Raw genomic sequence first — 144,179 nt, forward strand, 5'->3', positions numbered from 1 at the left:
TTGCTGTCATTGTTACTTAAGGAGGGACACAGGAAGATGGCAGAAATGAAAAGGACCAGTTTTACCTTGAACAGTATAATATATATTTTTTCATCTAAGAAGCAGAGATAGTTAATAAACATATCAAAGAGAGTTTCACTTGTTGGTTAGTACTTGACATTTAGCTACATTTGTATTCCTTTAATGCACAAAGGAAGCCAGCAGAACTTTAACCACAGTGGCAGTAAAGAGATAAGAAGTTCTTTTCTCACTAGTATACTATTAGCAGACTGAGGTCTGTAACTTAATGACATTGTTGCCAAATTGGTAGGTATCTTTATACCCATTTTTGGAAAGAAGGGTTAGGGCGAAGCCACTGAGGTCATCCTGGCTGAGTTCACCTTAGTCTGGATGAAGAGGGAAATGACCACTGGAGATTTGAGTAGGTAAGAATTTGGAAGGCTCTATTATTTTTGGAGGCTACAGAAAAGTCCAGTGTACTTATCAACTCCTCCCAGATAGTTCTTCCAGATGTCCCATCCCTCAGTGGTTGGCTGAATCACTGTCTAAAATGGCTCTGGCTGTCTCTTTTCTCATCTCCTCCCAATGCAGTGTTATTTCTCTCTCTTCTTGATATAAGAAGAAAATTGATGAACATTCCCCAAAATGTTTTCCAGTGGGTTCTTGTTCTAACATATTACCTCAAATAAATACCTTTTCCTTGTCAGTCACGCTTGCCCTAAGTTTGCATTGCATTTCTGTGTGACTAGGTTGTCTTTTTCCATTTCAGCCATGAAGGAGCGATTAATGGTCTATTTTCAAGGTTGTGGGCAAGTTTAACAGAGACCAGCCAGGAATGTTGAAGAACCTTACTCTCACTAGTCTCCCATCCTCTAATCGGCTACTGGTGCTTCCCATTGACTTCACCCAGTTAGAAGCCTGGGTTGCTCCTTGATGCAGGTCAACCTCTGGTGCATAGAGCAAGGTGCACTGAGGCACTGATGTGTATATCTGGATAAACAAAGAGAATATTCAGCACCTGAATTACTTCTGGATCACTATCATTTTCCTGACACTCTTTGAACTGCTTTCTTAGCCTGTCAGTTGGTGTCCATAGAAATCCAAAACTAATGCCTCTGTGATTATTCAAATGAACTCAGGAACTGACACACAAAGTAAAGGAAAAGAGTCAATGTCTCTCATGCATTTGCTTCTTATGGGGCTTAGCAAACCTAAGCAGAACATAGGAAAGTAAGTTCACTACACCGTCTAGATTTCTCTTGTGGTCCCAAGTGCAATATAAATGAGTCTGGAATAATGTGTTGTGGGTTCTTCAGGCCCAGTGCAGGTCATGGAGGAGCTCATCATAGTAAATGTTTGATTTTTGTTACTATGGTTCTATTTCATTTAAGGTATTTCTTCCTATTCTTTGTTTCTATCCTTACCCCAATTATATTGTTCTATCTCCATTTATCTTCTATGTCCTTTTAAATGAATATCCCATTTTTTATTTCTGACATGGATAAAACCACTATTGTAATTAGCTGAGAAACTGTGTTTCCTTCAGCCTCCTTCTGGAGTAAGGGAGTTATCGGCTGGTTTTTCAAGAGTGTGGACATTCTAAGGAAAATATTTTAAAGATGGACTTCCTATATAACCTGCTCTCCTCTGAACCCACCTTCCTGTGGATCATGGAATCCTCCTTCATTTCACAAATAATGTAGGTGTCCTTTCAAGTTTGTGAGTGACTCCATTTCTGCCCTTCAGGTTCCCTCTTCCCTGAGTCCTCATGCCACCTCTATCAGACTAACTTCTGGCATTCCTCCAGGTTTCATCTAAATGCTATTTTTTTCCCCAGAAGCTTCCTCTGATTCCTAAGACCAGGATAACTCCTCTGTTGTGGCGTTTACTATACAATAATTAATCTCATAAGTCTTTGCCTCTAGTTCATAACAAGCTCCGGAAGGGCAGGAACAATAAGTCTCCTGTTCACCTCTAACTCCCCTATGGCTGAGTGGAAATTGACTCTGATACAGCCAAAGACCAGCCAAGCTGCAAGCAGGGTGGTTTGGAAACCCAAGAGCTTTATCTGTCATCCGTCATCATGACATCGTCATCTGTCATGGTGGGCCACCCAACACTGTCAGGTTTCTCAACAAAGTCCTCTTGTTTGTCCTTCGGTCAATAGCAAGTTTAAAAGAATTTTGCATTTAGCTGCAAGCATAGTGGAAGTACAGCTTTACTGCAATTTACAAAAGCTCTTCTAGATCTGGCAAATGTTTTTGTCTGCTGCATTTTTGTGACTATTTATTTTGGGAAGAGGCTGCAAATTTAACTTTCTTTTCATGGTCTTTTCTTGCTTTATTTGTGTCTGAAGGAAACTGATATGAAATGAACTGGAAACTTTAGCATTCTCTTTGTTCTTTTTTAACTCTGTTATTGAAACAATGTGGGAGAAACACTGGACTTGTGCTCATAAGCCCTAGATTCCAGGCCCTATTCAACCTTGTCTTTTCTTCTGTAAAACAGAGATGATAATATTACCAATTGCATAGGGTTATTGTGAGGATTAAATGAGATGATCCACATAAAACACTTAATGTAGGGCAGCGATGTTCAACCGGTGTGCTGTGGCAGGCTGGTGTGCTGCAAAATTTTTAAAACATGCAACACCTGACTATTTAGTCAGGGGCACTGACCTCTTTTCCCTTAGATTGTCAAATTAAAAAAACGACAACAGGCAACACAGCAATAGCCGTCTGGAGTCAAATATAGACCAATTTTTTTTTTTTTTTTTTGCCAGAATGGCAAAAAAAATATAATATATTTTTAGTTGTTTTTTTTTTTGGTGTACTGCAGAATTTTAGTAATTAGTTAATGGGTGCCATGGTCTGGAAAAGGTTGAAATTTGCTGGTATAAGGCTTGGCAAATAGTAAGTGCTCATGAAGTGATGATGGTGGTGGTGGTGCTGTTGATGGTGGTGGTGATAGCAATGATAATGATGATGGATGCTAAATTAATATATCTGAACGCTTACTGTTTTATCTACATCACAAGACTGGGGCAGTCATGTAAACACGAGAAAAAAAATATGTGAAAGCACTTTATAAACTGTTTAACTCTAATGTACAATATTAATAGTAGTAATGATATAGTAATAAATAATGGTAAAAATAAATGTTGTTTGGGTATTTAACCCCTATTCCAGTATCACTCAGCTCTGTCCTAAACATATTATTCTCTCTTTTTCTTTCTGTTCCTTGTTGTGAAATCAAGAGTTATGATTGGGAATGGAGTTTAAATGAGCAAGCCAAACACTCATCAAATGGTTAATTTTTCTAAACGGGATATATCAGTTCCAAACCTGAAAGGCTACTTCCGCATTTCACAGACTCTCTTACCTGTAGTGTATTGAATGCCAAGAAAGTTGTTGATTTAACTTTACATTTGTGAAAATTATCACTTAGTTGGCAAACAAATACTTCTGAACTAAAGGAGATAAGCTCTCTATAAACTTGCAAGTCATTACTTCTGGGTTGTTTTTTTTGTTGTTGTTGTTTTAAAGAAAAGACTATTGGTTGCTTTCATTCTTATCACAAATAGCATGAGTTTCTAGATTGCCAGCCTGTTGGGGTCCCCAGCATGAGTTCATTATATTCTCTGTGGGCATTTTCCTACAGAAGTGCTTTTGTAAGGAACATTTACCCTTGCTGTAGTTCTAACCAGAGCTAACTCTTTCTGTTGAATACCACTGAAGAAAGAGATTAATGAGAATTTAAGTATGTGAAAAATTATTTGGATAATCTCAGAACTTCGATTTTTTAAAATCAAATTTAACTTAACAGAACTGCTTTTTCCTTCCTCTTTGATTAGCAGTATTAACGAGAAATGAGTACATGATAAAAGACAGGAAGGAAACAGATAAAAGCAGAATATGGAGTGTAGTAAGTCCTCATTTAACATTTTCAATAGTTTCTGTGACTTCAAGTGAAAGGACCTGTAGGGAAATCAGTTTTACCCAGGGTAATTGATATAAACAAGAGCTAAGTTCCTGTAACACCTCGTCTATGTTATAGCAAAACAATGTTGCTCTTAGACCTGCTGTACTGAGAATTGATAATCAGCCTTTGAAGGAATTTGCACCTCCTGTTATTTAGTTGGTGCCTTCTGAAAAGTTGTCTGCTAACTAAAGTCATAAAATGTTAGCTCTGGAAGGTGCCTTGACGGCCATGAGTTAACCTCCTTCCTTTGCTAAGAAGGAAGCAGATACTTCAGTTGCTGACAAGTACTCCTCATATGCAAGTGTTATGTTCACTATGCTTTTCCGCCTCTCTCTTATTAAGTCTTGGTTATCACATAAACACTTACCAGCAACAGTATAATCAGTGTTGGCAAAATATAAATGTTAATGCCTTTTAATCAGCTAGGCTTTTAGGAAACTTGGGCTGAAGCCTGGAATAATCCTACTTAGAAATGAATGGTGCAGCAGCAAGTTTTAAGAATTTTTATTCTAATTAATGATGGTGATATAAATGGCAACTTTGTTCACAGTGGCAGAAGAATCTGCAAAGTGATGTGTTGTGTGTGTATGTGGGTGTGTGTGTCCTGACCTCACTACGTGTTTCACATTCCCAACTCTCTTGTTACATTTCCTTCTAGCTTCTGTGTCATTTAGCAGTAAGCCTGGGTGTAAGGCAATGCTTGTGATACCAAATGTTACTAAAACAAATAAACCACTGTAAAAATTGACCATTACCATTTCCTTGGTACATGGGGAGATGGGGCATCCATGCAATCTGTCCATCTTGGATGCCCTTGTGTGGACTGAAACTGACCAGTCTCTCTCATAACTAAAGTCCCTTAGGTCATGGGCCTAGCCCCACTCCTCTCTTCCCCTTTTCTGCTTCCTGATCAAAAGTGTGAGATTTGGTGTCTCAAGGCCTGAGAGAGGATATTTCTAGAGCTGGCAATTTAGGTCAAAATAGCCGGAACATAGGCATTTAGTTTTGGGTGTTTTTAAAAGGCTGTTTAGCCACTTCGCCTTTGATGTTAGAATACATTTGTAATGAGTAATCAAGGAGAATATTAAGTTTTATTAAATGTAAAGAAAATAACTGCATTTTAAAAACAAAGTTTACCTTAAAAATATCCATACATTCATTTCTGGTTTTAGAGTCACACGGGAGCACATATCAGGGATTGTCCTAGAAACCTCCCCATGGACAGATAAAATTAGCGCTGTAGGGCTGCCACTGTCTAGTTTCACCCAAGTCTTGCTGAGCTTTTCCTCCACAGCTCCACAGCTTCTGTGTGTCAAGAACTGTACCAGAACCTGGCCAGGTGTGGCTCAGTGGTTGAGTGTCAACCTAGGATCCAGGCGATCGGGGTTCGATTCCTGGTCACGGCACATGCCCAGGTTGCGGGCTGGATCCCCAGTTGGGGGCGTGCAGGAGGCAGCCGATCAATGACTCTCTCATCATTGATGTTTCTATCTCTCTCTCTCCCTCTCCTTTTCTCTCTCTGAAATCAATAAAGATATATTTAAAAAAAGAAAAAAAGAACTCTACCAGACTCTTTTCAAGGGGAGCTTAAAGTATCCCAGGCTGTTGAACGTAAAGAAGAGTCTGTGTAGTGGTGCCTTTGGATGGGGGCAGCAAATTGCAGATGTGGGTGAACTTCACTTTGCTAGACATTTCCAGGGTGGCCTGTGGAAAGCTGCTAATGGGTGGTATTTTCTTAGAAGAGCAGTTAATGTGACTCATTAGCTTAATAAGCAGCATGGGGAACTTACTCAAATGACCTTGAGATGTGAGGGGAGGTGTTGGGGTGGGCTATAAAAAGTGGCTTTGCTTTGGCTTCCAAGAGTGTCTCCATGCTAGACAGAGGCTGGGTTGTTTTCTAATATGCCAGCTCATTATAGACATGTGTCCATCCCTTCCGCACTTCAGGTCTCACCCCAAGGTTGTGTAATTGCTGTTCTTTTAGAAGCATTTTTATTTTTCTGAGATTATGACCTTTTCCCATTTTTAGTGTTAAAATGCTTTTCTTTCATAAAATGATGGTGATAATAGATGGTATTTCTTGTTTTTGACTGCCCACTTGGCAAAATCAACACTTGGCAGCCTTCTGCCAGTTCTCCACATTGTTTTTGTGTTTGTTTAGTTTATTGGTCATTGAACTCCCAAAGTCTGGAACACCAGCCTGTGCAGGTCCTACAGGCAGGGGTGGCCAGGAAAGCTTGTGGGTGAAGAAGGATCTTGTAGACACTGTAGGCAAGGCTATTGAATGCCAAAGGAAGGGAGAAGCAAGCAGGTACTGCACAGGAAAGCGGGTAGGTCAGAGGAAATGAGATTAGGCGGTAATGAATGGGCCTTGCAAACCCCAGGCATGGCAGGTGGAAAAGAAGCAGCCCTAGAGGAAGAGTCACAGCACAGGTACATGCTGACAAGGGCGCAGGGCTCTTTTCCCAGAGCGTGTGGGTGGTCCTGGGCCTTGAAAGGAGAAAATAGGTAAATGTTAAAAAAAAAATATTGTCTTTCATGCTCATTTAAATTTTTTTCTTTCCATTCAAAATGTCAAATGTCCTTCTAAATGGAAAGTGTTGAGTTTTCTCTAAAAAAGTCTTACCCCGTATCAGTCACAATTGCTAGCACTGGGGGAAAAGCCAGCATCTTCACCTAAACCAGATATTGTTAATGTCTGTAACTCTCGCATTCAAAAGCGATGGATGAGAATACAGATAATTGCTGTTTTAATCTGCATTTTCTTGATTAGTAGAGATTAAACATCTTTTCTCATGTCCAGAGGCATGTGTACTTTTTTTGAAATGACCATTTAGTTTTCCAAGATCTCATGTAGCAGCCAGATTCTGGTAATTAAATTTTATCAAAGAATAGAATGTGCCCTCGAACCCCCCTGCACTTTTTGACTTTGCCTATTTACACACCTACTCTGAGAGGTTAAGAAATTGATCTTGGATTTAGAGTGCCTGGGTTCAACTTCTGGCTCTATTGCTTACTGTGTGACCTACCTCTTAAAGCTTCAAGCACATCATCAGTAAAATGTAGATAACAGAACCCAATCCATGGAGTTATTGTGAAAATTAAGTGAGGAAACTGCACGTACAGGGCTTAGGACAAGATTTAGCATATTATATAAATGGTAGTGATTGTATTCAATAAGAGGAATGCCAGACTATTAATGATAAAGACCAACTCCACTCTTATACCCCAATTAGTATGATTCCTCCTCTTCAACCTGAAACCCACATCAGACATAGATACCCTGGGGCTTCTGCTTGAGTTGGCCTGAGTTAGCTGCAATTCCTTTTGAGATATTTCTGCACATTAAGGGAAGTGCTCATTTTACACTTATGAATTACCTCTTGTAAACAGTTCAGAAGTTTGAAAATATATTACCAAAGTTATAAAAGATTTGGGAATTGTCGCTGTGTGGGATCTTGCTTGAAGCAAAGCACAAAATTAACCAGAATCACAATAATTTTTCTGTGTTGTAAATTGAAAGCAATAACTAAAGTGAATGAAGATCTGAGTATAGGAAAAAGAGAATGAATTTTCATAGTTTTCTGCTAGAATATTCTGGAGAATTATTTGTCATTATTGTTATTAGTTGATAATTATAATAATATGGAAATGATCATATAATTAAATACTGCCTTTATAAAATAGTTTATGGCTAAGGTCATTTCATAAAAGTAGAAACTGGTAATTTCTTCTAAGAATTCTATTAAGAAAATATGCCACTCTGAATAATTATGAGAAAATAGGCAATGTTTCTTTTCCCCCTCTTATTACTGAATTATAATGTGTAAAACTATAAAACATTTCATAAAGGAGTTATAAATGTCACTCCAGTCTCTCTTACCAATAATTTTTATTTTATGAAACTGGAATTTCTATTAAAATGCAATAGGTAGAACTAGAAATTTATAATAATGGTCTTGATAGCTCCATGCTTCAGAGATTTTTTCCCCTTGATCTCCAAAATTTACATGGGATTTTGAGAGAAAGCAGATGTTAGGTCCTCTTGGTGAATATCAAATGCATGTGACCGTGAAGGAACTTGTTGAGGGAAAGCATGCGAGAAACCAGGCTGGTATGATCATCTAAGTCCTCAGTTCCCAAAATTGGACCCCTGGAGCTCAAACAAAACCGAAGTTGAGGCAATTAGGTTGATGATTACCTCAGCTGCTCAGTTTCTTACATCTCTAAATGATGCATCTGGCAGCTCTGGGAAATGAACAATATAAAAGTGTTGGGATTTACTTCTAACTCTTGGGGGCCTTTCCTCATTATTATCACATGTTGCAAATTATTTAATATCAGCTAATCTTCAGGTTAGTATAGAAAGAAAGAAATTGAGCAAATGGACACAATTCTTTATTTTATAGATGGGAATGCCCACGCGGTGATGGGCATGGACCTGGACATGCCTAGTATCAGGCCGTCACTGAGGCAAACGGGCATCTATAGGCTAGATGGACAGGAACGTCAGGGGAGAGAAAGCTTATCTCAGTAGCCTGATACCATGAGGGTCAACCCTCTCAGCTTGGGAATTGATAGTTCAGTTCAGGTCGCAGGATGAGTTGAACCATGGAAATCAACTTGAACCTTTGTTATAGCATTGTTTTGTCTTTCTGACTCTCCTTTGTGCTGCTCTATCATAGATTTGACAAGCTCCACGAAAATTAGACAGGATATTATTTAAAAAGAAAAAGAAGAGATGTGAAAAAAGTATATGAAGGGGAATGTGTTAAGAGAGGTTTCCTTTCAGACTATGAGCAAATATAGAGAATTTGGCTATTCAGAAAAAAACAAACATATCACAAAATTTGAAATGATTTTAATTGAAAGGTACTTTTTAGGTAAGTGTCTTAGATTATTCTTTCTACTATAAAACAGCACAAAATAAATATGGTCATGATTGTGTGTCTGACCCAGGGTGTCACAAGTAAATGATACAACTGTAAGGAAACAAACTTCAACACCTTCACCAAGGTGTAGGTACTGGTGCTGGCAACAACCCTAAAGAGACCCCAGGCACTTGGGGCCAAGTTTCCAGGGCACTGCACTATATCTTTAAGTGAAAGCCAGTCCCAGAACTCTCATTAGTGGCTAAGTATATAAGCCACTGAACAAGATCTCAGGAGGGTAGGACCATGCAGCATTGTTGCTAGACAACATGGGACAGTGGTAAATGTCTGGACTATACATGGAAGACCTGGGTCTTAGGCTCAGCTTTGTCCTTCAGTAGCTGTGAAATTCTGGGTAAACCATTACACCTTTTAGTATCCCAGTGTCTTTCCTTGTGACACCGGAAGATGGGACTAGATAATTTTCAAGGTCCCCTTTTAGCTCTAAAAATGTTAATGATTTGCTAGTTTTGGCAGGCAATACTTATCCTCTTTCCTTTTTTCAGGAAAGACATCTATATTGTTCATTTTTAACGTGAAGAATTTAAATGTATAGTGTTCTTTTGGTTTATTCGTATGTACTTTTATTTCAGCAAATAAAAAAATACAACTGACATTTAAATTCAGCATTGTAGACATGGTGTCCATCTTTTCTGAGGTTATAGTTCTGTAGGAATAAAGAATATTCTTTGATATTTGGGATATGACCAAAATTCCACAGAAATAGGACAAAACAGGGCTTCGCCTCGTTGCCAGAAGATTGGATTTCATTAAATGCATAATATTTCTGTTTTTTTGATCTCAAACTCCACCCTGCTGCAAAAATGCAATTTGGGCCAAATACCACATCCAGGGATGAGGCAAATTTAATTTCTTTTCGTTCTGGATGAAATACAACTGATACATTTTTTACTATTTTGGTGCAGTCTTCAATAGGGATCATTATCCTATTTAATCAACAATATTTTTCAAAACAGTGTTGGAAGTAAAGATGGCATTATGAAAATGATATCTAACAAAGTAAAGCTTTCTCATAAATAGTAGGCAGATATAAATTAAAAGGAGAGCTTCTAATTTATTTTTGGCCCCTAATTTATTCAAAATGCTTGAAAGAGATATCATTTATATTATATTTTACAATTTTACATTAAATCTACAATCTATCTCAGGCTTATTTCAGTTACTTTTAAGCACACATTTCTTTTTCCTTTAAAAAGGTACTGTTCACAGTCTTGTCTGCTCCCATTTATGTATTTTACCAAGTGTATCATTCACATTTTCTGTAAACTCTCAATCATTTAAAACCCTCCCCATAATAAAATAAAGATATATGTGCACAATTTAGTCACAGATAATCATATATGGCATCCATGTGACACATACACACATGACTGAATTCACTCATTTACCAAATAGTGACTGAATGTCTGCTATATGTCAAGTAGTGTATTAGACACAGCACTTGTGATGGGTAATTTTTTGATGTAGTTAATCCTCACTCGATATTTTTTCCATTGATTTTTAGAGAGAGTGAAAGGGAAAGAGAGAGGAGGGAAAGACAGAGAGAGAGAGAGAAAGAGGGAGAGAGAGGAGGGGAAACATCAATGTGATAGAGACACATCACATTGATTGGTTGCCTCCGGTGTGCAGGGATCAAACCTGCAACCCTGGTGTATGTCCTTGATCAGGAATCGAACCCACGACCCTTCAGTGTGTGTGGGGGGCTGATGCGGGCTGTCACTGAGCAACACAGGCCTGGGCTCCTGATGGATAATTTCATGTGTTACCAGGACTGCACCACAGGGTGCCCAGATTAAATGTTATTTCTGGGTGTGTCTGTGAGAGTGTTTTTGAATGAGATTAGCATTTGAATACGTGGACCCAGTGAAGTAGCAGGCCCTCCCCAACGTGGGTGGGCACTATCCAATCTGTTGAGGACCTGAACAGAACAAAAAGGCAGAGGAAGGAGAAATTCACCCCCTTTGCTTCTCGCCTGTTAGCTTGAGCTGGGGTGTTATTGGTCTTCTCCTGCCCTGGGACTGAGATTTACACCCTCAGCTCCCGGGATGTCCAGTTTACAGAGGCAAATTGTGGGACTTAGGTTCCATAATTATGTGAGCCAATTTCTCATAATTAATCTACACACACAAACACACAGACACACATTTTAATATATTTCCTACTGGTTCTGTTTTTCTGGAGAACCCTGACTAATACAGAAGTGAACCAAAGAGAGACAATTCTAACCCCCATAGCTCATTATCAGCAGGAGAGTGATTACTCCAGTTGCCTAGTAACTCCTTGCTTTTCACTCTCACACAAGTCCTGGAAGCACAGTGAGCATTGCTGCTGCCCACTGTGGCGTAGCGATGCTGAGTCCGTGGAAGAGAAGAACTCACAGATGCCTTCCACCCCTTTTAGTTGTTCTGTGTACCCATCTGTGATGAGCAGAAGACAAATTGTGTATTTACAGATTCCTGTGGGAGGAATTACCAGTAGGTAAAAGTCAGGAGGTTTTAAACCTCTGAGCTGATTTTCATTTACTTGTTTGACTTTCTATACTTCAGTAAGCACGAAAGGCAATATGATCTAATGGCTGAGAATCTGAGTACTTGAACCAGTCCACATGGGTTCAAGTCACAGCTTTGCTATTTTTTAGTTCTGGGACCTTAGACATGTGACATACCTCAGTTTTCTTACCTGTAAAATAGAGATGATAACTCATATCTACGAGTAGTGCTAAGATGTTATACGTAATGAAAAAAACTCTGCCCCATAAGACATATGTATTTGGGAATCATTTTCATTATATTTCCGTTATAGTAAATTTGGAGTTTATTTTTTTTCCTTTTGGTGTTTAGCAGAGCCTTTGTCAAGGATGAAAAGCATGACTTAATTTTGTATATAGTAAGGTGGAAGCTATATTTTGGGTGTTTATCTCCCTTAAGAGTCTCCATGGCTTAACTCCTGGCCTGTCACTTTTGCTCTGAGGGCTTTAGGTTCCTTCTGCAACAAAACACAGAACAGATGTTATGAGGCTGAGCAAATGGTGGCCCATAACACTGAACGCCTTGACTGATGGCTTCAAAAGCTTTCTCCTAGCAATTCAAGATTGCCAAGAATGAGCGGGCCAAGAAGCAAAGTTATGGCTTTTTGCAAACCCATAAGGAGTAGTCCTCAGTCTGCACTTGACAGGTCTGAGGGTTTAGAAGACTGTTTTGTGGTATAGCTGAATCCCCAGTGTGCAGTGTTCCCAGGGAAGAAAACCAATAGCAACAGATCCCACAACTCATACCATTTGCTAAATGGGCTTCCTCGCAAGTGGGGCTCTGGGAGGAATCTCACAATTTCCTGCTGCTTTGTCTCTGAAGGGTAAGCAAGGAGAATTTTTCTCACTTCAGCTGCTTTTGTTTCTTGGGACAGGGGTGGAGGGGTGGGGGAGAGGGGGGTGTAGAAATGACTTTTGCTTTTCATTTTTGCTTCCATTCCAGTGCTTACTTTTATCAGCTTTACCTTTCGTGTGACCCAACAATCCTCAGAATTGACTTAAAATTCACATCAAAAGTCTAGTTTCACCAGTTTAGAGTTTTCACAAGGAAAATGTCTCATACCTATCTTTCAGTCACTAAGACAGAAAAGTGGAAGAGGCAAGATGACAATGACCAAAATGAGGCAAAACATCTCAACCAGCTGATGGGTTGCAGAAATCCCACACACTCACATGTTCATACCAGGGTCTCCAAAGAAACACTTGTTATCTGATTTTACGAACACTAATTTCTACTTTCACTGAAATGTGCTTTTATATAACTCTAGAATAAACAGAATTTAATAATTCTCTAGAGAACAGATGCTGGTTTCTAGCAGGACTTTGCAATCAAGTCCTTGAAACTAATTCTGGCTGACAGACACTGGTGTTCTAAAGACCTAACTCACCACATTTCCGAAGTTCAAAATGACCCAGTTTTATCACTGAAAATGCACAAGTTCATATTCAGTAAGCTCTTGACCCTAACCAGGTGATCTTTGATGTTAATTTTAATATTTTTGGATCTCATTCATCATTTGAATGGTCCCTGTGGCTTGTCAGCTTACCCAGTAAGGAAAAGACTGGAGTCTAAAAGACTAGTACTAATGATTTCCTTGGCCTGAGGAGTGTAATATCATGATTTGAGGATCCTCACCTCTTTGATACCTAGTGTTCTCTTCCTGAATTCATTAAGAAGTGACTGAGTCATCACCTATAAGAAATCAGGGGCATAACACATAAATTACACTAAGCTTTAGGAGAATTTTTAAAAGTGGCATATATTTTACATATAACATTATGTAAATTTAAGGTGTACAACATGTTAATTCGGTACATTTATGTATAGTAATATGATTGCCATTTTACTGATAACTATCACCTGTATCATGTTACGTAATTTTTCTTTTAAGTTATTGGAGTGATTAAATTCTAGTGTCTTAGCAAGTTTGATGATTATAATATAATATTATCTGTATTCACTGTACTGTACCTTTAAACAACATTCGTCCCATTCCACTACCTCCTGTCTCCTGGTAAGTGCCAGTTTACTTTCTGCTTTTATGAGTTTGGCTTCTTTAGATTCCACATATAAGGGATATTACACAGTATTTGTCTTTCTCTGTCTGACATCTCACGAAGCATAATATGCTCAAGGTCCATCCATGTTGTCCCAAATGGCAAGATGTCCTCTTTCTAATGGCTGAATAATATTCCACCACATATATATCACACCTTCTTTATCCATACATTCATTGATAGATGCTTATAGGTTGTTCCCATATTTTGGCTCTTGTGAATAATTCTGCAATAAACATGGGAGTGCATGTATCCTATATCTTGTTTGCATTTCCTTTGGGTGTATAGCCAGAAGTAGAATTGCTGGATAATATGATAGATCTATTTGTAACTTTTTGAGGAACCTCTATGTTGTTTTCCATAGTGATTGAACCAATTTATCCTCCTACCAACAGAACACAAGGGTTTCCTTTTCTCCACATCCTTTCCAACACTTGTTATTTCTTGTAATTTTGATAATGGCCATTCTAACAGGTGTGAGGTGATATTTCATTGTGGGGTTTTTTGCCTCTACTTGATGATTAGTGATGTTGAGCTTCTTTTCATGTACCTGTTGACCATTTGAATATCTTTTCTGGAAAAATGTCTATTTTCTCTGCCCATTTTTTAATCAGGCTTTTTTGTTATTGAATTGAATGTGTCTATTTTTATTCCATTACTATACTTTTATTAGTATAGCTTCATAGTATAGTTTGAAATCAGAAAGTATGATACCTCGGGCTTTGTTCTTTTTCCTCAGGATTGCTTTTGCTATTTGGGGTTGTTTGTGGTTCCATACAAATTTTAGGGTTTTTTTGTTTTCTATTTCTGTGAAGAATGCCATTGCTATTTTATGGTATTGCATTGAATCTGTAGACTACTTTAGATAGTATGGACATTTTAACAATATTAATTATTCAAAACCATGGACCTAAGATGTTTTTCCATTCGTTTGTATCTTTAATTTCTTCATCAAATTCTTATAGTTTTCTTTGTACAAATCTTTCACTTTCTTGGTTAAATTTATTCCTAGGTATTTCATTGTTTCTGATGCTATTGTGAATTGGCTAGTTTTCTTTATTTCTTTTTCAGATGTTTCATTGTTAATGTATAGAAATGTCACTGGTTTCTATATATTGATTTTTGTATCCTGCAGCTTGCTGAAATCATTAATTGGTTCCAACAGTTTTTTGGTTGAGCCTTTGGGATTTTCTATATACAAAATCATATCAGTCATATCATCTGCAAATAGTGACAGTTTTGCTTCTTGCTTTCTGATTTGGATGCCTTTTATTGCTCTTCTTGCCCCAAATTCCTCACCAGGTATTTAAGAAGGACTAGAAAAATGATCCTGAAAATGTCTCCTTTTGTTAGGTGAGAAACCCAAGTCTGAAGAGCCTTTAATAGTGGTGGCAATAATGCTTTTTAAAAAAATCATGAATTGTAAGCTTATTTTTAAGGCTTTGAGATTACCAGGAGAAAGTTTGGTTTCAATAAGGGATAAGGAATGTTTAAAGAAAAAAAATTTATAGGGGAAATAAGGAAACATAAGGATATTAATAAATCTAGTGAAAGCATAGTGGATGGGTTAGGGGAGAAAGAGGACAGGGCTGTATGAAACTGAAATCAGTGAAGAGGAAAGTGGCAGGCATTTGGTTCTAAACTCTAGAGCACGGACAGTTTTTGACACAGGATTGTACAAAATTATCTGAAATTCTACCCAGTGATTGGTATGGCTTAGGTGTTCAATATAGATTTTCCCCATTCCTCTTAGATTATCACCACTATATGCCCACCAAACCTATCTCTTATTTCTTATACATGCTCAGTGATGCTCGAACTGGGAGAGAAGAAATAGTAGAATTTGAACAGGCAGATTGGATGAAGAGGATGTTGTGAATGCTATGAGCAAAAACCAGGAGATGCATGGTAAGAGAAAATATGCCAGTAGGGTAGGGGAAAGGGGAATACAGCTGGAGAAACTACAGAGATTCTAAAAGAAGTCAAATCTGCTTTTTGGTTTCAGAAGCTCAGAAGGCCTGAAACCTTGAGAGTTCAGGGGTTCTCTAATACTGTGTTTTCTACATTTTTTGTGGATGCACTTCCATTAAACACTGTAAAGATGTAGAACATGCCAAGACATGGATTTAGCAATACCAGTTTTATCCCATTAGTTTTCATCCAAATTGTAGGTTCTTTTGTTTTTTTATATCCTCACCTGAGGATATATCTATTAATTTTAGAGAGAGAATAAGGGAGAGAGAGAAACCCTGATCAGATGCCTCCCACATGTGCCCCAACCAGAGATCGAACACACAACCTAGGTATGTGCCCTGACTGGGAATCAAACCCGCAACCTATTGGTGTACAGGATGATGTTCCAACCAACTGAACCACCTGGCCAGGGCAGTTCTGTTTTTTAATGCTGGAATAGCTGGGGTTCTGCATATTTTAATATGATATAAAGAAAGTATCCTGGCTGGTTTGGCTCAGTGGCTAGAACATCGGCCTGCAGACTGAAGGGTCCTGGGTTTGATTCCGGCCAAGGGCACGTACCTCGGTTGCAGGCTCGATCCCCCTCCCTAGTCGGGCACATGTGGGAGGCAACCAATCGATGTGTCTCTCTCACATCGATGTTTCTCTCTCATTCTCTCTCTCCCTTCTACTCTGTCTGAAAAGCAATGGAAAAAATATCCTCAGGTGAGAATTAAAAAAAGAAAAAGTATGCTACCAAGTCTCATCTTGGATGCTGGTGCTCTGGAAACTGAAACAGAAAGAGAATGTTTGAGTCAGTGCCATAGCCTGTGATTATTTTCCAGTTTCCTCTTTAACATGTGGTCATTAATGTGCTGTGATTAAACATATGGCTCTATGGTTTAGCATCTTTGCTAGTTATTAAAGAAATCTGCGTGTTTAAGCATAACTCAGACTCCACAGTATGTATATCATGATCCCTCTAACATTTCTGCCTATCTCCTTCTACTAAACATATGCACTCTTGGCAGAAATCAACTAAACTTTCCCCATTGTTCTCGAAACATGACTCAGTGCCTTTGCACTTACCATCCTCTCTTCCTGAAATGCCTTTTCCCTCTTCTATGACTGAGGATATATGTCTCATCCTTCATAATTTATTTAACATTTTGGAAATTATGTAGAACCTTTTCTGACATTCCTGGGCTTAATTAATGAATCACTCCTTTGGGATTACTAACACTATACACAAGAATAAGCTCAAAATGTTTAAAGACTTAAATGTAAGTTGTGAAACCATAAAAATTCTAGATTAAAACATAGGCAGTAAAATCTCAGTCATTTCTTGAAGCAATATTTTTGCCGATATGTATTTTTGGGCATGGGAAGCAAAGGAAAAAATTAAATAAATTCGACTACATCAAACTAAAAAGCTTTTGCACAGCAAACAAAACCACCAACAAAATTAAAAGGCAACCCACTGAATGGGAGAACATATTTGCCAATTATACATCTAATAAGGGCTTAATATCCAAAATATATAAAGAACTTATACAACTCAACACCAAGAAAACAAACAATCCAATTAAAAAATGGGCAAAGGACTTGAATAGACACTTCTCCAAAAGGACTTAAGGATGGCCAAAGATATGTGAAAAGATGCTCAATATCACTAATAGTCAAAGAATGCAATTTAAAAGCACAATGAGATACAACCTCATGCCTGTCAGAATGGCTATCATCAGTAAATCAACAAACAAGTGCTGGCAAGGGTGTGGAGAAAAGGGAACCCTAGTGTACTGTTGGTGAAATGCAGACTGGTGCAGCCACTGTGGAAGACAGTATGGAGGTTCCTCAAAAAATTAAAAATGGAACTGCCTTTTGACCCAATAATTCCACTTCTTGGAATATATCCAAAGAAACCCGAAACACAAATTTCAAAGAATATATGCACCCCTATGTTCATTGCAGCATTATTTACAATAGTCAAGATCTAGAAACAGCTCAAGTGTACATCAGTAGATAGTGGGTAAAAAAGCTGTGGCACATGTACACAATGGAATTGTACGTGGCTGTAAAAAAGAAGGAACTCTTACCTTTTGCAACAGCATGGATGGACCTGGAGAATATTATGCTTAGTGAAATAAGACAGTCAGAGAAAGACAAATACCATATGTTTTACTTATAAGTGAAATCTAATGAATGAAATAATTTAACAAACAAAATAGAAACAGAAGCATAGATACATAGAACAGACTGACAGTTGTCAGAGGGGCGGGGGGGTTAGGGGCTAGGAGAAAAACAGGTGAAAAGATCAAGCAAAAAAATAGTATGTATATAACACATAGACACAGGCGACAGTATGGTGATATTCAGAGGGAAAGGGGAATAAATGGGAGTAGAAAGAGACTTTTGGGTGGCGATGGGCACATGATGTAGTATGCAGTTGATGTTTTGTTGGATTGTACACTTGAACCTGTATAGTTTTGTTAATGTCACCCTAATAAACGCAATCAAAAAGAAAAAGAAAATGTAACACGATCTGAGAAGAGTGAAATCGTTGAGTTTTTAGGAATGGAAGAGACACTCTTGTTTTAATAATGAGGAAACGGGGTCACAGAGGTTAAGGCCTTTTCATGGTCATCTAGCCCAGCTATCTTAAAAACTTGAAAATTTTCAGAGGCAAGAGCTTTGGCCTGGCCAAAACAGGGGATCAGGTTTTGTTTAGTTTTGGGAGCATAACAACACTGGCATGTGCTATTGCCTTGAAGGTAAAGATGCACATATTGGTTACATCTGCATGTAACACTCCCATACATATGGGTATGAATCACAAGTAACATTGATTGTGAGATATAGATAAAATGAGCTCCATGTTCCAGTGGCTTAATTTTAAACCCTGTATCCCAGTTAGGTTCTACTTTTAGCTGTATTGCCCCTGGTCCAACACATGCTAACTGAATCAATTCAGATACCAGACATGTAGAGACAATAGCCGAGCAGTTTTATCAGCATTCCTTCACTTATGTAATATATTGTCTATAACAACAGAAACCTAGAAACAGTCTATTATTACATCAAATGGAGACTTTAAAAAATGAATGAGACGTTTTCTAATGTATATTAAGTGAAAAAGAAACCAGAGAAAGGATAATATGTATACTATGCTTGTGGGCATTTAAAAATATTCATGAATATATGTGGAAATTTTCCACAAGTATGTACAAAATAAAAGTGGCCACCTCTATGGAGATATGAAGACTGAAGATAGGGGGTGAAAGATAAACTCATTTTTTTAATCACATATCATTTGTATATAATATCCCTGTTTTGTTCGTATTTAAAAATAATTAAATAAACACATGCATTACCTAGAACACATTCCTACTAAGGGCCTTTAAGTGAAGCAGGGAAATGGAGTTAATTTTCCTTCTAAATTTTATTTTTTTTCTTCTTTTGGTCTCTATGTTTGTTCTTTTATCTATTTGACTTTAGATCCACCCCCCCCCCATTTGCATTTACAGGGTAGGATGCTATGTATACCACATTCCCAGGTTCCCTTGCCAGTTGGCTTCCATGTATGTTTGGCTAGTGGGAGGCATAGGAAAGACAATGGAGGGAAGATTCTAAGGTAGCTCTCGTCATCCCTCTGCTCCTGCTGGCTTCTCTGGTTGAGTTTTCTCTGGGTTCCAGATCCCTCCATAGTCTTAACTTCCTATAGGTAGTCCTGTCAGAGTTCTAGCTTCCTTGGGGGGAGGGGGACTATAGCACTACTATTCACTTCATTTGTCCTTCTAGCTTAGGGACATTAGCAGCTTTGTGCTATTACTAATTTTTAGGCAACCCCATCCCTTGTTTACTCTTTCAGCTATTATATTATTTTCACAACTAGTTTTTCTATTAAATACTCTGTATTTAATTATATGTCAGGACTCTATTTTGCTAGTTGGGCCCTGACAAAGTTGCTATTGAAAATAAAATTTTCTATCTCCTGTATTTATAAGTCAGTTATTATTTATATATAGGACAGCAATTAATCTTATATATGAATATTATTATTTATAGCCTTATTTATATCCTTATTTTCTTTTTGAAGCTATTTATAAAGGTTTTAACCTGGTGGCCTTGCCTAGGAAGTGGAACCAAGAACCCCCAAGATCTCAGCCTCCTGATCTGGCTATTTCAGTTTTGATTTCCTGTTTGACTCAAGAGTTGTTTGAGAATGTTTTATTTATGGATATGTTAACCTTAATTTTTAAAATTATTTTTGAGATATAATTGACATATATATTGTATAAGTTTAAGGTGTACAATATATTAATTTTTATTATAAATTTTTAATGTCATGGCATTGTGATTAGAAAACATTGCCTATGTTGTCACTTTGGGGAACTTGAGATTTTCTTTAGGGGCGTTTACACTGCCAACTTTATTATATTTTCCATGTGCTTTCAAAAGTTGCTTTCTTTGGCTCTGGCTGGTGTGGCTTGGTGGTTAGAACATCGAGCACCAAAGGGTCATAGGTTTGATTCCTGGTCAAGGGCATGTACCTGGGTTGCAGGTTTGCTCTGTGCCCCAGTAGGGGCACGTGAGGGAGATAACCAATCGATGTGTCTCTCTCACATCAACCTCTCTCTCTCTCTCTCTCTATCTCTCTATCTATCTCTCTATCTCTTTCTTTCTCTCTGTCTGTCCCACTCCCTCCCTCCCTCCCTTCCACTCTATCTAAAAGCAATGGAAAAATCTCCTTGGGTGAGGCTTAACAAAAAAATTTGCTTTCTTTGATTTTATTTATTTATGTGTGTATGTATACTAAGAAATATAATTAATGTGGATAGTATATATATATGTTTCTTAGTTTATTATGTTTCTTAGTTTTTTTCTGTATTGGCACTTATTTTTAATCTATATCATCTGTCAAGGGCTATACACCTGTTACTATTCATTTATGTCTATTTCTTCTTGCATTAAAAAAATTTTGCTTTATGTATTTTGATGATATATTATTTGAGATTCTGGATAGTTAGATCTTCATTATAGACTGTATACTTCATCATTATGAAATCCCCTTCTTAGACTAATGTAACAGTTTTTGCCCTGAATTCAAACTTTATTCTTTGTTAATATGATCTGGAAATCTTTTTCCTCTAATATAACTCTAAAATTTTTCTAATTTGTTTTCTTTATGAAGACTATCAGTTATATATATGTGTGAACTTATCTTCCATATCCATTTCTCTTTAATTACTTTTTCTAATGATTTGTATTTCTTTTAATATCATTCAGCTATGTTTTTTTTTGTTTGTTTGTTTTAAATGTTGTATTTCTCCCAAAAGGCTATTTTCTTTAACTTTTTCAATATCACTGAAAAGTATTTGAAGGAATCATCTGTTTCTTCTATAGGTGCTACATGTGATTTTTGTGTGCCTCTTTTATATTACCTTTTTAAAAATTTTTCTTATAGTATCTATGCATGTTGGTTTTATGCCAGGTTCTTTATGACATTTTTCTTATCTTTAAAAGGGACCATTCTTTCAGAGGTAGCTATTCGCTGGACAGCAGTCTCCGAGAGGGCTGGGGAAGTAAGCTAGGGCAACAGATAGCTCCATTATTTTTTTGCTATCTCAATTCTTTTCCTAAAATTTCTGCCTGGGGACAGAGTTTTGCACACTTCTCTTAGGGATGTACCCATTTAGTTTACTTATCTTACAATGGATTGGGAATTCATGTTTATTAATTTTACTCTGCCAGTTTTGAACAGCAACTGTAAAATAGCAACTGATTGTCACCCACTATTTCTCTCTCTTTGCTGTATTGCCAACCTATCAGTTGCAAAGATGGTGCGTCTGCCTCATTCTTCATTTAGTCTCACATTGCCTGTCACTCTCCACAACTTGCTGTTTCAAATAAGAAATCAATGGTCAGGTGCCTTAGGGCTGTGTTCCCTTCCTTTGTAGAATTCCATGCCCTGTCTGAGGTCTCTTAAGATATGCATCTATTACACTTAATTGAATCCAAACCTACTGTATTCCTGATTGTTTTTTATTTGGTATTATAGTAGCTATTACCATTTAAGGTAGAATATCCTCCTTTTTGTTCCTTCTTGTCCTTTCCAGCCAGTTTCAGAGAAGAAAACAGAGGTAGAAGCACCCTTACTTTGCAACCTTTATGTCTGTAGGCCCGTGGTTGCCATACTTATAACACAGATTGGCAGGCCCACTGCCAGAGCTTCTGATTCAGTAGGTCCAGGATGCAGCCCTAGAATTTGCATTTCTAATTAGTTCCCAGGTAATGCTGATGCTGCTGGGTCATAGACCACACTTTAAGAACCCAGTTCTAAGCTATTTATTTAACAGTGGGGTCATTGCTGGACTTACCTAATGGGAGATAGATCTGAGTCCCATGCCATAAATTTCAGTTGCAATTTTTCTTCATTCTTTATGTAAAAAGGGAAATAAGTATATCTATTTGGTGATACTGCTGTGGAAAGACTTTCTGAAAGTCCAGTAAAAATGTTTACAGCTATTGACTCTGTGGGAACAGTTTTGTTTATTTTTTCCTTATATAGCCATTCAGTTTTACTCATGATTAAACTAGCTCTTTCTCGAGTTGGCCTCAAGTTTTCTAAGTGTCATTAAGGTGCGATATTAGGTGCTCACGTTATACAAAAACAGGTACTTTTTGGCCTGGAACTTCTATCCACAATTTTTAGCCCTGTACTACCCAGTAAATGTCTGACATACTGAACTAAGCTTCACCATGTAGCTAAAAATATTCTGCCTGAATACTTTTCACTCTGGCCAATATATTTTCAGGTTTGACATCTTGATGGTTTTTATCTCTCTCAATTGCCCTCCCTTCTGCAGCATAGGACAGAGATATTGGCCCAGTCAATGCTATATCTCATGCAGCAGAAAGCCCAAACACATTTGAAACTCTATGATTCAGGGTCATCTGGAAAAAACTAGAGGTTTGATAGAGTGGATTTTTTTGATTATGTATTAATAATGAAACCTCTACAATTGTAATAAACCTTGAGTGTATGAAAATCTTAATTTTTAAAATTAAAAAAATTCCAAAGCTGCATCTGGGGAAATAATTTAATGTTTTGTTTGTAGTTCATGGTCACCTCATTCAAAGGCCTCATTTCTGCTGCCTACCAATTGTAAGCTGCTGTACATAGTGTTCAACCTGGACTGATAAGGGGACCTGAAGGATAATCTGGCATTAGTTCATCTACACCAGAAACGTTGAACTGTGATCATGGGAAGCTTCGATGATTGGAAAGCATTACAATCCCCTTTAAAAAATATTCTAATGCTGTCAATTAGAGGAGGGCAGAGCTGGTCCATAATTTCAGCAGAGGCTCCAGAAGCATTTATTGCATTAAACTGAGTTCAGAGCTCTGTGCCTGAAAGCTATTTGAAGATACGCACAGTTGTCAGAGGAGCCCAAAGTGCAAGACCATTGTAGCACTTTCACACTTTTTGCCTCTTTACAATCCATGTCCAAGTACACAGCCCACAACTACCTACATGCTGTAATAATAACAGACAGAAATACTCATTAAGATCAAGAAGAAAAAGAATCAGGGATAAAGCAGGAGGATTGTTTTAAAAATCAGCCAAAACAAATGAAAAAAAAAAAAAAAAGTTGGTTAAATAAGAAGATAACAACTGTCAGGCCTTCCAGAATGTTGATCTTGTGTGGCTTGACCCATGGTTTGCATGCAGGCTGGAGCGTGAGGGCCGCTCTGGGTTTACCCTGGCTAGCTGTCACACGCTCCGTCACCAACGTGGGAAAAGACTCTTTTCTCTCTTATTTACTGAAAAGCTGCTGTTTCACTCGATCAAACTGGTGGCAAAAGGTGCACAGTTACATGATTTTTGTACCTTCTGCAGCTGCAGGACCTTCCTGGTGTGCGTTTCAACAGTGTGCCCTTTGCATTTCCAGGGAGGGCTACAGACTTCCAGAAATGGGGGCACAGAATTTCTGTTGGCACCTGGGGGAAGCCTAGTTTGCTCCATGTTCCCACCTGCATATTTTCTTTTCTCAGTGTTGCCATTAGCTAATAGAATCTGTTCTATTTTTCCTACTCAAAACACAGTACTATCAATAATATAATAGCAACTGTTTTATTATTTATCTTGAACTTTAATAATAATTTTAGTAGTAAAGGTCTTAATATGAAGAATGGGCTTACTCAGAGTTCCCAAGTAGGCCCTGGTATGATTTTTCAAACACCCTATCCAAGCTGCCTGAGGGAGATTGTGCCCACATAAACCTACCAGACAGAAAGCCGTCTGCAGTTCAGGCAGGTGATTGGCACCAGTGAACTGACTTAGAGTTTAGGACAGGAACATCTGACTGCACAAAGGGGCTGACCAGTTGAAAAAGTTCACTGTCCTCACAAATCTCAGAGATTTGACCAGGGAAGTAGAAAGCGGATTTAGCTTGGCATGTGAGGCTGCCGATTGAAAACATTTCAAGTATGCAACCTAGACTTGTTTTCTCCCCAAAAAAGGACTAATATGGAAATCTAGGCTCATAGAGACCCCTCCGGAAGTTCCTCACATTATTATGAGTATCATTCTTTCTCATAAGCTAAACGGACATGCAGCTAAGGAATAAAACATTCTAGCTATGTGTTTGTTAAAGATTATGTCTTCATTGGAATTTTACAGCATCAATGGGAACAATAATAACAAAAAAGAATTTACTGAATCAAAGTACTAAATCTCACGATTAACCAACTAGTCAAAAACTAGGACCAACTGGCTTTATAAGGCCTGGATGTCCATGTTACTGTATTTAATTAACACAGCCAGGAGTTAGATATTACTATTGATGCCTTCATTTAAAAAAAAACCCCAAAAAACAAAAACAATTGTGGAAAAACCCCCCAGGAAAAAGGAAACCAGAGTACTTCATGAAAGCCTTGCAAAATATAAATACAAAAACAATTATTAGGTCCATGAACCTAGAATTAGTTTCTCTTTTCCCAGATCCTTCTACTTTATAGCACTTCTCACAGCAAGAAATTTTGGCGATAGCATTTGTTCACAGTAAATATACTTAGAATTTTTCCAGAGAGCTCAGGTTTTTTTGTGAAAAATGAATAGAAATAACAACGATAACAAAATCCCAAAAGGGAACTGAGAAAAAGAAAAGAGTAATTGAATTTATTTACTCTCTTAGGCTAAAGTAAATGAGATTTTTAAGTGACTATCAGACCTGCTGACATTTTCTGAACTACAAATCTGTTGTAGCAGGGATGAGATTAGCAGGGATGAGATTAGAGGCCAGGCCTCCTCGCCTCCCAGTTGGCCTGGCTTCTCCTTTCCATGTTGGCCTATGGCTCTCTGTACAGAGAGCTGTGTTAGCATTTACCTCCTGTATTTACATGTTCTTCTCTCTCAGTATGCAGAAATATACGGAGGTCAGAGGCTAGATCTTATATAACTTCCAACATTGTCCCACTTCTGAATTACTCAGTGCTGCTGTGGAACTTTTTATTTTTCTTGATATCCCTAGCCATTCTGTTTTATTTGGGTGTGGGGGAAGATAAAGTAGGATTAAAGAAGGGAAGGGAGAGCACAGGCAATAAAGATGACCTACCTACTCCCATTTGGTTCAGGGGACTGTTTGCAATTTCTATCTTTAGGCAAATGAGTACCAGAGAACTGGCTATTCAAGTTTTGGAGATTCTGGCTGGCTGAGCTTCCTTGGAGCCCAGGGGAAAGTGATGTGTAGAGTTGGGAAGGAGTGTTGTTGCATCCTACAGACAGGAAGCTTGGGGAGCTTCTGCAGGCAGCTCTTTTGGCAGGCATGTTGGAGCTCTTAGGGTTCTCAGTGCTAATAGTGAGGCTTCTCAGGCCTGAGGCCGTACTCCCAGGATATCATGCTACATCTTTAAGCAATTGAACTTCCCCTTCATGTTCATCGGAAATTCTTGGCCACCTGAAGCTCCTGCTTATCCCCAAGAGGGGGCAGAGCAGGAATAGCTTCTGACACACAACCTCAGATGGATCAGCTGGTCGAGGACTATTCCTGACTTTGCTGTGAGAAGTGAGATTCTGGGGCCTGTGTTGGGGGCTAGATTGTTCTAATTGTAGGAAGAGCAAAGGGAATCTGCCATGGGGGTGGAGGATGTCATGGTCAATATTAGCCAGACTTCGTTCCATTTTGGAGTAAATGGTAAACAAAGAGACCCAGATAGTAATCTCCCCAGAGAACAACACTGAACCGTATGGAGCCACATGGGAAGTGAGTTCTGTCCTTTCTTCCCTTTTCCATCCCCTCTTTCCTCAAATTTCTCGTCTACTCCTCTCCCCTCTCTTCCCCTGCCCTGTCCTCTCCTCTTCTTACTTTCTCTCAGGGTTTTGGTTTCTGTGAGGTCCTAAGTAAGGGGCAATAAAAAACAGGAGTTATAGTCTTTGTCAGCTTTGATTTAAACTATTTATATTAGTCAGTATCCAACTAGGGAAATAGAAACCACTTAAAGTATTTAAAATATGGGAATTAAATAAGGTGAATTGGTTTTATATATATATATATATATATATATATATATATATATAATAAAATATCTGAGAAACCAAGTAAGAGATAGAGTGGCAACCCAAAGATTAGTAACAAAGGAAGGGTATTTTAAAAATTGAGATATAATAAACATATATAACATTATGTGAATCTAAGGTGTATAGTGCATTAATTTGATGCATTTATATATTTGATTGTTATGGGATCCCAGGGGTTAGGGTCATGCAGTGGAATTTGGAACTGCAGCTGGTCTTTCCTGCCATGAAGCTATGTGGGAAATGCAGCCTGAGGCAGAAAGAGAGGTAGAAATGCCCAGGATTTCCCTTTTCTCCTGCTTTCTAATCTCCCTACAAGTTGCTTCTCTTTGAAACCAGAGCCTACAGAAAACTCTGAGAATGCAGCCTGCAGGGGGCAGCACCTCCTTGTTTCAGAGCAGCCCTAGGGGGCAAGAGAGGAATATGGATTTGAGAGCAACTAGATCAAGGCTCAGCCCACTCTTCTTATAGTATCCTTCAGGGTAATATGATGGAGGAAAATGAGTGTGCATATGTATGTGTATGTGTGCGTGTGTGTGTTGGGGGTGTTGGTCTGAAATTGAGAGAAATTCTTAACTTTCCTGCCAGAAGAGTTGAAGTTTATGCTGGCTTGATACTCAGCTTTTAGACTAAAGGATCATATTCAATGTGAATTCATTTCACAGACTTTAATAAACATTAGAATTTGCCACCAGTTCAAATGAGCTTATCTAAAACTGTATTCCAAATGAGTAGTAGCAGATATAATTTTATTCTAAAATGTACAAATAGCCAAACAGTTCAATCAAGTGTTGTTTTGTCTTTACACTGAAGTGGTAATACTCATTTCTTGTTATAGTTATCATGGAAGAATTAAACTTAAAGGAAGCAGATGTGTTTATATCAATTTATTCATGATGTTGCCACACAGGATGGGCAAACTTATTTGGATTAAATACAAATTGACTTAAAAGTTTAACAAAAATCAACTATTTAATAGCTGAAAATGTTTAATTAACATTTTTTTTCTTTTTTATTTTTATGCGTCTCTTGCTCTTTCTGTTTTCAGCCAAGAGAGACAGTACTGAAATGTCATTAAAAAATGTTGATTTTGCAGTATTTCTCTGCCCTTGGGAACAGGAAATACCTAGAATTCTGCTAGTAAGATGGTTCTTATGAAATTTCTCCTGTAATTTTTATAATGAAGAGTATTAAATAAGTTTGGGTGAGTATCCAGCATTTGAACTTTGTCACTCTGATGTTCCAGGCCCATTGATGTTTTCCCCAAATCTTCCTTTATGCATATGTTAGGGAATTACTTTTAAGATCAAATAATGAGTATAATTGAGTCTGTGCTGGTTTTGGATTTCATATTCCTTATGAATGTGAAATAGATTAAATAGAGAACACTTGAGAAGTAATGAATTCCAACAATAATATCAACTGGTGTAACAAAGAGGCTGAGCAAGTGACTTCGACAGCATAAAGTCGTATTGGCATTTTCTGCTCTTCAAGGGGAAAGAAGTTGGGGCTAGGCAGTAAGTGACAGTCAGCTCACTGCAGGCCTCCCAGGCTACCTAGACAGCTTTGTGGCCTGTGTGGTGAACTCCTGATGATCTGAGCCATGGAATTTATTCAGCAATAAAGTTCATAAAATAATGTCGCATAGAAACCAAAATTGAGAGATTATGCTGTTCTCAGATTTCTTGAATCATGGGAAAGAATGACCTCTCTTCTTAGTATTTAGTTACTTGAGATTCATGTCTTATGTTTACACTACCATAGCTATAGATAATTTGATTGGCTTAGTCACCATGTGAGAGGGGAAAAAAACCAGACTAGGTGCCCACTATGTTCTAGTCTCTCTGTGAGGTGCTTGGCAATGAGTAGGAAGAATAATAGGCATTATTCAGTTGACAAATGGATGGCTTGTCTGTCACAGCCACAGGCTGCACTCAGTTATCAGTACTGGAAGCAATCATGGAGGGCAGTAGACGTGTCTTAGTGAAGTTACAATGCACTTTGGATTTAAGTGGACTGTTGCCTCTTTATTCTCAAATCCATTTCCTGTCTTTCCCCTGCTCCCCTCTCTTTTCTCTGCTTCTCTGTCTGTAGTATAGAGAAGCTATTCTTATTATTTTCAAGACTTCTTTGCCAACCAGCTTCTCCCTAGGAGTAGCACTGGGGGGATACTGGCAGGAGATAGGTGGCATGGAGGAAGGAATAATGCAGGGCACTTATCTCCATCTCTCTCTGCTTCGAGGAAATCTTTAGTAGTGACCGTCTCTTGTGAAGCTCCAGCGCCTGCCAGAGAGCTTGGTCTTCCATGGCACAATCCTCACTGTCTGAGCCTGCTGGGTTCCAGCTTCTACTTAGTCTTCAGCTCCTGAACTTTGGTGACATCACTTCCTCCCTTGGTCCATGCAGCTCTGGGGATGATAGCAGTTTCCTACAATTGGAAATTCCTGGTTGCCTCTCCTTCTAATGTTTGCTCTTTGGGCTTTTCTAATACCTTTGTGACAAATATCCCAAGGTAAACTCCCTCTATTGAATTATCAGGTATAGGCATTGGTTTCTAGCTGTGCTATGAATGGTGCCAAGTCTGAGAGATGTAAGTTAGAGTCTACTTATGACCCATCATGAGAAAGCCATTTGGGAAAGTCATTTAACTGTCCAAGGATGTTTCCTCATCCATATTGTGGGTTAATTCTGACCTCAAAAAACGGAGCTTAAATGAGATTCCTATCATGGCACCTGGCACAGTGCAAGCATCCAATAAATCTTAGCTCTTAAGCCTATGATTTAAAAACCAGGGCACTGTTCTCTAAACTCTCTAATACATAGAATCCTAGGGAAACAGGAAAAGTATCATGATCATATGAGTAAAACATCCATTTAAAAGGGTGTGTGGGTTGTTAGAAAGGTCATGGAATACAAATTGAAGTTGTTTGGACATACTGTCTATGGAGAAGAGCAAATTGTCTGGGAGAAAAGATGAGACTAGGGTGTATTCCAGGGAAAGGGTCAACTGGGAGACAAAGGTTGGCTAAAAGACCTTAAGGCGTGACTGTGGAACAAGAAGAGTGGGTAGCAAGTAGTTACAAAAGCTGAGGGCACATAAGGATAGCTTCTGGCTGTGGGAACCATCCACAGATTAATGCAAATCCAAAGAATTGGGGAGAATACGCCCTTGTGTAAAAGAAAGCAATGTTGCTTCCCTCTTGTTATTATACAGGTTTGCTAATCTACATTGAACATGACATCAGAGCTCTTTTATGACATATTTGGTGATTGGAAATGGGCAGCTGCTTTAAACAGAAAAAGCTGTAAGCTTACCTCAGTTTATAGAACCTTATCCAAGGAAAATCTTAAATAGTCATCCAAAGCTTAATTGATTTAAATACATTCTTAACCTCCTTCCTTTTACTGGAAATGACATCCAACAAGGCATGATTATTAATGTGATCGACATGAGATTTATTATCTAATAGATCCATTTGTTCAGGTTGTGATGGAAAAGCACTTTGGTTAACTTTTGTAAATGTGTTTAGAGTGTGACAGGAGCTTGGAAGATAGTAGGTGCTCAATTAGTGCTTGTTGAATTAAATGTGTATTAAATAAAAATATTGGCAACATGAAATGACACATTTTCAAAAAATTTAACAAGACAATCATACAGAAACAACACACTTATGAAATAATGAATGTGACACTTTAAAATATGATACAAATGTAAAATACTGTTATTTTAACAGTACCTTGTGTAACAGAGCAAGAGTTGTTGGCATTAAATCATGAATCATAATTTTAATCTCCTAAAGAAGGGAGTGTTAGGTATTTTATCTCTGATTTATATCTCAGTAAATCATGGTACAATGCAGCAAGCCTGGAAATTGCAAATCCAAAGCAGACTTGAGTCTGCTTCTGATGATATTGTATTTGAGTAGAATGTGAACAACCCAGTTTAAAGATGTTGACCCTGACTTTATTATTATCTACACAACAAAACATATAGGTTCGGTCTTGCTCTCCAGAGAGCTCGCCTTTTTCCTGGCCACTGAGAGCAAGAGGATCACTCTGGCCCTCCCTGAGGCTCATAATATCTTCTTCACGTTTAATTTATCCTCAGGCTAAATCTGGTACCAAGGCAATTACACATACAGTTGCTTGGGGTCCAGTGCTTGACAAGGGACACCTTTTTTTTGGGTCTATATAGACATATAGCTCTTATTACTATCGGCTACCATGAGGGACACCTGTTAGCTTTGCTACTGGCCGGGGGGGGGGGGGGGGGGCGGAGTACTGGGAGAAACTTCTTTTGATATAGTTATTACCATGAGGGTACACTCTTCAAGAATATTGGAACTACTTAGAAATACAGATTTTGAGATAAAGGCATGGAAACTTGAAGTCAGAAGAAGAGTTCCAGCGGTTCAGTCTTGCTTACATTCTGGTTGAAGCTAATTTAATGTTAACCTCATGTAATCTTCCTTTAAATGAACTTACATTTTTTGGGATTCTTGCTAATTCTCTCTCCCTACCTTTTTCATATTCCAAGTATATTTCCCTTTAAAAGGGGAGTAATTTAATATGCTTCCTAAGTACAGCTGTTGTTGTTTTATGTTGGGGAAAACAATGCACAAAGTCCTAAGTGAGAACAGAATGGTGTTCCTTTCAAATATATGTATACACTGGAATTTTTACTTTCAATAAGATTGCCCTGAAAAATAAATACAGTTTCAAATAGCCACACTGAGTATCCTAAAATGCTCTGAGACATTTTGGCACTGTAGATGAAAATTAGTTTGTGGTTTATTCACATTACTCCACATGAGAAAAAATAGCTCAGTAAATAAATGGAAACCAATTTCTTGATGTTTCTCATTTGCCTAATGGCTTTCCCAAGGAATAAATAATAAACAATTAGATAGAAAGTTCATGAAAGACACAAGACATTCTTATGGCCACAGGGCTTCTTTCCATGCTTTCATAGCTTCATACTTTCTTCTTTGAACCCATCACCTATGGTACTCCATCATTGTTGACATTAAACACAATGGTCGCCCATTTCCAATTGTTTTTGCCTCTCCTGCTCTTTCCTCATATACCCTTCTTCTCCTCATCCCTCCTTTTCTTCCTTCTAATCTCCTCCTCTGCCTTTTTTTAACAAAAAGCATTTTGGGGGCATAGGATACTATGGATTCAAAGGTGGGCTATAAATGATGCATTGAAAGAATAAAGTAGGTTTTAGAAATTGGAGTTCATTGAGTCTTTTGAAGGAAGAGGGATAGTAGAAGAATGTCCAGGAAACAATGAGTCCTTCAGTCTGGCCACAGTGAAAAGAAGCAGTAGAAATAGTGAGGGGGAGTAGTTAGGGGTCAGACTGTGAAAGCTCTTGAACCCAGGTTTGGATTTCACTTTGTAGGCAGTGGAGAAGTGTCAGTGATTTCCAAGTACGAACAAATGCTAAAGAGTGATTTGGGAAAATAAGTGTAGTTAAAATATAGGTTCTGCTGGTCTAAGAGAGACCAACAATAAATGTGGCTTAAGTAAAATTAAAGTTTATTTCTCAGTCTGTTAACAATTGAGGCTTAAGCAGTAGGTTGACTCCACAGAGTCGGGTCTCCAAGACCCTTCTATCTTGTTGCTTCACCATCCCTAGGGCTCGTGCTTGTCCTGAGGGTCCTTGATAGATTGCTTCTATTTTCACTTATCTGCTACAGAAAAGGGGGGTGGGGAAAGCAGATGCCCAGCTAAAATACAGTTCCATTAGTATAAAAAAACTAGGGAACAAGCGTCAAAACTTCGGACGGCAATACGCAGAATATACATGAATAGGGTGTTTGGCTTTGTCCCTTTAAATTCCCTAACTATCCTAGAACAGGGCTTACATATCCAGGGTTGTGAATTGCATGTTCCCTGGCCCCTTGGGGCAAATCTCTCCATTCCTTGGAGAGATTCAGGTAACAAGGAGATGCAGAATGGTGCAGTGGAAGAAGTAGCAGACTCAGTGCCAAGGGAGTTAGGTTTAAGTGTCAATTTATAACTTAAAATTTGGGTGACTTTGGGCAGTTTACCTAAACTTACTGGATCTCAATTTTATTGTCTATATGAGCTTATAAATACTTTCTCTTGTCACAGTGTTTGTCATAAGATTTAAAAAAACAACCAGATAGGACAAGGGTCTTAAGGTCCAGGCAGTTCTAAATATTATTACTAAATGTTATTCTTGCTAAATGTGAAAATGTAGCACAATATTTTGCAGATTCAGCTGTAAAGAGAATGAGCTAGCTTGACAGGAACTCAACCAGATAAATTTAGCCAACTACAAAGAAGAAATCAACATGTAATTGACTGAATAGTGTATCTAAGCAATGGCTAAGCCCCCCTTATGGAGACAGAGCTTTGGGTATGAATCTCCTGTTTCATTTACTTGCTGCAAGTAAATAAAACATGTCTTGGAACAACCACTTCTTGATTAGAGCACCCCAAGCAGTGAAACCCTTTGTCACCCTCCAAGGGGTTCCTGACCCCCAACAAGGTATAAATCAAGAGAGGAAGAGAAACAGAGGCAAAAAAAAAAGGGGGGGTTACTGAAAACAAAGTGGAGGGAAAAGAGAAAGGGAGAGAGCTTCATGCATCAAGGGAGCAACTCACTGACGAAGAAAAAATATGGCTCCCGAACTGCTGCTGGGGTCTGGCTTACACAGGGCTGGGTTCTTCGCATAGGTGCAGAGTAGATTTCTTTGCTTCCAAGATTCCAGTCAGGAGCTGGTATCCACCAGAGCAGGCGTGGAGCAGAGCTCTTTGCTTTCCAGGATCCTGCTATGAGCTTGTTCTAAAGGCACAGGGGTAGAGTGGAGCTCTTTGCTTTCCAGGAACTCTTTGCTTCCCCAGGCAGGTGTCGACCAGCACATGCACAGGGCAAAGCTCTTTGGGGAATGCTTGAAAAGAAACTTTAAAACTATAAGGCACTCAAAAACACACACTGAAAACTGAAGAGCATTCCCATCCATTTAAGAGAGGCTTAGCCTATCTCATCTTGAGTTCCTTAACACTATCGTTGCCTTGCTGTTAGTACAGGATATAGGTGTAAGTATATTTATGTATGAGTGTATTCGTGTATGAGATACATAGGTTAAAAAAAATAAAGAGAAGATAATATCGTCATGGAACAAGCATGAAAATGACTATGATTATGGTGATCTCTTTTTTTAAAAAATATATTTTTATTGATTTCAGAGAGAGGAAAGGAGAGGGAGAGAGAGAGATAGAAACATCAATGATGAGAGAGTCATTGATTGGCCCCACAACCCAGGCATGTGCCCTGACCAGGAATCGAACCCGGTCACCTGGATCCTAGGTTGACGCTCAACCACTGAACCACGCCCGGCCGGGCTATGGTGGTGATCTTTATTCATTTCTTTATTCCCAGTGCGTGGCATATGGCAGGCCCTACATATGACAGTTAGGTTTGTTTCTTAAGTTGCAAGTTTTACTTTAAAACATCACATCCAGCCCGGTTCGTGTTTCAGTGGTTAGATGATCAGTCCGCAGACTGAAGGGTCATGGATTCGATTCCTGGTCAAGGGGTCAAGGGCACCTACCTGAGTTTCAGATTCCATTCTCAGTCCAGGTTGAGGCACGTGGGGGAGACAACCAATTAATGTTCCTCTCTCCCTCTCCCTCCCTCTCCTCCCCTTCAACTCTTTCTAAAAATCAATGATAAAAATAGCCTTGGTTAAGAATTAACAAAACAAAACAAAAACAAAAATATACATCATATCCAAATGCTTTTAGGGAAATTATATTTATTTGGAATTTGTCAAACCTTTATTTGTCTGATTTCTCTTTATCAACGCTCTAGAGTAGACCACATTATAGAAAATGAAGGTGTTTAAATACTCAGAAACCTAAGCATATACGTTCTTTTTTGCAGGCAAAAGGAAAGAAACCATTATTTGTATAGTTGATCCTGGAAAATATATGGAGCTTGTATGATGCTGTCTTTTAAATGCCATCTTTTAATATAAAACTTCTGTTGTTTCTCATATTATCAGGTAGACATCTAAAAGTCCATCAATATTTTGAAAATACATAACTGTTATATTTTTCATTTTTTCTTAAATCATCTTTTCCTGAAGCCCTCCTCTTTAAGACTAAGACATAAAGTTTTTTTGTTTGTTTTTTGTGTGTTTTATTTTTGTTTTTGTTTGTTCGTTTGTTTTTTGGCCTTGGGAATGAGTCTCAAAGATGACTTTTTGAGAACATAGTAATAGAACGGTTTTGAAATCTAGCTTCTTTGAAAAGAAAAATGATTTATTAAATTTCCAACTTTCCCCCACTATAAATATCAAAAATCACTCCTGGCATACTTGCTTCATAGAGTTTTATTAAAGTCGTTAAATAGAATGTTGGCATCTATTGTAAGGAATGTTCCTATGAGGGTCCTAGGTTTTTTGTTTTTGTGTTTTTTTGTTTATTTTTCCCATGGAGGCAGGAAGGAAGGAGGAAGGGAAACCAGAAGTCAGATATTATTGTCATAGTGTGGAAGTGAGAAGCAGAAACTCTCAGGTAGTTTTTGAAAACTCCCAATATATAGTGCTTGCTCCTTACTTCTCAGACAAGGAATATTGAAGCCAGCCTCATCGAGAATGTCTTTCTTTCTGCATATATTGGAGAATTATGGTGCCAACTACATAAATACTTTGAAATGTCAAGGCTAATAGGCTAGACCTGATGTGCTGGTAACCTGAAAGTTGGAGGTGGCCTTTAGGAGACCTAAATATTTCTGTGTGCCTTGGGGAGGAGACACCTAAGCACTAAATCAGGACAAGGATCAGCAGAAGTCATTAAACTAGTGCCTTGCCAGGAACCAGCTTCTTCTCAATCAACATCATGGAAGGATTCCTAAGGGCAAGACCAGATCAACCCTATGTACTAGACAGGGAAGAAAACAGCAACAAAGGATATGTAAGCCTCCCCTGCACTTAGATGCCAACTTTGGAAGGTAGAGTAGGGTGTGGGGGATAATCTCTAAAGAAGTGGGAAACTTAGAGTTGACTAAATTAACCTAAAGGAAATAATTTTAAAATTTGGAATAGAAGGGCTTTTGTTCTCACCTTGCCTCAATAAGGGTTCTAGAGAAAAATGAGATAAGTTATAGATAACGGCAAAGGTATATCTGGGTTATGGCCTATAGATTTCAGCCCTAATACAAATACTTAAAATATCCAGTACTATCCCAAAGTGAACGTTGACATTTACTGGCACTTAAAGTTTATGCTATTTTGGTCTGCGGTTGCACAGTAAGATATTCTCTTTTATAAAAAAGAAGCCATTGATTCCAGAACTTTCATAACTTCCGAATTTCTTCATGACTAGATGGTAGGGTGGAGAAATTTAAACCCTTCAAGAGAAATCCAACTGGCCCCTCTGTGAGCAGAATTTGGAACTTCCAAGGAGGTCAGTGAGCATCCTGTGGAAGGCGCAGGAAGGAGGGAGAAAACGCCTATTGCCAATCAAAGGTAGAGCCTGGAGGCAGAGCCAGGGCACCCACTCCATTTGCTTTTGTGCCTGCTGTTTGGCTTGGCAAGGGCAGGCTCCTTGCAGGAGGGAAATGGTTTCTGTGTTGGTCCACAGACTAAGAGGATGTGGACTCAAAAGAAAAGAGGACTGAGTTGTTCTAACTAAATAGGCTTGGTTCATTTCCCTGGGACCTCCCCAAACACACTGATATTTTCACAAAAGTGAAATGAAGGCAGTGATGACAAAGAAGACATTATAACTGCTGCCTGAGTCGCAAGTTAGTGTAATATTTATTTGTTAGTGCTTCTGAAATGGTTCTGTAAAGAAGGAAAATTCCTAATAAGTCGTCTATCTTCCTGGTGGGGTAGGATCACCACCTACTATTTATTAAGGTTCAGTTAACATATTTTAAGTTTCTTGGTTATAAGGGAAAAATAATTCCATGTAATCTAAAGGCAGTACTTTGAGGAAAGTGTTGCTGCTGGAAAGCCTTATTCTGTAATTAAAGGTATTTGCCCAGAAGCTTATCATCTAAGGAGACAGTCAAGGAATATGCACTTATAATGTAACCTACATTTTAGTATTTAATTATTCAGGTATCAGAGTGTTATCAAACTCATTGTGCCAGATATTGGGCTAGATTCTGGGAATGGTAAAGAGTTTGCTATGTAACTGGGGTGATGAATGTGAATGATTCGTCAGAGTGAAGGAAGTGCTGAGAGAAGGGCTTACAGAGCCGTAGAGGAGCATGAAGAGTGATGACTGGGGAGAAGGTTGGGGAATCAGAGAAGGCTTCATGGAGGAGTTGGTATTTGTGAGACACACAATGCCATATGGAGTCACGTCTATGGTATAGCAGGTGCTTTAATGAATAGGCAATTTGGGGGATTTTCTTAAAAAAAAATTAATTTTAGCACAACAGGAGAGAGTTTTTGAAATATTCTCCTTAAGACAACCTGAAATGAGGAGATCAAGCCATTTTAATGGCTTTTAAAAAATTTATTTGCTCATCCCTAAGGTAAAATTGGCTGTGTTGTGCTAGATGACTTGGGAATGATCTTTAGGAAAGCCAGGGCCTGCTGGAGCAAAGGTGGGAAGAAAAGCAGAGTTCATCAGAGATGTTTCCTAATGAACTCACCTTCTTTACCCTTCCTTTCTTGGCCCCTTCTCTTCTTCCCCTTGACCATCGTGATATATATCTGGGATGTCCCCATTCTTCTTCTGTACCCTTGCTGGGTGGGAAAGAGATTGACCAACTCATTTCAATTTAGCTTTTAGAACTTAATGGTTTGTCTCTTCTGTAGGAACTCTGGATGTTAAAGAAAATTCTATAAAGAAAACTATGCATGACCAAAAAGAATGATTAAATTTCTGATATACAGACACTTGGATAGTAGAGATACAGTTGATTCTTGAATAACATGGGGATAAGCGGTGGCAAACCCACACAGTGGAAATCCAAGTAGAACTTTTGACTCTCCACAAATGTAACTACATTTGTCCCTCAGTATCTGTGGTGAATTGGTTCCAAGACTCTCCTGCAGATACCAAAATCTGCAGATGTTCAAGTCTTTTACATAAAATGGCATAGAATAATGTATACAATTGGTCTTCAGCATCTGCAGATTCTCAACTGTGGATTTGAAAATACTGTTTTTTATTTGCGATTGGTTGACTCTGTGGATGCAAAACCCAGGGATATGGAGGGTCCACTATATTTAGTTTTATAAATCTACATATAAGTGGACCCACACAGTTTAAACCCATGTTGTTCAAAGGTCAGCTGTATATATATTAACCAAATGTCCTTCCAAAGCGTGCAAATAAATGCCATAGTGGCAACCACCTCCTTTGCCTGGGTGTTAGACTAACTCTGATTACAACCCCCCCCCCCCCCCCCCCTGCCGCACACACAAATATTCCCCCAAAGGAATTTTAGGAGATTTGGTTGAGCTTTAAAGACAGAGCTTGTATAACTGTACAGTCCTAGTCATGGTATTATTTATACTTTAAAAACTTGTGAATGAATTCTGTTACTTGAAACATATATATGTGTGTGTGTGTGTGTGTGTGTGTGTGCAGGTTCTACATTTTTCTTCTCAGTGTAGACTGCAGTGATGAGGGTAAAGGAAAAGGGAATGAAAGAAAAAAAAGTTTTATATATACATATATACACATATGTAATATATGTATGCATGGGTGTTACATACCACTCAACATGTTATTGTTCTAAAAGGTGCTAATTGCTTTGCCGAGAACCCTAGAGAAAGCCTGGAAAATTTTAATTCAATTCATTATTATCTTCTCTTTGTGTCTGGCACTGTTGCTTTCCACCCGCAGAGTGTGTGAAAGTTTTCAGCTTCTGAATTGTTTGTTTTTCGCCATTTAACCAGTTGAACTCTTATGAACCCAGAGCAAATTGACTCTGGGATAATTTCCTGTCAGTACCTAATGCTGATACTTTTTCCAGAGAAAGCATGTGATTAATTGTATTGACAGGATTTTGATGGTTTTCAGTTTCCCTACTATGCAAGTTTCCATAGCTTTATCCTTATAAAAATTCCTGTTATTTCTGTTTATTATCTTGTATTATATGCAACCTATTACACCATATAAGACAATTCTTATTCATCTTAAATTCCCCACTGATTATTCTGGAGAATTATTACTACTATATTGATCAATATTGAGTCCTGCTACGAAGTACATTCCTTTTTCCCCCTTCCACATGTTTATTTTCTCTTCTTAATTTCATCAAAACTCTAGACAACTCCCACTATAGCTAATGAAAAATTCTTGCTTTATTTAAAATTGTATTTGTTATTACTTTTATATCAGTTGCTATGATTTCATATGAATGTCTAGTGGAAGAAACAATGTAAAAAATTTAATATCTCTGCAACTCATAAAATTTTTAAATCTAATTTTTTATTTGACACAAAATTCAAAAACAACCCAAACTTTCCTAATGCAACTTCTTGGAAACATTTCCAAATTCATTCCAAATATTCTTTTGGAGCTATGGGTCCCATTTCATTCCACATATTTGTTAATTTTTCTTTTTTCCCCCAAGTTTTGGGAAAGTTAGAGTTCAAACAAGTACCATATGATCACTGAAACACATACTCATCAGGCTGGATAGGACCTTCATGGTTATTTTAATGTATCTACTCATTGCATTTAAAAATCTCCTTTACATACAACCTCTCCAAGAGCTAATCTGGTTTATTCTTGAATTCCTCCTAAGAAAAGAAAATTACATTTTATATTTGAGTAACTATTCAGAAATTTTCTCCTCCCAGGACTTTTCTCCCCTTGGTCTTAGTTCTGGAGTTAACTTAGAGTTATAAAATAACTGCGGAGTTATTTTGATCAAGATGGGTAGTAACTCAATCACATGTAAGCCTCTCAGTATTTTATGTCAGCAATTACTGTATAAGTCCCCAAAGTCTTCTTTTCTCCCCTCACAGGTCTATCCTTCCCCATTTTCTTGGCTGTTGCTTGCATTAGATGACTGACTGCCTACTGCTCTCAGACATGCTCCGGTTTGTAGCCTTCCTGGAGAGTAGTTGGACACAGGCTCCAGGTATGTTCAAATAGAACTATCATCCTTCCTCGCTCTAAAATGATAAACTTTCATAAATATATATCAAGATTGCCTATTAGTAATTTTGGACATCATACTTCATTGTTGATTCACATCAGGCTTACTGCTGACTTAAACTGTAAGTCCTGTTCTCATCTTTTTGTGCTGAGCCCTGTATCTTTTACTACCCAGAATGCAAACTGTTTTTTGGACTCAGTGCAGGACTTTAAATTTATCTCCTTTAAAACTTATTTTATTTTATTCATTGTGACTTGGAAAGATGTTTTTAGTTTTTATTGGATCCTAAATCTTTCATAATCATTTATGACTTTAGAATCATTTAAAGCTTTCTGCAAATTTAGCGTACCTGCCTTCCATATTTTTATATGAATTATTGATAAAATTATTTGGTATGAGAGAATCAAGACAGCATCTTTCTAGGTTGCCACTGGCCCAAAGATAAATACCCATTGCATGTATTTCTTCAAAAATTACAAATGCAACTAACTAAATAATCCTCTCACCCCCCTCCTTTTCATATTATCAGCTAATCTAGTTAGAGAGACTTTACAAAGTGCAGACATCACATGCTCTGTAGTCACTCATTTTCTTGCTCTGCCAGGGTAGGAAAAATAGGTTAATCTCATGTGACCCAATAATGAACCCATGTTAACTCCTAGTAGAAAATGTTAACTGCCTGTGTCCTCACAATATTTTCCTATTCTGGAGTCCTGTTGGTACTGATGTATAGTTCACTGTCTTTTGGTATATGCTATGTTTATCTCCTCCTCTGGTTTGGAACTAAGGCATTTGATGGGTCTGTAATCCTCTAGCTCCTCTACTAGTCTTCCCATTTCCTCACTGGCACACCTCACGTTTGCATTTCTCTTAGCCACAGGAGATGAGATTCCTTCTGACAGAACTGTATGTTCTTGTTGAGAGAATAAGATATTCTATTAAAATTTATTCATATTTAGGTTTCAATTCCCTCTTGCTAGTGTTTGTAGTGCAATTTTTATTCTGGAGAAAATTCTCAACAAAAAAGATGGAGATCAAATAAGAAGTTTGGGCTTTCACTGTCTCTCCCTTATCTATCAACCCTTAATTGTGGGCTTCTGAAGGAGGCCTATAGCTCTTCAAAAATTTTCTGTTAGGAGAATATTTTCAAATCATATATCTGATAAAAGACACATTCAGAACATAAAAGAACACCGAAAAAGCAATAATAAGAGAACAAACAACCCAATAAAAATGGGCAAAACGTCTGAATAGTCACTTCACCAAAGAAATATATGGATGGCAAAAAAGTATATGAAATGATGCTCAACATCATTAGTCATAAGGGAAATACAAATTAAAACCACATTATATATCACTGCACATTTATTAGAAATGCTTAAAGAAAAAAACTGGTCATACCAAGTGTGGGCAAGGATGTAGAGAAATTTGAATTCTAGTACATTCTTGTGGAAATTCCAAGTGGTTCAGCCACTTGGGAAAATAGTTTGACAATTTCTTATGAAGTTAAATGTGTACTTAGCATACAAACCTAGCATTCTCATTACCTAAGTACTTACTTTAGAGACATGAAAACTTACATCCACACAAATACCTGTACAGGATGTTTATAGTGTTTTTTAAAATTGTCACTAAATGAAAACAACCTAAATGTCTCTCAACTGTGGTCTAACCACACAATGGAATACTACACAGCAATAAAAAAGAACAAATTATTGATACATGTAAATACATGGATGAATCTCAGATGTATTGTGCTAGTGAAAGAAACCAGGCTCAAAAGGCTGACTACTATGTAATTCCAAGTAGATGAAATTCTTTCAAAGGCAAAGTCATAAGGAGAGAACATTTGACCCAGTGGTCCTACTTCTTGGAATATATCCTAAGAAACCCAAGACATCAATCAGAAAGAACATATGCACTCCTATGATCATAGAAGTGCAATTTATAATAGCTAAGATCTGGAAACAGCCCAAGTGCCCATCAGTAGATGAGTAGATAAAAAGCTATGGTATATTTACACCATGGAATACTATGCAGCTGTAAAATGGAAGGATCTCTTACCCTTTGAGACAGCATGGAGGGACCTGGAGAGTATTATGCTAAGCAAAATAAACCAGTCAGAGAAAGACAAGTATCACATGATCTCACTCATGTGTAGAATTTAATGGACAAAATAAACTGATGAACAAAATAGATCCAGAGACATAGAAGCATCAGACAGACTGATGGATCTCAGAGGGAAGGTGGGAGTAGGGGTGGGTGGGGAGAAATTCACTAAAGAATTTATGTGCATAACCCAGTGACACAGACAAGAGTGTGCTGAAGGCCTTGGGGGGGGGGGGCAGGTGCAGAGTGGAGGGTGTCAATAGGGGGGAAAAAGGGACATCTGTAATACTTTCAACAATAAGATACATTTTAAAAAAGAAAAAGAGAGAACAGATATGTGGTTGCCAGTGACTGGCAGAGGAGGGAGGGATTGACTACAAAGGCATGGGAGAGCTATTTTGGATGATGGAGCTATTCTGTAACTTGGTTGTGGTGGTAGTTACACATGATCATGTGTGTCAAATCACAGAACTGCCCACTACAAAAGGTAAATTTTCTAGATGCAAATTAAAACTTAATTTAAAAATGTAGGTGTATAACTTCTTTGTTCTTATTATCCAAATACATTTTATTTTTGAAAAACAACACCGTTTTCATTTTCCTAACATATGGCAAGCTTTAGCCAAAAATATTACTAATAATAGCTGAATGAAACTTCCAGACTGACCATTCTTAGTTCTCTTTCCAAGCTCTTCCCTCAAGGACTTCTCTCTTCAGAGAGTTTTCCAGTGTGGATCTGATTGTAGCCCTCAGAATTATAGTCCCCTCTTAAGAATGCCTCTCTTTGGCCAGTGTGGCTCAGTGGTTGGAGTGTTGGTCCAAGTACCGAAGGGTCTCAGGTTCTATTCCTGGTCATGTGCATGTGCCTGGGTTGTAGGTTCATTCCCCTGCCCTGGTTGGGGTATGTGCAGGGGGAGGAGGGAAACCAGTTGATGTCTCTCCCTCTCTCCCCAACTCCTTCCTTTCCACTCTCTCTAAAAATCAATGGAGAGAATATCCTTGGGTGAGAATTAAAAAAAAAAAAGTCTCAGAATCTTTACTGTTTTTCTCATAGGTTAATACATCTAAACCCAATAGCCAGAACCTGTCTGTGATTTTTTTCCTCCAAATGCTCTTGAACCCTAGCCCTAGTTTAGCATTTGGGAAGGGCTCAGCAATGATGAAATACACACAAATTAAATAAATCTGGTATGATCGCATTTTCTTGGTGCTTTATGGAATGGCGAAGTCTCAAAAACCACCAGTCGAGGTCAGATTTTCCTTGTTTGTCGATGAATATGGAATGTGGGGTGGAACCATAGAATCGCAGAATGTTCAAGCTGGAAGATTTTTTGGGCTCAGCTAGTCCAATGCTTTATTTTACAGAATCAAAAGCTTCATTGCCTGTTAGCCACTATCTAGTAACTTCAGGCACTCTCTGATCTTACATTCCTTGGGTTCAATCCAGACCCAGGTCTGAGATACACTGTGCTCCTAGAGAAACACATTCCACTTGGATAAAGCAAAACAAAAGCCCAGCCACCTATTCTACCAGCAGACAGGAGTATAAACATGCAGTTCTGAGGGTGCATCAGCCATCAGCTATGCTGTGGTTCATTAAAATGAGGCTCATTTAAGTAGCTCTTGAGTTTTCCCCTAAGGTCATGCATTTGGGTTCCAGCAAAGTATCTCTTGGTCCAGGAAACAAGACTCTCGATTTATTTGGTTTTATGTATTTATTTATTGAAATTTAACTGCAGTTCAGGTGGGATATCCTGGATGTAGGGAAGTCTGATGTCTTTGAAACACCTACCCTCAAGTCTACTTTACCTTGTTTGCCCATAGACATTTTCTGTGAAGGGAGTTCAAGGCTCTCTCAAAAAAAGAAAACTTGCAGTTAGGTTTTCTGCTGCTCTTGGCTTCTCAAGAATAAAGTTTGTGGTGAAACTTCAGAACCACCAAGGTTTGGAGTTCTCACTACTGAGTGTAAGTGGGTAATATTTGAGAAGGTGTAGCCTCAACTGGAGGGAAAAGAAGCTACACAGCTCAATTGTTTATTTTCCTTCCTCTTGCTTAGCCAAATGCAGGAGGCTAGTCCTGTTTAGGCTGCCTTTCCTCTCTCTCTTGGGGACCAGCTCAGTCACCATCCCTGGGGCACAAATTTCTGCTTGAATTGAACTGACTGATGCTTTAGTGTATGGGACCTCTGGCTGCTGAGAAAACATGCATTTCAGTTTTCTTCTTGTGACTGATTTCAAGTTTTATAGCTTTATGGCCAGAGAAGATACTCAATATGATTTCATTCTTCTTAAATTTATTAAGACTTATTTTGTATCCTAACATGTGTCACTCTAAAATCTTGCTATAGTTGTCTCCAGGATATGTGGAAGAATTTTGTAGTTGAAGTGATTTAGGTTCACTGTTTTCACTGTTTTCTTTCTTTTTCTTCTTCTTTGAGAGTGTGGATAACTTCTTATTTGACTAGAAAAAGCTCACCTGAGAGCACGTATGAGGGCCTGGGCAGGGCTTGCTGGAGAGCACGCACATTTCTCTGGTGTGCTCCTGTCAGCTGTTTGGGAATCCGCTGGCTGCCACCACTGCCCCTCCGTTATTCTTCCGAGCTCCCCGTGGAATTCTTTCTTAACACCCTTCTCTAATCCCTCCTCCCCTGCTCTGGCTGGCCAGGTCCTGTGGAACATGAATGTCCTGGAGCAGCCCTTGTGCCTGACAATCTCTTTCCCCCAGGTCCTGTCAAGACCCCATCTCACTCCCCACAATCATGTTCCTTACACATGGTCTCATTTTCTCAGTTCTGTCAAGGAGACGGTTTAATCTGATAGGTAAATGTGAGGCACAGAATGTTTGTAGATTTTAACAGCAGCTGTTTGTTAAATAGCAGTGAATCTGCTATTGCTCTCTGACCTAAAGGAGAGTCTCTCAGGGCAAAGTGGGGAGTTCCAGGGAGGGTGTCCCCCATGGTGGGAGGCTCCCTTGCTCAGTCCAGCTTTGCGCCTACCCATAGCCTTATACCAGAGCAGTGAAAATTAGACTGCTCTTGGGCTGTGTGTGGCTCTTTGTGCTTGTTCAGGCCTCTGATGTCTGCAGGGACATTCCATTATCCTGGACCCCATAGGACATCAGCAGTTCTGGGGCTCTCCTGGTTAGTGTTGCATATGACAAGCCTCCCAAAACACAGAATGTGACAAACTCCCATTAAGAGAAACGCTTTTGCAATGTCTATCCAATTCCCAAAGTCACTTAGACTACACATTGATTTAGCCTTAGGAAAATAAAAGAACAGGAAGTTGTCTATTAAACACTAAAATTAAGAAATTAAAAGGTAGCTGTTTATTAGCATGTTCACCCCCCTTCCCACCTCCCATGAAGAGAGGAGCAGCATTTCTAGTGTAGCTGTACTTGCTTGGATGTGAAGATCTCCATCTAATGAAAATCCCAGACTCCGGGCTGAGCTGGAGGGAACGTCTTGAGTGGCTCAGACCCAGGCCTTCGAGGCAGGGGACGGACACTGTGGTACTTAGTTTGTGGTACAGTATCTGGAAAAAGCATTGGTTACATATTTGTAACCCTTAGCTAATGAGTCCCAGTCGGCAGAGGCTGAGCTGAACACCACACAGGCAGCAGACCATCAGCTCGCTACTCATAGAGGTAAAGATGTCAGTGAAATGAGGCCTTGTCTTTTCATGGAAACTGGCAGCTAATTTCCCCCCTAATTAGTTACAATACCATTAACACAAAACAAAGGATTTTATTATTTTCTTAAACAAAATGGTGCCAGAATCCTAGAATTTATTTTCTAAGTGTGTCATCAACATATATATATATATATATATATATATATATATATACACAACAAGCTTAAAGGTTAGACTGCTCAGAAGTTTCCTAGCGGAGCCCGTCTGTTCTCCATGCTCTTGGGGTTTCCTGAAAGAAAGTGTGATGACAGAAGGATGTGCTCCGTCTCCCCCAGGCCCTAGCCCTCTGTTATTATAACAATTATTTGGTATTTTGTAGTTTGCAAAGAGCTTGGATTTGTAGAATCTTAAGTGGAGTTCCTTGCTAGGATTAGTGGAAATAAAAAGAGACCCATAGGGTAAAATTTCAGAATATTACTGCTCAGAAGGGCTTTGGGAGTCTTTCAGTCTAACAGTTCCTAAATTGTGTCCAGGAGAATATTAGTCCTGAGAAATAAGATTTGAAAATAGGGTTCCAAGATAAAATAAATTTAGGAAACATGGAGCTCTGTTTATCTTCCTGGTGATTCACAGTGCGTATCAACAAATTAAAGTCCCCGGAGGAATCCTAAAATGAAAAAAGAATTAACTTTGTTTTAATGCAGAGTTGCTCACATTTCTTTAAAGAATAGTTTATTGATTTTTAAAAATATATTTTTATTGATTTCAGAGAGAGGAAGGGAGAGGAAGAGAGAGAGAGAAACATCAATGATGAGAGAGAGTCACTGATTGGTTGCCTCCTGCACGTCCCCTACTGGGGATCGAGCCGGCAACCCGGGCACGTGCCCTGACCGGGAATTGAACTGGCAACTCTTCAGTGCACAGGATAATGCCCAGCCAACTGAGCCACACCAGCCAGGGCTAGAATATCCCACTTTTGTTTGATTATGCATATCTCAATCTCTTGCCTTAAAAAAAAATAATTTATGGAAACCAAAACCTTAAAGTTACACAGCTAGTTGGTGGCAAACTCCCATCTCATGATTCACAGGCTCCAGATCATTATAGAACTTGGTAAGGTTTGTGACTTACTCCTGTCATGACTCACAACTGAGGACTTGTGGAGTTGTGACCGGGCCATGCGTGTGTGGTCTGCACCCTCTGACATTCTGATTTGCTAAGCCATTCTCCTGAATCTAATGATGCTTGGTGATTCCCCAGGCTGAGGAGAAGGCAACAGCAGCCTATGCGTTGTGCTCATTGAAAGAACTGCTGAAGGTTGCAGTGTGTCTGAGCTCCTGCGTCTGAGAGGGGTTTGGCCCTGCTGCCCACTGGTGAATGCAGGAAAAGACCACCTGGCTGCAGTCAAGGCCAGTCCAAGGCAAGTCAGTGAAGAGGTGACATGGGCCTTCAGAAAAGCTCTGTGTTTTTTCATTTTATTTTTTAATCCCTTTACATACCCAGTGACTTTTAATAAAAATTCTTCTCTGGCAGCTTTTGTTCACACTAAAATGTAAATGATTGCTAACTACAATGAAAATGTTACATATTCCATAGGGATTTACATTTTAACTTAAACCCTGTGATAAAGAAATAAAACTCTGAGAGTTTATCTTGAGGCAAGTAAGCAGGTGAAGGAGACTTTTTAAGAGGGTACATGGAATCTTAAAACTATACCAGATAAATAAATATATTTTCTATGTTTGAATAAGGATAGCCTGTACTCTAAAAATACACATTTCTAGCCCTACCCAATATAATACACAGGCCTTGACATTTTATTTTAAGGTTTCTGATAAAGCACCTCTCTTCACAGGATGAGTTAGCCTTGGTGAGTCCTTAGAGAGCAATGTGACTTGATTCTTTACACATGACCCCTGCCTTTTACTACTCAGAGAGATGAGGGTGCTGCTCAGTGCTGCACACTCAGTCATTTCCTAGTAATGAGTAAGCCGTCATGTACCAAGCCTGGGGTGAAGACCCAGGGACATGGGGAGGCCTAAGTTATGGTTTTGTCCTTAAGGAGCTTTACCTTCAAGAGGGGACATTAATGCATTCATGTAAACAGATAATGATAACTTGATATTTCTGTAGTGGAGACTTGTACCAGGAATGGTGGAGTGGATCTTCATGACAAGGTATTTTCAGCTTCTTTGAAGAGTCAGTTCTATCTGATAGCACTTCTATTAGAACTCCAATGTTGTGCTGTTCTTCAGGTTCTTAATCTCGGTCAAAGTCATGGGTGGGGCTTAAAGCATAGATCAGTTGTCTGCACGATGTGGTGTGTACGGTGAAAAAGCATCCTCTCCATGCATCATAAATAGCACAAGATCTTAAGGTGACGTGTATATCTATGTTGGTATAAAGTCTTTTGTTATTGGACAAAGATAATACTCTAACTTAGGAAAAACTATGCCTTTGAAAATTATTAAGACTTACTTAGATAGCCAGCAACTTCCGAGTAACATGCAGTGGGAAAGAAAGGCCTTTACTTTTTTTTTTTATTCCAAAGAATAGCATTTAGTAATGTCATTAGGCCCTGGCATCTTTGTTTAAGCTAATTCATGCAACTAAGGTACTGACACATTAGTGGAGAACATCATGAAAAATTGACATGGGGAATCATCTAAGCTTTCTTCCTCAGGCTCTGTGGGATATCTCATTCATGCAAAAGTCTGTGTAGGGGATGCAAGTGGTGACCAGTGCCCCAGGAGATATGCAATGTGGGGACAGTACCCTGTCTATGAGGGTCTTGGTTTACTCTGTGTTCTTCTTTCTATACATCTGCCACCTTGTAAACTTAGCATAAGGTTAAACAATAGCATACCATTATAATTGTTTTTTTTAACTTGTCAATTGTTTTTTTAATCCATCTCCTCTCATGTTTGGGAAAAAGGAGAATTTAGCCTTTAATTTGAAAACAACAAATGGGCAAGGAAAAACAAGCTTACTACAAACAAGAATGTTCCTCTGTTACATGTATCAATACAAAACTGTCTTCAGTTATTCTTTCTAATATCTTCATTTAATAATGATTGTGACACGAATACTTTTACATCAAAACATCCAAAAGAAATTAAGAAGTTCATTTTTTTCCCCATAGATTCTCTGCGGTCTCTGCAGTGCCATACCTTCTGTCGTTGCATTTGCAGTGAGTGGTCTCGTCAGCGCTGAGGTATCTCCCAAGCATTAGGCTGGAAGTTCCCCACCTGCAGCGTTTGTCCTCTGTTCCCACAACCCACCATGTTTTCTGGAATAATAAATGTGCTCCTTAGTAGCCCTTGCAGGCATGGATGATGAAACACCAATCATTTTGCTTCTATAGGATGTTGATTCGATAACACAACCTGTGATAGAGCTCAAGGGAGGGCCTTCCACCCACAACCCACAATCCTGCTATTCACTGGCCATAGCCAAGAGGTCCAGATTACAGAGATTCTGACAAGTTAATACTGGGGTAGCCACTTCTTTCCCCACATGGTCCACTTCAGGATTTACCTCTGGTGTAGAGTTAGTTGATTGAGAGACATTTGTAGACCACAACAAAGTAGGGAAATAGGTGCCATTGCCTTGGAGGTCCTGGGCACAGCCCCAGGAGTATGTGCCCACATGGACTTGGGCTGAAGATCCTGGACTGATGTTGACATTTTAGCACATGAGAGACTCTCAGCCCAGTGCAATAGGATTTTCTTTGATTCTTTCCCAGTGTTTATCCAATTGTAAACTCTACTCTTATTTGAATAATTGTTATACTTGTTATTAGTAAGCCAGAATGAGAAGTTCCTGAATAATCCATTTGGTATCAATAAAAAAATCACTGTTGAAATGTATAATTGTTATTTTGGGGAAAATATGAAGAATAAAATTATTCTATTTCTGACAACCCTAGTTCATCTTTTCTCCCATTTTGAGCTTATAATTCTGGCTTTAAATCCCAGAACAGTGCTTCCTGCCAAAATATACAGTCTCTATTTATGCCTGAATAGCTCAGAATAGTTTCTTCAGTATAAAGGAGAATTCCCTTGTTCCATCCAAAGGATTATAGGACCTCAGTGTGTATCTTGCTGCTGAGCTCAAGTTCCTTAAAAGCCAGTTTTGGTTGACTGTGATTTATCTGAGGTTTCTCACTGCATCCAACTCCACCCTTATTTCATACATATTCTCAGAAGTGAATGTTTTAGGAGAGTGCACATGCCATGAACGCTCCTTGGATGGGCTTGTCTCATAGCCCCGGGCATCGTGAAATCCTCAAAGAAGACTGCTTTTGAGTTGCATGAGTAAGTGTTATTGAATTAGGTTCTGATTTCTTGATGAAGAACCTCATCTGTATTATATTTGCCATGAGCAATGCAACTGATACCATTTGGACACATCCAAAGACTATAGGCTGTATAATATTGGCTTTTAGGTAAGTCAGGATTGAAGTATCACATTTCCCCTCTGAAGTACCTGACCCCAAGCTGTTGGCACAGAACTTCATTAATCAATTAGAGACAGAGGAGATGGCCAGGGGACTGCAGTCACTTGTGGACCATTGTGGGCAACCTGAAGCCGAAGCCAAAATGTAGCCATTTTATCTTTGTTCCCAATTTTTCATTTGAGTTTATAGAAATTCACATCTAGTGGCCCCAAGCCACATACACATATCTCAGCTAGTCTTCATGTTTAGCCTAATGGCTGCTGCTTGGGTCAAAGGTTTGAATTGGGTCAAATATACAGAGATGGAAGGAGACTTGACTTAGGGTGGTGAACACAGCGCAATACACAGATGATGTATCAGAATTGTACGCTTGAAACTTATGTAACGTATGTCACCCCAATAAATTTAATAATTAAAAAAAAATAAGTTTCTAGGCTTGGCTATGTGGCTGGCTCGTGCAGCTGGTGCACCCAGTCCTGGACTCTGTGCCCCGCCCTCTGCAGCCCTACCTGTGTCTCATCCGGCTGGACAAGCCCATTGGAACCCGGCTGCTGTATCTGCCATGTACCTGGAGCATTGGATTGGCAGCTGAACTGGGTTGTTTTCCAGATTGGTACATGTTTTCCCTGTTTGGCACTGGAGCTGTTCTGACACGTGGAGCCGGCTGTACTATTAATGACATGTGGGACCCGGACTGTGATAAAAAGGTTGCAAGAATAGCAAATTGCCCAATAGCTGCTAGAGACATTTCAACTTTTCAGTCCTTCTTTTTTGTCGGGGGACAGCTGACCCTGGCACTGTTCTGTGTCTGAATTACTACGGCACAGCTCTTGGAACAGCATCCCTACTTCTTGTCATCACTTACTCGCTAATGAAAAGAATTATGCACTGGCCTCACTTAGCCTTAGGATTCACTTTTAATTGGATAGCATTAGTTGGATGGTCTGCTGTCACGGGCTCCTGTGATCCATCTGTTTGCCTGCCTCTTTATTTTTCTGGAATTACGTGGACTCTAATGTATGATACTATCTATTTCCATCAGGACAAGAGAGATGATGCGCTAATTGGTTTTAAGTCCATGGCACTGAAGTTTTGCGAAAACAACAAGCAGTGGCTCAGTGGTCAGACTGCACCCTACTCCACTGCTCTGGCTGCTGTCAGAGCCCAACCTACTCACCAGGTTTACGCTCTAGACAGTCACAGACCTGAGGATTGTTGCGGTAAATTTGCCTCTAACCGAATAGTAGGACTAATAGTTTTTTTAAGGAATTGTCCTTGGAAACTTGTGGGGGAAAAAAGGAGACAGATGAAACAAAGAAAAATATAGATAGTAGAATAGAAAATTAGCAAATGAACTTTATCTAGGAATTTTTATATTTATTTATTTATTTATTTATTTATTTATTTATTTATTTATTTATTTATTTATTAATATATCTTTATTGATTTCAGAAGGAGGAAAGGGGAGGGAGGGAGAGACAGAAACATCAATGATGAGAGAGTCATTGATCGAGCCCACAACCCGGGCATGTGCCCTGACCTGGAATCGAACCCCGATTGCCTGGATCCTAGGTCGACGCTCAACCGCCGAGCCACGCCCTGCCGGGCTCTAGGAATTATTAAATCAAACTTTTACAAAACACTCTCAGGTCTTGTCACTACATAATTAGATTTGAATAAGAGTCTTACAGTATGTTAAAGAATTAAGAATTAGAAGATGAAAACATAGAGCATATTTGCCTGGATTTTAGTTCAAGCATTTAACAGCAAAATTCTCCCTCTTTCATGGACACCTGGAACTCTTCAGGATTTGAGATGACCTTGAGTATTTAAGTTGATGTCTTCTGTTTATTATAATTCTTATCTCTACTTATGGAAACTGTATGAGTTTTGGCGCTTTAGAGGAAACTGCATCTAGATAAATGCCTGTGGGAAAAATGGGCTCTCTTTCCAGGGAAAATAAAGGCTGCCATGGGGAGGGGGGGAGACAGGGAAAGAAATTTCTGCTCCTACATGTATGTCTAGATATGGTATAGTCTGCTGCATGGGGGGGGAGGTGTGCTATGTTTATTAAGTATTTTGTGCCAGGCAGTGCGCCATGTGCTGGGAATACAGGGGTGGCTGGGTGCCTCTGTCAGCCAAGTGCCATTAACTCTAATGGGAGAGGAAACAGAGGCAAAACATTTCAATGAAATTTGATTAATGCTATGCACAGGGTGTGGCAGACACTGTTTGCTGCCCCTGCAACCATGACCTCCTTATAGTTGATAGACCTCTGATTTTGTTCAGATTGGCAAGGTGTCCAGCTAATCTCTCACCGCCCTAGGCTCCCTTCATGCCAGGTGTGGCCGTGTGACAGAGATCTGATGAGTGGGACACGCACAGAGGTCTGATGGCTGCTGTCCTGAGAAATGGGGATGATCACAGGGACACTGCCTTTTTCTTACTTTGAAACATGAACATAATGCCCAGTGATGTAGCAGCCATTTAAAAAATTAAATTTTATATATTTAAGGTGTACAACATGATGTTTAGATATGCATTACATAGTGAAGTGATTACTATGGTCAAGCTAATTAGCATATTCATCTCCTCACATAGTTACTATTTTTTTTTTTTGTGGTCAGAGTGCCTGAAATCTCTCTTAGAGAATTTCCAGCATACAACACAATATTATTAACTAGAGTCATCATGCTGTACATTAGATCTCTAGATTTGTTCATCTTATATAACTGCAACTTTGTACCCTTTGACCAATATCACCGCCTCTTCCCTGCCCCTGGTAACCACTGTCCTACTCTCTGCTTCTATGTAGATTCCACATAAAGGGAGATTATGCATATTTTTCTTTCTGTGCTGGTTTACTTCACTTAGCTTAATGTCCTCCAGGTCTAGTATCTATATTGTTACAAAGGGCAGGATATCTTTCCTTTTTAAGATTGAATAATAATGTTTCTCTCTCTCTATATATATATATATATCTATCACAAATTTTTTATTAATTTATCCATTGACAGCAGCCATTAGCTGATGTGACCGTGAAAGAGACAAGCATGCAGGGAAAAGTAAGAGCGTGTTAGAGATGGTAGCCCTGATGCCAGCTGCTATTTAAATCCAAAGTCTCTTTATGTGAGAAAAATACATGTGTATTTGTTTTGAGGTTCTGTAAGGCAGGTTTTCTGCTACTTGCAACCGAAGACATTCCTAAACAAGACAGCTCCTATGGATGTGAAGAAAAGAGACATTTCTTGTGGAATACTAAGTAGCTGAGAGGAAGCACTATTGCGTGGGAAAAGTGGTTGGACAAATGCCTCTTAATTTTTAACGAGGACATTCTCACCCATCACCTATATACCCTTCAGCACACCGCTCAGGTTGCAATGAAGAGGGACAGAAAACTTGGATGGGCCTGGCTTCTGGGAAATTCCAGTCTAATTTAAGACATGATCCTTTAGAGTCTTCCATGAACTAAAGACAGTCTGCAAGCAAGGGGCAAACTAGTCAGGATGTCATGTGAGTGACTCCATGTGTTCAGGAACCTCGGCTGGGAACTCACAGTTTCCTCTGACTTAGATCACACCAGAGCCATCCACAGCCCACATTTCAGGTTGAACCCTTGCCACGTTTTCCAGAAGCACGGCCTTAGAAACCCTGACTGGGGCCAGCTTCACAGATATGCAGCTGCCAAGACTAACAGACTGGTAGACAGTCTTTTTGTGCCCTCGCAACTCTCAAAGAGATACCTGCTTTTTCCAGTAATTCACTTCTCTCTCTCTGCCTTGCCCTTTTCTTTCTCAGGCACAAGTTGAGAGTCTCACAGATGGCTTTGGGGAAAATAACTGCTTGTTCTCAAACAAGCTGTTGGGAGACACATTCCTGCTCCCTCCCTTCCTCTCTCAGAGTTCTTGGCCTGCCTTGGCCCTGTCTCCGGGAGATCAGGACGCTGCTGCTTCACTCTGCAAGTCCCCATACCTTTCAGCAGTCCCGCTGGCAGCCTGCGCTGCTGGCGTTTACATTTTTCTTCTAAGCAGCTTGGCAAATTGGAGCCTTTGCCTCTCTGTTCTAAAGCCTGGCTTTTAATTTCTGGGCTGAAGGGAACATTCAGTATCGTGCCCACGAACCCACAGGCCTCAGACAGTTCTTCCACCCTTTCTCCCATGCTTACCTGTAACCTCCAAGGCGTGGCTCAGGATGGAAAACAAACCACGGAGTGAGCTGGTTTGAACTGGGGCCCCATTTATGGGGAGGTGAGGCAGGACAAGTTGGGTGTCCATGAGCATGGCTTGGCTTTGAGGGCTGGGAGAGAAGCCTTAGGGGACCCACGGAAATGCTATGTCTGTGATGTAAAATGAGGACAAGCACAGTTTGTGTTCCTTCATTTAGTTTCAGTGGATTGGAGGCAGGTGAGGAGTCCAGTGATTTTAAAGCAGCCACTTAGACAAAGCTAATCAACGTGTCAAAAATGAAAATAACCATTGGGACAAAAGGCAAGGGACATCTGACATTCATGAGACTGGGCATGTGTTAAAACATGGTCTTGTCTTTGGGTTTTCATTCCATTGAAATAAGTGGAAACTGCCCTTCAGTAAGATTTATTTCCGCTTCTGCCCCAAATGTGCTTTATGTATCCTTCTGAGGTTTGGTTTCTTCCCTGGTAACTTGGGGATAAATATATGTGTTCTTCTAAGGGTTAGTTTGAAGCTCATATCAACTGATGTCTGAAAGAACTTTGTAATCTCACAAGTTCATTTTTCCCTCTCTCTCTCCTCCTCTCCTTCCCTTCTCTCCCTCTCTCTTTTCCTCCCTTTTTTCTTGCTTCATTTTCCCATCCCTTTTTCACTAAACTCTCTTCCCAGGAACCAAATAAGAACAGTCTCTCATAAAACAAAAGGCAGAAAGGCAAAGCTCAGAGGGACATAAGTCAGTACCTCTCCCCAAGCATGACTAGCTCTCAGAGCAGAGAGGAGCCAGAGCTGCTTAGAACTGTTAGCCTGTGATGCATTTTGGTCACTTTTATCTTTACAGACTTTTAGGGAACCAGCTCTCTGCTTTCAGAATCCATGTGGTATACACACTCTGTGTCTTTCCCTCCTCCCTCTCTTTCCTTTGGATGGAAGGCGAGAATTGAGATAACTGAACAACACAGAATAGGCAGGTGCCTCCTTTTGGAAAACTGAGGCTACATATAACTAGAACTAGATTTTAGGGTTTCAGAGAAAAGGGTACACAGTTCTAATATTCACCAATATCCACTTCCAGATCCACAGGGACTGTGATACCATGTCCTTTGAAATCAGGCATTGCATAGAGGAGACTAGAGGTGGCCAGTGAAATGTGAGCAGAAGTGACATGTATAACTTAAGAATCCCAGTGACTGCTGTGGGACTCTCCTGCTTTCTCTCACTGCCATGCTGACCAAGGGGCCATTGTTTTAGATGCAGCTAGGGGGGAGCAGAGACTCTGCAAGGCTGGACTGCAGAGTCACCACAGGAGGGACAGCTGCCCTAGAGAGTGTCCTGCACTGTAGAGGATTTTGTGTAAACAAGAAGCCAAACTTTGTGGGATGGGGTGGGGCAGCATAGCAGCTTACCAGCCTATGCTGAGCAGTACAGGGCATATGGAGAGCAAACGTATGCTCTTCTTTTGGTGGCTTTCCTTACACGCTGCCCACTTGTAAGCAGCCAAACCGCTGCAGAGTGTCCCACTTCTCTTGTGTTTTTCCTCTATCCCAAGCCCAGAGTAGCAGCTGTGTGGAGGGTTGCAGCTGTTGGAAATGATGGGGGAAACGTCTACTCTTCCCTTCAGAATTAGTCTTGTCACATAAATGGTTTACATGCTGGTGGTCTCCACAGATGCCAAGCATGTGTTCTCAGGTGCTTCCCCTGTTCCACTTGCGGCCCCATCCCAACACATAGACAGGAGCCACGGACCCCCCACAGAGCCAGGAGAGTTGTAACACTTCAGGGGGCCCCAGGTCCTCTTCGGAAACTAGCAGACCTGATGTGCGCCACCCACACACCCAGCTGTTGCAGAACTGATGCAGCCGCAAGCAAAGAGGATCTGCAGAGCTATTTCCTGGCAAGGGATGATGAATGTGGTTTGGTCTTTTTTCTTTCTCCCAGAGTATGAAAATAGTATATCTCAAATGACTTAGAAAAGGATACTGTGCCTGAAAGGTAGTTTGTTTTCCTGTGGGTTTGCTTATATCTTCACTCTGCGTTTTCCTCAAATATATTCAATTCCTGAGGTTTTTAGAATTTGTATCACAATCTCGATATGGACATTATTTTGGCTTAAAGTGAGTGTAATCACAGTTTAATGTAATTTTCCATAGCATTTATTTAAAAACTAATATCCATATTTAACTATATATAAAATTTAAATATTAAAATTTATAAACTGATTAAAAGATGTTAGGATTAAAAATATGTTCAAACCTAAAAATGGAGCTTTTAAGGTATATTACCAAAGCATACCTTCCCAGGAAAGTTCTAGCCTTTTATAAATTTTCTTTTTGTCTTTAGCTGTACAATAGGGTTATTGATTAGGTGGTGTTGGAGTAAGCCAATATATCTAAGCCATCAGCTGTTAAGAAGTATTGCTGCTCATTAAATTAGTTAAAAACGTAGATAGAACTTGCTGACGTTATCTTAAATTTTGTATTCATATTAATCCAAGAGTTGAACAAAATTTTGTCAGTTCTGTTTCATTTGAACTTATTCCATTTAATACATTTTAAAAGTGTTTTTCCCCTTCCACTAACTAAATTGCATTTAATTATGGTACAAATTCTAGCTCCACATTTCTGACCTGAGATGGGGGTGGGAAATCTCACTGGAAATCAAAAGATAATGATCATTCTGAACTTGAATATAATTAATTACACTTTCTATTAGGTGTGATGACCCAGTATGGATTGGTAATAAGCACAATCACTGTGGTAGGGTTTGGATGAATCTTATGTATGTTGAATTCGGGGACATAAATGCACATCTCTGTGGCCAGTCCTCGTTTACTCAAATTTCATCTTTTGAAATTCAATCCTGACTCATTAAGGTAAATTTCAGATGAAAATTGTAATACAGATATTAAGTTAAAACACAGATTTGGGCTAAGTTCTACCTTTTGCTGTGCTCAGACAGCCTTCATGGCTTTGATAAGAAGACTTGCCAGCACATGTGTGGACAAGATTTGGCCTCAGGTAGCTGGATGAGTGGTAGTCATGTACAGAACTGAAAGTTCCTTAGTCCATTAATGAATTCTCACATTATTCACTGCAGGTATCTTTCTGCCTGGGGTTTCCAGTTGAGACTAATAAAGCCCAAAGGGACTCTGAAATCTGTGAAACAAAGTACTCTACTCTTTAGGCTGGATAAAAATCAAGGTGCATAATTGAGTATGTCTCAACTTCTGCCTATCATAAAGAGTTTGCCAAGGTTAGTACCTGTCTGAAGTCTACAGGAAGAATTGTCTAGCTTGACTCAACAGGAAGAACTGGTCTTGAAACTGTGACCTTTGGAGGCAGTTGAGACTAGGGGAGGAGAGGAAAATCAGAGTTTTCTCATTAATACAGCATTCCTATCCCTCATCTTAAATATCCTTACACAGATGGCTATCCATAAAATTCTGTACTTTCTATCTCTGTGACTATTTTGTAACTACCAATTTGTGCTTCTTAATCCCTTTAACTTTTTCACTCACCCTCACCCAATGCCCCTCACCCCCCACTCTGGCAATTATCATTCTGATCTATATCTATGAATCTGTTTTTATTTTTTGTTCATTTACTTTGCTCTTTAGATTCCAGATGTAAGTGAAATTATATGGTATTTGTCTTTCTCTGCCTGACTTACTGCACATAGCACAATACCCTCTAGGTCCATCTATGCTGTCAAATATATGGAACATTACACAAATTTGCCTGTTGTGTTTGTGTAGAGGCCATGCTTATCTTCTCTGTATTGTTCTAATTTCAGTATATATGCTGCCAAAGGTAGCACATTAAGGAAAAGTCTTAATTAAGATCAGTGCACACCAAAATTTCATAGATTCAAAAGGACTCCATTGACTTATTCAATTGGGTGGTACCACTGAATTGGAATAATATTTAAAGTCAGCATATCAGTTAAGAAAGACTAAGTTATGCTTGGTAACAAACAGCTCCAAAATTTTGGAGGTTTAAAACATTTGTTTGAATTACCTGTCCATTGTAGGTTGGTTTCTATGGGGTAGGGCTGGGGAGATCTGTTCATTGTCTCATGCCAGGAAACAGGATAGGAGAGACTATATGTCCATCTGGCCAGATTGTCAAGATAAGAAAAAAGGAGGGGTGGCAAAAGGAATAAGGCAGCTTATACACTGATTTTGTAGCTTTCTCTTGGAAGTGACACATGTCACATCTGTTCACATTTCATTGGCCAAAGTATTTAAATGGCCACACCTAACTTCAAGGGCAAGGAAGTGTATCCCTAATTATTTCTCAGAAGGAGAATTAAAAATATTTGGTGAACAACATTAATTATCTCCACACTGGACTTTTTACTCATGCTAATCCACCTAAACCCAGTAAATGCTGAAGTGTATTTAATGAGGAGTTCTTCCATCAAGCCCTTTTGTCTCATAGAGACATCTCAACTTTGATCTATATTGCTGGAAAGTTTGCCCCTTCGTGGGCCTGAAAATGAGCTTAGCTGTAGCATCAACGTTTAAAGGAGCAAATGATTAGCCAGCATTCAGAGTATCTCTCTTTTGGGACATGATATGAAGGGGCCAGGGAGTAAACAAATACAGGAAGACAACTCTGGTATAGTTAAAAAAAAGAAAAGAAAAAAGACAGAATTTGAAGCCAGAAGACTAGTTTTAAACTCTACCTGGCTCTGCTGGGTAAGTAATTATGTATCCTTTATTTACCCTCTAGGCGCCTTAGTTTCTCCACCTGGAAGGTAAATAATCAAAAAAGGGTATGAGCACTATGTAACTATCATAGAATGGAAGAATGCACTGTTCTGAGCCTTCGGCATGTCTGAGCTGTGTCCAGATTTTAATGAACCCCTAATTCTGTCTCAGGAAAATAGAACTGGCACTTGGCATGTCACCAACCAATATCATTTTTATATGTCTGAAACTCTAATTTTAAATCTATAAAACATAACAGTTATAAGGATAATACAGAATTATTTTACACCATAATACCTAAAGCTCATATCAGTTGCCAGCACTGAACAGATAAACCAAGTGAGTAATAAGTAAAGTAACAGGACAAAACTAAATTCTGAATAGGAAATGAACGGAATAGAAAGTGAAGTGCCACTGGGGGAAGGAAAAGTAAAATATAGTCAGACCAAAATGTAAGTTGCTAGATCTTTACATTGATATTATTACATTATAAACCTATACATTATGTGCAAACTCCCTTTGTTATTATATCATTACAGTTTGAATATTTAGGGTTATTTGTACATTTTGTGGGGATACTAATTGGAAATTTAGGTTCTGGAATTTTTTTGGTCGTATTTAAAACTTATAGCCTTGTCTTCTTTCTCTCTCTTTGTTTCTGTTATATTTATTAATTATAGCTGCTATGTTTCATGTAGAATACTGGTATTAGTGATATCAATGTGTTTAGAATATTTTCCCTGCCAGAGAAAGATACAAAAGCAAGAGATAGTAATGAGGTAAGGCTATAATACATGTAGGGATAAAATGCTATAAGAGCAAGAAAAAGAAATTAACTATGTTTAGGGAGGTCAGGGAAGGATTCACAGAGAAAGTGACATTTGAATTGGGTTCACTGTCTAAGAAGAAAGGCGGGAAAGAAATTTTAGGTAGAAGAAACAACATTATGCATCTTGAATGTCAATTAATTCAAAGTCTCTGAAATGCAGGGGTTTTGTAGAGAGGTAAGATTGCAAAGATAGGCAAGGATCCTGACCATGATGATCTTTTTAGACCAAAAAAGGCTAACATTTTTATTTATAGAATGTCCACGTTATTATATTACAAGTACAAAAAATACTGCTTATTCTCAAGCTTATGAATTTGTGAATTACTATATTAATCTATGTATTAGTATCTAAAATTAACCCCTACCTTGGCTCATCTATGTGATCAAGATTACCTTCATAATGTAGCAAATCTCCTGTCCTGACTTTGAAATCATTTCATAAAAGTACCGGTCCCTATTAGGGAACCTAGTCCACACACCCAGTATTTTAACTCCAAAGCATTTGAGTGTGATTCATTTCTTGGAGTTGTGCTTGACTTTCGTGTAATTGTTACAAACACACAGACACAGGGAATGTCCTTGAGATTTTTTCCATTGTGTAACCCAGTGCTGAAAGCTTTCAAAATGAATGGAATTGGCATGCAATTTCTTTCACTTTCCTATGCCATCTCGGCATTGCCAACAACCCTAAGTGCTGAACAAGCTAAATTTTGATAGTCAAAGAGCCAAAGGTTCTATGGTCTTAACTTTTCATTGTGAGTTCAATTTGTTACATGTTATGATAATAAATACCTTTGGAAAAAAGCAATCATAAACGAATGACCATGATTCAGAGTACATTAACAAGTTGGAAACATTTTGGTCATTGTTTCTGGATGCTTTAAAAGAAAACTCAGTAACTTATGCTCTCTTCTCTGTACTGTAATATTTATGCAGGATAGACTAGAACATGCTTATAGTATACCTAAATTTAATATAAGTTATAGTTAGTGGGGTATTTTGTTTGGGCATGCAACCCAATCTTAATCAAGATTAATTAACTTTACCACTAAAACTGTAACATGCATTTTTTCATTAAAAAATGGATAAGACCTGCCTGGCTGGCGTGGCTCAGCAGTTGAGCATCGACCTAGGATCCAGGGATCATGGTTCGATTCCCGGTCGGGGCACATGCCCGGGTCTAGGGCTCGATCCCCAATGGGGGGCATGTAGGAGGCAGCCGATCAATGACTCATCATTGACGTTTCTCTCTCTCTCTCTCCCTATTGATCGGCTGCCTCCTGCATGCCCCCCCCCCCCCCCGAGGATCGAGCCCTAGACCCGGGCATGTGCCCTGACCGGGAATTGAACCATGGCCTCCTAATTCATAAGTTGACACTCAACCACTGAACCACACCGGCTGGGTTGTAATGCCTTTTAACTAAGATTCTGATGTTTCTGAGACATTGTATTAGGTACTGCAGAAGGGTAAATGAAAAGCAAAACTTGAAAAATGGTCATTAAATTTAGTGAGTAGAGAGGGAACACTTAAGAGTAAAGTTTTAGTTTAGTATAGGTAAGAGCCAGACAATAATTCTGTAGGATGGTGAGAAAAGATTTAAGCTAATCTCCCCTTATCTCTGTCAGCCTTTGTTTACTTTAACCTTACTCTGTTCATGTTAAAAACACACACACACACACACACACACACACACACACACACACACACACGGGAAAGAAGGTAAAGAACCTAGGATGAAGGGACAAGTAAGTTGAGCTGATTTTTTCTCTTGGGGATATTTGCTAGATCCTGAGAATTTTTCCTTTTGAGACATTTAAAGAGTCAGGACATGGCCTGCAGACTGGGTTTTATTTAGGCTTGAGCTGCTTCTAGGGAGAAAGATAAACCAGCAATGTGGTTTTTAACAGTTGTAGGAGGCTGGAAAGACACACTGGAACCTTTTTTAGGTGCTTCTTCAAGTGCAAGGCTAATTTACCACATGTGACTGTGACATTGGCTCAGTTCTAGAGACCTGCAGCAGCACTGGAGGGAAGTAGGGAAGGAAGTTCAAAAGCTTCAAAAAGGCAAAGTGAAATCTAAGGCATACCAGGGGGAGTGAGCCTGCCTAACTACTCCATTAGTCTCTCAATCAAGACATTTGCTATATTACGATGATGCCTGGAATGGGAGGCTGGAGACTAGGCTGGAAATTTATGAACAGCAGAGCTAGAAATCCTAAAGTCTTTCAGGATTGAGGAGAAAGAGGCCAATTTGGCTTTCAGTCAAAAAGCTTTATATAACCATTCCCAAGGAAGAGGGCTAAAACGTATGCAGACTGAGACTTACTGTGCCATCCCTCACCCAGGTCAACTACTGATTGGATAGAATGATCAGCTTCTTACCTGAACTGCATAATAGAGGAAAGGGGGAACCCTCTCTGGTGAAAGATAACATCATTCAGATCCTCATTTCTTTTATATGCAATGTCTGACACAGTCAAATATTACTATACATGCAAAAAGACATCAAAAATATGATTGACAATCAAGAAGAAAAAAATAGAAAGTAGTAGGAGGCCAAAAGATGATCCAGATATCACAGTTACCAACCAAGGTCTTTGAAACAACTATGGTTAATATATTAATTAGGGAAGAAGATGGAAAGAATTGATAAAAGTATGGAGAATTTATCTAGAGAATTCTGGAGAAAAGAGACATATGACAATCATCTAGAACAGGAAAATATAATATGTAAAATTAAGATCTCAGTGGGTAGATTTAAGGGTAGATTGGAGAGAGTAATATATAGGATAAGTGAATCAAATGACAAGACAAATATACAAAATTAAGCATATGGAAATAATTGGACAGAAAGTGAATGGAGATACATAGGATGATCCAAAGGTCTTAAATGAGGAGTCACAGAATAAAAAAGAGAGAAAATGGGGGAAAACACTATTTAAATTTTCTAAAACTGGTAAAATATGTCAACCTAGAGATTCAAGATCTCTGGGAACCCTAAGTTGAAGATAAGCAAAGAAAAACATACCTAATTATATCATAAAATCTTCTGAAGACCAAATACCAGAAGAAAAAACTTAAAATCAGTGCCTTAAAAAAAGACACTAAGACCAACATTTAACTTCTCAACAGAAATGATGGAAGCTAGAATACAATGAAATGTCATCTTTAAAATATCAAAATAAAATAACTGCCAACTTATAATTTTATACACAAACATTATCCTTCAAGAATGAAGATATAATATTAGTCAAAGAAAAAAAATGAGCCATTTTGTCACCAGTGGACTCATTTTTGTAAAACTAAATGGACTTCCTTCAGGTAGAAAAATTATTTTACATGGGACATAGAAATATAGGAGGAACTTATGAACACCAGAGGAGTAAATATGTGGGAGAATAAAAATGACTATTGATTATTTATATAAAACAATAAATGTAAAAATAAATGTTAACTGAATTACATGTTAAAAATTTTATTGCAGCTAATGCAAATGCTTAGAGAAAAACTGTAGCAATACAGTTTTTGATATGTTTTCATTGTAAGTCAGTTAAAAATGACTTCAAATTTCTAGCTTAATTCCACTGTGGTCAGAGAATATTCTCTGTATATTAGAAAAGACTGAAAATCAGTTTAAACTTAACAACTCAAGAAGCTAGAGAACAAAAAGCAAATCAAAGCTAAAGAAAATATAAGAAAATAAATAGTAAAGAGCAAAAATAAAGGATAAAAGGAATAAAAAAGAAAAAACAACAAAGTTAAGGTTTGGTACTTTGATAACATTGATAAAATTTTCTCAAGATTGACAAAATAAGAAACTACAAATTTTCAGAAATGAAATCATAGAGATTATAATACATCAAATGAGATGATATTATCAACGCTTTCTCCAATAAATTTGATGATTTGGCTGAGATGAATCAATAACTCAAAAGCCAAGATATTAAATTTACCATAAAAAGAAATAGATAATGCAAGTAGTCAGGTATATATATTTAAATATTGGATTCTTAATTAAAACATTCTCATATCAAATTCTTAAGCCAAGACAGTTTCACTGGTGAATTCTTTAAGACATTTAAGAAAGTCATAATAGCAATATTATAAAAATTCTTCCAGAGAACAGAAAAAGAGGAGACACATTTTAAGAGACACCATAGCATAGACTATAAAATTGGGAAATAATAATAAAGGAAAATTCTAAACCTGTTTTTTTTATTAGCATTGATGCAAAATTAAAATACTAACAAAGTCAACCCATCCATACATAAAAGGGATGCTATGTCACCACCATATTTATGGGTGGAAGATTCAATATTATTAGATATTAATTCTGCCTAAATGAGTCTAAAATGTTAATTGAAAATGCCAGGATGGCCTTGGCCAAGTGCCTCAGTAGGTTAGAGAGTCATCCTGTACACCAAAAGCTTGTGGGTTTGATCTCTGGTCGGGGTGCATACGGGGATCAATGTTTCTCTCTCACATCAATCTCCCTCTCTCTCTCTCCCCACCCTCCAATAAAAAACATGTCCTTGGGTTGGGATTTAAAAAAAAAATACCAGGATGCTTTTTGTTAAATGAAAATTGGAAATGCAAACGTTCAAGGATGTCCAAAGAATACTTGGAGAAGAACATACCTGGAGGACTTACTTTTACTAGATATCAAGATATATTATGAAAGTATAGTAACTAAGACAGTGTAGCTTTGTTGATAGGAAAGACAAACTGACCATTGGAACATAACAGAGTCCAGAATTAGACTTACATATAGTCACTTGACTTATGATAAAAAGCATGACACATGTGCAGCAAAGAAGGCCTAGACTTCTAAACACGGTACAAAAGAGAACTTTTATAAAACAAAAATAATAATAATTCTGTTTATATCAAAATTAAGAGCCTTTGTAAGAACCTCAAAGTACTTTTATCCAGAATACAGGAAGAACTCCATAAATCAATAAGAAAAAGGCAGATAAACCAATAGAAAATAAACAAGACTTGAGCAGACTATTTACATTAGAAAATATTCAAATAGTCAATAAGCTTACAAACACTGTTAGCCTTATTAGTTATCAGGGAAGTGGAAGCTAGAAACCACCTAGGACAATGCTACACATCTACTAGAATGGCTGCAGCAGAGGGTGGAGAAGACTGAGTGCTGGTGAGGATGTGATGGTGGGAGGACAAATTTGTGTAAGCATGTTGGAAAACAGCGTGGCACTATATACTAGGCCATATCATGTCTGGTATATAACAGAAATGCATACATAACTTTATCAAAAGCCATGTACCAGATGATCTTAGTAACACTCGTAATGGTGAAAACCTGGAAACTCGAGTGCCTGCCCAGAGCACACTGCGTTAACAAGTTGTGGCATCATCACAAAATGGAATAGTGTGTAGCACCACACCACTGACAAGTTTTCACCTCAGGACTTTATTCAGAAATGTGTAGTTGCTTCTAGAGTGTGTCTATTAATGTTGGGAAACATATTCCATATAGAAACAAGAGGCCCTATAACTCCAAAAAGGGCATCGTGCACCTCTTTGGGGAGGGTTTGGCCTGTGAGAAGCAATATTGCTATCGTTTGCCAATTCTGCTTTAATTATTGCAGAGTTTGGTCTTGTGTCGTCTGGGGACTTGGGCAGTGTGTTCCTTTAGGCACAGAATGATCACAAGTGATCAGTCTCTCCAGACACTTTAATGGTATCTCTCCAATAGTTTTAATTTAATGGGATAGAATTAAAGTATGTTTAGGTCCTAAAACTCATTTTTGGGGGGAGAGTGAGATGAGGAGATAGGGCCAGAAAACATACCCCCAGATGTTTGAAGAAAACAATCTAGTGTGAGGAGTTGTGCATTAAAAATTTGTCTCTGAGGCTGAGATTGCTGTTTTGTTATGTGGACTGTAACATGCATCGAGACAAAAAAAAGGGCAAGGGTGGGTTGGCTTTTATCCCACGACATTGAATTAAATATAAAACCTTGATCATTAACTTGATTTGCAGTCAAACCAAGCTTTGTAGTGTCTTTTTAAGGGCCAACCAATTCTACCACCAAATAAAATATTTTTCTTTTATCCATATTACCATACTACTGACAAGCCTTCACCTCAGAACTCATCATTCAGAAATGTACAGTTGCTTCCAGAGTGTGTCTAATACTGTTGGAACACATGTTTCAGAAAGAAACACGAGGCTCAGGCTGGGTAACTCCATGGAGAGCCTGTGCACCTCTCTGGCAAGGACTTTGGCCTTTGAGAGGCACTGTTCATGTCATTCGCCAATTCAGCCTTTGTTACTCCCACGTGGCTCACTGGTTTCTGAGCAGAGTTTGGCCTCCTGTCAGCTGGAAACTTGGTTAGTGTGTCCCTTTAGTCACAGAGCAACCAAAAGCGATCAGTCCCTCCAGACATTTTAATGATGTTTTGATACTAAAAAAAAAATAAAAAATCCAGTTTTAAGAACATTAATCACATTGACTCTTTTATATTTTTTAAACATATTTTTCACAGTCCCTGGCCTAGAATGGAAATGTTACTACTGGACATCAGCAATCACAGACGTGGCTATTTTAGCAAAGTTGGGAGAAAACAGTGCTGGTGGACAAGTAAGTTGCCCAAGTTATTAAGGGTTGGAGTGAGTCCTGATAGATACAGTTGGTGTTAGGTTCCTGCTACTCACCACTGTTCCTGGCAATGCCACTTATTATGGCTGCACGGGAGCCTATGGGACTCAGGAATATGGGACTGTAATGGGAGAGGGGGAGCCCAGGTCCTACCAGAAAGGAGATGTTTGAGAATAACCTCATGTGGCCTACATGCCCCTGACCCCTGTGCCAGTCTGCACGCAGCTGGAGGACCAGCTAATCCTTCCCATGTCAGTCTGGAGTTTCTTGGCCTCCAACAGGGAAGGCACACTCAGGATTTTGGGGTTATTTATCATGGTTTCAGAGCAGACTCAATTGTTTTCACTTCTCACTTACATAACTCCCATAGAAGCAAACAGATAGTTTTTCCAAATAGAGCGAAAAGACAACAGAAGAGAAGCATTGCTATTCCCAGGTAGATTATTATTGGCTGAGAATCTCAGGAAGTCAAAGAATTTTAGACATGGGAAGATCTTGGATGTAAAATCCTCTAAATCTTTTAGTTTATATGGGTAGAAACAAAAGCTCAAGTAAGTTTGGTGAGTTATCCAAGGTCATAGAGACAACTAGCAATGTCAGGATGAAGATTTTTTCAAAGATTGAGATTTCTGGTTCTTTTTTCCCCCCTTTCATTCTCTACCTATCTGTAATTAAAACACATAACTACCATTGAGTTTTGGTTAAAAAACTTACATTATTCTCAAAATCCCCTTTATGTGCTCATACTACTGAAATTGTGCAATATTGAGTAAGTTTTTTTCCCATGCTTATTTGTTAGGTCCAAGGATTGTTTTCTCTTGGCTACAGTATATCCATCATTCTTGAGTTTCCCCACCTTAAAAATTAAGGAATTTTCTTCTCTTTCCCTCTGTTTGCTTGGCAGCATCCTTAATAGAAAACAAACAAGCTGTTAATCGGTGAAAAGTAGGAGGGAGAAAAAATCTTCAGAAATTGTGTTTAGCGCCATCTGGCCTTAGAAAAACATGGGAATTGGTGATCAAGTACATTCAGCAGGATGGCTGCCTTTCAAGGGAAACAGTATCTGGGTATGTCTATGTCTAGACCACAGAGGAAAAATGCTTCCTTGCTAATTAACCCATTGAAAGCAGAACAGGCCCGCGTGGCTCTGAGAAACACAGACAGAGAAGAGTTAGAGATTTAGACTCTGAAGATTCAGCCTTCAGAGGACATTGTTGATGACACATTTTTGAAAGCTTGTTTGTTTGTCTGTATTTCAGCATTTTTTAGATCCAGAGTCTATAAGGAATGAAAAATGAATGACGGTAAGAAGTCATTTCTTTTCTTAACCAGCCCACAGTATTTTTTATTTTACTGTTCCCATTTCACTGCCCATTTGCCTGCCACTGTTAAGGATCTTGTGAGCAACCTCCTTCCTCCTAGAGTATAAAGCAGGGATTCTGAAGTCCAGGCCTTAAGGTCATTTTCACTGAGAATTAAAAGATGAGACAAGTGGTTTCACTTGGGTCCTGGAGGGGACATTTATGTGAACCCGGTAGGGCTGTGAATTGTGATTCAATTTGATAATCTGTCTGAGTACTACCTCACTATTTGCACAAGCTGGATGTGAGTTGACATGCATCATTACCCAGCTAGATAATTTAACTTCAAAACATGTTTTGTGTGCATAGACCACAGAATTGCCCAGATTGCAATGGCATATTTTGAACTCATGTGCGTATTACACATTAACAGTCATAGAAAAGGAAAGAGTTCCTTTTACATTCAAATTTTCTAAGTATAATTTGCATATTTCTTCCAGGAACACTTACTGAATGCTGCTTACAGAGGTGTTTAAAATCATGGGACTCTGAAGAGAAAAATACATAGCACCTACCTTTGAAATATTGTCTGTATGGAGAAATAAAATAAAAACAAAAACAATTTACACATTATAATATCATTTAGTGATATAGCAGTACTGAGGAACACACAATACAAGCATCGCCAGTTTGTGTTGAAGATAGCTGAAAAGATTTTTACAAACTTCAGTTAACACATGAAATCATGATACAAGGAGTGTTTAAACAGCTAGGAAAGAAATATAGAATAAAATTACTCAAACTAATCTGTTTTCTTTCTCTTTTTTTCACTTTCCTAGCCAAGCCTTTTTCATATGCAGGCATAATTCTAGGAATCCCCTGTGGAGCATGAGTCCATCCACAATCAGCCTTAGCCTTTCTCTCCAGCCTCCTCCCACCTTATGCCCCTTTCCTGCTTCCCTCTTGCGAAGGGGCTCCTCTCTCCACAAGGCTGCTCCCATTTGGGGTTTGTTACTAAGCTTTTCCTAGCCTCATAAAATAAAATAGCAGTTTCCCCTCCTTATTTAACAAAGCAGTATTTTGAAGGCACTAGTTGTTCCATGGGGTTTTTCTAAATCTTTCTTGTAAAATTATTTTGTTCTTTGTTATTGTGGGGAAGATTTTTTTTAGGTGAAATTCACGTAATATACAATTAACCATTTTAAAGTGTACTATTCAGTGGCATTTAATTTCAATTCAGTGGTACTTATTATACTCACACTGATGTACAACTACCAGCTTTTTAATTTAAAAACTCTTTCATCACTCCATAAAAACAGCTCATGTCTGTTAAGTAATCACTCTCCATTCCCCTCTCCCCACATCCCCTGGTGACCTTTTTATGCCTTCTGTCTTGAGTGATTTGCCTATTCTGGATATGTCATATAAAAGAAATCACATGGTCTGTGACCTTTGTGTCTGACTTCTTTCACTTAGTATGATGTTTTTGAGGTTCATCCAGCTTGTAGCATGTATCAGCACTTGTTCCTTTTTATGGATGAGTAATGTTCCATTGTTTATGTATTCTACAATTTGTTTAGCCATTTGTCCATTGATGGACATTTGGGTTGTTTCTACATTTCAGGTATTATGAATAATGTTGCTATAAAAATTTGTGTACAAGTTTCTGTGTGGACATAAGTTTTCATTTCTCTTGAAATGAATGATACACCTAGAAGTGGAATTATTTGGTCATATGGTAATTCTATGTTTAACTTTTTGAGGAACTGCCAAACTCTTTTCCACAGCAGCTGCACCATAATACATTCCCACAAGCAGTCTAGGAGGGTTCCAACTTCCCCAAATCCTTGCCAATACTTGTTATTTTCCATTTTCTCAATTAAAGCCATCCTAGTGGGTGTGAAGTGGTATCTCATTGTGGTTTTGATTTGCGTTTCCTTAATGACAGATGATGCTGAATACCTTGTCCTGTGCTTATTGGCCATTTATAGATCTTTGGAGAAATATCTATTCAAGTCCTTTACTCATTTTAAAGTGGTGTTGCTTGCTCTTATATTGTTGAGATAGAAGAGTTCTTTATAGAATCTTGATTTAAACCATTATCAGATATGTGATTTGAAAATATTTTCTCTCATTCTGTAGCGTGTGTGGAAGACTTAATTACTAACAGCTAATTTTCTTTATTGCTATAAGTATTTTCAAATTTTTTGTATCTTCTTGAGTTAAATATTTTCTATAACATATTTTTATCAATTTTATCCTCATGGGCTTAGCTAATGCTGTTGTTGGGCCTACTTCTCCCTCTTTTCACACCTACTTTATATAAGTATTGATTTCAAAGGCACTCTCACTGAATTTTAAAAATATATTTCTACGAAGTTGATAATATTCTCTAAAGAAAGCTTTAATGCCCGCTCTACCTGTTGCAAAGACCCCTTATCCGTCATTATTTTTCATATGTACATTTTTTTGGAGTAACATATGCTTGGTTGTAGAAATCTTCCTTGTGTCTTTGTTTTCTATTTAATTATATTCTGCTCTTAGTTATATAATTTCTTTTCTTCTGCTTTCAGTACTGTTTTTCTTCTACTTTCTTAATTTGAATACTTAACCCAATATTGTTAAACTCTCTCGTATTATAGTAAATATATTTCAAGGCTTAAAGTTTATCAGTTATGTACCATTTTAGCAACATCCTGAAATTTTTATATGTAGTGCTTTTATTGTCACAGCCAAAATGTTTTGTCATCTCCAGTGTAACTCCCCCTTAAGACCATAAATTACTTAGGACAGCAATTCTGTTGTGTTTTTTATGTTTTTATTGATTTCAGAGAGAGGAAGGGAAAGGGAGAGAGAAATAGAAACATCAATGATGAGAGAGTCATTAATCGGCTGCTTCCTGCATGTCCCCTACTGGGGAAGAAGCTGGAAACCCCTGCATGTGCCCTGACGAGGAATTGAACTTTGACCTTCTGGTTTATAGGTCAACATTCAACCACTGAGCTACACAAGCCAGGCTCGACTGTGGTTCTTAATATGAAAACATAGAGGTTTTAAAAATGATTGTTTTGTTTTGTTTACTGTTGATTACTAATTTATTTTAGTTTGGTTACAAAAGGTAGTCTACATAACATCAGTTCTTGAATAGTTGTTGAAAAGTCTTTTGTGACATAGTGTATAGTCAATTTGGAAAACATTCAGTGTTAAAAAGACTTCATATTCGCTATTGGGGTACAGAGTTTGTTACATGAACAATTAGATCAGGTATATTCTGTCTTCAAAAATTCTATAACTTTACCAGTTTTTTATGTGCTTCATATGTCAATTCTTGACAGAGTTGTTTAAAATTCTTTTGTTTAAAAGTGATTTTAGATTTGTAAAATTTACCTTTAAATCTGACAATTTTTGCTTAATAAAATTTCAAGTTGTATTTTTTAGGTTAATTTTTATCATTGTTATACCTTCTTGTTAGATTGTTTCTTTTATTATAATATGATATTATGTCCCTTAATTCCCAGTAATTTGTGTGCCTTTAATTTTACATTAAGTTGTTACAATGGCTTTATTTTGTTCAATAAATATCTAGAATATCTTTTTTCATTCCTTTATTTTCTGTGTGGCTTTATTTATTATGTGTCAGTTGTAGCAGCATATAGCTGTATATTTTTTCTTAGATCCCAATCATCTCTTTTATATTAGATGAAATTATTCTACTTATATTTACCATTATTGATATTTTGGAATAATTTTTTTTTCCATCTTATTTTCTTTCTTTTTTTCTTTCTATTTCCCCCCCATACCATTCCATTATTGTTAGGTCTTCTTCTTCTTCTTCTTTTTTCCCCCCCTTTAATTTGTCTTTATTGTTCAAAGTATTACATATGTCCCCCTTTTTTCCCTCCTTCACCCCACGCCCACTGCTCCCCCACCCAGGCCTACCACACTATTGTCTGTGTCCATGGGTTATGCATATATGCATATTAGTCCTTTGGTTAATCTCTCCCTGTTCCCCCTGCCCCCTTTCCTCTGAGAATAGTCAATCTGTTCCATGCTTCCATGTCTGGATATTTTGTTCATCAATTTATTTTGTTCATTAGATTCCACATATGAGTGAGATCATGTGATGCTTGTCTTTCTCTGACTGACTTATTTCACTTAGCATAATACCCTCCAGGTCCCTCCATGCTATCTTAAAGAGTAAGAGATCCTTTTTTTACAGCTGGGTAGTATAACATTGTGTAAATGCACCACAGTTTTTTTTTATCCACTCATCTACTGATGGGCACTTGGGCTGTTTCCTGATCTTAGCTATTGTAAATAGTGCTGCTATGAACATAAGGGTGCATAAGTTCTTTCTGATTGGTGTTTCGGGATTCTTAGGATATATTCCTAGTAGTGGGATCACTGGGTCAAATGATATTTCCATTTTTAATTTTTTGAGGAAACTCCACACTGTTTCCATAGTGGCTGCACCAGTCTGCATTTCCACCAACAGTGTGCTAGGTTTCCTTTTTCTCCACATCCTCACCAGCACTTGTTTGTTAATTTATTGATGATAGTCATTCTGGCAGGTATGAGGTGGTACCTCATTGTCATTTTAATTTGCATCTCTCTGATGATTAGTGACGTTGAGCATTTTTCCATGTCTCTTGGCCATTTGCATGTCCTCTTTGGAGAAGTGTTTATTCAGGTCTTCTGCCCATTTTTTAATTGGATTGTTTGTCTTCCTTTTGTTGAGTTATATGGGTACTTTATATATTTTAGAAATCAACCCTTTATCAATTGTATCATTGGCAAATATGTTCTCCCATACAGTGGGTTCCCTTTTCATTTTGATGCTGGTTTCTTTTGCTGTGCAGAAGCTTTTTAGTTTGATGTCGTCCCACTTGTTTATTTTTTCCTTTGTTTTTCTTGCCCTAGGTGATGTATTGGTGAAAATTTTGCTATGTGAGATGTCTGATATTTTGCTGCCTAGGATTTTTATGGTTTTGCGACTTACATTTAAGTCTTTTATCCATTTTGAGTTAATTCTTGTGTATGGTATTTTCAATTGCGTTTCAAATTCTTTACTTTTGTTTCTCTGTTTACCTTTTTCTGCTTCTTTGCTAACTCTTTTCTTGATATCTAATCGATTGATAACATTTTAAAACTTTTCTTTTCCCCTGCACTTTTATTTTCAAGTAGTATATTTTTATGCTTTAATAGTTAGCCTTACATTTAAAATTTTCATATTTAGCTAGGAAGTTTACTAATAAATCTATAGTTTTTCAGCATTTATATCCTATTCCTTAACATGACAAGATTTATTTATGCTTTAACACTACCTCCTAGCATAAACTGCCCTCTAGATCCTTTCATTTTTCTTTAGTGTGTGGTTTTTATCTTATTTTAAACCAAAAATAGATAAATTTTATAGTTGTTAATTTATTAAATTTATCAAAATATTTCATTATTGTCTGTGTTTCCCAATGTTTATTTTAACGTTTGCTTTCCTTATAGGTGTCCTTTTCTTTCTTCTTCTTCCTTTTTTTTTTTTTTTTCAGTCAAACAGCCTATTTATTCAGGTTTAGAATTTAGTATTTTAGAACTCTGTCCTGACAGGCCCAGTGTCTACCTCTTATGTCACTGTCATCAGCAACCCCACAGGGCAGCCTCGAGGACAGCCAGGGAGCTTGGGCCCTACTTTTCTTAATGCTCAAAGTTTTCCTTATTGCTTAGTCATATCCTAATGTACAACCATAATTCAGTAATGGTAAGGGGTGGGAGTAAACTTTCTTAATTTTTGTATTTCTGAAGTTGTTTTTATTTTGCCATTACAATTGAAGGTGCAACTGAAGCCTGTTGTCAATCTAAATGACATTTCTTTGGAAGCCCAATTAAAAATGTGTTCAAGCCTCTCAATTTATCTTTTATATATTTTAACAACTTTTTCATATTTTTAAAGTCTCCCTATTTTACTGTTGTGCATTCTGGATGAATTCCTCAGTACAATCTACTAGTTTACTATTTCTCTCTTTAATTGTGTCCAGTCTAGAATTTATTCCATTTATTAAGATTAAAGAATAAATATATTTTTCATATTCAAGCCATCTATTTCCTCTTTGTTCAGTCATTCATTTCAGTTAGACTGTAGCATTATTTTATCCAGAGTAAATTCATATTGATTTATTTTATTTTATTTTTAAGTATATCTTTATTGATTTCAGAGTGAGGAAGGAAGGAGAGAGAGAGAATCATTAATGATGAGTCATCGTAGATCGGCTGCCTTCCACATGCCCCCACTGGGGGTCGAGCCTGCAACCCGGGCATGTGCCCTGACGGGGAGTTGAACTGTGATCTCCTGGATCCTAGGTCTGTGCTCAACCTCTGAGCCATGCCCGGCCAGGCCATATTGATTTTTTACTTTTCTTTTGTTTTCACTGATCATCTTCATGTGTTTTGCAATTCTGTTTTTCAGGCCCTTTTTGGATGAGAGTCTTTTCTTTTCATCTCTCTAATAGTTTGCAATCACCTTCACCTGACCCTAAACCCTCTTTCAGAACTAGGTCTTAAAAGGCATTTTGGCATTCATTTTTTTGAGGTTAGGTTTGCAATATAATTTGCAATTTTGTTGTATCTATGACCCCAGCAATCTACAGGGACCTGCAACTCTATTTAAGATACACTCTTAGGCTGCTATTGAACAGCCTTATTTTCAAACTCCTTTTCCAAATAGGGCAACTCCTCCCTAGGCCTTGGCATTAAGTAGTACATCTGGCTCAGGTCTCCTATAATTTTGTGTGGAACACATTTTGTTCCTGTACCTTGCAGAGCCAAATGCCTCATTCCCAGTGGTTGCTTGCAATCACAGTATTCAACAGGCCTTTTGGCCTGAACCCTTCTTAGTGCTTTGCAGGTAGGTTCTGTTTCTGATCAGCAGAGATCTTTATTTCTATTTTATGTGTGTATACGACACATACATAATTTTAAAAGTATGAATGCATATAACATGTGTATGTACATGTGTGTATACAGACATATATATCTCTGTGAACATATATATTTATATATGTGACATACATTTATATGTGTGCAATATATATTTTTTCAAATAAATAATTTAAATATATAAACACATTTAAAAATCTATATAATGTATTGGGAGTAAACGATTTTTACAAATCATTAGTTTACATTTAAATTACATTTAATTTATTATTAATAATTTGGTTAAAGCTTAAACATAAAGAAAAAGTAAAACAAATAGCTTACACTTATGACTTGACATTGTAATAATGTATATCATTGTGATGACATATATCATTACAATATGATATATGTTATATTTTTGTTCCAATTTTTTAAAGTATTACAGATAAAACAAATATTTGCTTAAACTATGATCCAGGCTGATTTCTCTTCCCCAACCATAATGGCAGCCACTATCATGGGCTTTGTGTGTGTCCACCCAGTCCACATATAGATACATTCATAATAGAACATAGTATTGTTTTCTGTTTTTAAATGTACTGAAATGGCACCACATTCTGCTGACTTGCTTCTTGCCATTTCATAGTTAATTTTATGTTTTAGATAGTCATCCTTATTAATTCTTATCAGCATAAATGCTTTAAAAAATTTATCTTTATTGTTAAAAATATTACAGATGTCCTCCTTTTACCCCCATTGACCTTCTCTATTCCACCATATGGATAAAATTTGTTTCTATCTCTTTCTTTTTTAAATTTTTTTTATTATTACAACATCACTATAATTAATATTCTTGTACTTGTCTCCTTGTGTGTATATTTCTAGCCTCTCTAGGACATATACCTTGAATATCTGGATTGGGGAATATATACACTTGTAATTTCAGAATGAGCTCTCCTCTCCAAAATGGTAATAAAAATTTACCCTCTTACTAGTGGTATCTGAGTGCATCATATTCCCAATATTTTTTCCAAAACAATATTGTCAGACTTTTAAATTTTGCCAATGCTATTATGGGGAAAAAAAACCCCAAAATATTGCTTGGTTTCTGTTTGCATTTCTCTGATTATAGTTGAGCTGAGCATTTTTTTCAAATGTTGATGATCCATTTGGATTTTCTCTTCTGTGAAGTGGTCACTGATATTCTTCAGCCAATTTCTGTTGAATTATTTGCTTTGTCTTATTTGTGTGTGTGTGTTTTATATTATACATGTATAATATATATCATTATATTTTCATCCAACTATTCCTGAAGTTACTTCTTTATTATATATCTTGCACATATTTCATCCGTGTATATTGCTTGCTAAAATTGTTGTGTGCTTAGCAAAATACTGAACACAAAACTGGTACTCATTATATTGGTTTTTTAGTTAACAAGTGATATGATGAATATTCTTAGTGAGATATGTGTCCAGACTAGATAAAACTAGGCACAAAGGAACCAATAAAGGAGGTTGCTCACTAATTCAGACATGAACTGATGAAGTTATTGATATGTGTGATGGTATGGGTGTGAAAAAGGGTCAAATTCAAAAACATTTCAGAGGAAGAATAGAAATCAGTGAAAATAGAGACATTAAGAACATTTCAAGCTCGTCCAGGTGTGGCTCAGTGGTGAAGCATCGACCTAGGATCCAGGAGATCACAGCTCAGTTCCCGGTCAGGGCATATGTCTGGATTATGGGCTTGATCCCCAGTGAGGGGCGTGCAGGAGGCAGCCGATCAATGACTCTCTCTCATCATTGATGTTTCTCTCTCTCTCCCTCTCCCTTCCTCTCTCTAAAATCAATAAAGATTTTTTTTTTAATTTTTTCAAATAACATTTCAAAATTTGTGTTTTAAGAATCTTACATAGGTAGTTGACAATAAGAGTAATTAATTATTGACACTCCATATTTCTTAAGTTCCAGAAATTTGTATGTTTACATCCTGCCTAAAACTGGAATGCAAAGCTTCAAGAGAGTCATCGTTACAAATTCAGATTGGAATAAATACATGCGCACAGTTTTGGTAAATGGTTTGGAAAAGAACTGGACATTGAAGCATTCAGGCGAAATTATGGTGCTAGTAAAAGAGAAGGAAAGGAAGAATTTGTGGCCTCAGAAAATGAAACACAGACAGAACATCTAAATCTCAGAAGTAACAGGAGGAACAAGGAAAATATCAGTGCGAATGGGCTCTAAGGGCACCCCGTGCTCATCTCTACTTGCACGTAGTTCTTACTATGCCCTCTCACTGTATTTACCCCTTGCTATAGTATAATTAAAAGTGAGTAGTGAAGCCAAAGTGTCTCCCCCTTTACAAAACATACTCTCTTTGCCTTTATGTAGTACTGTGCTTGGAACATATTCTTCATTTGGCAAATGTAGGTGCAACATAGAAATGAAAAGAAGGAAGGAGGGAAAGGAGAAAAGGGTTAATGGTGCCAAATGTCTTTATTTCATTTTTGTGCTTATGCATTACCTGTATCCAGAAAGAATTCAGAGTAGTGCAGAGCTGACAATTATAATGCTGAAGAGAATAAATAATTGCAAGAGCTAACATCCACCTCTTTTAGTGTCATTCGCAACGAGGCCCACTACAACCATCCTATTTAAAATTCTTGCCCACTTTTTCATCCCGGCACTGCTGACACTCAACCTGCTTTACTTTTGCTTTTCGGCATTGCACCCATTGCCTTCTCACACGCTATACCATTTCCATATTTATGTTTCTGGTCTGTTTTCTGCATCTGGAATGTAAGAACTTGGTATATTATAAACAATGAATAAGTATTTGTTAAATAAGCAGATGTTTAAAATAGATATTTTGATACCTAATATCTGAGCTAAAGCTTTGAGAAATGAAATAGAACTTTGACAAAGAACTTCAGATATAAGAGTTTTATCAAAAGATTATTTGAAATTTATTTGTGATTGGATCATGTCTTTTTCTTTATAACAATCATTCTTTGTCACATCTATATACTCTAACCTCCCACTGCCTAAATTGTCCATAATATCATTGAACTGTACTTAATGTTATATAGTGGATTGCTTTTTATTACTTTTTTTTCTGGTTTATTGGTCCATAGAAGACAGTGTCTCTCTTAAAATATACCCCCTATTTTTCAACATTTTGGGTTATTGGGTATTGAACTCATTGTTCACTGAGACCTCATATCCAACATCCCTCAAAAGCTTCTATGTACTCCCTTTCCTCAGTTTATAATTACCTTAGAAACCCCTTTTAGGGAAGGACTGAGGAAATCACTATGATATACACTTGCTATTGTATTACAGTGTCTTTCCTCAAAGGACCTGGTTTTTTTTTTTTTGTCTTTTTTTAATTAGCATGCATCTTTCCTAGCCCAGTACTAAAAGATTCAGCCTTGTTCATTCTCCTTCAATACTGTATAGTCCTTAGCTTACTGTTGGAGCTTTTTCTTTATCTTTAAGATACAAGAAATGAAAGCATTGACATTTAAACATATAAGCACTAAATATGCACTGACTTTGGGCTACGCAGGGTGCTAGGCTTGCGGAACACTGGTAGGCCCTGGAATGTGGATACATATTTGGACAAAACATTCCTTTCCATAACTTCAGCAGGGTGGCAATAAATTGCTGCAGCAGACACTTGTACAAACAGAATTCCTGAAAGGAGTGGGAACCACATGTCTGGGAGAGCAGTGATGGGTTAGATGAGATGCATAAGGTTTAGCTTTTTTATTTTGTAGGATTGCCTAATGCATGATGATTTGACGAACAACCAACAAAGAGATATACTCAGTAGGCAGTGGAGGAGGTCAGTGGGGGGAAAAAGAGGGACATCTGTAAGCTTTTCAACAATAAAGATAAATTTTAAAAGGACATTTTATAAACAACCTGCATACCTCTGTATATATGCTTGAGTCTAGGCAAACACACATGGAGAAGAATTCTGTATTTACCAATACACTGTGTTAAAATCTGGATCCAGAAATGAGCCAACTTGAATTGCAGAAGACAATAAAGAGAACAAAATTATAGGAAATATTTTGTTTAAATTTTCCCCTCTGTTTTGGCCAAAGGAAGTAAATTAATGAATAAATTTAAATTTTATATTTTTATTAATATAAAATTAGGTTTTCCTTGCCCCTGTAAATAATGGACAAGAAATGTTTTTAAATTATAATTTTGAATTGGCACTTTGGTAGGCAGAATGGGGCTCCCCAAATTATTCACATTCTAATCTCCAGAACCTATAAATATGTTTGTTATATCGCCAGTGGGACTTTGCAAATATGATGGCGATTACAGACCATAAAATAAAGAGATTGTCCTGGATTATCCAGGTAGCCCCCATGTAATCAGATGAGTGCTTAAAACAAGAACTTTATCTGGCTGGAAGTATAAGAGAAATGCAGCCCAAGAGGCAGAAAGGAGGTGGCAAAAGGAGGAATCAGAGGAGATTCCACATGTGAGAAGAATTTAACTCAACTTGCTTTGCTGGTTTTATTTAATTTTATTTATTTATTCTCATTAAACTTTGTTTTAATGGGTTTCAAAAGTCTGTGAAAGATTTTTGGTCAAGTTGTTTCCATTAAAAAGTACTCCTTCTAAAAGCTAATAACTTAAAAACTACCACACAAAAAACACACAAATGGTCCACAAAACATTCTCCGTTTTTCTGAAGGTTTTATGATGCCTTGTAATCATTAGTCAGTCTTTTATTATTACACTTAAGTGACTAATTGAGACAAACAGTTCTGAGACCGTTCTTCCACCACGGATTGAGGCAGGGGTGGCAGGTGTTAGAGATAATACTCATTTAGGCTGCTGAGCTTTCTGGGCACACTCGGTGGCTTTGCCAGCTCCAGCTGCCTTCTTGTCCACTGTTTTGATGACACTGACAGTAACTATCTGTCTCATGTCACAAACAGCAAAAGGGCCCAGAGAAGCTCTCAGCACACATGGGCTTGCCAGGAACCATATTGATGATGGCAGCATCACTAGATTTCGAAAACTTTGGGCCATCTCCCAGCTTTTTCCCAGAACGATGATCAGTCTTCTCCCACAGCTCGGCAAATTTGTAAACCACGTGAGCTGTGTGACAGTCCAGCACAGGTGCATGGCCAGCACTGATTTGGCCTGGATGGTTCAGGATAATCACCTGAGCTGTGTAGCCAGCTGCTTCCATCGGTGGGGCATTTTCGCTGTCACCAGCCACATCGCCACAACAAACATCTCTGACAGACACATTCTCAACATTGAAGTCCACATTGTCACCAGAAAGAGCTTCACTCAAAGCTTCATGGTGCATTTCAACAGACTGCTTCAGTTGTAACACTGACTGGAACAAAGGTGACCACCATGCCAAGTTTGAGAACACAGGTCTCCACTCAGCTCACAGGGACAGTACCAATACCATCAATTTTGTAGACATCCTGGAGGGGCAAACACAGGGGTTTGTCAGTGGAACAAGTTGGTGGCAGGATACAATCCAGAGCTTCAAGCAGTATGGTTCCACTGGCATTGCCATCTTTACAAATGACTTTCCATCTTTGAATCAAGGCATGTTAGCACTTGACTCCAACATGTTGTTACCATTCCAAGCAGAAATTTGCACAAATGCTACTGTGTCAGGGTTGTAGCTAATTTTTAAAATGTAAGTGCTGACTTTTTTACAATTTCCTCATATCTCTTCTGGCTGTAGGGCAGCTCAGTGGAATCCACTTTGTTAACACCAACAATCAGTAGTTTCACACCCAGTGTGTAATCCAGAAGGGCATGTCCACAGGTCTGCCCATTCTTGGAGACACCTACTTCAAATTCACCAACACCGGCAGCAGCAACAGTCAGCACAGTCAGCCTGAGATGTGCCTGTAATCATGTTATTTATAAAGTCTCTGTGTTCTGGGGCATCAGTGATGGTCATATAATACTTGCTGCTCTTGAATTCCCACAGGAGATATCAATGGTGATACCACCCTCACATTCAGCTTTCAGTTTACCCAAGACCCAGACATGAAGGAGCCCTTCCCCATCTCAGCAGCCTCCCTCTCAATTTTTTCAATGGTTCTTTTGTCCGTCCCACCACATTTGTAGATCAGATGGCCAATAGTGGTAGACATGCAGGAACCTACGTGTCCAATGATGACAATATTGATATGTCTTTTCCTTTCCCAATTTGGCTTTGATTTAGTGGGGTTTTTTCATGACACCCAACCAACCCATTTTCTGGCAGCCAACCCATTGCAATAAAAGCTGCTTTGCTGGTTTTAAACTTCAGGGGCCACAAGCAAGGCCTAGGCCTAAGTAAGCTTCTAAAAGATAAAGGCAGAGGGAAGGGAGCAGGAGGGTAGTGAAGGGTAAAGGGGCCAAATATATGGTGATGGAAGATGATTTGACTTTGGGTGGTGGGAACACAATGCAATATACAGATCATATACAATAGAAATGTACACTTGAAACCTATATGATCTGATTAACCAATGTCACCCCAATAAATTTAATTTAAAAAGAGAAGGAAAAAAAAAGATAAGGGAAGCCCTTGGCTGACAGCCAGCAAAGGAGAAAGGACCTTAGATTTACTTGGCAAGAAACTGAATTCTGCCAACAACCTGAATGAGCTTGGAAGGGGTTTATTCCAAGAGTCTTCTGATAGCAGCCCAGCTAGTGAATATCTTGATTTTGACCTTGTGAAACATGGAGCAGAGAAACTAGGGAGATAATAAATTTGTGTTGTTTTAAGCTGAAACTAGAGACACCAATTTATTTGTATTTCCAAGGCATCTAGCTTGGTCGAGCTTTAAAAATTCAATTTCATGTCAATTGGGGGGTGCGGGAGGTGCTGTATAATCCATTGGCCATAGATGTAAAGGCTTATTAAATGTCTGCCCCTTGACAGACACTTTCTCAGTGTTCTGAATTGAACAATAAAGGGAGCAATTACTTTTGCATGAGTTTATTCCCTTGATAGTTTATTAATCAGGTATTTATTGACTACTATTGTATTCTAGGAATTATCTTAGAGGTTGAGGAAACAATCCTGCAAGTTATAGTCTAGATGAAAGAGACATACAAAGAATAAAGCTTAGGAGAAGGAGTTTGAATTCCTTGGGATTGTTCCTTCTGAGGTTGGCAAAGTCACCCACATTAGTGGTTTCACCTTTTCAGTCTTTAAAACTCAGATCTTCGGGTACTGAACAAAAGTTGTTAAAGTGATTAAAGTTTATACTGGCCTGCCTTCCTTCCTTCCTTCCTTCCTTCCTTCCTTCCTTCCTTCCTTCCTTCCTTCCTTCCTTCCTTCCTTCCTTCCTTCCTCCCTCCCTCCCTCCCTCCCTCCCTCCCTCCCTCCCTCCCTCCCTCCCTCCTTCCTTCCTTCCTTCCTTCCTTCCTTCCTTCCTTCCTTCCTTCCTTCCTTCCTTCCTTCCTTCCTTCCTTCCCTCCCTCCCTCCCTCCCTCCCTCCCTTGCCTTAGGAATGGAGGGAAAGTGAATGGAGGGAAGGCACTACTTGGGATTGTTCAACCAAGCAATAAATTGGTGTCTTTTAGTGGCAGCTAAAAACAACACAAATTTATTATCTCACTAGTTTCTCTGCCTCTTGTTTCACCAGTTCAAAATCAAAGCCAGCAAAATCATTGGCCAGCTGGGCTGTTATCCGAAGTTCAGAATAATCACCTCAGAGGAGGTGGCTATTGAATTCAGACTGAACAATGATAGAGAAATGTCCATGGATAAAGAGGATTTGGATTTGTTCCAGTTAGGGTATAGGTCATGTTCAAAGACCAGCGGTGAAAAGGAGCTGCAAGCAAGTCAGTGTTTCTGGAGTGTATAGTATGACACGGGGGAGATCAGGAGAAAAGAAAGGGTTGTTAGGAAGATGCCAAATCATAAGGACTCTGGTGTGTTATGTGCAAGGCTTGGTTTGAGGTTGGAAATTTATAAACTGAGTTCTTATCAATTGAAGATTTTCTATGTCCTTGTGTATGCACATGTACATGTGTACATAATCACATGCATGTGTTAGTAGATGCTCACTGCATTTTTGAATGAATGTCTGGGAACAAACAAAAAATGTCTGAAAGCAGGGAGGGGAAAGGGCAAAGTTAAGAACCAGAACCTGGCTTTGAAAGAAAACTATATTTCCTGAATCCAAGAAGCAATTCAGGAAGAAATGGGATCAGAAGCTGACTTTGATTGGGTAGACTCAACACAAACTCAAAAGAGAATAGATCCAAAGTGAATCATGAGAACTGGCTCTATATTTATAATTTCCTAACTGGGTACAATAATGCCCACAGTATGTATGTAATCCCAGGGAATGAAAGCTGCTGTGACCATGCTCAGTGAATTTAGAAAGTATTAAGTGTTCACATTAAACTCATTTAGTTGCTTATTTTTGGAATTTGGCATTAATATAAATGCAATTTTATAGGAAACAATAGATGATGAAATCAATACTCAATCTTTTCAAGCTGGTAAGCAACCACCTCAATTTCAAATATGGTAGAGTTTATGACTTGGTTTGAATGTAAAGCTTGGCTCCAATTTATTTTAACACTTAAGTTAGACTTAGTATGCCAGAAAATCAAACTATAGTTGAACAAAGTTAAACTGTCTGAATATGATAATTTATACCATCTGACCTAAAAGAGCAAACTAAAAACAAAAATTATATCCAGTCAGGACAGACGTGCTTATGCAAGAGTAACTTCCCTTCTTATCATTCCAAAAGCAATTATTTCTTAGTGGAAAACCTGCCATTTTCCCCCTTGGTGAGGGTTCTATAAATGTGGTATATTACCTCAGCCTAGCATTCCTGGAAAACAAAGGAGCTTTCTGTTCTCTGAACTCAAATCTGACTTACCTCCTTTTTGAATCAAGCCCCAAAGCAGCTAGAATATAGACAATGGGCAGAGCAGACACAAAAGATCTTGCTACAGTGACTTATATATTTAGTTTTGAACGAGATTCCATGGAAAGGTTTTTTTGTTGTTAAAAAAATGATTGACTTTCCTTCCCAATATGTCTCTCTGTAGGGAGATTTAGAGAAAAATCTTGATCTTACTTCAGCACTCCCTAAAGACAGCTCCTGCCAGCTCATCCTCTACTTGTGATCTCTGCCAAGGGTTGGCATCGATCAAAATGGGTAATTAGGTGGTTTGGGGTTCAACAACCCAAAGCTATCCCATGTCACTCTGCTCAATAATATATCATTTATAAAAACACATCTCTTTTTAAGTTTGGAATGAAGGGAAAGTGAGTGGAGGGACGGAACTGGTAGGAAGAAGAGTTAGAGGGTTTGCCGCTGTCAGCTGATGGTCTTAGCACCAATTCAGTACGAATAGAAATCTCCAATTTGGGGGACAGTGACGAAGGAAGCGTTATTCAGTGCCAACAGCTCAACAGTGATCCAGCATGGCTGTGAAAACAGCAGGGGTGTGCGCCTACCCCAGGATCAGGAGGCCTTTGACTAGACCCCTCTTCAGCTAGGCAGCTCCGGCCCAAAAAGCACTGACTGTCCTGATTAGTCAGAATAGATCCACTCTGGTTGGTCCGAGCTGCACAGCTCTGATTGCACAGGGAAAGCTGCAATCCTATTGGTTTAAATAGGATTCTGGGAAACCTTTATAAGGGCTGGCTCAGGAGGCAGAAGTTCAGCGTGGAGGCAGGCAGTTCAGTGCAGGCTTCTTTGTGTGAAGGGCCATTTGCATCAGAGGCCCCTGTGCTGCTAGGCTCTGACTTTTTTTGTTTGTTTGTTTGAGCCCAGTTAGCCACCAGGAGACCTTATTAGTAGGTGTCTCCCCAACCCCAACCCCAGAGTTTACACTGTCAAAATTGTAGAAAAGAAATGGGACCACCAGCCATCCTCTCTGTGAGGCAAATTTTGGGAGGGTATTCTGCGTTTCTAATCACCGTGCCCCTGGAAATGGCATAGCATTTCCCTCTGAGTTTTTAACCATGCTCCTTTCCTAGAACTGGGTATTGGTTTCCTTTTACTGTGAGTGAACTTGGAGCTTCACCTCTCTGAGCCTTTACTTTCAACTGAAAAAAGCAAGATGAAAAAAGAGATGTCATGTCTTTTCCAGCTCTGAGTTTTTATCTAACTGTAATCTTTAATACTGAGATCTTCAGGTATTGAACCATATTCTTAAGAAAGTTTATACTTGCCTTCCTTCTTTCCTTCCACTTAAATATCTACCAGGTGTCATTGTATCACCTTTTTCCTTCTTGTGCTTTAATTTTTTTAAATTGATTTTAGAGAGAGGGGAAGGGAGAGGGAAAGAGAGAAACATCGATCAGTTGTCTCCCTGACCAGAGATCGAACCTGCAACCTGGGTATGTGCCCTGGCTGGGAATTGAACTGTGACCCTTTGGTGTACAGGATGATGCTCCAACTGAGCCACACTGGCCAGGACCTCTGCTTTAAATTTTATACATGTATTAGTTTGCTGGGGCTGTCATAACAAAGTACCACAGACTGCCTGGCTTAAACAATGGAAATTTTCTTTCTCACTGTTGTAGAGGCTAAAAGCTTGAGATCAAGGTGTTGATAGGGTTGGTTTCTTCTGAGATCTCTCTTAATACAGTCATATTATGAGATAATAAGTGTTAGAACACCAACATATAAACTTTGGAGGGACATTATTCAGTCCATAATATCACATATAGTTTCTATACCTTGTCTCCATTTGTATATATCAAAGTGTATTAAATGATTCCAAACTGAATACTGTTTATAAAAATGGCTGAGTTGTTAACTCCTAAGAAAATGTGCTTGAATAAGATATGCATAGGGGCTTTTGTAAATGGTGTTGAAATAGAATGTATGTGAGTATAGGAGTGTCTAAGAAGGAGAAAGTTGGATATAAAAGGAATACAAGGAAAAAGATAAACTTTGTCCTTACCCTTGAGCAGGTATTCTTGAACCCATTATAGGAGAGAGTTTGGGGCTAAAACTGTGTAAGACTTAGATAAATTCATCTTCTTTTTTATTAATTTTATTTTTCTATTGCTGACACTCAATATTATTTTATATTAGCTTCTGGTGTAGCATACTGGTTAGATAATCATATAATTTATTAAGTGACCCCACCTCCTGTATTTCAAGTACCCACCTGGCATCATACTTAGTTATTACATATATTCTATATGCTGTACTTTTTATCCCCATGACTATTTTGTAAATACCAGTTTGTACTTCTTGATTCCTTCAACATTTTCACCCAGCTTCTGTCCCATTGGGTAACCATCAGTTTTTTCCCTTTATCTATGTGTCTGTTTCTGCTTTATTCACTTATTTTGTTCTTTAGATTCTGCATATAAGTGAAATCTGTCTGACTTATCTCAGTATAATCCCCCTAGGTCATCCATGCTATTGCACATGGTAAGATTTCATTCTCTTATGGCTGAGTAATATTCCATTGTATATATGTACCACAGATTTTATCCACTCATTTACTAATGGGCACTTGGGTTGCTTCCATATCTTGGCTATTAAAAATAACACTGCAATGAACATAGGGATGCATATAGTCTTTTGAATTAGTGTTTCAGGTTTCTTTGGATATATACCCAGAAGTGGAATTGCTGACTCATAGGGCAGTTTCATTTTTAACTTCTTGTGGAAACACCATACTGCTTTCCACAGTGGCTGCACCAATCTGCATCCCCACTAACAGTGCATGAGGGTTCCCTTTTCTCCACATCCTCAGCAACACTTGTTGTTTGTTGATTTATTGATGGTAGCCATTCTGAAGGTATGAGGTGATATCTCATTGTGATTTTAATTTGCACTTCTTTGATGATTAGTGACATTAGGCATCTTTTCATATGACTATTGGCCACTTGCACGTCCTCTTTGTAGAAGTGTCTATTCAGATCTGTTCCCCTTTTTTAATTGGATTGTTTGGGATTTTTGGTGTTGAGTTTTGTAAGTTCGTTATAAATGTTGGATATTAACACCATATCAGAAGTATCAGTGAATATGTTCTCCCATTCAGTGGGTTGTCTTTTAATTTTGTTGATGGTTTCCTTTGCTGTGCAAAAACATTTTAGTTTGATATAGTCCCATTTGGTTTTTTCTTTTGTTTCCCTTGCCAGAGGAAAAAATATTGCTATGAGAAATGTCCAAGATTTTACTATGTTTTTTTCTAGGATTTTTATGGTTTCATATCTAACATTTAAGTCTTGTTCATTTTGAGTTTATTCTTATGTATGGTGTAAGTACATGGTCTAATTTTATTTTTTTGCACATATCTGTCCCATAGTCTCAACACCATTTATTGAATAGACTGTCTTTACTGTATTATATGTTCTTGTCTCCTTTGTCAGATGTTAATTGATAGTAAAGGCATGGATTTACTTATGGGCTCTCTATTCTGTTCCATTGACCTATGTGTCTGTTTTTATGCCTGTATCATGCTGTTTTGATTACTATAGCCTTGTAGACTATTTTGATATCAGGTAGCATGATACCACCAACTTTATTCTTCCTTCTAAAGATTGCTGTGCTATTCAGGGCCTCTTCTGGTTACATATAAATTTTTGGATTTTTTGTTCTAGTTCCATGATAAACACCATTAATATTTTGATAGAGATTGCTTTGAATCTATAGATTGCTTTGTGTAGTATGGGCATTTTAATAATGTTAATTCTTCTTATCAGTGGTATATGCTTCCATTTATTTGTATCTTCAACTTCTTTCTTCAGTGTCTCATAATTTTCTGAGTATAAGTATTTTATCTCCTTGGTTAAATTTATTCCTAGGAATTTTATTTTTCTGATGCAATTGTAAATGGGATTGTTTCTTAGTTTCTCTTTCTAATAGTTCATTATTGGTTTATAAAAATGCAACCAACTTCTGAATATTTATTTTGTATCTTGCTACTTTCTTATATTCATTTATCAGTTCTAGTAGTTTTCTGATGGAATCTTTAGGGTTCTCAATAGCATCATGTTATCTGCAAAGTATGTCAGTTTTACTTTTTTCCTTCCCTGTTGGATGCCTTTAATTTCTTCTTTTTGTCTGATTGCTGTTGCTGGTAATCCCAATTCTATGTTGAATAAAAGTGGTGAAAATGAAAATCCCTATCTTGTTCCTTATCTTAAGGAAATGCTTTCGTTTTCCCCATTTGATTATGATGTTAGCTGTGAGTTCATGTTCCCTCTCTTCCCATTTTGCTCACAGTTTTTTCCTAAATGGGTGTGGGATTTTGTCAAATGCTTTTTCTGTATCTATTTATGTGATCATATGATTTTTATCCTTCATTTTGTTTATATGGTATTTCATGTTAATTGATTTGTGGGTGTTAAACCTATCTGCATCTCAGGGGAAAAAAATCCCACTTGATCATGGTGTATGATCTTTTAGCGTCTTGCTGGATCGGGTTTGCTAATACTTTCTTGAGGATTTTTGCATCTGTGTTCATCAGGAATATTGGTTTACAATTTTCTTTCTTTTTAGTGTCTATCTTTTTTGGAACCAGGGTAATGTTAGCCTTCTAAACTGAGTCTGGGAGTCTTCCCTTCTCTTGAATTTTTTGAAATAGTTTCATAAGGATTGGTGTTAATTCTTTTTTGAATGTTTGGTAAAATTCATCTGTGAAGCCATCCATTCCAGAACTTTTGTTTGTTGGGATTTTTTATTTCTGCTTCAATTTTGTTGGTTGTAATTGGTTCGTTCAGATTATTTTTTCTTCCTGATTCAGTCTTGGAAAATTGTCTATTTCTAGGAATTTATTCATTTTGTTTCCAGATTGTCCAATTTGCTCCATGCATCATTCATAGTATTTTCTTATAATCCTTTGTTTTTCTGTGGTTTCATTTGTTATTTCTCTTTCATTTCTCATTTTTATTTATTTGGTTTCTCTCACTGTTTTTCTTGATCAGTCTGGTTAAAGGTTTTCAGGCTTCTTTATTTTTTCAAAGGACCAGCTCTTGGTTTCATTGACCTTTTGTATTTATTTTAGATTCTATTTTGTTTATTTCTGCTGTGATCTTTATTATATCCCTCCTTTTACTCACTTTGGGCTTTGTTTGTTTTTCTTTTTCTTGTTCCTTTAGGCTTAATGTTAGAGTCTTTATTTGAGATTTATCTTGTTTCTTGAGGTAGGCCTATATTGCTATGCATTTCCCTCTCTCATTGTGTCCCATAGATTTTAGGTAACTATGTTTTCATTTTCAATTGTCTCAAGGTATTTTGCTTTCTTCCTTGATCTTGTTTTCAACTCATTCATTGTTTAGTTACATGTTATTTAAACTCAATACATATGTTTGTGTGTTTTTCAGGTTTTTTTCTTATAATTGATTTCTAGTTTTGTACCATTGTGTCTGGAAATGATGCTTGATATGATTTCAGTCTTCTTAAATTTATTGAGACTTGTTTTGTGTCCTAACATGTGGTCTATCTTGGAAAATATTCTGTGTGCACTTGAAAAGAATGTATACTCTGGTGCTTTGGGGTGAAATGCTCTAAAAATATCAATTAAATCCATCTGGTCTAATGTGTCTTTTAAGGTACTGTTTCCTTGTTTATTTTCTGTCTGGAAGATCTATCCATTGACGTCATGGGGTGTTAAAGTATCCTACTATGACTGTATCACTGTTGATCTCTCCCATTATGTCCAGCAATATTTGCTTTATATGTTTAGGTGCTCCTGTATTGGGTGCATAAATGTTTCCAAAAGTTATATCCTCTTGTTGGATTGATCCCTCTATCATTAACTAATGTCCTTCCTTATCTCTTATTATAACCTTTGTTTTAAAGTCTATTTTGTCGGATATAAGTATTGCTACTTGAGCTCTTTTTGTTTCTATTTATATGAAATATCTCTTTCTATCCCTTTATTTTGACTCTGGGTCTGTCTTTTGACCTGAAGTATGTCTTTTATAGAGAGCATATATATGGTTCTTGTTTTCTTATGTATTCAGTTACTCTATGTCTTTTAAAAAATTTTATTGAATTTGTTGAGGTGACATTGGTTAATAATATTATGTAAGTTTCAATTGTACAATTCTATAATGCATCTTTATATTGTATAGTGTATTCACCATCCAAAGCTGAGCCTCTTTCTGTCACCATTTATCCCTCCTTTACCCTCTTTAATACCCTTAACCCCCTTGACCTCTTGTAATCACCATACCGTTGTCTGTGTTCATGAGTTGTTGTTTTTTATTGTTAATCCCTTCACTGTTTTCACTCAGCCCTTTAACACTCCTCTGTTCTGACAGCTGCCAATCTGTTTTCTGTATCTATAAGTCAGTTTCTATTTTGTTTGTGTACTTTTTTGTTCATTAGATTCCACACATAGGTGATATCATATGGTATTTGTCTTTCTCTAACTGACTTATTTTACTTAGGATAATACTCTCCAGGTCCATCCATGTTGTTGCAAGGGGTAAGATTTCCTCCTTTTTTTTTTTTTTTAACAACCAAGTAGTATTCCATTGTTACCAAACCTTTTTTATCCACTCATTCTACTGATGGGAACTTGGGCTGCTTTCAAATCTTGACTATTAAAAATAACACTGCAGTGAAATAGGGGTGCATAAATTCTTTCGAGTGAGTGTTTTGAGTTTCTTCAGATATATTCCCAGAAGTAGTATTGGTGGGTTATGAGACAGTTTCATTTTTAATTTTTTGAGCTAACTCCATACAGCTTTCCATAGTGGCTGAACCAATCTGCATCCCCACCAACAATGCATTAGGGGTCCCTTTTCTCTACATCCTTGACAACACTTGTTGTTTGTTGATTTATTGATGACAGCTATTCTTACAACTATGAGGTGATATTTCATTTAGGTTTTAATTTGCATTTCTCTGATGATTAGTAACATTGAGCATCTTTACATATGACTATTAGCCATCCATATGTCCTCTTTGGAGAAGTGTCTATACAGATCCTTTTCCCACTTTTTAATTGGATTGTTTAGCTTTTTTGGGTGAGTTTTATAAGTTCATTATAAATTTTGGATATTAACACCATATCAGAAGTATCAGTGAGTATGTTCTCCCATTCAGTGGGTTGTCTTTTCATTTTGTTAATGGGTGTTTTCTTGTTTTTATTGCTGTGCAAAAGTTTTTTAGTTTGAGCAAGTCCCATTTTTTATCTTTTCTTTTGTTTCTTTTGCCAGAGGAGATATTTAAAAATATATATCACTATGAGAAATGTCCGAGATTTTACTGCCTATGTTTTCTTCTAGGATTTTTATGGTTTTCAGTCTTACATTATTATCTTTAATCCATTTTGAGTTTATTCTTGTGCATGGTTTAAGAAGTTGGTCTAATTTCATTTTTTTTGCACATATTTTCCAGTTTTCCCAACACCATTTGTTGAATAGACTGTCTTTACCTTATTGTAGGCTCTTGCCTCCTTTGTCAAATATTAACTAACCACAAAGGCATGGGTTTATTTCTGGGCTCTTTCTTCTGTTCCATTGGTCTATGTGTCTGTTTTTATGTCAGTACCATGTTGTTTTGTTTACTATGGACTTGTGGTATAGTTTGATATCAGGTAGTGCGATTCTTCCATTTTGTTGATTAGAGCACTTAACCCATTTACATTTAAAGTGATTATTGATAGGTATGTAGTTATTGTCATTTTATTATTTATATTTATGTTTCTTTTTTCCCCCTTCTCCTTTAAAAAGTCCCTTTAACATTTCTTGTAATACTGGTTTGATGGTGATGAATTCCTGTAGCTTTTTCTTGTCAGGGAAGCTTTTTATTTCTCCTTCAATTTTAAATGATAGCCTTGCTAAGTAGAGTAGCCTTGGTTGTATGTCCTTGCTTTTCACCACTTTGATTCACCACCAGTCCCTTCTGACCTGAAATGTATCTGCTGGGAAATCAGCTGACAGTCTTATGGGAGCTCCATTGTAGGTAACTTTCTTTGCTGCTTTAAAGATTCTGTTTTTCTCTAAACTTTTCATTTTAATTGTGATGCATCTTGGTATTGGCCTTTTCGGGTTCCTCTTCTTGGGGACTCTCTGTCCTTCTTTCACTTGTGTGTCTTTTTCCTTCACTGGGTTAGGGAATTTTATAGTCATTAGTTCTTCAAATAGGTTCTCAATTTCTTGCTCTCTTTCTCCTCCTTGTACCCCTAGGATACATTGTTGTTACACCTGATATTGTCCCAGAGGTCCCTTAAACTGTCCACATTTAATTTTCTTTTCTTTTTGCTGTTCTGATGGAGTGTTTTCTGCCACCTTGTCTTCCAAATTACTGATTCAATACTCTGCTTCATCTAATCTGCTATTGATCTCTTCTAGTGTATTCATTTCAGTTATTGTAGCCCTCATTTTTGACTGGTTCTTTTTTGTGGTTTCTGTTCTTTTTTATACTGTTGTATTTCTTATTAAGTTCTTTAAGTATCCTTATAATCATTGTTTTGAACTCTGTATCTGATATTTTGTGTGCCTTCATTTTATTTAGTGGGTCGTTGTTTTTTCTGGAGATTTCTCCTCTTATTTTATTTGGGACATATTTTTTTTGTCTTCCCATTTTAGCTGCATCTTTGTCTTTGTTTCTATGTGTTATGTAGATCTGCTATATCTGCCAGTCTGACAGTGTGACATTATATAGTTGGTGTCCTGTGGGATCCAGTGGCTCAATCTTCCTGATCTTCTGAGCTAGGTGCTCCAGCAGTGCATTTTTTGTTAGTAATATGTGCTCACTTGTTGAAGTTGATCCTTGATTGCTGTTGGCACATCCCTGGGTTGGGTTGCCTCTTAGGCTGGCTACGTGTGAAGATTGGCAATGGCCATAGTATACTAGTTGGTGTGTGTGGGCTGACCCCATGAAGCAGAAATCACTCCAGCAATTTCTGGTGCCTGTTGAGCCCTCCCTTTGGAAATGCTGCCTCTGGAGCTAATCAGGCCTTGCTCTGTTTTGGTCTGAAGCCAACCACCAGATGTCTTGGTTCTGGGGTCTCTTGGGAGGAACCTGGTGCAAGTTAATGTCAGATGCTGCTTACAACCAGCCCTGAGCTACCTTTTAGGATATATAAAACAATGCATGGTTGGTAGCTGTCTGTTCTAGACTTGGGTGCATATGAGAGGGGCCAAGTTGCATACCAAGGTGACTGCCACCAGTGCTGGGTCTGAGGCAGGTCAGCAAAAGCTCAAGGCACCATAAGATACACTGCTACCTGCTGACTCTCTGTTAGACTCAACGATGAAAGAGCCTCAGGTGGTATGCAAGTAGCATGGAGTGGGCTCTCAGGAAGTGACCAGGTAGGGGCAAGTGGTATTCACCTATTTAGTACAGATTCAAACTCAGTGTAGTGCTGGGTCTGAGTCCCCTCAGCAAAAATCTCAGGGTATGTCAAGGCCAACCACCATCTGCCTGGGGCCTGCAGACCTTTGCAGTGGGATGGGGTCCCAGGGAATCATCATGGTTGAGCCAGTAGAGTTTATCAGGCTAATGCAGATTAATATTTGGTGGTGTGAATTGGGGGGCTTAATGCAAGAAATGTGACCCTCACCCTAAAGCCACACAACTCAATTTCTCCCCATGTGTCTCCGGTACCCTCTAGCCTGCCAGAAAGTGACTGATTACAGAAGTCAAAATTTGATAAGTTTGGGAGCTGTAGGAACTTTTCAAGATTAAATATGGGACCATGGAATTAGTATGTTTTAAAATTTGACAACTAATTTGTGTTATAGTGAGTTATAGATGCCAGACCTAAAAAGTGGAATACATTTTTAATGTTTGTTTTGAGTGAGATTCAGCACATTGGACAGGGAGGCTAGTTCTGTCTGAAAATGTTTTATACAGTCAATTCCTTATTATGGAATAAGAACTAGAGCTATTGAACCATTAGGGTAGGTTAAGTAACCAAAATCAACAAAGAAATAAATTCAAATAAAAGGGGTTGCAGAAAGTGACTCCAGTTTCATTGGGAACAATGGAATTTTGACTAGTAACTGACTTTTATTAGCTAAAGCATTAAGGAGTACTACATACTCCAAATTTTTCCGGATTTTTTTTCTGGCGTCATTGTCATAATTAGCTAGTTATTAATATTAATAATAGGAAAAGAACAAAGGAGAGGCCAGACATTTTAAGCATGGTCATTGGGGCAGCTTCACCTGGGATCTGAAACTTCACATTCCTCAAGAAACCACCAGTCCATTCCCTATAGATCACTGGGGGAGGGGATCAAGCAAAGGGGGAGTTGGGTGCATGTGCAGTGAAGTCTAGGTGATGTAGGGAAGGTGCTTGCCTATCAGTCTAACCTGGGAAAAAGATAATTGGCTATGGGTTTGAAGCCACTGCAAATGGGTGGAATCTTGAAGGGTTAATTGGTTAAATTCCTGGTTATAATTCCCAAAGAGTTCTTGCTCTCTTGATTCTTTCTGCCCACTTGCCCACTTGCTCCCTTGTACTGTCTTGCTCTGTGACATGCACTCACCCATGCACTAGCCTGCCATGTGGCCTTAAGCAGCCACATGACTCATGGCCATGCAGACCTTGCATGCAACGGACTGCAGCTGGAACACAAGCTAAGCTAGCCAGATGCTGGAACAGACTTTGCTTTAATATGGAACGGAGACTCTGGGCAGTGGCCTTAATTCTTGCCCTGCTGAAGATAAGATTGGACTTTTTCCATGGTGGGACAGAGGAAAATGGGACATTGGAAACCCAGGAGTTTAATTGCATGGAAATAAAGATCATTCATCCTCCTGTGTGAGTCTCAGGAAATTCCTCTCCTGGTGAAATCATAAGAACTCCACTTCTGTTGGTAACAGGTTGGGACCCAGAAAGCATCCCACTGATAACAATTGTACTAGGCATTCTTAAGTTCTTTAGTTTGTAGTTTTATGTTCTTCAATTCTGGATGATTTTCTTCTATCATTTCTTTGATCATTTACTTCTTGTCTATTTCTTTCTCTCAATTGCTATTATTAGTTGGGTACTGATCTCCTAAATTTCATATATTTTTTAATTTCAGTGTTCCTCTTTTCATTTTAATCATACTTTCTGGGTGGTCCTCTTGACCTTATATTCTACATATTTTACATTTTTATTTAAGTTCAGCTGTTCAGAAATTTAATTTGATTTTTTTTCTTGTTTTATTTCTCATCTTTTTGTAACACATGCCTTTATGTCAAAGTTACAACATGTTCTTAACTACCTGAAGGTACTGAATGTTCTTTTATTTTAAATTTTTTCTCCTCATTATCTCTATTTCCTCTGAGTTCCTTTGTTAGATTTAGTTGGTTTGCTTAGGTCTTTCTCTTCCACACTGAAAGCTTTCCTTGCTCTTTGTCTTCTATAAGAGTGAGGAGCTAAAAAGCTGATTGTAGTTCTCTATGCATGGGTGTGGTATACCAACTGGTGAGCTTCTTTTAAAACAATTAGATGAAAAGCTGCTATTTCCATTTCAGATGCTATAAATGTCACTGTCTATATATCAATTTTCTGGCTCCTCTAACCTCCTGTGTTGGGGCTGTGAGCCTCACTGCTGATGCTTAGGAGGCAGGTTTGACACAGAGGTTGGGGTATCACAGGCTTAGACTTAATCTCTTCATCTTCAGTCCAGACAAGACCTCATGCTTGCCTTTCTTTGTGCTTGCTGTTTCAGTGTCTGGAGCTGACTCGCTTTCTCTGAAACAAATTCCTCCTGGCTTTCAGAGTTGTAGAAGGGAGGCTCCAGGTTGCGGTGGACACCTGGGGCCTAATAACTCCATACACAGACCTTCAAACACTTATTTTCAGTCTCTGTCTAACCACTACCTTTTGCTATTCTCCATGCTCTTAATTGCAGAGCCTTTTTTGAAATAATCTGGGGTGAACTGGTTTACATTTTATCAGCTCTTTCCACTTCCTCCACAACACAGAGTTACTTGAATCTGATCTATCTTCTCTCTGCTAAAATTTTTATAAATTTCTCTACCTGTTTTCTCTTTTAAAATATTATAATTTAGTATTATATATGCCTTTGAGTTTGATTAAACATGGGGCTTATATTTCTGTTTCTTTAACTCTATGTTGTTTTGTTATGGCCTTCAATAGAAGAGGATGGAAAGGTTTCTATTTTACCTTCTTGAAACTATAAATCTAATGCAACACTTCATAACTCTGATGATAGGATAATAGAAATATTTGGGAAAGAGTATATGAATTTAAGAGTGGGATATTTTCTTTTTTGTTCTTTAGGTTTCACATATAAGTGAAATTATGTGGTATTTGTCTTTCTCTGACTGACTTATTTTACTTAGCTTATGCTAGGTGCATCCATGCTGTTGTGAATGGCAAGATTTCATTATTTTTTATGGCTGAGTAATATTCCATTGTATATATGTACCACAACATTTTTTATAAGAGTAAAGTATTTAAATGTAGCCAGCTTATTTTATTAGCAATAAATAAGTTACTGGTATTATATTATCCTGGAAATTTAGACATGGGTATTGATTTTCAACCAGGGCATCATATTTCTTCTCTCTGTTCTTTGATTTTATATAAAAATGGTAAGAGACTGAACTTTCATATTACAGAAATTTCATATTACACTAATAATATTCACATGTATCCTTCTACTCTCCTTTGGATTTTCCATGTCTTCATTTATCAGTAGATGACATCATCTTACACTTCCCAGCTATCAAAATTCTCCGCTTCCTCCAGCTTCCTGCCACCAAACCTTTACTCCTCCCCTTTTATTATGCTCAAAGGGGGGTTCTTTCTCCTATCTAGGATTGATGCCTCTGTCTGGCTTCTGAATTTCATCTTTCCTCCTTTTTCAGAGTCTCTGCCCTTTTTATTATTTCCCATTTTTTATCCCCTCACTCTCATTGCCTCCATATTATCAACATTTTAACATGCTTTAAGTTTCTATCTTGAAGGAAAACCACTTTTCTGAATTTCACATTTCCCTCCATTTATGAACTCACTTTTCTCCTCACATTCACAGAAAAATGTCAAGTCTTCTATAATCAGTCTTTCTATTTCCCAACTTCTCACTTACTCCTGAACCTATTGCAGTCTGGTTTCATATTTATCACTCTATGGAAACTATTCTCACTGAAATAAAAAAATTCAAAAGTAGATTCTTTGTAATCATATGTAACAGGCATTCTGTAGCCCTTACAGTAAGTAGTTCAACTTACTGTAGAACTGTTGATCAATCCTTTATTCCAGAAATACTATTCCTATGGTTTTCATGATAACACAGTATCAGTCAGGATGGGTTAGCTTATGTTACAATAAAAAATATCCTCCATAGAAGATTGACTTGGGGCTCTGATCTGCCTTGTCCTCACTCTTAGACACATGCTGATAGAGCAGACATTTTCTGGAACATGGCCAGTTGTTACAGCAAAGGAAAAGAAAGGGCATAGTAAATCAGACACTAGTATTTATAGTCTCAATCAGGAGTTAACCAGTCAGTCTGTTTATATTGCATGGAACAAAGTATGGAATGTGACCTCACCTATCACCAAGGGAGCAGAGAAGTGCAAATGTAAGTGCTTACTGGGAGTAATTTGAGAAAATCTCTAAAGAGAACCACTATCATCTTTTACCACAAAATTACTTAAAATATTCAAATCTAGTCAAGCAATATAAACCAAAACACACAATATTTGGAAATGTCTTTTAAGCCATTTTACCAATTGAATGAATCAGTCATGGTTGATTGATAGCCATATATATCAGGAATACGTATGGTTAAAATAACTTCATAGATTACATTGAAATGTAAGTATATAGATCCATTCATTTGTTCACTAATTACTTACTATATACTTGGCACAGTGATAAATGCTGGATATTAAACAAAGCATAGCAGCTATGGGAAAATACTATATAAATCTTGAAATTCTAGATTCTTCCCCCTATTCATCAATAAATTCCTCTATACTTGTAAAAAGTGAATCTGAAAATATAGTATTATTGCCTACAAGACAGAAATTTGAATATTTGCAAGCCTAAAACAGGTACTGTGAAAAGAAAGTAGAGTTATTTTAGTTCAACTACTTCAGAGACTGTACTAATTAATACATTCTGTCTCCTAAAGAGAGGTGAATAAGCTTGTTCTCCCAGCTATCACTGAGGACAAAATCTAGCTTCAAATTAACAATCTTATATTCTCAAGAAAAAGAAAAAAAAAGCAGTTGACAATTTTCAGAGAAAGTACAGTTTTCCTTTGGAAAGAACTCTAGTGAACTTATTAACATTTTAAATCATTAATCATTTTTAATCATTAAAAAATGCCATCAGATAAATATTCACAAGAGCCAGACTTCAGAATAACCAGACTTATATCTATCAAATGCATATTTGGAGACACTGCCTGAAGTTTTAGACCAATCCCAAGTAATAAGTAGGGTCTGGAACTGTACACATAAATTGTAGAGACACTACTCCACTTCTGCTTCTTTTATACACTTGCTCTTTTTCTAACAGGAAAGGGCATGTGGACAAATGTGATAATAGCTGGAAACATGAAGCCCCAACCATCAAGAGCGGAGAGCACTCCAATTGTAAAAATTCTTCAAAGTTTGTATTTTTTTAAAATATCACAAGATACCCTTGAAAGATAGTGCCTAGAAGTAGACAGTAACTCAGAAATCTAACTATAAAATATTTTTAAGGTGGAAAAACCATACTAGAACTTCCCAAATCAGGCCAAATTCATTTTAGCTTATGCAGTTGTTCCCCCCTGAGTCAGCGCACTATAGGAGGCAAAGACAGCCAACACTTTGGTAAGCGGTCAAAGTGAAGAGTGTGTGACTGAAGGTCAGAACACGAGTCTCACTGTAGCAAGTCAGTGCTGCTCCAAGGACCATTGTGCATGGAGACCTGACGGTGACTGGTGATTATATCAAGTGTAGAAAAAATAGGTATGACTCAAATTACATGGATATGAATTCATTTAAACAGGCCAGTATTTTATTACTTCCTGAAGGTTCATGATTATTTTAGTTGGATCTTTAGGACTACAGGTGCCCTTCAAATGTGGGACATTTAAAAAAGAAAACATTAAGATTTATTAAATAAAAAGGGTAAACTGAGTTGGGGAATATATATGAAATCCAATTGTCATCAGGATATTGTGTGATTGTAATGTTAAATTAGGATGTGTTACTGGACATGCTATCTAACCTGCTTTGTCTGAGATTCTCTTGAAGGCTCACACAGGAATTCTAGACACACACACAAAAAATTTTTTTCTGGCCTGGTAGGTAGAATAAGGAGAGCTCTGGCTGACTTCCTTACCAAGGCATATCTGTGATCTCACTGTTGTTCAGGAATATCTCTGCCTCTGTTTATATACAGCTCTTCAGTAGACCATCATAGTTGGCTCAAGGGAACCAGAGAAACATGGAAATGCCCCATCTAGACCTACTTCTTTGGTTATTTAGTTTGGGGTGGGGAGAAAGTGCAAATGCATGATCTCCTGTTGAGACTTGGCCCATGATAAGTAGAAGAAAATATCCATATTAGGAAAGGGAAAGTTGTTGTGAAGCCCAAGTTAAATATGACACCCTTCCTCCCCTCAGGGTCGCATGTGTGGATACGTGTGGTTGACAGAGGGATTAAAACACCCCCGGTTTCATCTGGCTTGATCTGGCACATGTGAACACAATCTCTCCTCTTAAAGTAGTGGCCTCTCTGGCCAGGTTCCAATGATCTCACAGTAAAACTTTTCAACTTTAAATTTTGTGTGTGAAATATTTTAGAGATTTAAAACATTTTGTGTTTATTTTAAGGAAAAATGTAAATATGAAATAAAACATGGACAGTTCTATTAACAACTTGAACTGAAACATGCATGTGATATAGATGATATCAAATTTTAGCAGACTGTGTCCCTATTACAAGGTTTACACTCCATACCCCTTTGTATGTGGGAGATGGCATTTCTGTAGTATGGACATTTAAAATGTGACTGGCCATGCACTCTGTCACAGACTGAACATTCAAATGAAGTAAATGATATCAAAATGTACTCCCAATGGTTTAAGTAAAAAAAAAAAATGTTTTCAATAATTCAATTCAATGAACACATAGTATATACTTTCAGAAGGTGTTTGGCACAGTGGTTAAGACAGACTGCTACTACTAACTACTTTTGAGATTTTAGGCAAGTTACTTAGCTTTCTGTGCCGTATTTTCCTCTCCTGTAAATAGGGGTAACGTAACTACCTAGGTCTGTGGGGATTAAAGGAGTTAATATTTGTAAAGAGTGCTTATAGCAAAGCCTGGCATATAGTTAGGCCTCCATAAATTTTGGCAGCTGGCACAATTGCAAGCACTGTCCCAGGTGCTGTAGGGCAAACAAAGGTGAATGAGCAATAGGCCTTACCTTCAAGGTGCAGAAACCGGAGAGGTGTGCAGTGAATTGTAAGTCTACTCAGGCTTCAATAAGAGCTCTGAGACACAAAGTGCAGTTGGCAATATACAGGAAGGGCAAGTTTATGCCAAGGCTGCCGTGGATTTGATTCTGAAGCGATGGGTAAGATTTTGAGAGTTAGAAATGGAAAGCAAGGGAATGATCAAATATAGGCAGAGAAAACAAAGATGATAAACTTTGGAAAGGAGCAGATACAAGGGTCAACACCCATTCCAAATTAGCTAAAATGGAGTATGGAGTACCAATGCCACTGATGCCCAGTGGCAGCAATGCTAATTTATTTCAGCCTTCTTTCCTGCTGAGCCTGACTTACCTCAGAATCCTTCACATAGGGCTCAAGAACCAACCACCTTTTCATCAATTTGGCTTGGGAAATCAAATCTATCTGCCACCTCAGGTACAAGGTTACTCAGCAATGGGGGTTAGTGTAGTAATGAAGAAAGATGAAAAATTTAAAATATTGAGTGTTCATTATGTACCCTCACCTAAGTTATTTAATTCTTACAACAAATATAAAAGGTAGGTATTTTCTTTCCATTTTATATGTAAAGAAATTATGACTGAAAAAACTCAAGAACCATTTCCAAGGTCACTTAGCTAGAAAATGTCGGAGTCAGAATTTAAAACCAGGGCTTTTAACATCTAAAAGCTGTATTCTTATTTGCACTGCAGTATTGACCTCCTTTAAAATAACAAGATTAGTTGAGGTTAATTATGAACCAGACCTTAATTTCATGTTAAAGTTTTTAAAAATCTGTTTCCCATGTATAGGGAAGCTATTGAAAGCATTTGAACAAAGGAATAGCTTTGATTGGGTTTATGTTTCAGAAATAAAATTCTGGTGGCAGGGAGGAAAAATATATTGGAAGTAAGGAGGGGGGTGGGACGATCAATTTGCTTGGAGAGGAATGGCATATGAGTAGAAAGGAGGTCGTGGAATCAAATTGTATCTTCAAAGTGAAATTCATAGGACTTGTTGACTGATTGAGAAGAGGTGGGATTTCCAAAATTCAGAGTATGGCCAGGAAGACAGTGAGGGAAGTTTGAGGTATTGGTGGAATATACAGGTAGGCATTTTCTCTCTCTCTCTCTCTCTCTCTCTCTCCCCCTCCTCCCTCCCTCCCTCCCTTCCTCCCTTCCTCCCTTCCTCCCTTCCTCCCTTCCTCCCTTCCTCCCTTCCTCCCTTCCTCCCTTCCTCCCTTCCTTCCTTCCTTCCTCCCTTCTTTCCTATACATAAGATTTAACATGTTAAGTTTTGTTCTTCTCGTAAAAAATATATGAGCACTGGACTAATGAAATGCTAAGCATCTTTAGACTATATCAAGAATGGGCAGCCCTGCCGGGCGTGGCTCAGCGGTTGAGCGTCGGCCTGGGATCCAGGCAATCGGGGTTTGATTCCCGGTCAGGGCACATGCCCGGGTTGCGGGCTCGATCAATGACTCTCTCATCATTGATGTTTCTGTCTCTCTCTCTTTCTTTTCCTCTCTCTGAAATCAATAAAGATATATTTAAAAAAAACCAAAAAAAAAACAACAGTAACTTTAAAAAAAAAAAAAAGAATGGGCATATTTTTCAATAATATTAAAGTGTGTGTGTGTGAGAAAGTGAGCGAGAGAGAATAGAGTTATAGGACTTAAAAGAATTTTTGATATTATCAGAGAAACACTCCAGATTTCTCATTAAATCCCTTTTATTTAAGCAACAAGGTAGATTTATTATGCCGTTGTTATTCTTCCGTGGTAGAGTATCCTTGCCCAGTCAGAAATAATCTCACTGCCAGAGCTCTCAGCAGTCTGACCTACTTAGCTAGGTTTTATTTTTACTGGGTTTATAGCTGAATTTTGCAGAGGTGTCAGAATGGTAGCTGCTGAGGCTGATAGGCATTAGGATACTCAAGGTTGTTGGAAAGCATGCAGGTTGTAAAGCTTATTGGAATCCCTTTAACCTAGAACATGGCAAGGTGTCAAAGGTGTTTTATGTTTTTATACCATCTTGAAACATCAGTTCGAGTTTATATTATAGTGGTACCCAGGAACTTTATCATTCTAAATAATATTTCTGCGTAGCTGGCAGGTGATGCATGAATAGCCTTGTAGAAATTTACTATAGTAACATAGTCCACACAGATCAGGAAACATTAAAATGAGAGCAGTCATACACTAAGACCCAAAGTAACACACAGACCTAAAATTATCAGGCGGTGAGAAAACCACACCCACCAATTCTTATACTAAAATTAAGGTGTGATCATTAATAAACTTAATTCATTTTTATGTTACAAAACTAGGTGTTTAATAATTAAAGATCACATTTTACATTAAAATAATTACAATCTTTCATAATTCAGTGAGAAAAAAAGGGACTTCTCTTTCTCACTGGTAGCTGTTAAACAGCTGGTGGACCGTAAGATAATACTTCTTAAAAGCACTGGTGGCTCATGATAAGGAACATATTCCTGAAGACCAGTCTTAAAGGATTTAGAAAGTTAGGGATTTCTTAGTAAGCTTTAGGGATTTAGAAAGTAATAAAGTCATGGGAGATATGTAATAATCATGAATGCATTTATATAACATAGTAATTTTAAAAAGTTGAAGATAAAGGGACATCTGTAATAGTTTCAACAATAAAGATAAATTTTTAAAAAGAATTCAACTTTACACTTAAAATCTATGCATTTTATATGTAAATTATGCATAAATAAATAAATTAAATTAAATTAAATTAACTACCTTGCCTATATTTCAGGGCATTGTAAAAAAAAAAGAACAATTGCTGATTCAGAGATAGTGCAAGTAATTCATTAGAAAAAAACTCCCCCTAAAAACAGCAGGTTCTGACCTTCAAGCTAAAAGAAGAATTAAAGAAAGGGGGTAACACCCACCCCCTAAATGACCAATGTTTGGAAGTTGACCAGTGCTCTTAGTGCTATTGAATTTCTGGGTAGTAACAGTGTAACTTTAACTGAACTATCTTTAGTTTATAAAATTTAAGCAAATTAATGACTAAAGATTGAGTAAAATGGGGTTGCCAATAATTCTATGAACATCTGTCTTCAGAGGAGTAGGATTACCGATTCAAAATTGCAGGGGAAAAGTGACAAATAATCAGGGTCTTGGCTGTAATTTTCATATTTGGGTTGGGAGCCAGCTTCCTCGGAGTCGGCCTGGTAGTTCCCTCTCCCTCCACGTCCTTGGCACACAGATCTGCCCGCTGCTTGTCTACTGAGCCCAGCTGTGAAGAATTTAAGGGAGTCCTCTCCAGGGGTGCCAGACCCAGGAATGTTCTCCATGCAGATTGCTCCCAGAATTTCAACGTGGCAAAGCTTACCAAGGGGCCATCTTTTTATTTAGATTTTTCAACCAATGTAAAAATATTTGGCACGCCCTCTGTTCCACCTTTGCTCCTACTCGGTTAGTGTTTACCTCAGAAAAGTAGTGCCAACAGGGAAGTTCCCTGTGCTTGTTTTATTTCTAGCGCGGTATCTTGTTTTTTTGTGTCCAGATAGGGAGAGGAAGAAGAAAAGAGGCTTCCCTTCTTCCTTCTTTGTATTAATGCACAGCCTTAAGAGGAAATTCAGGATAAATAATTAAAGTCATGGGCTTGCAAGATCTTCTGGAGAGCTGATATGCTGTCCTGATGATAGAGATTTCATTGTACTTTCAAAGACACCTTATAGCAAATCAACCTGTGAAAGAGCTCTTGTAAATCATTTTTTTAAAACTAAAACTGCAGTTTGAATTCTTTATTCAGAAATTGGAAAGAAACATCTAGATTTGTATAGATCTTGTTTTTATTGTTGTTGTGTTGGTGTAGAGAGGAAGTAGTAATAGGTGTCAGAGACTTGTTTATTTTTAATTTCAATAACCAAGAGGTTCTATTCAATCATAGAAACAAAGTGTCAGGCTTTAGGCTGATAAGATTATGGGAATGAAGGAGACCTGGATTGTCTTGGGGTGGGGTAAAGGAAGTATATTATCATGAGCTGACAAATCCCTGGGCTTTGACATAATAAGTATATTAGAAAAAGGCATCAAAATGGAGATACATTTAAACCTGGTTAAAAAAGGAAAAAGGCGGTAAGGATTCTTCCAAAACCACTTAAAATTGCTCCACGGAGACTAACGAGCTCTTCATAAAAGAAATGCTATGATCTTACTAATTGTAAAAGCTACGCTTTTAGAAAGCTAATGGATTATAGGGAAGAGATATTCAGAGCTTAAGAATGCGACAACCATGATAAGGTACCGAAAAGTCAATTTCCTTAGGGCAGTTAACATAGACTTTGTAATGAACTAAATACTAGAAAATTTAGTTTGAATTTTCCAAACTGTGTGCCCAGATATGTATGACTGAAACATATTTTCAGAGAGCTATAAAGCAACTATATTTCTTAATGAGGATTAATGGTCTGCTGACACAAAGAACTTTTTTTTTAAGTCTAAGGACTTCAGAGAATAAGTATTGAGTCTACAATTAGGAAGAATGAATTTATGGTAGGAAAACGATCTGAAAGTTACATCAAGTTAAGGCTTATATTTTTTCTATTTTTAATCTAGGATTACTGTATTTTCTTTTTTAAAAGTTAGATTATATCTAGCAAAGAATATACTGATATTTAAAGTGTTTAAAATTTTATTTTACTAGGTGTGTGCCCTTGACTGGGAATTGAACCCATGACCCTTTGGTCCATGAGCAGACACTCTAACCACTGAACCCCACCAGCCAGGGCAACTTTAGAACTAGTGTAGCCCTAGTGTTCACGGTACGCCTAGGTTAACATTACAGGAAGCTAGGCTAGACTGGGTGTCGCAACCTTCCTGAAAGGATGTGGCTCCAGGAAGCAACTCCAAAGAAAGATACTGCTCCCTGCCCTTCCTTAGATGCTGAAGAGCGCAGCCAGCATCACTCCCTGATTTTCTTTTTTCCTGCTTATGCAGATTTATTAGTTCAAAGGATGAATTAACCCTAATCACCTATGGGTACCTGGTCTAGATGAAACCAAAATAAGCAGTCAATTCAGACAAAATAATAATACAAGATAATAAAATCAATAATTGCATTGAGTTAATGGGTTATTCTTTTCAGTCCGTCCATGTTTTCTGAACGATCCAATACCACCAAGTTGACATAACTGGTAACCGTTACAACACTTATTTAACACTTTCAAAGATGAAGGCTATAAATCCTCGTATTAGCTTATATAAAATTTACAACTGTTATGTCAGGTAGATTTTATCTTCACATTTTGCATTTCAGGAGACTGTAGTTCCAAGATAAGTAGTTGAACTTTCTCAGTGACTGAGCCTTACCACTCTGAGTCATGGTTATAAACCCATTTGACCCTCACACCCACCTAAGAGCAAATTGTATCTCCGCCCGCCACCCCCAAATTGACTTTTTAACTGAAGATGCTGAGACTCTGAAAGGGTAAATGACTTCAGGTAAAACAAAAAATAATAGTAAAACGGGTATAAAACCCTCAAGACCTCTGACTCCAAAGCCCAGGCTTATAAGGCACAGGAGCTCACATCAGAGAAATGTCTGGAGAACTTGATGTTGTTTGGGCTCCAGGCTCTGGACTCAGCCCAGAGCAGCAGCCTCTCTAGCTGGGGCACGAACTGAAGGAACATTCCCAGATGTTAGCTTTTTTCGCATGCAGCCTCAGGTCCTTCCCTTTTGGTTTAACCTCAATAGATTCTGAGATGTAAATATCTTACTTCTGCTCCAAAAGGAGAAAATGGGAGCTGGAGGAAGAATGTAAGTCTCAGAGAGGTAAGGGAATAAATCTCCCCAAGTTTTTCCATTGCCCCAGCTCCTCCCACCCTTCCCAGTTCCCAGCATCAAAGGGCATGTAAAAAAGGGCAGGATTTAGAGGGATGGGCTCTTCACCCTCTGCCTTGTGTTGTTCTGTATATCCCCAATTCCCCTTGAAGTTCATTGTCCCTTTCTCCATCTGTGACATAGCCCTTTAAATACAGGCTACTTGTTCTTAGAGCTTGGCAGGGAAGTAGGCAAAACTTCATTTTCAGGTGAAGTAATTATTATATCCTATATAATAATATACAGTGTTAATATATGACCCTGCAGTCCTGATTGTGGCATTTGCTGCTTATTGAGGGTGGTTAGTTGTTTTTATCAAGCTCCTGATATTCCTCAGGGCAAAGACGGTTTATAAATGACACTAATTGGAATGAAGCTATTTATAAAACACATCTCAAAACAAAAGGCTATCCATTTTTGAGAGTGCCTGTGCTTTTTACCCAGATAGATAAGATAGTTAAATCCCTTCTGCCTGGTTACTGCCCCGCCTTGTCTGTGAACACACTGACTAACCTTTCCCTGGGCCTTGGCGCACCCCATGAGTAGAGGAGGTGATGTGGAAGGGTAAAAGCATTACTCAGACATTCTTTACGAAAGGTCCTAGCACTTGGCAATACTCAGTCTGACCTTTATGTTGGATTTTGCCATCATTTTAATCACTTTACCATCACTTGTGGGAGAGGAGACGGCTTTAAAAGTGCCCTGTTTAGGGAAAGCTTCAGAGCCAAGACTGAGCATAGCTTCTCATTATTTCACATGTTGTCAAATAACAAGTAGAGTGAAATGATAGCATTTTGAAGAAAATAGGTTTGTGAGAAGCTCTTAATTAAGGTAAGATGGCTTTTACTGCAATTATTTATATTTGATGTTAATCTTTTTATTGGCATTTTAATGTTTATGTAGCAATAGAATATATGTGAGTATATTGTGTCCAAAATTTTACTTTTACTTTTCTACTACCAAAGCCCTGGTAAATTTCAATGTCTTTTGCAAGATTTTTTCACTCAAGAGTGTTTGGACTATACTGTATTCTTTATGTTTCTGTGTATTTGGGTGATTGTTTCACTATAACCAGGATTTCATTTGTAAATAATAATAATAATAATTCATTCATAGCATGTTAAAAGAATTTTCAGTGTATTTTTTGATCAAAGTTAAGCTTATCTTTTCTCTGTATGATGCCTAACACACACAAGGGTAAATCATTTGGTTTTATACTGATTATTACCACTATCCTTCATTTTATTTACTTTTTCATTCTTTTTTTAATTTTGAAGAACATTAAGCCTACAAAAAAGACCCTTTAATTGGACTCATTAATTGTTAACATTCAGCCTCTGAAAGTTAATTGTAGGCATTGTGACACTCATCCCAATACTTCAACATTTCTCTCCTAAATGGGGACATTCTCCCACAAGCCACAATATAATTAATATAAGAAAATTTAACATTGATATAAAGCTTTTATCTAAACATAGTCCTCATGCAAATTTCCAAAGTTGCCCTATTAAAATCCTTTGTAACTATTCGTGTCTCTCCTTCCTGGATCCAATGAAGAATCACTTACTGCATTTAGTTGTCAAATCTCTTTATCTTCCTTTAATCTAAAAACAGTTCCCAGCTATTGTTTTTCATGAAATTAACATTTTAAAAGAGACCAGATCATTGTTTTGCACAGCATCCCTAAAATGAATATTTTCTCATAATTCGATTTGGGTAACGGGCAATTTTGTCAGGACTACAGTATATATAATGTTGTGTCTTTCATGGAACATCATATCAGAAAGTACATGATGTCAGTGTAGCCTACTTTGGGAAACTAAGTTTGATCACTTGGTTAAAGTGGTGTCTGTGGGATTTTTCATTGTACAGGTACTCTTTTGTGATTAATAAATATTTTATGGGGTGATATTTTAAGACTATGTAAATATGTTGTTCTCCAGTGATACGTCCCCTAATGATTTTGGTATCTATTAATATATTCACATTGCTTGGATGAGTCATTGCTATGGTATCAGCAAAATGGCAACTTTTCAATTTTATTATTTCTTCACTTACCCTTTTTTCTATAAAGAAGAACCTTTCATTCTTCTTCTCTTCAATACTTGAAATTATCATTTTGGAGTATCATTATGAACTAATGGATTCCTTTTTTATTCAAGTATTATAATTTATTTCATTCATTTGTTATAATGCACGTATTGTTCCAAATTTGACCACTGGAAGCCCTGCTACACTGTTATCCATTTCAATTGTCCTAATCACTTAACTTCATTTTGAGAAATAAGCTTTGAAGATAATTCAGAATAATTTCTAGCCCAATTACTTGTAGCAATATTTAAACTCTCTTATCAGATTTATTTTTACCTATAAAAAATCATATAGTGGTTCATCTTCAACATGTAAAGAGGTTGGAAGTTGTCACCCCCATCTTCACAAGGAAAACACTGAACATCCTAAAAATCAATGACCTTTCTTTGACCTAATAGAGAACTAAGGTGGCAGATCAAGGTGCCAACCCCCAACCAGAAAACTCATAAAGTCACAACTAAGATCTGATTACTTGGAGCAGAAGTCATTGCCATAAACTTATAGTAATTAGTTACATGGTACTTTTGATGAGTTGCTGGATGTTGAGTGTGGACTAATGTGGGAATGAGAAACTCCTAGGGGACACAGTCTTAAGGTGGGCCCCCACACTTTCATAGTGTTTGCTTCCAGGAACCTCACCAAATCCTCAAGGTGAGGAGCTAAGAAAGATCCCCGGTGTCTCTGGCAGGGGAAGGGAAAAGTAACAAATTTTTAAAACACACCCAGAGCAATAACCAATAACAAAGGTCCATTCTCCAGGGTAAAAGACTAGCAGAACCTTATCCATCAGACCTGAGGGAAAGGCATATAACTGACTCTGGTGCTTTCTAGACATCTTGCTTCACCTAAGGTAGGGAGTAAAGCTAAGAAATATTTGTGGAAGTCACAGTCCAGTGAGACCCATGAAAGTCTGAGATTTCATGAAAAGATGTTAGAATGCTGTTTCTTCCCTACACCATGCACCCCTACACCAATATAGTAACAGTGGGTTACAACTGAAAGGGCTAAAAGACATAGATTGTCTCTGGGGAGCAATTCTTAAGCTCAAAGACAACAGGGGGCACAGAAACAGGGCGAGAGAGGTATTTTAAGCCTCTGGTGTGTACAGCTACATGAAACATTAAATAGCCCAGCTTCTAGGCAGATTAACATAAAACCTCACACTATAGGCCTATTTCCCTTATTTCCTATTACCAAACACATCATGTCTACCTTTCAAAAAAATAATAAGGCAAGCTAAATGGCAAGAAACAGTGTAATGAAATGTCCTTTCTTTATGAGACATTTTTCACCTTCAGATGAACAAAGATTACCCAGAAAATTCTTTGTTGTGAAATTCCATATGTAATATCTGATTGTTGCCTATAAGAATCAGTATGGTCACTCATACAACATGAAGAAAAACTTGATTATTAATTCAATACTAGAGCAAATAAGAAGTAAAATTAAAGAAGTATAATTAAAAAGACTTATCAATAGACCAAAAAGATGACTATTTTCCTTAGAAACAGAGAAACTAAAATGAAATATTTGCGTTGAAGGGACGTGCTGGTTTTATGGTCACATCTGCTAACCAGTATGCATCCTTGGCTCACAGAGATCCCCATGACTGCTGAAAAAAAGTGATTCTTTCAGATACTTTTCCCCTTTGTGTAGCCTAGCATATTTCAGCAGTCTGTGTTCCCAAAACTCGTGGTTGAAAAACACTCAACCTCATGCCTACATTTCCTGAAAAGAAGATCAGTCCAGAGGTGATTCAGTAACACATGAAGCTTGTTCTCCAGACACAAATATAAAATACAGTTCAGAAAAAACACTGGCATAAAAATGACAGAAATATCAACATGTTGAGTTGGGAAGTCAATCTTATTATTAAAGAGAGATTGAGAGTTCTTTGGCGTTTGGTCGTGCCAACAGTGGGCTAGGTGCTGTAGAAAACATAGAATTAGACAAACTTCTTGCCCAGGGGACCCATAATCAAGTCAGACAAACCAGACACTAGCACAGTTCAGCCAACAGTCTGGAGTGGGGAGACTTGGGTTTACATGGGGAACCTAAGGTCACTTTGTCCATGAGGATACTCAGTTTCCCTCCAAGATGCTTGTTCTCTTGTGTTATGTAAGTTTGGGGAAAACCCTTAATGTATTTTCTTATCGTTTCTATTTTGACATTACCCAGGAAGTGTTTTAAAGGGAGTACAGTTGGGTTTTATTATTATTTTTTAAATTTGTTTATTACAGTTGACATACAATATTATATTAGTTTCAGGTATACAACTCAGTGATTAGACACTTATATAACTTACAAAGTCTAGTGCCCATCTGACATCATACATAGTCATTACAATATTAATGACTGTATTCCCTATGCTGTACTTTACATTCCTGTGACTGTTTTTATAACTGGCAATTTGTACATCTAAATCGCTTCCCCTTTTACACTCATCCTCCTCAACCCCTCTCCAATCTGGCAACCATCAAAATGTTCTCTATGAGTTTGTTTCTGTTTTGTTTGTTTGTTTCTTCTGTTTTTTTAGATTCCAAATATAAGTGATATCATCTGGTATTTGTCTTTCTCTGTATTATTTCACTTAGCATAATATCCTCTAGGTCCACCCATGTTGTTGCAAACAACAAGATTTCATTCTTTTTTATGGATTTTCATTTGTCATGTGACAGAGTTCAAGATGAATTCCATAAGGAACATGGCCTGATTTACTGAGAAAGGAAGGAAAACCTCACAAGGCCAGAGTCACTAGAGGGAGAAGCAAAGTTATATAAGAGAATATCCCACAGAGAGGCCTGTGGGTCCAGATTTCTGTTGAGCCAGAATACATATCAACCATTTTATGTATGGTTTGAGATTAGGGTCCAATTTCTTTCTTCTGCCTGTGGATATCCAGTTTTCTTACCACAATTTATTGAAGAGACTATTCTTTCTCTGTGGTCTTGGCACCTCAATGAAGAGCAGTTGGCCATAAATGTTGAATTTATTTATGGGCTCTCTATTCTGTTTTATTGGTTTATGTGTTGTTTTTATGCCAGGAACATACTGTATTGACTACAACAGCTTTGTAATATATTTTTAAATTGGGAAGTGTGATACCTCTAGCACGGATCTTCTTGTTCAAGATTATTTTGGCTATTTTGGTTGTTTGTAGTTCCAAATGGAGTTTAGGATTTTTTTTCTATTTCTGTAAAAAATGCCATTTGAATTTGAATTCTATTTCTGTAAAAAATGCCATTTGATTGCATTGAATCTGTAGATTGCTTTGGGTAGTATGAATATTTTAACAAAATTAATTCTTCCGACCCATAAACATGGGATATTATTCAATTTATTTGTGTCTTCTTCAGTTTCTTTCATCAATATTTTATAGTTTTCAGTGTACAGTTCATTCACTTCCTTGGTTAAATTTTTTCCTAAGAATTTCATTCTTACTGCTGCTATTATCAATGGAATTGTTTCCTTAACTTGTTTTTCAAATAGTTCATTGTTAGTGTATAGAAACACAGCTAAGTTTTGTATGATGATTTTGTATCTGGCAACTTTACTGAATTCACTTGTTAGTTATAAGAGATTTTTTGTAGAGTCTTCAGGGTTTTCTATATAAGATAATGTCATCTGCAAATAGAAACAATTTTACTTCTTTTCCAATTTAGATACCTTTTATTTATTTTTCTTGTTTAATTGCTCAGGCTAGGACTTCCAGTACTATATTGCATAGAAATGGTCAGAATAAGCACCCTTGTTAGCTGTGGGCTTGTCATATATGGCCTTTGTGATGTTGAGGTACATTCCTTTTATACCTAATTTTCTGAGGGTTTTTATTATAAAAGGATGTTAAATTTTGTCAAACAATTTTTCTGCATCTATTGAAATGATCATATAATTTTAATCCTTCATTCTCTTGTATTATATTGATTTATTTGATTATGTTGAACCATCTTTGCATTCCAGGAATAAATCCCACTTGTTCATGGCATATGATCCTGTCAGGGTGCTGTTGATTTTGGTTTGCTAGTATTTTGTTGAGATTTTTGCATCTATGTTCATCAGGGATATCAGCATGTGATTTTCATCTTGTAGTGTCCTTGTGTGGCTTTTATATCAGGCAATGTTGGCCTCATGAAATGAAATTGGAAGTGTTCCCTCTTATTCAATTTTTTGAAAGAGTTTGAGAAGGATTGATATTAATTCTTCTGTAAATGTTTGGTAATATTCACCAGCAAAACCATCTGGTCCTGTGCTTTTCCTTGTTGGGAGATACTTTTATTATTGATTCAATATGCTTATTTGGTATTCTGTTCAGATTTTCTATTTCTTTATGTTTGTTATATCTTCCTCATGAAAATGAATACTTTATCATTATATAATGATCTTCTTTGTCTCTTGTAACAGCTTTTTACTTAAATTCTATTTTTTCTAATATAAGTTTAGCCATATCCATGGAAAATCTTTCCCATTTCTTCACTCTGAGTCTGTGTGTTCTTATAGTTAAAATGAGGCCCTTTGTAGGCAGTATCTAGTTGGAGCTTAATTTTCTCAAATTCGTTTAGTCACTCTATTTCTTTTGATTGAAGATCTTAATCCATTTATACTTAAAATAATTATTGATAAGTAAGGATTTACTCTTTCTATTAGTTTATTGTTTTCTGACTCTCATCATTGATGTTTCTATCTCTCTCCCCCCCCTCCTTTCCTCTCTCTGATATCAATTAAGATATGTTTTTAAAAAAAGAATATTTTTGACTATATACTTATTTTTATAATGAGCTTTATACTTTCATATGTTTTTATGTTTCTAATTAGCAACCTCTATTTTCCATTTGAAGAATTCTTTTAGCTTCTTATAAGGCAGGTCTAGTGGTGATAAAACTCCCTCACAAAGCAGTTAGTAGAATCCGTGGCTATTTGTTGAGTTCCATGCCCTGGTTGCTCTGAGCCCCTACCCCTTTTTCCTGCTCCTAGCTGCTGCTAGACTGTTCAGCCATGCCAATTCTCTTAGTGTTCTGGGTAGGGTGAGAAAAAAGTGGGCCTTTTGTGTTGTGTTCTACATAGGTGAAAAAAACCAAGTGCTCACTATATTCTCACTTTCACTCATGGAGGAAATCACCAGGTGAGGAGATCTCTCTTGGCACTCAACTATGCAGTCTTGGGAGAGGAGTGATGTGGGTAAAGTAAGATTATTTTTCTTACCCTTTCCAGTGCATCTACTTTCAGATTTTTTTGATGCAATGCTAGAACCTCTCTGCTGGACACGAAGGCTTCTGCATAGGTATGCTCATCTATGGGGGGAGTCATTCAAATCAGTGTTTCTATGAGGAGGGGGTGGTATATGGGTTGGAAACTTCTATTCCACCATCATATGATGTTGCTCTCCAGATGTGAAACAATTTTACTTCTATTTCAAGTCGCCTTTCAGCCTCACTTTGTTTCCTTTCCTTTGTGTATACTGATGATACAAATGTTAGAGCCTTTGTTACTGTCCCGCAGGTTCATGGGGGTCTGAACTTTTTTGTCTACTTTTTCTCCATTGTCTAGAATTGATGAATTGTATTGTGAGTCTTCAAGTTAACTCATTCTGTCGTCTGTTCTCATATTATCTTCTGAAATTCTGGATCTTATTATATTTTCTGTTTTAACTAGCTTTTTTTGATACTACTTTAGTAGAGGAAGAGAGATTGCACCTTTTCTTTATTGCCAGATGGAGGTAGAAGTCCAGGTTCCACACATGGCTCCTGTCCACCATTGGGAAGGAGGACACTGCTTATTACTGCTGGCTGGAGTGGGAGTTCTGGCTCCTCATTTGGTTTCTACTGACATGGGTATGCAGGTAGACTTGTTACCTCTGGGTGTCAGTGAAAGTCCTGATTGTCCACCAGGCCTTATCTAATACTACTCTAGTAGGTAGGGAGAAGGGTATCTCATTCCCATCAAGGATGAAAGTCTAGATTTTCCACACAACCTTTGATGTCATAATGGGGGTGAAGCCACAGTCTTTTCTTTGGTAATTGTCTCTCATAGAGTGGTTATTGTCTAAAAGTTTTCTGCTCACCAGTTTGCCCCTTCCCTAGTACTTTGGTCTGAGAGAGCTTTTGTCAGAGCCTTTATTTTTTTGTCTGTGTTAACCAGCATTTCTGTTTCTGGCTTCTTCAGCTCAAGCCTAGCATATATGTGATGTAAAGAAAACCCAGAAAATTAACTAGTGTGTTATTCCTTTGTCCTGAAGTCTCTAGTCATCTTCTTTCTTCTCTCTTTCTTTCAGAGTCTTCTTATATTCTTTTGCACATAATGTCCAGGGATTTTAGTTGTACTTAATGAGAGGAATAGGAAAAAATATCTTCCTGGAATTGGAAGTCCTGTTCCTTTCACAATGAAGCAAGAAGTAGCAGTCAACAGAAGTTGTTGGATGAAATAATGGCACCTCTTCATTAACAACCTGACCTCAGGAATATAGGAAATTAGGGTCCCCCTATGAGGGATCCACATTCTTCCCAGCCTATTATTTCTAGGCAGTTGTTTTATTCCAAAAGGCAAATCTAATGAGGGTGGGGCTGTGTCATTTATTTCTTTATGGTTCATTCAGTCCCTACTACCACTGCAGGCAATGTAGTGTAATGGTCACAAACAAGGCTCTGAAGTCAGGCTGCATGGGGTCAAATTCTGACTTAATTATGCTCTAGACTATATGACCTTGTATGAGTCTCCTAACTTCTCTAAGCTTCCTCAACTGCAAGCAGAGATAACAATGTTATCTCTCTCACCAGACTGTATAGGAATAAATGGAAAAAAAGCACTTAGCACAAGGCCTGACATGCCATAAGTGTGCAGTTAATGTTAGGTTGTTTTTAATATAATATACTAATATGCTATGCATAATTAATATAGAAGTATTCATATACACGTGTTGAATAGGTCTTATATTATTTTATACTATTCTTTGATTTGAAGCATTACTATGTGATGTATTTAAACCTTGTCTGGTATTTCTTTCAGTAGATAGAAAACTCACATGACCTGAGGTGGTGAAGACTCTTCTGCTATATGTCACCACGTTCTCTAATGTGTTATTTTGGTCAGCACATTCCAACTGGATGGTGGTTAGTGAAAACAAATTCAGTTGGTTTCCTGAAACACAAAGGCTTTGTCAGAAAGGAAACCATTTTTATGTTCAAATGAACAGTTTCTGATAATTCAGGTAATTTCAGACAGACGAGCCAGATTTTTATGTTCAGAAGTTTCCACAGGAGCTGTCTGTATACCCTGATTTATCCAACTTTCTCCTTCCCTTTGGCAGTATAGCCCTGATTCTAAACATACCATGGAATATGCTGTACATCTGGCTCAAAGTTTATTCTGTTTGGTCCAAAATGGCTTCAAAATCATTAACTAAATACACGTTGACTTGGAAGTAAGGCAAAAAAGAACTCAAGTACAAAATTATTTTTATTGCCAAAATCCAAGCTCTCTTTCAGTGGCTGCTACAACCTCACTAACACCCAAGGCAGGCGAGTGGCAGGCATCTCTTATGCTCTAGGTGTCAGTGATGATGTGAATTATAGTGGGAAACAATGCAGTACTTCTTAAGGTTCTGAGTGTTTTCAAAAGGAAGAAATAGATTTTAAATATTGAGTTTTAGAAATGTTCATTTGCAAGTCCCCCTCTTGTTTTAAATTAAATATTATAGTTAAAATGGTGGTTTTAAAAAATATTTTCACTACCTTCAGATTTCTACTTGTATGCTTCCAGTACATTGGTGTCTCTTTTTATCATTAACGAGGGGGAAAAATGGTGTCAGAAGGCTAGGTGACTTTTCTTAACACCCTGAAAACAAGACAAAGAGAACCATTGTCAGTCAGTGCTGCAACACCATATTCTCTAATGCATCGTTTTGGTCAAGCCAATATTTTGGTCAAATAATAATGGATAGGAAAAAAAATTAAGATTATACTATTAATTTTCCTGATAAGGCAAGTGGCTGTGGGTTAGGTTAAGCAAACAAATGCTATTTGGTTATCTAAATAGATAACAAAAATGTTTGACATTTTTAAAATGTTAATTGTAAGGTCATCATGCTGGCTTTCATCTCCTCTTTTTCTCCTTTTGAAAATTCAATGACAGACATAATAAAGAAGTCATATCATCTCTTTGAGTATGTGAAAATATTGACTTATACTTAACATTATACATTGAAGGGCCTGTGTGTTATAAATATTAAGGCCTAGATGCTACTAGGTCTTGTTGTTTTTTTGTTGTTGTTTTTAATACCCAAGGATATTTTCCTTTTTTTTTTTTTAGAGAGTGGAAGGGAGGGAGGGAAGGGAGAGAGAAACATCCATGTGAGAGACACATTGATTGGTTGCCTCCCACAAGCACCCTAAAGGGGGTGGGAATTGAATCTGCAACCCAGGTATGTGCCCTTGACAAAGAATCGAACCAGCGACACTTTGGTGTGCAGGCCGATGCTCTGACCACTGAACACACTGGTCAGGACTGTGCTATTTCTTCATAAAATATTTTTTCATGGCCTATTAAACAAAATATTTAATAGATTTACTATTCATATAAAAATAATAATTGGGCATTACAAAAGTGTTTTAAAAATATTGTTATTTATGTATATATGCATAAATAAAATAAAGGTAAACCATAATCCCATAACCAAATGATAACCAAAGTTAGTATTTTGTAATACATCTTTCCAAGCATTTTTCTGGACACATATATAAAAATAATTATTTTTGAGAAAAATGAGATTATACTGTAAATTGTTTTATAGCTTAATACTTAAATAATAATATAGCATGACCATTTTAATGCCAGTCAGTGTATATCTACACTATCATTTTTAGTGGCTACAAAATATTTGACATAATATATTTAGCAAAATCTAAATAATGGATAACTGGATTTTTGAGGGTGGGGGCAAGGACTGTTAGAAACAATCCTAAAAGGAGATACTTATACATATATCCTTGTTGAACTCCTCTGTTATTTCCTAAGGATAAGCTCCCAGAAATGGGATTATTGGATCAAAGAGGAAGCGTTTTTAAAATGTGTGGCACATATTGAGAAATCATCCTCCAGAGAGCTTGTATTTATTTATGCCTCCAACAGTGTATGAGAGTATCTATTTCCTTACACACTATTGCTATTGAAAGTCATCATTCAGCTTTTTATTCTTTACCAAACTGGTGAATGAAAAATTAGTATGTTGCACTGGAATAAAAGTTTATTTCTTAATTCTAAAATTATTTTTATTTATTCACTATTTGATAACCTTTTGGATATTGATCTTAATAATTAAATTCTGCAGCTATCCTTGACTTTGAGGGGATTTCTTGAACACATATTATAAATATAGAACAATTACTTTTTCTAGCTCCTCAATTGCTTTCAAATTCAAAACATTCAATAGACTCTTTTGTGGAGAAAATTTATGTTTATGTAGGCCAGTTTCTTTCTCTTTAGGGAGGGAAAAAAGATTAGATAGTAAAATAGTAATTGTATGTCGTGTTTATATTTCATTATTTATTGAGAGTTCTGTGTTCCAGGTGCCTAATTAAACTTTTCACATGAATTTTCTTTGCTTTCCTCACACAATCTTATATAATGGTAGTAAAGCATCCCCCTTGTAAAAGAGGCTGTGGCTCCAAGTGATAAAACCACAATGTGAGTCAAGGTTTTCAGGGGATGCAGAGTTTGAATAACTAACCACTACACATACTTCTTTTCCTCATGTGGCCTCACGCTAATGATGATATGACTCAATTCTCTCTTGGTGATGGAAGAGTGAGATAATTAATGCTATCGTATGGTAGCAGCAGCATTTTATTCCCTCGTCAGAAAGTTAAAGAATGAGAGGGGAGAGGGTTGCCTGCTAGTTTTTGCTCCTTCAGTTCCCTTTCTCGCTGCCAGATTTCCGTGCAAGCCAGTCATGCAGGGCACGATGGTTTCTGTGAGAGCTGAGACTCTTCTTTTCCCACGGGCACTCATCCATCCCTGTTCTGTTTCTCTTCAACTTGTCTCGGGGTAGCATGTAATCTGCCAGGCCTAACTCATTACTCACCCTGGGGCCTGTATATGCTCCAGAAGTCAGAGTCCTGGCCTTGGTGGTTATGTGGTCCTCGGTCTCTGCCCTCTGGGAGTGGAGGGTAAGAGATCCTGTCATATCGGGAAGCATTAATCCTACTATATCTCAAGCCACCAGTCCTTCTATAATAAACCACATTCTATAGAAAGCCATAGCACACCAGCCAGGATGTGGTGTGGGCTTCTTTGTTTATAGACTTACAGAGAGCCCACGGAATGAGTGCTTAATTGTCCACAAATATCTCCAAGTATTTCTTACAGTTTAACCTTTATTTGTTTTCCTTCGTGGTAATAAGTTTTCCATTGTGCAGGGGAAACTCCTGGATCCATAGCAACCCTTGCAGAAAAATGTTCAATTCTCCTCATATTTTCCCATCTTTGAGCCTAGCATAAAATGGGATTTCTATATAGTCAAAGTTATACTGATTTACACAACAAGAGGGACTTTGTTCATATGCTCATTTAATAGATGTTCAATGAGACCTGACTGTATGCCTGACACCACTCAAGACATAGAGGGGTGAACCAGATGGACTAGATCTCCCTTTTCATGAGATGGATTTGGGAGTAAGAGGCAGCAATCGATAACAAATTAAATGAGATTAATGACATATGCTGTGGAATAAATGAAAACAGAATGTTGTAATAAAGAGCGATGTGGTAGGAAGGGGCTACTTATAAGTGAATGTCAATGAGGAGGTGACACTTGAGCTGAGACTGAATGACTAACAGTGACCAGCTAAGCAGAGACCTAAAGGCAGAGAACTCCAACATGAGGGAACAACAAGGGCAAAGGTCCCAAGGAAAAAATATTTGGCCCATTCTGGAAGGACTATGTGGCAAGAGCATTAAGAGTGAGGGGTAAAGGAGGGAGAAGTCATAGCTAAGGGTAGGTCAGATCATACAGGATCTAATGGGTGATAGAATTTAGATTTTATTCTGATGCAATAGGAGGCTACAGAGGGTTTGAACAAATGTGGCATGTTTTTAAAGCAGCATTCTGGCTTTTGTATGGATTATAGAGGAGCACAAGTAAAAGGGAAACAAGATGGGAGACATTTGCAGTAATCAAGTCTGGAGATAACAGTGACTTAGACCAGGGTAAAAATAGTAGAAATAAATAGAAGTAAACAGATGTGGAATATATTTATTCAAGTGAGGGTCATAGCATTGGCTGATGAATTGAATGGTAGCAGCGATGGTGGTGGATTGAAGGAAATAAAGGAATGAAGGATGACTCTAGATTTTTCACCTGAGCATTTGGGTAGATAGTGATGACACTTACAGAAATGAGGAAGAACAATTGTCAGTGAGTGGAAGTTAAGGCATCTGTCAGGCAGAGTTATACTGGATATGCTTTATAGATATCCAAGTGAGAGTGTCTGTCACGTAGTTGGGCTAAGTGGGACTTAGTTAAGATTAGAGTGAGAGAATCTTCTTTTCATTAACTGAATCTGGAATGAAGAGAACTTCAAATGAAAATATGTATAGTCTTGCATTGGGAAAAACATCTCAGTCTATTATTTTTTCCATCAGTGATTCTACACTGTGTCCTTACATGGTGGAGGGGGCTAAGGAACTCTGTGGGATCTCTTTTATGTGAACTCTAATCCCATTTATGAGGGCAAAGCTTTTATGGCCTGATTACCTCCCAAAGTCCCAGCTCCTAATACCATCACTATTTCGGGTCATGATTTCAACATGAATTTTAGAGGGGGATGGGAAGATTCAGACCATAGCACCCAGATTCAAAAACAAAATTGTATTTAAATCTTTCTCCTCCACTCCTCTATCTGGATACCAATATTTTGATGAACTATTGTGTGACTCCTTTCATTATATTGTTTGTCTACTCCAAGATCTTCAAAGCCTCCCCATTGGATGAATTCCTTAGCCTTTTACACCTGCATCTTCAGCTAATTTTCAGCTTGCTTTCTTCTGATCACTATTATGAACTCTGCTTCGACCAAATACACCTGCCTAACATCCGTGCCCTTCGCATCTGAAATAACCTTCACACTGCTCTTAGCCGAGTCTCACCTAGATTTTGAGACCCAAACAAAATCCTCCTCCAGGAAGTGCTTCTTAGCCTCTCTTTGTCTTATTATTGGAGGCCCTTATTTTCAGGATCACTCTCACATTAACCACAAGGTTTTAAAAACTGCCCATTACTCTCTTCCATTTCATGTCTACTCAGAAATCAAGCTTATTTGGGTGAGAAATTGGACATATCTCTTGAGTAATTAGCAAATACTTTCTGAATTAATTTGGAATGAAACTGAACTATATAGATTCCTTTAAAATATATCATATAAACAGAGTGAGATTATATATTTAAAATACTTTATTAAAGAACAAAACAAAGCAAATAAAACCTAAGTGGCATTTGAATGAAAGAAAGAGCATGGGTTTTAGAGACAAATTTCATGAAGATTTTATGAAATGTGTATAAGAATCCTTTATATCTTATAAAGTACCACTCCAAATATTCTTAGCATCAGAAATTTATTAAGTGAAACACTTGCGTGTCCATATTTCAAGTGTTACTTGGCTGTCACCAGACCTTTGTCTCTGGCCCTATAGGACATCCTTATGCTCCAAAATCTTTTCATTTCTAACCAAAATGTTTAGATTGAAGAGCTGAAGATTATCAGTCTTGGACTGATGCTTAATACTACCCTTTTGGATTGTTTTATTCACTCTTTCTGAATTGGAAAAAAAGATGAATTGGCAAAAATTCACAAATGTGAATTAATGGCAAGCACATTCAGGCTACTCTGAAGTCTACTTTCTCAGACTTTTTTCTGAATCAAGCCACCAAACACTCTCAGCCAGCTTTTGAAGAAGCCTGATTGAAAATACTGCTGTGCTGCACCCATTGAATCATTACAATTCACACATCAGCTCTGCCTCTTTGAAGTTTTCAGCAGAAACCAGAGAAAGCAAAAAAGTCACGTTTCATACTTTGTTGATAACATATATATATGCTGCCTTTAGCTTATGCTGACAATTTATGCAGGGCGAAGGCAAAATATACAGCATCTGTGTGAAGAAAGTACATTGGTACTCAGCAAATGTGCAGCCAGACAAACTTGACAGGGTGGGTTAGACCAGCTGTATCCTGCAGGAAACTCTAACAGCATCCACTGTTCTGAAAGTATTTCATTTAACTCTGCTTCTGTTGGACTAAACAAACTTCTCAAAAGTTAATGGCCTTCTCCAGAGCTGGCAGAAAAGTTGCTGGTATTGTAAAGAGTAATTTTTTTTTCAAAAAGTCATTGCAATACACACCAATAGAGTCTATTTCACATCTTCAGTCCTGCTCCTAAGGTACATAGGGAGCTTTCAACAAAATGAAATCACAAGTACAAATAAGCCATGATTTTCAGTTTACAGATTTTCTGAGAGTGTGTTTAGTAAAGCACCTCACATATTTTGGTGAGAAGGCTTTTCTTCCCATGATCTCCCCCCTCACCTCCAACCCTGGAGGCAGGAGTCAATCACCTCTTCTATTATCCAACTGAGGAGGAGAGGGAAGTTCTTCACTATTGGTTTAACTGGTTTTGGGTGTGGAGATTATCTTCTAAACACCATCGCAAATGTTTTACCCATGGGTAGGAGAGGGCCCACAGAGACACCAAGTAGAATTAGCAAGATTTCTGCAGTTACATACACATTCCCAAATAGACCAAATAAAGTGGAAAATTCTTATTTTTATGACATATCCCACTTACTAACTGAAGAAGGAATAACAGAGTCATTATATCATCATTTTGCAGCCTCTAGCAAATTCACCGATTTACGTAATGATCACCAATGACAAGTAACATCATAACAATTTTTTTTAAAAGTTTACATTGCAATACCTATGAGGTATTTTGCCAAAAAATTAAATTCAAATCTACTCATGTCTCTACATCCAAATAATAATATAAGGAAACTATATGAAGCAGAGGAACATGTTAAATTACACCCTGGGGATGCAATCGGCAAAATTCAAACTGCAAAACTATTCTGGGAACAGGGTAAAAAACCTACTCTTTTCAACAAATAAATTTTAAAAAAAGCAATGGGGGAACTTATGGATTTAAAAGAACTTATATTGTGATATGTAGACCATAGATTCTCATGTATGCAAACAAATTATTTAAAAATGATCACAAATGGGGGGGATTTGAATATGGACTGAAGTATTTCATGACATTATGGGATTATTGTTAGTTTTTACTTGAGAGAGTGGTATTCTATATGAGAGTACTTGCTTTTAAACTTTTTTGGTCTCAGAATCTCTTACATTTTTAAAAATTATTGAGGACCCTAAAGTTATTTTGTTTTAGTGGGTTATAACTCAAACATTAAAACAAAATGTTAATTATTTAAAACAATCCAGTTACATGTTAACATAACACACTTTAATAAAAAATAAGTATAATATTTAAAACAAAAAAAAGTGTGGCATTATTTTACATTTTTGCAAATCTTTAAAATAGTTTTCATAATAGAAAACAGATGCATTCTAATATCTGCTTTTGCATTTAATCCTACATGATATCACATGTCATGTAGCTTTTGGAAAACTTCACTGTCCACAACCAACATTTTAGTATTATTATGCAAAGACCACCAGGGGTCAACCAGACCATGCTGTAAGAACAGTGGTATTAAAGATACCTTCTGATAGATTTCAAATGGAAAGAAAATGATTTTTTATTTTAGCTTCACTGTAATCTGCTCTTGGAGAAGAGTGACTATGTATCTGATACACTCTATTTGATAATTTAATAGTTGTTCTAACTAGGTGAGGAGTACACTGGGTTCATTATACTCTTTTTCCTGATATTTGAATTTACCATAACAAAAAGTAAAAAATAAAAATGACTTTAGAATTTCTTGTAAAAGGTAATATTTAATTTTATAAAGAACACTGTGTTATAAATGCTCTACTAACTGACCTTACTGTATAGGGAAGAAGATAAGTATTAATCAAATAATGACATGAAATGTATAATTACAAAGTGTAGTCAATTCTATCAACGAAATGTACACATGCCATGAAAGCATGTAACACGGAATCTGAATTCTGGACAATCAGAGAAGGTGTCCCTTGAAAGGTGATACTTGACCTGAAAAGTGATGAATGATGAAGGATTAATTAGGTGAAGATGGTGAACTCTAGAAAGAGGAGAGAACCTTTGCAAAGATCCTGTGGTGATAGGTCAGAGAATAATTGGAGGGTGGTTTAGGATGAGGCAGGTAATGGAGGCAGCAGCCAGACCATCCAGGGATTTATAGATCATAGTGAATCTCTGGTTTATTTCAACAGCAGTCATTTAGTTTTGCAAATGTGTTGGTTGCAGTGTGGAGACTAGGTTGAGGGGAATTAATTGAAGTTGCAGGAGCTCATTGAAGAGACTGATGATGCAGGTATGTGGAAAACCAGTGTTAATAATTTGACTAGAGAAATGGACAGAAACATCTGTTACAGTTTTATTTTTTAGATTAAAAAAAAGCCCAAATGTCCTTAAGCTGCATCCAAATAACATGGTATTATTCAATCAGCCACTGAAATTTGCTTTTGAAAAATATTTAATGACTTAGACAAATATGCAATGATAAAAGACAGAATGAAAAGCCTCATATATAAGAGCCACCCTATTGTGTAGGCACAGAAAAGCCAAATGAGGGGGGAGAAGAAGGAGGAGTGACAAGAAGAGGGGAGAAGCATTTATGAAAATATTACTAGTGCCTTTATCAGGTAGAAATATAAATGAATTTTATTTTCATTTGTATATATTTCATTATTTATTATATTTTATACATTAAATGCTTGTAGCTTTTAAAATCAGAATAAAGATGAGATATAATAATATGTTAGTTTATACTTCCATTTAGAAAAATAAAGCCAACAAAAATTAATTAAAAGCCCAAGATCACAACTGATAAAACTTCATGTGCTATTCATTTAAATTAATCAGCTGGCAAAGCAAATATGCCACCTAGATAGCCCAGAGCTTTGAAAGGAGTGGTCTGGGCAACAGCATTTTCAACACCAACACCAGTAAAATTACCCATCCAGTGTTTTTTTCAGTGTCTGAAACATTTGTGGTCCACTGAGAATCATGATTCTGGTGAAAATTAGCAAATCAAATGCAGATGCCTGACTAACTGGGTAAAAAACAAGGATCAAATGGGGTAATCAGCTTCATTTGCATGATTCATATATTTTTCATTCCTGTTTCTCCTTCTCAAATACTCCTGGTTTTACAAATATTGTTAGTAAATAATGTGAGCAGAAGGCAGCATTGCCAAGTAACCAAAGAATACGTTCTCCAAGCAAACTGCCCAGGATTGAATGATGTCTCCATTTTTACTAGCTTTGTGACTTGGGACAAGACATTTAACATCTCTGTGTCTCAGAATCTTCATTTGTGAAATGGGAATAAGAGCATCACCCTCCTAGGCTTACACAGTGGTGAGGAACATGGTTCTAGAGCCTGGAAAATTCTCAATGCCTCTTTGGTACAGTGGAAGCCAGGTTGCTTTTTGTCCAGGAAAGGTTGAAGCTTCTGCATAGTCTCAAGTGTTTCTTTGACTATGAAATCCAGAAGAAAAGTCTGGAGCATTGGCATCAGCAGCTCACTTTCATTTTCCTAAACACATAGTAAGTACCAAGGGGAGAATGCATTACATATATTAAACCAGTCTTCCTGAGCTGTTCATTGTTTATAAATAAGTTAACCTGAATTCACATACTTATTTTTTCCTTATGTATGTTACTGTTAATTGGTTTATTTATATAGTATTTGGATCAAGTCTTCAAATTTAGTGTTCTGGAAAGCATTTAAACATTGCTGACAACTAGAAAATTTAGTCCTCTGATCAGTCCTTTGACCAGTTCTCATGGTTTGCTGATTTACAGCAATGTGTGATTGCTTTCTTCTCCTTTGAGTATCATCAGAAATCAAGAAGGGCAGAAAGTGGTGCTTCTAGGTACAAGAGACTCATTGGTTCTCTTTAAAGATTTAAGGGGTTTAAATCTAAGTTGAATGGAATTCAGATGTTGAAGTTACACCAAAGACTTTGCTTCTGAACCTTAATTCTTTAGTTCTAGGAAATTAATATGTCAATGATTACTATAAGAGTTCTTATTGACTAAAATATATATAATAAAAAATCAGAAATTTCGTGTGCAGTACATTAAATGTTGATCAAAAAAGTTGCATACTTTACTTTTGGGAGTCACTAATATGCAATAGCCCAATAGCTGATAGTTCTTGTCATAGGCACAAGGAAGTTTACCAAATATTTTGGTTGACTGGATGATGACTTGATTACAAAGAGTTAAAAGAAATTCCTGTTCTGAAAAGCTATATTGTGCAGGCTCATAGATCAAATTTAGAAGATGGTGAGAGGGCTTTGGCTCTGCTGGCCATTCATCCACAAGAGGATCAGTTTAATAAGAAGTTCAACTGTAGGGTTGGCTTTACTGGAAGCATACCAGCTCAGTCTGTTATTCTAAACATTATGACATTCCTTCCTCACTTGTAAAATTGGAAGAGATTTTCTTGGGAAGAAATAACTGAGTAATTGTCTTGGATCTTTGGAAACAACTGGCAGCTGCAGTAGTGTAAAACTCTTGGACACCTGAGGTGAACCGTTTCTTTTGCAGAGCCTATTTTCTCAAAGTGTCTGCTTGATCACACATTCAGGAATTCTCTTGGTTCCATATTTCTTTGCTACCAGAGTGAATTTGATGTCTAGAGTTCTAGGCTCACCCAAAAGTAGACTCAATAGTGATGGTGTAGTGGATGCTCTGGTGTGCAATCCAGATACTACCCTTCTAGGACAACAGTACTCCTTGCCCTAGGCTATAGAAGTGTTGGTTACAAAGAACTTTTAGCTGAACCTTTCTTTGGGAATTGGCTTTGGCTTAAAAAGAAAGCCACCTCATTGAAGATTGTACTCCCTTCCCTGGGGCATCCTCCCCCTAGGGACTAATTGTTGAGGAGGGTACAAAGGCTCAACCTCATTACCTTCCTTTGGGATGGCTTTGAAGGGCCATTCCCAGCTCCATAACTTGCCAGAGGACTGACTGAGGCCTCTGTTGGAGGACTGCATTGCAGTTCAACTTGTCCCTCTGCCAAATACTGCTTTTCTTTCCTTAATAGGTGTTGCTCTCAAGAGCACTTCCCCCAAAATCTCCTGAATACAAATCTTCATCTCAGAGTCTCTCACAGCGACCCTGTCTGCTGACAGTTGATGTCAGGGATGGTTCCAGGAAGTAGACTACAAAGTGAGATCATGGAATGAGATCTCCCTCTGGCCAACTGGCATCACTGTTGGTGGGTAGAATACTCATAGACCTCAACATCTTGGGTGGTGTATTGTTAAAATATTCACTAATAGTGAGCTGGGATGGGATGCTAGTGAAAGGAAATCCATCAGTAGGAGAGTATCTTAGTAATTTGAAAGCTTCTGGGGACTTAATAATTTATAATTGCTGTGGAATCAGACAGCCTTTGCTCAGTGCTATTGGTACACTTAAAAAAACAACAACACATTAAAATGCTAAGGCTAATGAATAAGCTCTGAAAGCCAGGGGACCTTCTTGGTAGCACAAAAAAGAGACTCAATTCCTGCATCTGGAAGGAAAGAAAAGAACTCTATACTGAGTAGTAGAGCTCCAGAGAAAGTTGACTTCTCAACTGTGGCAAATCTGATATGCCAGTATCAGGATCCTATTGGGAAGGCATGGAATCCTGAGTCTAGAGGTGGGACATCTAGGTCAGTTTATCAAAAATCTTAAATTCCTAGATCCTCCTGATCCCTCTGAGCCTGCAGAAGTGGCCCATGCATTCCTGTTAAAGACTAGTGATGCCTTCTTCTGCTTTGTAAGACAATATGCACTCTTCTTAGGTTCTGTCTCCACATCCTATCCTAACTACCAGAGAAATTTCTAGCATCAGTTTACAACGCAAACCAGCCAGGGAGTGCTAGGTCTACTAAAGAAGGAAAAGGAATATATGCTAAAGGAGCCATAATACCTGGTCAACATATATTAACAGAGCTCAGAGATTTTACAAGATTTTTTCCAGAGGTGCTGCGTCAGGGGGCAGTACATAAAGTTGGATAAGTGAGAGTTTATTTGCTGGTCTCCTGAGACATAGGATTTAACTCTCTGGCAAGACTTTAGAAAAAAATTGTGATGAAATATTGCTAGGATGATCCTTGGAAGCTTGGAAAAAACAAAGGCATGCTCTAAATGAAGTAGAAATTCTAGAACCACTTTGGTGAACATCTGAGATAGGGATCAATAGGCAGAGAGAAGTAAATTGCTAGAGGGGATATGTTATTTACACCTGGAGATCCCACCAGTTGACAATAATCTGTGGGAGGACAAGGAAGGGACTCTGTTTACCAAAACATCAAGGATTGCACTGGTGAGAAGGACACCCATGTCGCTGGGAAGCTCAATGATAGCTTTCCCCTATAGACAAAGAATGACAGGAGATGCTGTTACAGAACTGGAAATGCAGATGATAGAGACCAGGTGCTTAATTATCAGAAGTAAGCTGTGCACCATTATTGTGATGAGAAGTAATACTAGAGTATCAACTCAGGATCTGACCTGCAGACAGCTATGAAATGACCAATAGAACACAGTACTCATAGGGGGAAAGAAATGGACAACCAACAAAGATATTGTTTAATTTATATAAAGAAAATAGATGAAAGACTAATGATTAGGAGGCTGAGGGCACCTGCCCCAATAAAATGGGACAATCCCTTGCCTAGTTTCTAGACCTGAGCCAAATCCCAGACCAGAACCTACAGACTAAAAAAGATGTCTGGTCCACAAAAGGAAAGACTATACAACTCCATGGTGCATGTATATGTTAATAATTCCCCAGTTCTTCTCCCGGAGGAACCAATTGCCCTTTATTTAGGTAACCACACACTGAGGAAAAAGGAACATCCAGATATTTCAAGGACTCCTGGGTACTGGGTCTGAGCTGACACGCCCAGGAATCTGAAGCATCATCATGGGCCCCCTGTTAGAATAAGGATTACGAGCTAATAAATGAAGCTCTGGTCCAGAGGTGGCTCATGGTGGGTTCCTACCCCATCTCCATGCATGTAATTAGCAATTAGTACAATTTCCCATTGGCTCCCTGGCCTGTGAAATAAATGCTATCACAGTTGGAAAAGTTAGGTGGAAGCCTTTGAAACTGCTGCCCCAGCCCCCAGCCCCAGTCAAGATGATAAATACAAGCAATATTGCATTTCAGATGGAATGGAAGAGCTTAAGACCTAAAGGAGGCAGAGATAGTTGTTCCTATTATTTAATTTACCAGTCTTTCCCCTGTGAAAAATTTTTTATTCTATTGGATGATAGTATACACTGCAAACTCAATAAAATAGCCCATTGCAACTGTGTGCAAGTGTGTGGTATCATTGCTAAATTAGATTAACATAGAGTCATGTATATGGTATTCAGCCATTGACCTGGCAACTGTGATATTTTCCACCTCTGTCAAAAAAGGTATTAAAACCAGTTGACATTCACATGGGATAGAAAATAACAGAATACGTATGGTCTTGATCCAGGCCGTTGATTCTGTTCTTTGTTTACTTGGGTCTTCCCCACTAGAATGGAAGTTGTATAAGGACAGGTAAGTTGTCTCTCTTGTTTGTCATTGTTTTCCCAGTGCCAAACAGTGACAAGCATACACCAAGTGTGCAGAAATGCTTGATTCATTCAGTAGATAGATGAATTAATAAAATTAAGTAGAACTGGGTGGGAATCAGAAATGAATATTTCTAACAGGCACTCCATACTGTGATGTTAATGCAAATTTTCCTCACACCACATTTTGAGAAAGAGTAATTTAGTGGTTAGGCAGTTAAAAAAATAATCGTCACTTGTTTCTTATAAAATATTTTTATAATAACGATAACTATAATTTTATTATCTTGCCTGCTATGTCATCTCTCTATTTACCACTATATGTAGGTATATTATCACATTCAATCTTACAACAACCCTATTATTGTTCCCATTTTACCAGTGAGGGAGCTGAAGGTCAGAGTAGTTACAGAGCTGGTCTAAGTTTATACTGTGGTAAGGAGGTTCAGAGCCAGAACTCAAGTCTGTCTGACACCACAACGGTGTGTTTTCCTCTCTTCCCTCAGGCAGGTACACAATGGTTCCCCAAACTTGTTGCTCAGAGTTGACTCAATAATACTGTTCTCTGGTCCTCTTCACTTTTTTTCATTTTGCCTTGTCACTAAAACAGGAAAGAACTCATTACTTTAGCCAGATTGCAGCCAAATCACAACTCTGAAAAAATTGACTGCCTTTATTTTAAATGACACATAAATCTTAATGTTTAAATCACCCTTTCAGCGTCGTGCCAGGAAAAAATACAGGAGAAATGATTGAATGTATCAAAAATACTCATAAATCCTGTAGTGTGGAGAGGTTTGAAGCTTCAAAAATGTACAGGATATTTCAAGCCAGTAGACATCTTGCTCCAGACTGCAGGTTGAAAGATGACACCTTCTCAGAAAAGTTTGGCTTGGGGAGTATTAGATGGTATTTCAAGAACTCATGATACCAAATCAAATTAGGAAACTTGCCAAAGCAGCATTTTCCCAAGACATTCATTTTCATTCTTCTATTTGTCATCATGTATATTTATTTGCTCCATAAGTGTACATGTCGTGGGTGCTTTCTAAAAATGATGAATATCTTCTCCCAAATAACATCCTATTTTGTTCTTAGAGCTGTTTCCTCTTTACCTATTGGATTCATCTTTAGCCTAAACACTGTCCCCTGGAGAACATAGAGTAGGTCTTGATATCCTGGATTTAAATCGAAGGAGTTAACCAAATTAAAGAGTTGTAGAATTGTTCATTGAATTTAGAACTTAAACAAAAAACAATGTGCTTTGTTCACTGTTGTAGTGAGAGAAACCAGAATATGAGAGCTGGGGATTAATTATCTCTGCTGCTTAGAAATAAAAGTAGAGGCAACATACCAAAGAGCCTTCCATTTACTGTACACGAAGTAAATGAACTATAAATGAAATAACTTTTGTTAGTTGAGTTTTATAAACTTCATGATATCCTTCCTTTTGCACTTGACATTTTACAGAATATGAAGGGCCATTTTTGCAAAGAGATAAAAAACTTCATCAATTTTTCCCAATAGTCTTATAATTTGTTATTCAAAATGATTCTCTTTTACAGTGTTTATTCTGGCATCATTCTTGTCATTATTTTCATCTTCAGTTTTAAACTAGACTAACTCTTCCAGGTTATTTGTCAATAGCTTTGTCTGTAATTTTCCAGCACCTTTTTCTTATACTTGCAAGATTGGATAGCCATTCATAAGCTAATACAGTTTCATAGAATGGGCAAAGGATTAATACAACTACTAAACAAAGAAATCTCTGAGTGAGAGTTAATCTTTACATTAATATTTTTGTGCTTTGACTTTGCTTTCCTAAAGAATAACATGTCTACAGAGACTTGGTGAGTAAAAGTTCACAGAAGAGAGGAGTGGTTTAAATAAAAGGCTACGGAGTAAAATGACGTATGTGTTAATCTGCTCAGGCTGCCTAATACCACCAGCCTGGGTAGTTTAAACACAGAAATGTATTTTCTCACAGTTCTATAGGCTGGGAGTCTAAGATCAAGACACTACCCAGCTTGGTTTCTAGTGAGGCCTTTCTTCTTAGCTTGCAGACAGACCCCTTCTCATTGTGCCCTTACATGGCCTTTCCTTTCTGTGTGCCGAGAGACATCCCTGTTGTCTCTTCCTTTAAGGGGCATGAATCTTACCAAATTAGGGTCCACTCTTATGACCTCACTTAATTTTAATTACCTTCCTAAAGGCCTTATCTCCAAATATGGTCACATTGGGGATTAGGGCTTCAACATACAGATTTGGGGGTGCATAATTCAGTCCCTAGCAACATCTGCTCATATCTTATAGCTCCACTGCTTCCTTCCTGTTTGACCATAGTCAAATTATAAATATTCCTTAGCTGTAATTTGATAATCTTATGTAATATGGATAATTGTATTACTCAACTCACAGGATTTTGACATAGATTAAAAGCAATAGTGCATTTTAAGGACCCAGCACTATACCTTACATAGAATAAGTGCACAATAAATATTGGATGTTGTTATGTGTTCCTGTTTTTATCCCAGGACTGATTAAATCTGAACAATGCAAAGGGATTGACTCTTTTACTTCATGGCAATAAGAAATGGGGAAAGAAGGAGTTTGTGAAGAGGAGATAGAGTGGTAGGAAACAGCTACTAAGAGAGGAGAAAAGCAGGTTGAGTCCCTGAGACTTTAAGCAGGAGTAAGAAGAAAATTCCTTTTCAAGGAAGAGCCTTGGAAAGACCTATGAAATTTTTAAATCTGTCTTCTTTCCAACAGACTCAAAACTCAAGGAGAAAAATGACCAAGTTTTCTGTACCTTTGTATTCCTGACATTCTCTGGCACTTATCTATAGTCAATGATCATTATGTACTTATAGAATTTATATGATATTTTAGGATTTAATTGTGTATTATTTAATTATGATCAGCCTACTTCTTTGCCTAACCAGGATTGTGGGGGTCAGCTATCATAGATGATTGATTGGTCATCCAGGTTGCTGGGATATCCATTTCCTGGGGTCCTAGAGGAACACAACTGCGTTAGTCTAATTCAGGGATAATCATGGAAGTCCTTGAATTACTCAAGAGGAATGTTCAGTTCAGTTTGATGTTTATTGTGAGTAGAAAAACAAAAGTTCTTAAATAAATACCCAATCTTTTTTTTGAACTCATTCCCTCTTTGGCCTTGCTTTAAATTTTTACATATTTATTGAAATTGGTTTGTTTTAGTGGGTTTTCTCTCTCAATTGTTCATTTTGTTCATCATTACTACTCTGTGGTTTCTAGGTTAAAAAAATTCCTCCAACATATTCTACCAAGTTGCTCCCTCATTTAGTTTTCCTGTTCCTTTTTTTCTTTCCAAAACTATAGAACTTAAAGATGAAAAAGACACATTGCTCATCAAGTGCCTCTTCTTCCAAGATTGGATTGTCCTCTTTAATAGAGCAATTTTTCCACTTAGCTGAAAAAGATTCAAGTGATGGGGTTTCCACAGCTTCCTGTGAATGACTATTCCACAGACTGACAGATCCCATTACGTGGTCATTTTCCCCCTTCTGCTCTGCCTACATTTTTCTTTGCTCAATTTAACCCTGTTTCTCTTAGTTATAGCCCTTTGGGTAACTCAAAGGAATTCCTCTCCCCTGCTTGCTCCATATTCCCCTCAAATATTTGCAGATGGTTATTATTTCTCCTTAGTCATTATTTGGCCCGGCCACTTGAATTAGGCCTTTCATCTTTTCCTGTTATCCAGTGCCTCTAGATTTTCCAATCTTTTGGTATTTGTGCTCAGAACTTGTCATTTTAAAAAATGTTCTGACTGCTTTGGAAAGGAAAGGTCCAAATCTCAGCATGAGACTTTTTTCTAAGAAACTTCAAGGTGATATCCGCACACATTGCAAGACAGAAATAATTCAGGGTCTTGTGTACCTGTAGCTTCAGTCGTAACATTAAGCAATGGTGCTTCTTGCTGATTTAGATGCTCCTGCTTCATTTCTTCCGTAAAACATCATTGACAGTTCCTAGTACCATTAGGGGAAGGACCAATACTGCACTGCCTGAAGGATAAGGAAACTCCTATCACAGAGCATTTAAAAACATCCTAAAAGAGGCACCATTCTTCTGAAAGAAGGATACAGTTTTTAGAAAAGTAAAATTTGAATTTAAAAAGATAATTTTCCCTCAAAATTCTTTGCAAACTTAATTTACTCTCCCTACCTGCCCTCAGATCTCTAGGTTAATTTTTGGCATGGTTCCTTACTAGCCAGGGCTGGAAATATTTGAACATGTTATTCTAAGAAATAGATCATTTCACCCGGCTTAGCAGTTGAGCATCGACCTAGGATCCAGGAGATCTTGGTTCAATTCCCGGTCAGGGCACATGCCCGGGTTGCGGGCTCAATCCCCAGTCGGGAGCACACAGGAGGCAGCAGATAAATGACTCCCTCATCATTGATGTTTCCCTCTCTCTCTCCCTCTCTCTCCCTTTCTCTCTCTGAAATCAATAAAGATATATATATTTTAAAAAAGGAATAGATCATTTCTTTAGAACTGCCCTATAGCTATTATTTTATTAGCAACATAAATAAAGATGGTGTGAAAAAAAAATATAGCAAATATCAAAGGGCCAGAGGTCTGGAGTGTTCCTAGACACCACAAACTCCCTGAGTCTTTTCCTTCTTGATCTCCTGAGTGGTCATTGAATAAGTCAGATGACCTTTTCTCATATCTGAAGCATTTTTCTTTTATCAATGACTATTACCATGAAATTTAATTCCTGTTTCTTTCTTTTTTTTTTTTTTATTCTTGTTTCTACTTACTCCTGATATTTTTCAGTGCTAAATGAAGCTACTTAGGGCACATTGTTAACAATATGTTGTATTCTCTGTCCTTGAAAATGATGAAAATGTGAGATAGATGCTTGCTAGCCTGGCATGTCTTTAATATAGACCTGTTTGGATCATAGATAGAGGCCAAATAATATAAAAATATATGAGCTTTGGAGCCAGATGGATCTAGTGCAGACACTTATCTCTGTGCTGCTGTGAAATGTAAAGCAAGGACATTCTCAGGTTCTTTTCAAAATATTCCTTTCCTCTCCCTCTCAATTTGGGATTATTACTCAACATCTTCTTTTCACTAGTTATTACTTTCTTATCTTTAATATCTTGTATGTAATAGTTATCTCTACAGAGTGTATAAAAGTGAAATAATGTAATGATCCCCAAGCACTGTATTTATTGGCCATTCCTGCCCATTATCCTACAGGAACCAGACCTTATAATGGTTATACTTTCTAAATAAATCCTTCACTTGTCTTCCAACTCCCGAGTTTGCTGAAGTCATATTTTGCTTCCCAATAATATATCTTCCCCCTCACAGAATGTCTATTTTATGACATAAATGCTCACTTACTACCTATATTATAAATTTTAATTACATTCAAATGTTTATTCAGATTTTACTATGACTGTTACCAGATTCATTGCTCACAATTGTCTTCTATAAACACCTGTTCTATCTGGAGAGTTAATACATAACTTTCTTGGTTGGAATGTTTTCTCAGTAAATTGCTTCAGGCAGAAAACATGGAGAGAGATGGAATATAATTTTCAAATCTTTGTGAGATATGAAAATGAAGAATATCTTAGGGAAGGATAAGAATCTTTATAATGGTACTTTTTCCTGTTGATAAATCTTATAGCTCTCATTTTATTTTCCATTGTTGTTGATGGGAATTGTGATGCTAGGTGGTGGCATCCCTGAAGTGCATGATCCAGAGGAAAGTAATGTGGAAGCCACCATGTCTTTTACATATGGGGTGAATTCCAGAGAGTAGACTCAGTAGAGCCAACTTGGAAGTAAACAGTAGTTTGCCTTTATGTTTGAGATTTTTACCGAAATAATTGTAGATTTATATGAAGTTCTAAGTGACTGTACTAGAGATTCAGTACATATTTATCCAACTTTTCCCCAAGGGTAACATTTTTCAAAACTATACTATAATATTATAACCAAGATATTTACATTTATATAATCCACCAGTTTTATTCAGCATTCCCAGTTTTACTCCTACTTATTTGTGTGTGTAGTGTGTATATGTGTGTCTGTGTGTATTGAGTTCTATACAATGAAACCACATATATTGGTTCATGTATCCAACACCTCAGTCAAGATAGAGGTGTTGGTTCTGTTGCCTTTTTTTAGCCACACCTTCCTCCCTCTTGTACCAACTCCCCTCCCAAACCCTAACTCCTGGTAATCACTAATCTATCTTCATTTCTATAAGCAAATTCTTAAGCAAACTATAGAATATGCATACCATAAAATATAACTTAGCAATAAAAAAGGAATGGACAACTGATATAAGCAACAACTTGGATGCCTCTTTAAGGAATTATGCTGATTGAAAAAACAAACAAGGTTCCTTCTCTCTCTTTCTCTTATTGTTTTTCTCTCCCTTTCTTTCTTTCTTTCTTTCTTTCTTTCTTTCTTTCTTTCTTTCTTTCTTTCTTTCTTTCTTTCTTTCTTTCTTTCTTTCTTTCTTTCTTTCTTTCTTTCTTTCTTTCTTTCTTTCTTTCTTTCTTTCTTTCTTTCTTTCTTCCTTCCTTCCTTCCTTCCTTCCTTCCTTCCTTCCTTCCTTCCTTCCTTCCTTCCTTCCTTCTTTCTCTCTCTTTCTCTCTCTCTCTCTCTCTCTCTCTTTCTTTTTTCTTCCTATTCTCTTTTGTATGAAGAACTTTCTTTAGCTAATCTTTAAGAGTGGTTTGCTAATCATAAATTCTTTTCATTTTCTTTCGCTTGAGCATGTTTTTTTATTTCCCCTAATTCCTTCAGATATTAATAATTTCTACAGATATTGGATTTACAATTGACAGTTCTTTTAGCACTTGAAAAATGTGCTGGTTGCTTCTAAGATTTTTTTCTTTGTCATTGGTTTTCTTTGTCACAAGTTTATGATATGTTTTGGTGTGGAATCTGTAGAGTTTATCCTTTTAGTGATTTGTTCACCTTCTTGAATCTATAGACCTATGTGTTTCACCAAACTTGGGAAATTTTCAGACATTATTTCCTCAAATATTTTTTCATTTCACTTTCTTTTTCCTCTCCTCTGGAATACCAATAATATGAATGTTGATTTTTGTTATTGTCCCTCAGATCCCTAAGATTCTGTTAATTTTTTCAATCTAGTCTCTCTCTGGTTGCTCAGGTTAGATGAACAGTCAATTTATTGTTCTGTCTTCAGATTCACAAATTCTATTCCCTGTCACTTCTACTCTATTATTGAAACTATCCAATGAGTTTTTATTTTTATTTTTGCATTTTTCAACTCTATAATTTCCATTTGTTTTCTTTTTACATAACTTCTACTTCTTTGATAAGATTTACCATTTTTCCCCCATTTGTTTCAGGAGAACTTGTCATTTTTGGAGCATTTTTATGATAGTTCCTTTATAATCATTGTCAAATAATTCTAACATCAGATTCATCTTTGTTTGCATGTCAATTGCTTGTCTTTTCTCATTTACATTGTGTTCTGGTTCTTGGTATGGTGTGAGATTTTCTATTATATTTTATTTTTTAAGTAAGCTCATTTATATATTTATTTATTAAATGTATATTTATTGACTTCAGAGAGAGGAAGGGAGAGGGAGAGAGAGAGATAGAAACATCAGTGATGAAAGAGTCATCATTGATTGGCTGTCTCCTACACGCCCCTGACTGGGGATTGAGCTGGCAACCTGGGCATGTGCCCTGACCAGGAATCGAACCACGATCTCCTGGATCCTAGGTCAGTGCTCAACCACTGAGCCACTCTCAGCCAGGCTATATTCTTGATATTTTAATCCATTATGTTAGGGAACACTGGATCTCATTTAATTTTTTTATTTTTGCAAGCAGTGCCTTGTTTAGGTTTATCTCATGAGTCTTTGCTTACTTTGTGGGCTGTGGTTCAAGCAGTAGTTTTGTTTTTTAGTTTTGTGGCGTTATTTTGGTCTACTTGGTTTACCTGGTGATGCTGGGGCACCTGTTGCTCCTGCTAGTGTTGCCTGAGGGTAGAGATGGGGTGTCCCAAGGTATGGCTGCTGAGTGTCTCTCAGTGGGGAAGGGCTAATACTTCCTGGTTGTCCTGGTGTGTCTGGGCAGGGATAGGAGATTCTCAGGCCTCTGAGACAAAAATTCTTCCCACACTGGGCTGAGTCTCTTTTGCCAGTTCTACTTAGTATCTATCAGTGGAAAACAGGAGTCTCGGGCTCTGTAGGGGAGGAGAATACTGCCCCAGGCTCCTTATGTTTGGTGGAGCTCTGGCTCCATCCCCTTTACCTATGGTATCTGGATCAGGACTCCCATTCAATCAGCCTACCTCGCTGCCTTCTTTTGCTGGGTTGAAGATGAGGAAAGATTAGACTGGGGTAATCTTCCTTTGTTATTTGTGGGTATGCAAGTCATCCTGTCGTTGTGCAGTTCCTCCAGTCCCAGGCTCACAAACTCGCTCATCTTCTTCTTCTTAGCTTTTAGACTCCTCTTTTCTTTGTGCCTTATATCACTTCCAGCATTTATAGTTGTACTTGCCAGAAAGAAGCAGGGAAACATGGGCTCATCTCATCTAGTAGTATATATTTCAAATATTCAACTTAGGTAAATTTTCTTCTATTTATTTATTAGTTCATTCATTCATTGCCATGTGGAATTGGTGTTCTGTTTTTGTAGAGAAGCTGCCTTCTTTCCAAGTCACTGGGTTCTCAATTATACTCCATACGTGCAACTAATTCATGAGGATATAAGGCTTAAGAGTCTGGGTTCTCCCCATCCATGTTCATTTCAGTGGTTATGTCCTCCAACAGGGAATTGTCAGGGAGAGTTGATCTAGCATAATCTTCCTCTGCTAATTGGAGGAAGGAGAGAGAAAAGAACTGGAGCATCTTTAGACGATGGCTGAACACACATTGTAGACAAAGAGCAGAAAAACAAAATGAAGGATCCAGTAAGGGGAGGAAATGAAGGAGTATGAATGCCAATGTAGACAAGGCTTGGGGCACTTGTGATTACAGTGTGGGAAAAGGAGAGACTTGGGAAACAACTTAAAAGCACGGGGGTTACTGAGATCAAAAGAGGTGGCAAAGGGGATCTAAAACTGTACTTCAAAATATGATTAGAAGCTCCTCCCACCCTGGAGTTTTCTTGAGGGACAGTAGTATATATTTAACCTTTAAAAACTCTTGTTTGAATGTTGGATCAAAATTTCTCTGAAAATAACACTGAATAAGGCCACCCAGTGGCTAAGTTTTATGTGGATTAGAAGAGAGGGCATAAACTAGAGGGTAAAAATTGTAGAGTTTGGAGCTAGGCAGTACTTGTTTGAAAACCTGGCTCAGTTATTTGCTCAATAAATATGAACATATTTAACCTCTCTAATCCAATTTTATTATCTGTCAAAGATAACACTGCCTTTCTAAGGTGGTCTTAGGATAAAATATAAAGTCTTAAACAAAGACTTTCAAATTATCACAACCTACTCTCATTGCACACACCAACTCAAGAAACCAAGACTCCTTTTAGTTCTTAAATATGCTATAATCTTCCTTTTGGCTTGAACTCTTCCCAAAGACTGTCTCGAAGGCTGCTCCTGTAAATCATTCCTCTTCCCTTTCTCCTCCTGCATGACTCCCATTCATCCTCCAGGTCTAGCTTAAACATATTTTTTTCTGTCTTCATGTCCCTTAGTCTATTCTCTATCTCTTTTCCCATAGTACCAGGTTTCTTTATTATAGCATTTTAAACATTTTCTTATTATTATGTGATATTTTCTATTTAGGTTCTGTCTTCCCCGCTAGTTAGGGACTAAGTCTTACAATTAGATCCTCAGTATTTAGCAGAATGCCCACCAGATATCAAGTACTCACTGAATATTCATTAAGAATATAATGAATGAGCAAATGATGCGGCACCTAAAATTAAGTAAGTGTCTAATGGATAGTATCAATATAGGACCCTCTCATCTTAATTTACATGACTATATTAACCATAAAGATGGCTGTAAAAAAAAGAGAATGCTAGCTTTCTTAATCTCAATACACACTTTGTTATAGACATTCAATTCTGCAAAGTTAAATAAAAAGCACAATATTTTTTCATTTAACACAGATAATAACCCACATAACATGTAAGAAGTGAGCAACCCTTTTGTTAAAATTTATTCCATGTGTCATATCAACAGTAAGTCACATGCCAATATTTTCTAATAGACTTAAAAGTAAAACCTAGCAGTTACCTCTAAATACCATGAAATTGATAATGTGGAGAGAAAAGCATTGCTTGTCATACTCGAAATCCCAGGAGTCAATCAGATTTGTTGTTACCATATAATTTTTTCTTCACAATCCTTCCTGTCTATAGAGCCCACACATATGAAAGAAATGTTTTCTCTTTTGTAACAGTGCACAAAATAACCATAGAAAATTTTGCTGTTTCCCACAAACCAGAACTAAGGTAGCTAAGTCACATTTATCAGACTACTGAGTAAGTTGCCAAGAGTCAAAATACTTTCCAACTACTTAGCTCAAGGGGCAAGTTCAAGAGCCCACCAGACCCTCTTGAGATGTAGGAAAAATAATAGATGAGGACAATTCCTGTCAAGGTTACTTTTGTTCTCGCTCATCACTCAGCTGCTGAATTATGAAACATTAAACAGCTCCCAAGAAATCTAGTGTGAAGGACATTATTCTCTCAGGATCATTAATCTTTGAATAGTATTCTGGGCAAAAAGATGTATCTTAACATGCCAGACAAATTCAAATTAAGAGGTTGTTGCTTAAATAAAAAGAGCAAGGGCTTTTTTTGTAAGTTGGATATATTGTAAGTTGGAAAGTACCTTATGCAAAGCAAGGGACTCCATCTTTCTTGTAGATGGGGGAATTAGGAAAGGCTTCTAAATTGGGAGATAAGAACCCATGAATTATAGATCCCATCTGACCAGGCTCTGCCATCCAGATGATTCAAAGTTTCATTTCAGTGAGACTACTTAGCCTTCAAACTCAAAACTATCTTTTGTAATTATCATTTGCTTTCCATCTTCCCCATTGACTTATTAGTTCCATGAGGTCATGGGCTGTCTGTGTCTTGTTTTCCAGTGTAGTCCTGCTGCCTTGTCAGGTCCATGTCCTGATGTGAAAATCTGGTGTTCCCATTTTGTCCTTGGCAGGTTGACTAGAGACCCAAGGCCTTAGTGCTCATCTTGTTCTCTCATTTATAAGTTATATTTGCAATCCACAGTGGTTACAAAAGAAATCTATAAGTCTTCCCATTAAGTTAAAGCATTGACTACACTTCCAAATGGAGGACATGCATGTCCTTTCATTTAGTGGAGATACAAACGACATAAATGCACTGTTTTCAATCTCTTATAGTTGAGGGCTCACAACCAGACTGTTTTAAGAACTGGATTTGATTAATGAAATGTCCTTCTTTGGACCATTTCTCCCTCCTTCTTTTTAGATCTTAATGTTAATAGAGGTGACTGTTATTTTAAAATAACAAGTTCTTCAGACAATTCCAGGAGCTGGAGGCTCTGTGGGAATATAATAGGAACTCTCCTGTACACAAAGATTGCATGTAGACCATTCTAATGAACAGAACTCATTTAAAACAAGTATAGGTTCACCGTATGGCCCATCTAGGTATATATCCCAGAAAAAGTCTTGCGCAGATTACAAAAAAAAAAAAAAAAGGTGTTGTGTGGCTAGTTGGTGAGAGTGTCATCCCATACACCAAAAGATGGCAGGTTTGATTCCCGGTCAGGGCACATACCCAGGTTGAGGGTTTAATCTCCAGTCAGGGCAAGTAAGGGAGGCAACCCATCCATGTTTCTCTCTCACATCAATGCTTCTCTCTCTCTCTTCTTCTGTCTAGTATCAATAAAAACATATCCTTGGGTGAAGATTAAAAAAAAGGTCTTGTTTGTGATATTGAGGTATGCAGCCAAACTTAAGGTCTGCCACTGGGGGATGTAATTTAGTGCACACTATGAAATATATGTAAAAAGAGAAGAAATACTTCAAGAGTATTTGTATTTATATTCTTGAATTTGTATTTATATTCTATGTACACAGTAACATAATTAGACTTTTAAAAATTAATATTAAGTGGAAAAAGTTAGAAGGATATGATAATCACAACACAATGAATTCCTTCTCTCTCTCTTTTTTTCTCTCTCTCACATGCACATACACACACACACACACACACACACACACATACACACCAGTGAATATTGGTATTTTAAGAATATAGGTAAATAAAGAATAAACTGAAAACATTAGGATGGGAACCCATGGAAGGACAAGGGTAATAGAAGTGGGGAATTGTAATAAATGAGAATTTAAAAGGTAAATAAAGTGAGAAATGCATGAACCAGTGGCCAAAATGTACTATGAAGGAATAAAATTAATTCAACCTGAATTCCTTTATCCACATGAATATATATCTCTATACACACACACACACACACACACACACACACACACACATATGCACACATACAGCACATACATACATACGTACATACAGGAACTCTGATAACCTCATCAGGCTCTGAGCCTGCGAAAGACCTAAAGACAACCACAAGAGTCAGAAACTTTTGTGGAAACCATAGGTATCTAATGGGGGTGGGTAAGGGAGGTAGCCCAAGAAAATTTCACAAATAAAGTTTGCCTAAAATCTATTTTCTAACCTTGGCTTATTCATTTCCTGTTGCATGGGTAGGTATTAATGAACTAACATTTATACAGTGTTGGCACAGTAGACATTTGAATAATATGAATTTTAATTATTCTCTGTTCATTCCTCCTCCTTCCCTTTTTCTGTTTTTCTTCCTACTTAAAATGAACAGCTGAACTATTTTTTTCTAATGGAATAATAATGGTTAACTTTCTAACACTCCTATATCACATATATATTATTTCATAAGTGAGATATAATATTCACATGAGCCTGCAATTTGATGCTAGTGCTATTTTCTTCTATATGAGAATAAGGTTCAGAAAGGCTGAAAAACTCAGCCAGGGGTTACACAGATATTATCTAGAAGAACACAGTGATACCTTCTCAAGCCACATAGAGAAACCAAAGTGTTTGAGCACATAATTCTCTTGAGATATAACCCTCACACTTCAGCTACTCTGTGCATGGATAAAAGATTGCCATTCAATGAATTCAGTGCTATTTCCTTACTTTTGAGTAGGCCAAAAGTACCACAAACTGAAAAAAGCAGAGATGAGAGAGTAGATATCATGTTTTGCTTATTTTATAGTTCTTATATTCCTTGATACAGTGCGCGGCACATAGTGGGTACACGTGAAATATATGATCAAGTAATGGATTGCAGATATTAATGATTCTCAATCTGTAAGAAAAGAATATGAAAAGCAAGAAAGATTCTAAGGGAGGAATATGATAAAGAATTATCATGTTAAACTTTATAAGTGAAACTTTTGAATGAGAGTGGCATCCCTTAGTGTACCTCAGTTCAACAAATGTGTAATCAGATTATAAGCAGATGACACCCACCCCCAATTTAACATTTAGACATGACATCATTCTTTCCTGTGATTCAGTTAGATTATTTGACCATTTAACTAGCTAAGACTTTTTTTCTAGAGTTTTCCTTTTTTAAACCATCTCCTTGATGACCTTTCCTCTTGTTTGAAATCTGCGGCTTCAGTATATTCTGTTCTTTATTGGAATTTCTAACTCCAAATTTCCCACTGCATACTGGAGTTTGAAAGAAAACTTCTGGGGCATTGAGATCATTTTTCCCTCTTTACCAAGAGCCAAGTTTCTTCCCCCATATTTTCCCAAATGCCACAGCCAATTATGACCTGAATACCTCAATGAATTCCAAGGAAAAATGCCACTTTGCTTAACTGACCTCATTGTTGGGGTTGTCTTGCAAAGGGCTACTTGAACATTTGTTTTTATCTTTTCGAGAAAATTCTACCATAACACCATTTAAAATAATTTGTCATTACTTCATTTCTTGCTTAGCTTTAATTTTAAAAGTTTGTTTTATTTTTGTATAGTATTTCCCTTCTTAGATTTCACCAGCCCCTTTTTTTTTTATTTAGGAGAACTGAGAAGAGTGGCTTCATTAACACAATGGAGGGTGTACGGATTTAAGACTCACATCCATTCTATGATGAATCAGTGAAAGATTGGCCACAGGTCACCTATGTGGAAATTTGGAGTTTTGATTACAGATCACTGGTCATCATTTCTGGTATGCATCCAAGGACCAATGGACCTTTTTAAAAAATCTGTGTGCCTGGTGCATCCCCCTGAGATGGATTTAAGAGAGCCAAGCACACCATCAGGTAACAATTTCATCTTTTTAAGAAAACAGATGGGTTTAATAAAATGTGACCATTGTTCTTAGCTCACCCAGATCTCTGTGCCCCTTTGGCTGAAAATAAAATACACACTACAGCAAAGGAGATAGGATAATGTTCACAGAGTTCCCCTTGAAATTCCAGCTCTATTTAGAATTATGGGTGCTCATTGTTTTAGGTTTCTATTAGATAAGAGAGAAAAAAAAGGCCCTCAGAGAAAAGAATAAGGTAAGTAGGTTATGGTACAATGTTCTCATTAACCTTCAATTTCTAGCTATATGTACAAGCATATAGGCCTCTCCAATACAACAAGAACAGTTTTTCAGTTGCCCATTGTTCTCTCTCTACCAACAGAGTTTGGATGTCAGCTATGAGTAAAACTCTTCTGGGAGCACTCCATTACTGGGGAAACCAGGTCTGCTCACAGTCCAGGACTGTATTGACTCATGTTATTTTGGAGTATCATCTGTATATTACTTAGTATATTGTATAATAGGAAAAATATAGAGCAAACCATTTTATTCCTCCTTTGTAATGTCATGAATCCTGTGTTTCAGTGGGATAAAAGGATTTATAGTGAGACCTAACCCAAAGACGGGCTACACTAGTCCTCTACAACAGGCACCCTACAATGTCAAGTCTAGATGTTAGACTATAGCTAGGTGTCTGAATTTTTAAAAGCTCTACAGGCAATTCATATATGTCCCAAAAGTTTAAAAATTCTGTCTAAGATCACTTGAGGACTTTGTCAAATGTGTGCTATCTTGTGTTCGGCCTGGTAAGGAGGTATATAAGGAGGTCCTCTGTTCACCAGACTGCATTCCTTCATTTCACAATCATTTTGAGGCTCCCCTATGTGCAGACATTACATTAAGTGCTGAGCATGTAGTGGTATTGTTACCATTCACAGCCTTTGCCTCTCAAGGACCTATACTCTAACATATTTTTCTTGGATGGTATTAGCAAAGTAGAGTATGGGTTTCTAGTTACTCATTGGTTTGAGTCTGGTCATTGCTATTGAGTAACTAGTCATTAAACCTCTGGGAGTGCTCAGCAAGGATAATAAGACCTTCACAGCATTGTAATAAGTGTTAAGTATAATCATGTATACATATGCATGAACATAAGGTATTACTTCTATTGAATCCCACTCAGATTCTACTTTTTCTTCCTTTTGATTTTGTTTGTCTTTTCTATTTAGTCAGAGACATTTTAGTAATTCCAACTCCATCCTTTACTCACCATGAAGAGTACAGCAAAAGAGTTAATATTTGGATCTAGTTTCTTCATCTTGCTAAAGTGGGTATCTAACTCCAGGAATGCTATGAGAATAAGTTTTTAAATGAAAACAAGGCTTTAGATAGCATGGCACATGGTATCACTAGAATTCTATCATGAATTTGTCATTGTGATCCCCCAAATTTACTTTGGGCTATATCATCATAGCTTTGGAAACTTCCTCCTGGGAGCAGACTGTGTTCAGTTGCCAGCTTCCCATCTTAGATAAATCACTTACCCCATTTGTATGATCTCCACAGCTTTTTGCTGCACAACTCCCAGGAAGATGGGGAGGACATTATAATGATATTGTAATATGGATGTTATTTGTTATAAATCCTAAAGGGATACAAATCTGTAGTCAAGAATTACAACAGTAACAGAGAAGATAAAGATAGTCAATTTTCTCATGCTACCTTCTTCTAAGATCCCATTCATTTAACAGTATATCTCTTCTGTAGAAATTGACATTTTCTGACTTATATTAAAATTATGTATTTGTTAGTTTTCTATTGCTACTA

The 144,179-nt window shown here is 37.5% G+C and overlaps 1 protein-coding gene, 1 non-coding gene and 1 pseudogene across 2 annotated transcripts; 1 reads left to right on the forward strand and 2 right to left on the reverse strand.

The window, feature by feature from the left end:
• Nucleotides 1–36,303: 36,303 nt before the first annotated feature.
• Nucleotides 36,304–50,706, forward strand: COQ2 (coenzyme Q2, polyprenyltransferase). The gene is given in 5 exon segments (XM_087817795.1): nt 36,304–36,405; nt 49,821–50,157; nt 50,160–50,623; nt 50,625–50,648; nt 50,650–50,706. Coding segments are annotated over 5 exon segments (984 nt in total).
• A 6,546-nt stretch (nt 50,707–57,252) lies between these two features.
• LOC148092869 (U6 spliceosomal RNA) lies at nt 57,253–57,359 on the reverse strand. The gene has a single exon (XR_015714730.1). It is a non-coding gene; the product is annotated as a U6 spliceosomal RNA (small nuclear RNA).
• A 21,412-nt stretch (nt 57,360–78,771) lies between these two features.
• On the reverse strand, nt 78,772–117,400 carry LOC107527101 (elongation factor 1-alpha 1 pseudogene; annotated as a pseudogene).
• Between the last annotated feature and the right edge of the window lie 26,779 nt (nt 117,401–144,179).

This window comes from Miniopterus natalensis, chromosome 6 (assembly GCF_054644295.1).
Source record: "Miniopterus natalensis isolate mMinNat1 chromosome 6, mMinNat1.hap1, whole genome shotgun sequence".
Taxonomy (NCBI): domain Eukaryota; kingdom Metazoa; phylum Chordata; class Mammalia; order Chiroptera; family Miniopteridae; genus Miniopterus; species Miniopterus natalensis.